This window comes from Excalfactoria chinensis, chromosome 4 (assembly GCF_039878825.1).
Source record: "Excalfactoria chinensis isolate bCotChi1 chromosome 4, bCotChi1.hap2, whole genome shotgun sequence".
In the NCBI taxonomy this organism is placed as follows: domain Eukaryota; kingdom Metazoa; phylum Chordata; class Aves; order Galliformes; family Phasianidae; genus Excalfactoria; species Excalfactoria chinensis.
This window is the reverse complement of record NC_092828.1, coordinates 50,743,833-50,888,011: the sequence shown is the minus strand read 5'-3', so window position 1 is coordinate 50,888,011 and position 144,179 is coordinate 50,743,833. Positions and strand designations below refer to the sequence as shown.

At 38.1% G+C, this 144,179-nt stretch overlaps 1 protein-coding gene across 2 annotated transcripts; it reads left to right on the top strand.

Annotated features, from left to right (window-relative positions):
* Positions 1-25,699: 25,699 nt before the first annotated feature.
* On the top strand, positions 25,700-135,540 carry DKK2 (dickkopf WNT signaling pathway inhibitor 2). 2 transcript variants are annotated; one of them, XM_072336197.1, is made up of 5 exons: positions 25,700-25,739; positions 97,155-97,363; positions 132,524-132,674; positions 133,880-134,029; positions 134,454-134,704. In XM_072336197.1, the coding sequence occupies exons 1-5, from the start codon at positions 25,724-25,726 to the stop codon at positions 134,702-134,704; spliced, it is 777 nt and encodes a 258-aa protein (XP_072192298.1). In that variant the 5' UTR covers positions 25,700-25,723. The 2 variants fall into 2 exon arrangements, with proteins under 2 accessions (XP_072192298.1, XP_072192297.1); XM_072336196.1 differs by lacking the exon at positions 25,700-25,739 and having other exon boundaries at positions 96,542-97,363; positions 134,454-135,540.
* Positions 135,541-144,179: the final 8,639 nt, after the last annotated feature.

The following is a 144,179-nucleotide window of genomic DNA, read 5'->3' as shown; positions in this document are numbered from 1 at the left end:
CCCCAAAAATATACTTTTCTTAGTTTATATTAAGCAAGAAAGAAAATGGTAATGAAGATATGGAATCTCTTAGGAACTTAATTAACTGAGAGAGAATGAGATTATATTTCTCCTAGAGTTCTGAAAAAGCCTGTTTTGAAAACTTTGTGTATAATGCCAAACTCTTAAAATACATCTGTCCAATAAGGTTGTCTCCCAAGAATATCTGTATTTTGGAATTGTAATACGTGCCAGTGCTACAAACTCAGGGCCTAGTAATGATCTTCCTGAAGCCAAAAGCTGAAAAGCAGACATCAGAATGAGTTGGTTCTGCCCCAGCTTGTTTAACTATGATCACGTAGCTCTTTCTGTTTGTCGTTAACACAAGTAAAGTCATCAGGAGAATTTGCTCTTTTGCTTCTATTTGGTTTACTGGCTTTCCACTGTTATGCTAATAAAACTTTTTGTCAGCAGATGCAAATAAGATTTAGTTTAGCAACAGCAGAACTTTTTAATACAACTTTTTTTTTTTTTTTTTTTTTTTTTTTTCCCATGTGGAGTTGCATTTCGAGAGCTGAATCGGAATCACATGAAGAAGGCAGATATAAATGTTTGTAATACAAATCTGCAATACAGTTTTTGCTGACACTTCTTTCTGCTTCCACAGTCAGGTATGTCCTGTTGATATAAGGCTAAAAACAGCCTTCCACAGATTCTCAGAAAACTCAGATGGTGTTTGAGGAATAAAAATTTGGCGCTGTAATTTGACTATGGTCAGTTGGAAAGAAAATGCAGACATATCCAAACAGATTACAAGGTCACCCTGCAATCAGGATCCAAACTTAATTACTGGTATCCCTATTAAATGCCTTGAGAAAGGCTTCGGAGACTACTTAAACAAAGAAATGCTTTCTCCTTTACATAGATAACTGAATCTATTTTATTATGTCCACTAGAGCACAGCATTACTGAGATTATAGACTGAAAATCTATTGAATTTTGGGAGGAAACAATGACTTGTTGCAGCTGCATAGCTGTCACAAACAGTCAGGGATTCACCTTTATCTGGGCTGCCCAGGGCTTGTACTTTAAGGCCTTATGTACTGTTGCCATTTAATTTGAAGTTCTGTGTGTTATTAGCTCTTCCACCCTTATTTGTATCTCACTTATTACAATAGATATGCTTACCAACATGGGTTCAGTGTATTGCATAGAAAACTGTCCTAAGGTGCTTTCTCTTTATATGAAGGGCTGATAAAAGTTGTAATACTGTTTGAATATAAGGAAGCTAAGCTGACAAAAAGAAATAACTGCAGTTGCTCCAGCTTCTTTCCGTTTGTTTGGGCAAAAAAATAACAAACCCACAAACAACCAAGTAATGATGTTAACTCCCTTTCATTTGGTTACTTTTATAATCTGTTTTACACACTGAAAACACTGATTGCGTTTCTTGAGAGACCACCAAATTTATATAGAAATATATTAATATTTCTGTTTGTAAAATATGACATTAAAAGATAATAGACTTAAATGAACAGAGCACCAGAGAAGCTTAGAAACAGTGAGGTCTTTCACAACTACTGCTTGAATGCACTGATATAATGACGTATCCTAACTCAAGATATATCTCAGATTGCTTTAAAAAAGATAAGAAGTGTATTTAGCAAACGGTACACATGATCCACAACCTGCTAACCTTTTCCATTTTACTTTAAGAAATCAGTTTACTTTCTAAAGATTAAAAGTTAATGTAGAAAATGGAAATATCTGGGGTACAACAATGGCATTTTATCATTGCTTAGTTAGAATATTCTTTAGCTGGGAGATTTTTAATTACAAATAACACCTCTGATCTTTTTTTCCTTTGCTCTCTTGCTGACAGAATGCACAACTTTTAGGATTTTGTTTAAAAAAACAACAAGAAAACAAACAAAAAACCACAGCAAATTGTTGCTCCTTAAGATTCTTATATTTTAAATACCTATAGAAAATGATTTTCATTAGATGAAGAATAAGAGGCAAATGTTATTGCGTATACCCATATTTGGCTTTTCATGATATTCAGCCAAAGAAATCAATGTGACCCATATGTTGAAACACTATGCTGTTGGGCCCTTTTTTTTCTGTAATGCTCTGCAAATGAGATTGTGTGCTGTGTAGCTGGTATATGCGTTTCTCTTCTCATATTTGCTTTTGTAGAAAGATACAGAATAATACTTTTCAGAGTAATGTAATTTTTTTTTCTACTTTGTCTGCATTAGTCTCCGTAGAGGATGGAGTAAATGTGGTTGGTCCTTTTCTCCATCACTGTGGCTGTTGTCAGCAGGATGGATGTGAATCGAGCCTTGTGAATTACCTAGTTTCAGATTCTAGACTACCTATGAAAGTAGAAGCAGATGGTGGATAGTGGAAGTGTGGCAGTAATATCTCATGATATATATGCGTTTCTCTTTGTCTCCATCATAAGTGTTTGTTCTTGCAGAAAAAGTTTGAAACTAAACATACAAGAGAATGTGAGGAAATTTCTAGGTGAATAAGTTTACTGAAACTTCTTTCATTTCATCTTTGTATCTGTTCCCTTGTAACCCACATTTCTACAGCTGCATTCATTAGGTATAGCTCAGATAAGGAGTTTACTCTTTGTCTTACTTTATGATCTGCGTGTTATCATGTCTTGGTGTTAACAGTAAATGATGCTCACCCAAAAATCCTCTTTGCTTAGCATAGAACTCACAGAGTTGAGTGAGATTAACTCTCCCTTGTACAATTCAGTTTGACTCAAATAGGGTAAACATCAGTAAGACACAAGTTGTGTGTTGTGGATGTACAGGATTTGAATTGTGTTATTCAGGCTGCTGCTTACATTAAGAAAGTTTGTGACAAACTCACAAGATTATTGGATGAGGAGATCATAGTACCATGGATGACATGCCTTGACTTGCAGATTTTAAGACTTAAAAATCTCAAAATTCATTTACTGTGTGTTGTTATACTAAGGTGAACTCTAAAAAATGTCTAATTGATTTCAAAGAGTAAGAATTGATTAATTGCTGGTGTATTGAAACTGGGAGAAGAATCGATAAAGGTCAGATTTTGCAATTTCTGTCAGCCTTGTTGGGACTTCAATAAAGTTCTTAATTATCTAGAAAAGATGAGGTAACATCTGATTACTGGAGTTTTAGACAGTGCTGAACTGAAAGTAAGCTAAAAGTGCCAGCTCTCCTTGAATCAAAGAAATTAGAAATACAGATTGAAAATGATTTTGCCAAACGAAAGGCTAAAAGTATAAACAAATAACAAATAAATACAAAGAAAAGGAAGACAAATGTCCAGTGTGGAAGAGAAGTCCTGAAACCCTAGAACAGAATGGAGAGGATGAGCAGTTAGGAGTAATTTTGCAAAGTAGTATTTCAGGCAAATGCTATTGAATGGTTGCTGATGTGGAGACTCTTGAAGGCCCTGCATGATTTGTAAGGCTTGGTCATTGTTTTGTGGTGTATGACTGATAAGGCTGAGCTTGGACAGCAGTGTTCGGTGAGAGGCATTTTGTTGATGGAATTCTGATAAAGGAAAAGGGATGTAATGAAATCCATCTCCACCTTTGCATAGGAGAGTCTTATTCATGTTCACATTTCCATATTTGAGGAGAGAATTTAACAAGAAGTTTGCTGACTTTGGCAGAACTTAACAGCCTTTCCCTCTCCTCACCAGCAGCTTTCTGGTGTAGCTACAAAGTGAACCACCATATGCTTCAGGCTTCAGTTCTGCTGTATCTTCTGCTTTAATTTAATAGTCACATAATTTCATTATCTTCTCCAGATGTGGCTTCATTAGGTCTGGCTAGAATTCTATTTGGCATAAAATTTTGAGATCTTAGAACTTAAATTCATGCAACTTTGGGAAAAGATAGGGATGTGGACTAGAAAGGACTAAAAGAGTATCATGATGGACAAGAAACAGTGCAATGGGAGAAATGATGTGCTTTGCTATTTGGACTTTGCAAAGGCTGTTTCGTAACTCTTGGCCACAGAATGTAGTGTTTATGTGCACAAAAAAGGTGGCTCTGCAGAGGAGATGATCTCTCCCTAGTGTAGGTCCTGTCTTTAACTCAGAGACAAGATGATGCTGGGAGCCATTTTCCCAACAATGAAACAGCATTCCAACAGAGTATAGTGAATGAGCAAAGATATATTTCTTTTTGGGCTTATTGTGTTGCTTGGCATTTAGTCTGTTTGCAGCAGGCATATTAATATCACCATGACTTTTATTAGTTCAAATACCACATGAAACTATTAAAAAAGGCACTGACTTTGTTGCTATTGCTCTGAATGTTGCGGCTTTATTATTGAAATATAATGGTTAAATGGGGTGTAGCATTCTCTGTGGCAGTCTGTTTTTTAAAGGTTTGTACTGGCAAAATTAAAATGGATGTATGCATGTAAATAAAGAGCATTATTTCTGTTAAGTAAGCATCCAAAAGGATTCAAATGCCAAAAAATTACTTTCATTTGCTTTCTTCCTCTGGGTGAATTTGTTATGTCTCCTAGAACACAGAGAAACAAACATAGTTTTTCTGCATAATTATATTGCAGATAAATATTTGATTCTGCGTTCACTGTGCAATCTTCATCAGATTGTTGCAGTCCAGTTAGGAAAAAAATCACTGTATTTTTCCTCATTTGTATATATATATATATGTATATATATATAAAATCCCACTAAAAAATGGGACTAGAAAGTTTCACCTTGAAAAGGGCAGCCCTCATGTCTCAGTTTAATTGCAGTTTTACTGTTTTTTTTATCATTCTTTTTTTTTGTTGTTCTGGAGGAGTTCAGTGTGGAAGCTTTTGATTTTCCAAAGTGACGAGTGGCACTGGATGCCTTGCTAGATGAGTCTACAAGTTTTCAATGGGAAAAATGTAGAAAAATCTGAATTATCTTCTCTTTTTCAGACAACCAAGTTTGCTTATTGTTTCTTACTCTCTGCTTGCACACTGAAAATCCGAAACAGTTTTTCCTGCATTCTCTGAAAAGATAATATATATTTTCAGATATTTTAAATGTACATATATTCAGGGAAAAACCTACTGATGCTAATGAGCCTTTCTTCCAGGAAAGGGAAGAGAGACCAATCTTTCAATGGTGGAGATTCAGGATGAATCACAGCCTTCAAAAACAATAAATTCCAAGGTATAACTGACGTGTGCTTTAGTTGTGGCCCCCATCCACCCTCGCAATCTCCCCCCCAACCCCCCCAACCCCCCTTTTGTAAGAAGCTTGGTGCTAGTTATGTCTTAGAAATCAGTAAGTCACTGATATGTTGTGATTGAGTCACTGTCCTTGGAGGTGTTCAAGAAACATTCAAATGTTGTACTAAGGGATGTGTTTTAGTGGGGAAATGTTGGTGGTAGGTGGACAACAGGACTTGGATGTTGGATAACCTTGGAGTTCTTTTCTATTATATTTGTTCCCATCCAGTTTCTGATGAGTTGAGGACACTGCATTCAATGCTATGGTAAGAATCTGAGTTGGAATACTAGTGATTTTACAGTTTAAATTAGTCACAGATTATGCAGAATATACTAATAACTCAATTGTTGCAGATTCATTTGCATCTATAAATACTATTGAAAAATAGATACTTTAATATTTTCAATATGGGAGAACATCCAAACTTTATTCTCATGAGTACGTGAAGGAACGTGTCTTCATTTCTTTATGGAGACTTGAGTTTTTTTTACCATAAAAAATGAAACTATATAGAATAGGGGAATTTTTTCTTTATGCTAACCACAATAAAACTGGAAGGAGATCCATTCTCATTAAAACTGTCTCAGGCAAAGTTATTTATTATAACCACAGAAGTACTATTCATACACCAGTTGTAGGAAATGAAATTTTAGATACGTCTCATGGGGTTTTTCATTAGCCACAGAGTTCAGGGGAGACTAATGTAAGGCTTTCATTTATTTTAGAGGAACAAGAGAAAATGAGAGCAAGCTTTATTATTAGTATTATCACTACTCATCTGAGAGGTTGACATAAAATATGTTAAACCTGGAAACTGTTGTATTTTGCTTAGGCAGGATGAAATGTAACTAGAAATATTCTTTTTTCAGAAGCTGATAATGAGTAGATCAATGAAATAGTCCAAAGACTTCCAGATACTTGACTTTATTTATTGTATATTTAATTTTGCTGAAGATTTAATGTAAGTTTATGACTTTGAAAGGAAGTGTTTGTGAAATCTGCATAAAGTTAGTGTATGGTAACAATAGTCGTGCTACATTCCTTTCATGATAATGTCTGTAGCTGCTTATTTCTTATGGTGAAGTTCTTTTTATGGAATTCAACTTCCAGTGAAGCTCTCTTATTTTTTTTCTTTTAAGTCTAAACCAGTTTCAGTTCATTTCAGTTCACTTTTACTGTACATGTAACACTTCAGAGTCAAACTAGTTACTACCACAAACTTTAGTGAGAGTAAAATGTGTTTTTACATCTGCATTTTTAACATTCTTTTCCACAATCTGTTTCCCCTTTCTTTAATAAAAGTCTCCACGTCTGATCCAATAAGCCAACACATAAAAATATATGTTAACTTCTGAGCCATGAGTACTTTAACTGATAAAGAAATGCTTACCTTACTTTAATAAATGCTTATTTTAGAGCCTTTCAGAGCCTATTGCATTTACTTATTGTAAAAATATTCTTCTGAACTCCAGTCACTTTTGTCGTGTTGGTTGGAATTTGAAAAAGAGCAACCAACTCTGGACTGATAATATTTAAATTAGAAAGTAGTGAGCCATTAGAACAAGATTAGAAGAAAAAGGAGGAAGTTGCATTTCAAACTATTAAGGTTGTAATACAGATTTATATAGTTCATGGTCATTGTAAACTGACCATTGTTTTGAGGCGAACAGTGCTAGACCACGTAACTTAATACATGAACATGAAATTATTGCTTTCAATATATATAATGATATTTGTAAAGAAGCCCACTAAACACACACAAATAACCTCGATCCCAGAAGATGTCCTTACAGTCCCTTTAAACTGATGGTTTACTTCTGAAGTGTAATTCAGGCATGTCATGTATTAGCTGTCTTCTATTTGTACTGGCTTATGAGCAGCCTCCAACCCAATAACAAATACATGAATCCCAGGCTTGGTACCCACATTACTGAATGGACTCCTCTGTTAAAGCAGGGAATGGAACAAACTGTCATCTCTGCCTGTGGCTGGTGTACCCATACACAAGAGAGAAGCTAGTGAGAGGACTGTTTCAGTGCTTTTGGCCAATGAAAAGACTACCATACTTTAAGCCAATTTTTTTTTTGTGTGGATGGGCTTTCTAACTATCTTGAACCCTTTTGTCTTCTCCTAGCTGGCAGGAAATGAAAGACTGCATAATTGGGTTAGTGAGTTGTTTATTATCTATATACTTCCTTCTGGTGTCTTGTTCTGGTTTAAGGCAAGAGTAATTCGGTGACTATTCAGCTGTACTTTCCTCCAGCCAGACCAGGCTTCTCCCTGATCCATATCCTACTTACTTGTCACATTTTGCTTTATGTTTGTGTGTTAGCATTCCTTAGTGAAGCTGTACAGTACTTCATCCTACATGTCAATCAGGATGTTATTCTCATTGTGAGAAACCAGTGGAAATGAAGGAAAAGAAAAAAGCAGCCCTTAAAAAAATAATAATATAGCATTTTAGTTTATAGTTGAGAAAACTGTGGTAAATGGTATGTTACTAGTAGGCCATGGGGTCACCCTGTCTCCATAAAACTGCTTGCAATGTGATATGAGCCATTGCTCAGCTCTTGGGACAAACAGGGAGTTGAAAGGTGGGGCTGTCATCCTCCTTGTGTCCCCTAGGTGCAGAGTGTTACAGAGACAAATGCACATAAGGGGAAGATTTCTGACCATGAGAGACAGAAGGGTATTTCAGTGTAATTAGAGCTCATCAAGTCTGTCAAAACTGTGTAGACTTGTAGAACTAAAGTGAGTGCAGCTGTGTTCTCTGTATTGTACTTTATGCTGTATTACATGGATAGTCATAACTAAAGGTTACAAAGCTTGTTTAATTTATACTGGCAACACTGAGTGTCTAAGAAGTAATAGTATAGTGGTGATGTGTGAATCTTAAAATATTCAGAAGTTTTTTTCTAGTTTGGACAGCAGTAAAAATTTCAGATGCTGATCTGAGCCTATTGGGTCTCTTAGAACAGACTGGGGACCTCACTACAGAAGTCTCCCACATTTTTTGGCCTCTGCTGATATTAATTTTTGCTGGATGGACCAATGCCCAAGGCAACTGAAACCAAATGGTAGCAATCAGCAGCAAAGAGAGCTAGAGAGAAATGCAAAAGCTTACACAAGTGTTGTAGCTAGTTTCATCTCAGTTGAACTCTGGCATGTTTTATCTTACTGGCTCTGAAATCTCTTGGCATGTAAATCAAGATATCCAAATGCTGTGGGATAACCCTGGTGGGCAGATAAGCACTACATAGCCACTTGCTCACTTCTATCCATGCACCCCCCTTGACCCCAAAAGGATAGAAGAAGCAGAAAGAAACAGTAAAAGCAAGAAAACTTTGGGTCAAAAACAAACATTGCTTAGTAAGCTAAGAATTGAGGAAGAAAAGAAAAAAATCAATGCAAAGCAATCTCTTACCATCTTTCAGACTGATGTGTTGCCAGTTCCCAAGCAGAAGATGGCATGAGATTATTTGACGTGGAATATCTATTGCTGGTTAGTTCAGGTTGTCTGAATGGTCACAGCCCCTCCCAACCTCCTATGAACTTCCAATCTACTCACTGAGGGGCAGAGTGAGAAACAGAGAAGATCTTGATTCTGTGTAAATGCTGTTTAGCAATAGTAAAAACATGAGTTTGTTATCAGCACTGTTTTGGTCACATATCTAAAACAGCACTATTTGAGCTTATGTGAAGATAACTAACTCCATCCTCAGCCAGACCCACTACACCAAGCAATTTAAGATGAGATTTTAAGTTTATCACTTTGAAAATGCTTTATGACTGCAGTTCAGGAAGTTCAACAAAAAACTGCATCTTCAGATTGAGGGTCCAGTGTCAAACTATAGTCTGTTCCCATGTATATCAGTCCCAACAGAGCAAGTCTGCCTTCAGATACCATGATCTCTTTAATACTGAAGGCACTGAAGGAGGGTAATCTACTGACCAGAACAGAAAGTAAATACAAGGAGAGAATCATCTTTTAGCAAAGATAGTTGGCATAAAGGATTTGAAATAGAGGGATAGTGAAAGTACAGGATCACAGATGAGAAGCTTGATTACAAATATCCAGGTTTTGTGGCATATAAGGGACATATATTTTAAAGAAAAACGTATCCCCATCTATAACTCTTTCTTGAATCACATTACATGTAACCAGCGTGAACAAAAGGAGTTCTGGAAGCCTCACAGAAGTTCTTAAGCTTTGCTGGCACAACCTGTGGGTCTTAAAACTCCTGTGAGCACGTTTCATGCCTAACTAATGAGGCATATAGCTTTTTGGCAAAACTTGTGCCTAAAAAAAGCCTGAAATAGATTGCACATGGTCAGAACCCAGGAGTCCCTAAAGCAAACGCCTAACAAAAGAACTTTCTTTTATTCTGGAATACTAAATGAAAGCACTGTTATTGAGATGGTAGTTTACCTATCATGAAAATTAGTATCAGGAGTTCACTAGAGATATGATTGTCAGTCTTTCTTCTGGTAGAACTTTTGCTTGCAAATTTATTTGGTATAAAAATTCTGTTGTTAATCCATGGCTGAATTATATTTATTTTTGAGTGTCAAGTAAATTTATCAACACTTTCTTGTTTTTATTACAGAACTTTAAAAATTGCCAGATGCTGCTGTTGAGTGGTGGTTTATGAGGGTTCTTGTCAATAGCCTGAAGCAGGGCAGAAAGAGAAGGGCAAGAAGGTTATTTCTGGAATGTGCAATGTTAAACATTATGTTGCACATTTATTTTAAGAGAAGCAGTGAACTGTGAGAGCATTTTTAAGCTTTCCCCACTTCTCCCTTGATATTTTTGTGTTGTTGCGATTGGAGGAAAAATGGTTTGTTGTTTGTTTTTAATATGGGATGGGGGGAAGTGGCTGATGATTGACTGAAACTTGTCACCTGGCCCCTTGGCACTACACATTGCATATCACTGGCTAGCTCAGAAGAAAGAAACAGATCTAAATGGCAATAGCATCACCTCTGAGAATATATAATTTAAGAAAACATTTTCCATTCTGGCCTGGCAGAGACACTGAAGTGGTGGTGGTTAATGCTCAGCAGGGAAAGGGCAGCTTGTGCCTACAGGTTCAAATCCTTCTGGCTATACCCACTGTTCAGAGAACACCAGCTGGTAGCTGCCATGAGAGTTTGTCAGAGGGCTGTAGGTTAGGCTACAGTTCTTTTGGCTTGCCTGGGGCCGTACTGATTACAGAGGAATAATCTTGGGCTGCATATAAAACATATATATATTTATATAAGTAACAAAACTTTTTTTTTTTTTTTTTTTTTTTTTTTTTTTATTTGAGAGAGCAACAAAACCATAACACCAGTGTGATTCTTGACCTTGTTTTGTGAAACTCATCAGTCTGGTTTGATGGCAGTGGCTCCAACTCTTAGTGAGGTCTTGAGGTGTTTGAGGTGTTTGTCACATATATATAAGTATATATATATATATAATGAAATCTTACTCCTTCTGTACTTCATCCTTGAAAACTGTTGTTCACAAATGTACCTACTGCCAAAAGTGATGACAAGTGTAAGGCATGACTGTGAGGTGGGGGATAGTTCTCTTTGGTAAGAGGGGTCTTATCCGAGCCTGGGAAAGAAACATGGTCACATTTTCCTTTGAGTATCTGCAACTGTGTATGTTCCATGTGAGGTTATGCAGGTCACTTTTTTATATCAACAGAAAATGGAGTCATAAATATAGTGGAATATTGATGATATTTTTTTGGACAACCTTGAAACCTGTTCTCAAATTCCGTTATCACAACAGAAAGCATGGCTGCATGTTTTATGTTGTTCACAAAACACTGTTCACTGTGTTTAGCCAATCGATCACAATGCATAAATGCATTTGTTGTAACTTGAGTTAGCTCTGCTCTGTGCCCTCCTCATGCCCTGGTTCCAGCCTTGACAGCCAAGGGCACACACCAAGGTTCGATTGATGCTGAGCAACAGGGCAGGGCTAGGCTGCTTGGTGGGGCAGGGGGCAGCTGCAGGGAGAGCTGGGCTGGGCTGTGGGTGGGACATGCCTGGCTTAGGCCTACCTGCTTAGATTTCAGGCTGTAAAGTTCATTTTTGTCACGTGAGCCATCTGCAACTCTTGAGAAAAAAACTGACAGGTTTACAAGCTGAGTGGCTGGTTTTATGTTCTGATTTACTTCCGTACTGAAACGTTAACAGATTGCACGCCTGAAATTAGGTCTTAAGCATATAAGCAGAAGCATTTCTTTCAAAGATGCTGAGTTTCTAAATTGTTACTGTGATTTAAGTGATGCAGGAGTTGACTAGCAGCTGTATAGACCCAAAATGTTACTATCAATGTCAGTAAACTTGTTCTGAAAGGCTAAACTTAGGCAGGTGAAATGCAAACAGAATATTTTCATGAGGCGTGACTCTTTTGTTCAAATCACATATCCTTAAATTATTATATGTTTCTTGGAAATAGCCTCTTTTGCCCATTGAGGGCTGATTTGCATAGGAAGTTTTTGATTTCTGGTACTCATTGTCCTTTGAATAAGAGAGAGGGAGCAAAAAAATGAATGAGAAATAAAAGGGTGGAATTTTCAAACAAGGAAAACCAAAACTCACCTGAACTCCAAAACTTGGTATTTTACATTGTCTCATAACTGAAGTAATGGTTTATTTGTCTGATTGTGACAAATGTCACATCTCTGTGTATGGTCTAAACACACATTTTAAGGGGAAAGGTGCTTTCCTTCCCTCAGATTCCCTGTGAATATATAGGAATTTCTTTTCTTTGTTGTCTATGGAGTTGGTAGTCTGACCTCATTATTGTGCAAGGGGAAAAGGAAAAAAACTAGCTGTTACATTCAGGAATTTTTCTGGTCCTTCCACTTTAGATGAGGAAGTCTGGTTGCCCATGAAACCTGTGAATGCTGTGTAGAAAATGGTGGAGATAGTCCTGATCTAGTTGTTCTGTCACATATGTGAGCAGTAAATTATGCAAATGAGGCATTCCAGGAACAAGTGATAAATTTAGCAGCGTTCATATGATGAGTCTCAGTGAAGGAAAGCAGACAGCATAAAGTTAGAAATGCTTTATATAGTCATGATGAATCTTGGATAAGCATTTTCTAGTTCCACTAACTTAAATGCATTACAGAAGTAACATGATGTTACAGAAAAGCTCATCTGTGCAAAGCTAAAGGTGGAAAGTTCTTCTTCAGCTCATTCTCAATAGTAAGTTGTTAACAAGACTGGAAGAGTTTAATCTGTATTTCTGAAAACAGAAGACAAATTCTACTGCTTGTTCGTATAGAAATGGGGGAAGATGAATTGTTAACTACCAGTGAAGCTTGAAAGATAAATATCCTCTTAAAAGTGTTTTATCTCCACTGAGAAGTAGTGCAGATGATATTTTCTTTCTCTTCACAGCTACTTGCAGTCTATAGTTGTGGTTTATTCATTTGTTTCTATTACAGTGTGGATGTGTGTTACCTATACACTGTACAGTAGTAGTAGTTCCAGCACCTTTCTTGTATTCTTACTGCATGTTTTCACCTCCAAGGCCAGCCCTCAGGAATCCCTGACCAAGGAGACCAGGAAGAAAGTCTGGAGAAAGGAAGAGTTTCCCTTGGTTAAGAATGATCGTGTTAGTGATGATTCAGGTAAACTTAATATCCACAAGTCCATGGGCCCAGATAGAATGCATCCATGAGTGCTGATATAACTGGTGGACTACATTGGGTGTTGTGCTCCAGGGAACCATGCTTGAGCAGAGAGGTTGGACTAGTTGATCTCCAGAGGTTCTTCCCAACCTCAGAAGTGAAAAAGATGATAGAAAAATGTCAATTACAATATCAATAATGTCCATGAAGTACTGTATTCTTGCGTTTATCTTTGGAAAAGCAGTGGTCAGGTAGAGCTTTGCATACACACTTCATGAAAATATTTGTTAATAGCTGTTGAATTAAAGAGTCTGGGTGCAGATAATTGCTTATAAGGCCAGTACCAACCTTTGGATTTGGAGATATTTCAAAGTATTGAATGCTAAATCATTGACTCAGGTGACTATAAGTTTTCTCTGTCAGATTTTATGGATAAGAAAGCTCTAAAGAAGTAGAACATGCTGAACAGGCAAGTAAAGCTGTATTGTTATTATGTAAAATCTCTGGGAAGGTTGTGTTGATATGAGGTGCTCATTTTAGACTATGTGAGTAGGTAGACATTTGCTAAAAGCAGGAGATAAAATTTTAGAGCATACAGTTACATATTATCTTTCTGTATTATATTTAGAAGAATATTTTTGGTCATAGGCAAAACAGAAGGATGACGCTATAGACAATGTTTGTTCAAACTATAGCTGCAATGAGAAGGGAAAGGTAAGACAACCACAAGCAGTAGCCTTCAGTCAGTTGTAACACGCTTTTGCACAAAATACCATAAATCTTCATTGTTTTCATAGGTAGTGAATTTTGGCTTGAATGAACCTAAAGGCTTCATGTACCTGAGAGTAGGGAAATGGGATTTTCATCTCATGTTACTCTCCTATGTGGCAATGGCTTGGCCGTTGCCACCCACAGAGCACTTCAGTGCACTGCTGATAAAGTTTGAAGAGGAATCCCCCAAAGCTTTGGTTAGTCCATTTAATCAATCACATACAACAAAAAAGAATATTTCCTTAAGCCAAAAGGAAGTGATAAAAAGTGAAGTATGTAGGTCCATCTGGTCAGAGTCTCATAAAAATGTGTTTACTCTTTGCTTTACATACCCTCTCTGTGTTGATATGACATAATTCTCTATAAAGGTAGGAATACTGTGCATACACAACTATGAATTTGTATGAGATACAGTGAATATCCCATGAGAGAGAACAAGACATAACTTAAAGCTGGAACAAGGAGTGATTTATGAAGGTCATTGTCTTACTGATTCAGATACTTTCCATATGTTGTAGAAACCCATTTTTGTGTGGTATGCCTATAATGTGTAGCAAATTCATTTCTACGTAAGTTTCCTCCTTTAAAATGTTTTGGTTTAAAAATGGTGGTGTGTTTTTATCTTATCTGTGATATCTCAGTTTACTTTTATTGCAAGTATACTTTAATATGGCAGATTTCGAGATGACTCTACTGTAGTTTGGTTTGGTTGACAGTAAACCTGGGGGTGCTTCTGATGCTAACACATCCCATTGCACCAGATTTATAGCTTTACTTCTGTATCATGCTCAGGTGATACATAGTATGCCCTGAATCGTGCTTGAAACCCTGACAAAATATGAAAGGAACGGATTATTATTATTTTTTTTTCTTACCAGCTGCAGCAACTTACGATTCTGTGTCTCATTTTATTTTAGAAAGCACTTGAAGATGGAACTACTTATATTAAAGCGCTGTGATGGGAACATGATCATTAAGAATACATTACTGTTTGAGGCATTAAAATATTCGATTTAATTTACTATAATGTATAAAATACTTTTATTGCAGGAAACTTTATTTTACTGATTGCTTAGTAAGTGAAGGGACATTTATTAATCAAATAAATCAACGCCACCCATGGCAGCTTGCCCCTGAAGTATCTGCTGAGGAGAGATAGATGGAAAAAGCATGAGGAAAAAATTATCTGGTGTGTGCTCTGCCTTTCTGCTTGCAATTTTCTAGAATGTATTCATTATTCAGCAGTATTCAACAAACAGTGTCTGCAAAATATACTTCAAATGAAGAGTATTTTTCACTGGTTGGGGGGAACCAGTTTTTTGTTCTTTGTCTTTGATCCCTTATTGAAAATGTCCATGGTTCACTAATGAGACACCAAAGCACTACGATGATACAAATCAATAGCAGTATGAATCACCTATGATATCCCAGTAGCTTGATTTTGGACCCTCCATAATGACCTCCACAGGCTTTAGTGGCATTCAGAAAAAAACTTAAAACCTAGTTCTCATCAGACATTTGAGGCTGCCACTTTAAAGCACATTCGGCACATTTTGTGTACCCATTTTTTACACATCTTTCAGTGGCTGCCTCCCATTTTGCTAGAGCATCTGTTGAAAGTGAATTGTAAAAAAACAAAAACAAAAACAAAACAAACAAACAAACAAAAAAAAAACAAAATACAAGGACTTGAACAGATATAATTAAGAAATTGTGTTTTCCTGTAACTGTAACCCAGGGTTAGGTATTTTTCCCCATCTTTCTATTTTGTAAGTGTTCTAGCTGTGTTGCTGCATAGGAAAGCATGAACCAAGATCATCAGTACCAAAATCTTGCTTTGGGAATGTTTAAAAATATTTTCAGAAAGAATACATAAGTTATATATATATATATATACACACATATATATAATTCTCTTCCTGGATTAATTTAATCAAAAATACACATGCAACTTGAACAATAACTTTATTTTTTTGTTTGTTTGTTTTTGTCTTTGTTTGCCTCCTTGGTGTGCAGCCATGATGTTGCTGATTGCACAGTAGGCTAGTGTGACCAAACTGATGAATATCATGTTAGCAGGACACTGTTCTGTTGTGTTCCTGCATACTTCAAATGCATCCGTACTACATCGTTCTCCAGACTTCCATGCTGCGTGATCTTGCTGCTGGGAGGGATGAACAAGCATGTCTGTAAACCTTTAACATCTGCTATAACCATGAGTAGTTTGCTGGATGTGCTCACTAGTAGATAGGGCAACTAGTTTCTCCCACTATCACTAGGAGGCCACTGTTGCTGACACTCTGAGTATTGTTAATGCATCTTTTGGGGCTTGAGAAAAGTTGAGTTATACAAATAGGTATTTTCCTCATGGCCTATAGGGAAGGACAAAAACCTACTATTTCCAAAGCAGCTGTGAAAGCAGCTTCTGCATGTGTAGGATACAAGGCGAATCTGTGAACAGGTTTTCCATTACTCATTCTCATTTTTATGTTTTCAGAGAATGAAGTTTATTCATGAGCAGGAGACTGAAGAAATACTACTCTCAGAAAAGGATATGAAGTGAAAATGAGAGGTGAGTGGATAGAACACTGGTTATCTAAGCAGGAATTGATTTTGTATTACTGTCAAGTATTAATCTATTATACTTTTTTTATGGAGAAGTAGCAATAAGTCAGTGATTGTGGTTAGGCATCAGCCCACTGTTGGTTGGCAGATTCTGAACCAGTCACCTCTTCCAGGCTTTTGTGGGTGTTTAAAATAGTTCTTCATCAAATACTTTCTGCTGCTTGTAGAATAACTGGAAATTCCATCCCACCTCGTTGTTCAATCTTATAACTTAAATCAGTTCTGCTTCCTTGTTTTCATTGCTTCCTCATTTTCATTTCATTCTATACAGTCAATGAAATGGGAAATCCCACATCACAGCACTGGGAGAACCTCTTCTAGAACCATTCCTGGGCAAAGACTGCTCTTCTCATCGCTAGACTGGACTTGTCTTCTGCCTGAAGCTCTGTATAGCTCTCCTCTTTTCCGCTGAGACACATAAGCACACGTTGTTTTTTCTGACTCAGTAATGGGTCTTCTTAGTTGTGTTTATTTAGGTCCTCAGCAGGAATGAAAGGGGAAAGCAAACATATCCTCAGGATGATTATTTTTCTTGAAGGCTCACTGTTCACTCAGGAAACTGGTAGCTAAGCCTGAGGCAGAAGAGCCAGAGATTTAGAACTAAAGTTTTCCTTTCCAGGAATACAATTTGTGTTTAAGTGGTATACAGCAGAAATTTCTCCAAGAGCTGCAATGTGTGGAGGATATGTAATAACATGACCTTTTCTTGTGGTCTTTGCTTGTGTATCATCAGCTGTTTACTAGATTCTGGTTTCAAAATCTTTGTTAACCACAAAAGTTTGAGAAAAGGAACAAACAACTTGTTATTTATTTATAACAGGCTTTATAGGACTGACGCTTAAACGGGGAAATAGTAATTATTTGCATACCTTTGCTTTGACAGTTAGTTTATAGAATGATAAATCGCTGAAGTTGGACAAGAGGTCAGCTTTTCCAGTCACTTCCTCATATGGTTATTGTTGATGCATTCATAAGGAAAGCTCTTATTTGGCCATACGCACTTGGGAAGTAAATGTCTACCGCTCTTCATCCACGGCAGGTGGCGCTGAGTCCCTGAAATGTGCTCAGTATTTGATACTCCTGTGGTTTTACATTCCAGATTCTCGGCAACCCATGGAAGATGCCCTGCTAACATCGTTGTCCTCTGAGGTATAAAAGCAAAGTGATAGCCCAGAAAACAAAGAACATGGGATGAGAAGCAAGAAAGGAATGTTTGGAATCACTTAAATTAGGTAGGTTATAAGGACTGTTTCTCTTTAAGGTGTGAGTTTATAACACAATTCCCAAGTTGGGAGGGAGTGCTGATCTTCCAGAGGGGAGAAAGGCACTACAGAGGGACCTGGATAGGCTGGATCAATAGGCCAAGGTAAACCATATGAGTGACAGTAACACCAAGTGTCAGGTCCTGCATTTTGGCAACAACAACCCTAGGCAACCCTACAGGCTTGGGGAGTAATAGCTAGAAAGCTGCTTGATGAAAAAGGACCTTGGTGTACTGATGGACAGTTGGCTGAATATGAGCCAGCAGTGTGTACCCAAGTGGCCAAGAAGGCCAATGGCATCCTGGCTTGTATCAAGAATGGTTTGGTGAGCAGGACTAGGGAAATCATCCTGCCTCTTTACAAAGCATAGGTGAGATCTCACCTCGAGTACTGTGTTCAGTTTTGGGCACCTCAGTACAGAAAAGAACACTGAGGTGCTGTAGCAGATCCAGAGAAGGGCAACAAGGCTTATGAAGGGCTTAGAGAATATGTCCTATGAGGAGAGACATAAGGAACTGAGGCTGTTTAGTCTGGGGAAAAGGAGTTGTGTGGGGAAGACCTTATTGCTCTCTTCCAATACCTGAAAGGTGCTTACAGTGAGAGTGGGGCTGGTCTCTTCTCACTGGTGATAGGTGACAGGACAAGGGGAAATGGCCTCAAGTTGTGCCAGGGTAAGTTTAGTCAGGAAAAGCTTCTTTACAAAAAGGGTAGTTAAGTACCGGAATAGGCTAGGATGGTATGGTTAGGTAGTGGTTGGACTCAATGATCTTTATGGTCTTTTCCAACCTGAGCAATTCTATGATTCTGTGGTTCTACAAATGCTGCAGTATTCCACTGCTTGGAATGGCCATGATTCAGGAAATGGTGTGAGTGCTGTTCAAACTTCCTGTTCTTAGTAGACACATTTAAATATAGCAAAAATATATATTAACATGAATGAAATCAGCATATAGAAATAGCTGGTTCACAGATGAGCAGAAACCATGATGATTTTCACACAAAAAAGACCAAGTTGTATTGAATTAGTCAGACTTTTGATGCTTTTTGTCTTTTTCAGGAAAGGTGTTTCAGTCCACAGCAGAATTTCATAGTGCTAACTAGTAACATAGTTTTATTTTTCCTGTCTTCAAGAAAATGCACTTTTTAACTTTGTCTAACCTAGAAATACTGGGCTTGACTTTCCCCTGCTATTACTCATTGGTCTATGAGGTTTTCTTACATTAATGTGTCTGAAACAGTGGCATTTAAGATCTATTTGTCAAGCAAGTAGATGATGGATAAATCTTTTCTAATAACTTTGAACTTAGCTCCTGTTCAACCTCACACAGAGCCATAATGTTGAATTAATGCCATAAATACAGTTACAGAATATACAACCCCTAAGACTGAGTTCAAACAAAGATAATGCTGATAAGTTGCCGGTACATTTACTGGGTTAAGTAATCTTTTGTACTGCCACTGAAAGGAAATGGAGTAAAAAGCAAAAATCCTATCTGAGCCCATTTTGTGTTATCAGCATACACTGCTAGTCAAAAATGGCCTTAGTACACAGAAGATTCTTAGAATAAGTGTTAATAAACCCTGTACCAAGTAGCAAGTAGTCTGATGTACAGTTGAAACTTTGAGCCTGCCACAAATTCCAGAAGCACACATTCCCAAAACAAGTGCTTTCCAGCAAATACCAAGCAAAAAAATCTTTTCAGCATAAGATGTCTTTGGAGTGAAGCAAAATACCAGTCCTCTTATAACAGTTATGCAGGAGAAAGTTAGTAAATAGTCATCATAATCTCTGATTTCTTATGAAGACCCAGCCAATAACCATCATGCCTAGGTAGTGGCGAGAAGAACAAGATTATTTTTATCTTTTGTATGTGACAAATTCCTCTGTTCTCCAGATTAAATGAAATCAAGCCCTTCACTGCATCTGGTATAATAAAGTTATGCCATTACCCCCTTCCATTCCAGATGAAGCAATCAGAATTGAACACTTCTCCCTTACAGCTGCTGCTGCTTCTTTTGATCAAAATTGCTCTGTGTTCTTAGTAACTGTAAATCTGAAGGAGGAAGTGTTTTTAGGAGATGGAATAGACATGCATCACCCTCTTTGGTAAGCGTTCAAGGCTTTCTATACTCTGGTGTTTGCAAGAAACCTCTGCATATTTCAAGGTCTCAGATGTTTTCCCTTAATAAAGGGATTTTCCACAGCAAAATCTACTGTTATATCATTCATACTATTCAAACCAAATGAATTGACAGTCGAACTTCAAACAGAGCAAAACCAAGAATTTTTTAGAATCTTAACAGTACTGACATTACGAGGCTCTTTTTTGAGCACAGTCTAGGAAAAAAAAAAAGAAAAAGAAAAAAGAAAAAGAACATCACTTAGAAGCAGCAGAGTTTTTTAAGAAGAGGAGAGCATCCATCCTATCGAAGGAATCAGTTCCACAGAATTTTCTCCACTGTCAAATTATCTGGAAAAGCAAGTTTATTAGGATTCTTTCAAGCTAGCAGATTTTTATTAAGACAGCTTCCTTCAATAGAAGTTAACCTAAAATGTTCTGGTGAGATGCATTCAGAGCAAGTGCTGGTACATAGGCTGCATTCCTAGATAACTACATTCTTCTAAGCAATTTGTGGCCATGACACTTCCTTTTACTTGCTGCTGTAATACCACCTCAAGTGATTTTTCTGGGTCTGAGATTATGGGTACATATCCTGATGAGCTGAATGAAGATAGAATCACAATTTGGCAGCAGCTTGGACAAAGGAAGGGAAAAGAAAGCAATCTGTATAGCCTTACAGATTTGCATAAGGTAGCTTGAATTTATGAGGGTCCCAGCTCAGAAGGAAATTTAAAAAATCATGTCATTCCATTAATCTAAAATATTGAGAGACTATGCTCCTCCTGTACCTGTCCGGTCTGCATAATATTATCTGATGTATTCTCATTTTACTTCTTGCCATGTTACATTTCAGTATGAAGTACCTTCATCTAGGTGCAATAAAATAACTTGGATGAAGAAGAGTGTAGGAAAATGTGCACCCACTAATTTTCCTAAAAATTTACTTAACATAAAGTGGGACTAGCAACATATATAAGAGGATACCATGCTCACCTCAGAGATCTAGGCTAGTTTACCTCGTTCAGTGTTTTGTTTCTGTCAGTGGTCAACATTCAGTGCTTCAGAAGGTAGAAAACAAAGAAAATGCTATGGCAGGAAACATCTAGTGCAATCTAAATCTAGGTTTATATCTCTGTATATAAACCAGACAGTGAGGTCATTGGAGGAGAAAGTTGTGGAGACTGGGGATGATAGAGACAGAAGGCGAGATAAAGGTTTCTGGAGAAATCTAGGCTCTGAGAAGCCACAAACTTAAAAGGACTATGCAGGACTTGTACTAATGCTCCTTAACTGAATGACTCATTTTGACTGCTGTGATCTGTCACCTGGGAAATGGTACATTTCATCTTTTATTGGAACAGGCAAATACATTTTGAAGACGTTGAGTAAAATAAGAAGTTGTCTCATTAAAAGGAGTCTTTGAGGTGTTATCTTCCTTCTAGTTTTCTTTTGAACTTTGTGACCTTGCATGATATTTTAGAAACTGCCCAGTTCTATTCCCAAATTAAGAAATATGTTCACCTTCTTTCTATTTAGGAAATAGGTAGTGAATCTATCTCAGTGATTAGCACTGATGCACTGATTTCAGTGATTATGCTGTCATTGGTTTGCCTTTTGTGCTGCTTCGAATATGTAAGGCACTGAGGGCAGATCACTGGTTTTCTGGATGTCAAGTTTCACAGCTCAGAAAGATGAAAATAATTTTGTCAGGTCTGGATCCAGATTTGCAAAGGCTAGACAGAGTTATTTGAATAGAAGTCTAGGTTCTGACAGTGAACAGGATGTGAACCAAGAGTAAAGCCACTGAGCGTAATGGGACAACAATCATTAAAAGGGAGGTGAAGTGAGAGATTTAAGATATTTTCATTTACGTCAAATAATACAATTAATTCTTGAAGTGATTAAATGTATTGTTTTCGTACAGAATGGATGCTTATTTTCTTTTCTCAGTTTCTTCATCTTTGTGACCGCAAAGTCCATTTCATCCTAGATTTAACTCTGCTATTAAAAATCCTGCCTTGTTGCAGATGAGTCTTGTGAATCTGGATGTTTTATACTACAATAAGAGCAATGCAGCTTATTTCATAACAGCAATTTAAAAAATTATTTATCCTACCACAAAACATTTAAACTATTTTAGAATAATAAAATAATATTTTAGATTAATGGAATGACGTGATTACTTTTTGAAAATTTATTTATACAAAAGCCAGAGTCTCTGGCCAGGCACATTTAGTAACAGATATGCTTAAATATATGAACATGAATTCCTTACTTAAGCATAAGGAAGGGCCATGCAAGAAAAGGCTAGATTAGCATTATTACGTCAGTGTAAGTAATGTATAGTACTTTTTTTCATCTTCTTTTTTCTCCTCAGTATAATGCCTGTTATATAACTATCACATAGAAATTTTAAAGAATTTTTAAGAAAATACACAACTATCAATTTATTCATTCATTTGTATATCTTCCCTTTTGTAAGTATCGCATCACAGCCTTTGTGTAAGGTAAAACATACACTCACCAGACTTGCAAGAACACAGACTTTTACAGCTAGCTTTGATCCCCTGAACACTCAAGTGGTTCCTGTAGAAAAAAAGTATTTGCTGGCAGAGCCTGGAAAGACATATTTTATGTGCGCAAAAGGGAGAAAGATGCCCTAAAATGGTAACTGACAAAAATCTTCAGCATTTTTGGTTCCTTTAAATCATTTATTCTCTAATCCAAACTTAATCCACAACAACCATTTTCTCATCTCTTCTCCCTTGCCTTGGAAGTGGATTTGTGTACATGAAGTTACATCAAGTTATAAAAACCAAAATATTTAGTATTGTGTCTTGGTTTCATCTGGGATGGAATTGTTTTCTTCAGACCATCTGGCATGATGCTATGTTTTGGTTCTAGGAGAAAATGGGGCTGATAACACACTTAAGTTTATAGTTGCTTCTGAGTAGTGTTGTACAGAGCCAAGGCCATTTCTATGAGTCAGGATGAAATTCTCAGCTCATACTTACAAAGGATCAGGGTGGGACAGAATTAGGACAGCTGACTTAAACTGGCGAAAGGGATATTCCATACAATATGATATCATGCAAAAGGAGTTTTGAATGGGGTAGGAATTCATCTCACTCTTTTGCTGCTCAGAGTGGAAAGCTGGGAATTGTCTGGGCAGCAATGACCAATTGCTTGAGCATCACTATACATTCATGCATACATGTGTCGTAACTGTCATATCATTTTCCTTTTCTCTATCTTTGTATATAGTTTTATTTTAACCCAGAAGTTCTGCTTTGTTTATTTTTTCCTTTTGATTTGCTCCCCCATCCCACTGGGGAGGGAGGGAATGTGCAAATGACTTTGTGGTGCTGAGCACCACAACATATTACTATAACATCACAAAATCTTGTACATATTTCCAGTGTATTTGCTGAAGGAATAACTGGCTTTAAAACCAAATGGTGTATAACATTTTAAAGTAATGATAGCTGTTAACAATATATTATTTTTCAATTTGTATTCCTGACATTTGGGGTGAATACCAATATTTTGTTTCCATACAAAATCACCAGCTATTTCTAATGGGGGTCTATCACAGTTCCATCATAAAAAGATCTACATTTCACAACAGTTGTAATCCACATCAAGACTCACCTTTTCTCACAACAGTGTTCAGCTACATTATTTTTTTAATATCTACCTCATACTATCAATTCGAAAACCATGCTGTTGGTTGCTTCTCCCATGGATTTATAACTAGTGATTTATAGCTAGCGATTAGATATTACAGAATCATAAAAAAGTTTGGGTTGGAGGGAACCTTAAATGTAATCTATTCCCTTAATGAGTCCTGTGATTAGAATGCCAAGGATTTTCCTCCCTTTTATATGGAGTAAAATATCAGTGATTGACACATGCTTTTGAGGGATGAGAATTAAATCTGTTCCTTTCCCTGCTTGCTATTTCAGAAACCAGAAAATTCTTGCTTCTACTCTAGAACAAACAATGTTATTCAGGATTTTATAAGAAAAAATTTACATGACAGCACATCTGACAGATTTTAGAATAGTGCTGTGGGTACTTATATCCATGCTCAGTTTTCACTGCCACCTTTCCATAATTTCTTACTCTTAGGGGTGCACTCGAGCTTGGAAGAAGTGCTTTTTAAGTGTCAACAAGCTCTCATGGGCCCCCTTACCTTCTAACTCTCTAGCCTATGGGATGTCTCCAAGTAGGTCTTTGAAGGAGTCAAAGCTGGGTCACCTGAAGTCCAGGGTAGCAATTCTACTTATTGCTTTGCTTCTTCTGCACAAAGTCTTGAACTCCACCATCTTGTGGATCTTTGCATCCCAAGGTTTCCCCAGTCATCACATCCCTGACTAGTTCTTCCTCATTAGTAAAAACAAGATCAAGTTGCATGCCCCTCATCAGCTCCTCCACCACCTGTGTCAGAAAGCTATCAATGCATTGCAGGAACAACCTGGACCTTCTGTGCCTTCTTTTACTGTTACAGTATTTCAAATGAAGAAATAAAAAATTTAGTGTAATGAAGACAGCAAAGTAATCTTAGATTTTAACTAGGACAAAACAGATACAATTCTTATATCAGAAAAGCTTTTTGGATGTTTGTCACAAATATCCATAGGAAACTGACTTTGTGGCAGGGAACTCTAGCCTGTGAAAAAAGAGAATAGTTTCTCAACCACACCACAGGTGGTGGTTCAGTGGTCTAATCTGAGGGTTATTACTTTGCCTGGAGAAAAGCTTGACCTCATTCAAGCATTTTTAGTTTTTTCTCTTCTTCTATTGCTTTGTATTTCTGCACACTTACTACCAGTCTTTTTAATCTAGAACCTGCTTGAATTCTGAATCTGCTACTAGAAAGGCAGGTTCATTGGGGAAAAGCTTTCATTCATTGGGAAGAAACTTTCCAAGGCAATCAAATGGAGAGGAAAAGAATCCTGCTGAGAGGAGTAGATGTAGGCAAAATGCAATAGGAATACTGATATGCTGTATATCAACTTCAACCCAGGGGCATCCCTGGCTATTTGATACAGACTGCTGTATGTGTTGTAGAAGAAAGTGTAGGTTTGTCTCAAGGGCTAAAGACAAATGGAAGACTAGAACTGAAGAGTTTTCAGGGATAAGGAAAGAAGCATGGCTTACAAGTTGGCTTGAGGTAACTCTCAAAAGCACGTGCAGAGGAAACAGAAGTTTACAGAACAGAAGAGATGGCTGGGTAGTAAAAAGCTCATTACCCGTGATTCTGCTAATGGTTTCTGATGTATTTGAAGTTACTGGAAATGTTGCTGGGACACAGTATCCAGCACAGAACTAGGAAATTTTGGAATAATCTCCGCAGTACATTCATTTTAAAAAATATTCTATTAGCAAATGTATGTTTTAAGAAGTATTCAAAAATCCCCTGAAAATGTCTTCATAAACTTGAATTTTTACCCTGATTTTGTAGGTGGAAGAAGTGTATGAAGCAATTCAAACATAATTTGGTTTTTGGTCATAACATCTAAAGAGCAAAGGAAACAGAGGGTTTCTCAGTCTAGCCAGAGGAGGAAGAGTTGTCTTCATTCTCCTTTTGCCAAATAGCTCACAGGGTAAGGAATGCTTTGAAGATATTTTCTCCTACAAGTGTGATGTAACCAGCAAGCTGAAGTAGGGCTGACCAGATTACAAACAAACAACTGAGAAACTCTGGTTTCTAGAGGGTAGGAGTTGTGTGACCTCTCCCAGCAGGTATTACCAGAGATATTGCCTTGCTATATGAACCTGCTTAACTCTTCTGCTCATTCTTCTGGCACAGTGGGGAACAGCTAACTCCCAGGCTTGCAGGTTTGAATTAGAAAGACAGGGAAAACATCCCAGTCTGAACATTTAAATAGTATCCCAAAACATCTGCAGAATAGCAACCAAGACCCTTTGTGGCACCTTTTGGGTAAGAACAGATAGTTTTCAGCTGGTGAGGGAGGACCAGGTGTTCTTCATCTCCTTTAATAACTTTCAGCTGCAGCCAGTGTAGTGAGTGTTGCTGCGTGGGGAGGAGAGCTGCCAGGAGAGTCTTCAGATGCATGCTAGGAGAGGTTAGTTATTTTTTTTTACATTTGCTTTTGTTTAGTTTTCTGTGATTTTTATTTATTTAATTTATTGGGTTTTTTTGAGTGATGGGAAAGTTACTGTCTCTTTTTATGCTATCAAACTGACTTAAGAAGCTCTCTTTAAGGCTCGTTACAGTAGGACAGTACTAGAAGGTTTTCCATTAACAGAGGCTTAAAAATGGCTTAGTCCTTGGCTTTGCTGTATGTTTCTGAAGGCCCGATTCTGTCCTGCATGTGTGTAAATTATTTGAGTCTTTCCAGTGTTTAGATGTAACAGAGAGGGGAAGTTAGCCAGACGTTACATTTTATTTCCCTCCCAGCCCCATGTTTTGTCATTTTTCGTGATTGACTGGAAGGAGTTTAAAGAGGCTGCATTAATATTTAACTGCACTGCAACAAATAATTGATGTTTTTAAAGTTCCCTTTCATTCAGGCTGGTCTGGATTTCCCCATCCTAGTTTATTTTTGATTATAGAATTCATTTTGGTTAAATCATTCCTTTATCTGCAGGATCTGCCCACATTTTGTTAGACTAAATAGCTCCAGAAACCACAGTGTTTTTTCCAATTGCTTTGAATCAAAGTTGCATTAAGGAGAAAAAGGAAAGAAATAAGAAAACCAAAAACTTTTGCTGAAATTGGGCTGGATTTTGTTAATACAAAAACAATTACATTAAGGAGTTTTTAATTTGTAGCTGTGATGCTGTGCTAGTCACCTAAAGTTTCATCTCAGTTTTGAGAAGAGACTATTCTGTTTCTCAGGTTTTCCCCCTTATGGTTTTGTGTGTGCCTATGTCCTGGAAGCTTCCACATGCTCTGTTTGTTTGTGACCCTCTTGATGAACGTCAGTCTCCATTTTATATATATATGGTTTATAAAGCTTGTAGCCTTTGGTGGGTAGAACTACAAGGTCAGAAATGAGAAAAATCTAGCTTATTTTGTCAAACAGAAAAAAAATGTTTATGTTGTTGATGTGTTTGCTGTTGCTGAGTTACTTCAAGCTGACACTTGAGGCAGGTTTATGGAAGTGATTGCTTTAAAAGTCCTTCACCGAGCTTATTTGATCTTATCATTATGTATGCTACCGAACTCTGGATGCTGGGGGAGGGGATTGAAACTTGAAGTCATGCAGTTCTAAAATAGGGTGGCCTTAAGTTTTTTTTTTTGACACTGAAGTCTTTTGCAAATTACTCCAACAATAGGAAGGGTGGTGCAAACTCATTGTAAGACCGCTTTAATTACAACACTTTGTCAAAGAAATGATACGAGTCCCTAAGGTTAGTGAGGAGAAGGATGTTGCAGTGAGATTAGAAAGCTTTTTATTATTTATTTATTTATTTATTAGAATACCCACAACATTACAGTCCTGTGTACGGTGCCAACATGTGGAAGGCTGATATAAATATTTATACAGGTATTTTTCAACTCCAGGCTAGGTTTTGAAACCTTTTGTTCCTGCCAGTAGCTGCATTCAAGTATTATGTGAGAGATTTAGAGGATTGCACCTCAACTCTTAAGAACAGCCAGATGTCATAAGTATGGCACGCCTGTGGTTATGTATTTATTACCTTATTTGCTTCTCAAGTGCTTTTCTAATTCTTCATAAATAAGCATATCAGTTATTCTCTGAAGCTTACAAATCTCACTCATTTTACTGTGTTACCCGGTTAGTTCCTATGTAAGTCTGTATTCCTAACCAATATCCCATGCATTTCTCATACTAATGGTCCTAGTTCTTAAATTACAGAATTTTAGAAACTTTTCTACAGTTTCATGGAGCCACATATAAAATAGTATATCTATTAAAATGATTCCACTCTCTTATTTTGTAAGTGATTACTGCTTTATCCAATTAATAGATTAGTTAGATTACTGAACTATACACTGCACTAATTCTTATAATTTATTCCAGACAAGGAAGAAATGACATTAAATGTGTTTAAGACTATATCTGTAATGCATTAATGTATCAGTAGAGTGAATTCAGGAACCCACCATTCAAAAATTATCTATAAAAACTTCAAATTCACTTATCTTTATAGACTTCTGCTTCTGCATGAAATAATTCTGGATACTGCTTAACCTTTAGTGTTGGCACTCAGAAAGAGGGAAGTGCTAGATGGAAAGTGTTCTGAAGAACTTACTTTCAAAAGATTTGTTGTCTTGAATATTGCTAGATACAGTCCTCTTTGATTACCCCCTTTAATGTAGATCTCAAGTTGGAAAAAGGAATAAAGAATCGTCTTGTACAGTTCATGGTGAGTCTGTGGTTTGCAGGCATTGGCTCTGCCTTGGGGTAACAGTGTAATCTCGTAGAATATCCTGAGTTGGAAGAAATCCACAAGAATAATCTAGTCCAACTCTTGGCTCCTCACAGGATCATTCAAAATTCAAACCATATTTTTGAGAGCGATACCCAGATGCTCCTTGAACTCTGGCAGCCTGAAGCCATGACCACTGCTCTGGGGAGCCTGTTACATGCCTACTGCCCTCTGGTGAGGGCACACACTACCCGACCCTCCCCTGACAGTTCTGTGTAATTCAGTTACATGTAATTAAAATTAGTTTAAATGTGAACAGCAAAAGATTTGAAGCTGAGTAGATTTTGACTACTGACTGTCTTAGGACTCAGTTTGATGCATGGTTGTGCTTTGCTTCACTGCCTAATACAAAGCTGGCTGTTTTGGGTGCATCTAAAAGATACCTGTCATGGCACAATATTAACATTCTTTGTTGAAGTTTCCATCTTATAAACTCCTAATATTGCATTAATCCTGACAATGCTAGTCTTGTCCTTGAGATTAAGTGCTTCTTAAATAGATCTGAATTTGCTTTCTGGATGTTCATTCTTCCATTGTGTTGTGAGTAGCTCCTACTACATGATCAGCCTCTAAGACACTAGTCTCACTCCTGTGGTGCTTACCCTCACTTTCAGCTCTAAGAGCCACCCATTCTGCAGGCTGTTGGTGCCAGCCCATATGTCATCAGCTTATTGTGTGTCAGCCATGTGAAAATTACTGGAAATATTTAGAATTAAGTGCTCCAAACAAAGGGGATAAATGGCTTTGATTTATGTTGTTTATTACTATTCATAACCAGTTATCTTCTATCTATGGAAATATATTTCTAGAACAGTCTTGGATGACTTTTAATAATGGAGTTAGGTGGAAAGAATTAGATATTATATCTTCTTTTCCTCGCTTTTTTTTTTTTTTTTATGTTGGCTCTCAAATGTGGCCCTTGAAGAAGACAGGTGGAAGAACATATTAAGAAAGAAAGATAAAAGCAACACAGCATGGGAACGTTTGACCGAACAAGTTCCAAGATAGATAATGATGACTTTGTATGTTTGACATGTGTAGATTACAGAGAGGGCAAAAGCCTTGGGTGGGGGAGGGAAAGGTGCTATAAGTGGAAATAATGGATTGAAAAATGGTGTAAAATTCTAGACAAAACATCTGGGGAAAAAAAATATCCAAATGGTGAGATGGATCAGACTGCAGAATAGTTTCTCCTGACTAAACCCTGTCATTTGATGTCTTTCTTTATTTTTAAGTAGGGGTGTCAAAAAAAATTGATTGCATATGGGAAAATCTTGTAGAATCATGGATATGTTGACCTGATCCAGAGTTTAAAATATGTTTATAAAGTCAGTAGTTAAATATATACATATATATATATATATATTTGTGATTTATTTTACCACTTAAACTGTAGATTTTAGGAGTTGTAGGTTGCATTGAACTCCAGGAACAAACCCAGAGGGATTGTGACTTATACAGAAGTGTCTGAGTTGTGGGTGAAGTAGGTCTATACCATGAATGCTTTCGCTGTATTCATACTACAATCTGCTTGGATTTGTGCAGCTGCCTCTCAGAGTGCCTTGGTTAGCAAGGGTAGTGCTGTGCTCGTGTGGTTACAGTAGTGGGGAATCCAAAATGTATCAGAAATGTGTGTTCTTTAAATTGGTGGCCTGAAATGATAATTGGAGTTATGCCTGCTTATGTTGGCTGAGTATTAACAAGATCTGATTAGATAAACAGATCAGTGTAATAATGTGTTGAAAGAAATCTTAGGTGTGATATAGAGGAGTCCCACTCTCCCTCCTCCCCCAGTTTCACATCATGCATCAAAAAGAAGGTGACTGTTTCAAACACAGTAAGATCATTTTCCTTCATTCACGTGGTATGCGATGACATAGTTGATTTTAAAGTAATGCCTCTTTCTTATTTTCATGGAAACTATAACAGACACAAGCAGCACAATAATACTATTTAAAAGAGCAGATTCTCAGCTACAAAAAAGCCTCTTTTTCAACATAGTGACTATGTTGTTGTTTTTTTTTGTTTGTTTTTTTAACTGGTGATGAACAAAGGCTTGCATGGGCTGCCCAGGGAGCTAATGGAGTCACTAACCCAGGAGGTGTTCAAGGAATGTTCAGACATTGTGTTGAGGGACATGGTTTAGTGAGAACTATTGGTGATGGATGTGTGGTTGGACCGGATGAACAGAAGGTCTTTTCCAACTTTTGCAACTCTATGATTCTATGCAGTCCTTGTACAAATCTGCACTGTTAGATGTGACTTACTTTTTCACAGCTTCTGTGATGGTGTCGCTGAAAAATAACTCCTACCACCTCTCTGTGCTCATGTTCACTGTTCAGTCTCCACAAACATTCAAGCAAGTATCGAAAATTGTCAATGGGTGACATTTTTTCCATATGGAGTAATTCAGTGCTTCATCTTTGCTTCATCCACACTTCCATGTCAGGCACCATTTGGCAGACTGTCCCTCTGCAGCCATCTCTCATATTCCAGTAACTCTACTGGTGGGAAGGTTCAGCCACTACTCTGGTGTCATGGGCCAACATAATAAAATAGTAGGCATTACTTTTGGAGCAGCTCTGATAGAACTTTCATAAAAGTGTTAAAGAAAAAAGATTGTCAAGAATTATGTTACTCCAGGGTTCCCATTCAAGAGCTTTATACAAAGAAAGAGCTGTCTGCCTTCATCCAGAACGCCTTATGCCTTATTCCTTATGCTTTGAGCACTTTGATACTATTGCTAGTCCTGTGTGGATTTCTTTTTTTAACACATTTTGTCAAGATGTAGACATGGAAAAAAGGGATGTTTTCTTTTTTTTGTCTCTAGTAGAAATTTTTAAACAGTAAGAAATATTTTTATTTTCATAACGCTTTAAGCTACTACCACTCATCTTTTCTTTGCCATGCTTTTTGATGCACTGTTCAGTACTGTCATGTTTTCCTTTCCTTGTCATTGTTGTCCCAGTGAATATGCAGGCTTTTGTGTGTGCATATATATATTTCTTCAGTTTGGTGTGTATGTCTCTAGAAAGGACTTTGGTTCTAGTTATCCAACTTGGCTTTTCTGAAGATCTCAGCACATGGCATATACTGACATATTGGTCCACCTACTAATCTAGAAGTTAAGAGGTAGTTCCTGCATTTGAATAAGAAAGAATTATTTACATTTTTTGAAAACAAACAACAACTCACTGAAGTTAAAGTCTGTAGTGTGATATTTCTGAAGGGTTGGTTCAGGAAAACAGAAGAAAAATAACTAGTTGTCACCACAAGAAGAGGATTGACTTTTATAGTAAGGAAAAACAGTCTCTGTGTCGACATTCTTTAGGCTATTTTTTCTTTTTTCTCTCACAGGCATGACTTCCATGCCACATACCATAAGCAGTCCAACCCCACTAACAAACCACATTTTGGAATTGATCTATTTGGTTCTCCAGTGTCACGCACAATGGGAACAATGTAATAAAAACTCTAATCTCCATCTGAAATTGGCATCTCATCTTACTCAAGAATATTTTTATTTTCCTTTGGACCCCCATGAAAATAAAGTTTGGAGGAAAATGAACTTCAGGAAAAAGCTGGAGGTTGTTCATCATTTGAATGATATGAACTCTGTTATAATAGGTTGATGTGAATCAGTGTGCAGCTCTGGTATAAACTTTTTTTTTTTTTTTAAATATAAATACTTCAGTTGTTTGTTACCACTAGAAGAAGAGATTAATTTACAAATTGTTCATCCTTCCTGTTCATCATTCCAGAACTGCTAGTCCACTTGTCTCTAGCTACTGTGTGCAATTACTGTACAGGCTGCCAGGAAGAGAAGCATAATGAAATAGCGTGTTCTTCAATTAACGATGGCAGGTCAAATGGAAACTATTAATAAGAAAACATTTCTTAGTTGGTCTTGTCCAGAACACACAAAGTGTGTTTAGGAACAAAAACAGAGGCACTCCTCTGGAGCTTGTTGCAGGTCACAGCTATTTGAAACAACCTGCTTAGGGTAAGAGATAACCCTTACAAAATGTAGCTCTCTGCTAGAAAATACAAGTTTGGTTCCCTAATGCTTTATTAATTAACATGCAAGTTTTCTTGTATTTATCTTCCCAAATGCCTGGAGATAACAAGGTGCTGTTTTTGATAGCCTCATGAAGAGAAGAAAGAGATGTAGAGATGTCATAAAAGACTGTGAGAGCAGGGAATGGGAACAAAGCAAGTTCCAGCATTTGTAGCTCAGACGTGTTACCAGTTTCTCTCTTTGTCTGTCTGCTCTTTCTTCCTGTAGGAGAAAGCAATAGCACAGGTAACATTGGTACTTTGGTTTGGACCCAGTGCTTTATCTTGATATACCTTGATTGTGTGTATTCTGTGGTAGCTCCCACAATGGAGACAATTTGGAATGCTTTAAAATACCAACTGAATGTCAATTTTAAGTGACAAATACCAATGCCTGTAAACTTGTCATGGGCCAAATAGAACTGTCCTAGAAGCATAAAGGCTTATTTGCAAGGGATGGAAGGTCAGAGGATTGGAGCATGACATTAAAAAGACATTTCAGCTTCTGAGTCAGGAAGAGACCTTTTTATGTTCTCTGCTGGACACTGGTCCCTTTTGCATAAAATACAGCAGTGTCAGTTTGTGCAATTGTTTAAGACATGGGCTTATGACAGAAAGTGAAGACTACATCTGAGGGAGAAAAGAGCGTATACTGTTGTATTCATTGACTCAGGAGCTGCTACCCTCCTCTCTGCCTTTCCAGTTTCACACACCTATCATCTTCCATCTCATTCCAGCTTTCAGGCTGGTGGTCTGTCCTCTTCCTGATACCCTTCTCTTTGCTGGAGCTCTTGCTGTACCAGGAAGAACTCACTGGGGAATCTATCTTGAATTTGTAGAAAAAGACAACTCTGTTGCCTTTTTTATTCTTTTTCTAGCTGTCTACTTAAAACTTGCTAACACGAGTGCTAACAGTTTTGAATGACATTTCTGTTCTGTGGTTACATGTATGAAACTTTCTGTATTTGGCATTAAGCTTGTGTAGGGCCCAGAGTCTGCTCTGTGAGATGTTTTGGAAGCTAAGTAAATATTGTTATATTTCATGTCTAAAAGCTGGATCTAAGTATGTCCTTCCTACTGTCATATGTAGCTATTGTTTCTCTTTAAGTTTTCTCTAATTAGTGTGTGATTTGCTTAATTTGAATTTTTAAAGTGAATAAAGGGATCTTTTTTTTGGTTGGATACTACTGAGCAATTATATACTAGTAACTACCTACATACAAATCCTAGAGGTAGAAAGGGTAGCAAACGATATTTTTGTAGATGAAAAATTCTATTTCTGATTATTCACCCGCAACATAAAATTGTAGGTCAACCGTGGAAAATGAAATCAAGAGTGCCCACATGAGGCTTTTCTAACAAAATCTTACCAGAAGCATCTCTTCTGTGGCTTGAATAACAAACTTTTTCTTTGTGGGTTAATTTTCAGTTTGTTGGTTTGTTTTTGCTTTTAAATAATTACAATTGCACCATTCTATCAGATAAGAAAAAATCCACATGCATTTTTAAGAACCTCTCTCTTTTTTCTTTTTCTTTTTTAAGGAATCTATTTTAATCTGCAGAATAATAGATGACCCAACTTACCACCCTTGTATCTGAAAAATTCATCTGCTTATAATTTTTGCATTATAATGCAAATTAGTCAAATGGCCTAAATTATTTGAGTGATCTGTAACAACCTCTAAATATTTGTTTGTTCCTTTAGCTTATTCATGGCGTTATGTTGGATTATGTGGTGTTTCAGTTTGATTGAATAACACTTCATAACTGTGGAAACTGCAGTATTTCAATTCATCAGAAAAAAATTCTTTCTACTGTGATGCCTGCCAGCCTTTATTTCTTAACGTTTTTATTAACCTCTAGCAAATGACTGACAAGATGCACCTTAGATTTATTTTAAAACATTTCATCCGTGATGAAAAACTGTAGATTAACTTTGCTGTCCAAGGTGCATCACTTTAATCAGAGCCACTGACAGTTAAAATGAGTAGTGATTCATCAAAAGATTTTCAGCAAAATAAAGACATTTACAGTGGCTTAACTCCAAAAGCATTGTTGTCCTTGCAGCTGTTGTTTTGCTCTGTTTCTTTTTTCTTTTTTTTTTTCCAAGAGCCATATTACGTGCAGATATGACACTTGAAGATTCAGGAAGAATTGACGCTTCACTTATTAGGAATGTCTCTGCTTTTCCATTACTAAATATTATACTATGTTCAGAGCTGTAGGAAAAAAATACACTTGGATAAGCGTACATCAGAGCGTATGATTAATGAAAAGCCAAGAACAAATGTTAATGCTTCCCTGAGTAGGGAATGAGTCTGACAAGCTTATCTGATGTTTGCCTTCTCTTTACCTCCTGGGATTTGGATATTATTGCTTACAAATCTTTTCTTTTTACTTGGTTATTGCAATAGTGATTGTTCAGTGATTGAAGTGGGGATTGTTTATCTTGTGTATGACTGGGTTGTTTGTAATTACTCCAGGGGAAACTGCTGGAAACGTGGAGGGTGGAGGGGTTCTGGGAACACTCCAGTGAATAGGCTCCAGATGCCCAAGAAGGACTCCACACTAGAGTTCTCCTATGAGGGAAAATTGTTCCTGGGTTCTGTGCTCTGCACAGGATGGGTCTACTCAGTGGGACGGACTCAAACTGTAATATCAGAACCACGTTTTCTAATAGTCTTGTATACATTGAAGTATGATATGCGTGGGAGAAAAATACATGGTGGAGATGGACAAATGCCAAGTTCAGGCAAGGTCCCAATCTAGAAGTGCTTTGAGGGTCTCAGGAGTAGAAAATGGGTGTGCTACTGATGGGCAAGCAAAGGGCTTGGTTTTTATCATTGATCTTTCTACTTCAGTCAATATCAGTACCAATAAAACAGATATTATTTGTGTTAATGCTGCTAGGACAATTGACATTCTTCACATTCTACTAATTGCTCGAGCTGTGCTACCCATGCTAAAGTCAGTCCTCAGAATACAGGTGTTGAAGTGTTTTCTCTGTTACTGCTGTTACAGAAATTAGGGCTAAAAAACATATAAGAATGTAATCCATTTGTTCCTGTATTCCAAAACAAAGTAGGCGATACCTAAAAGCAGTAAGCACTGCTGGGAGTGGAAATGGTACCATTTCCTACAGTCTTTTTCAGTTCTGTACGTTATCCTCCTGGCAGATATACACCAAACTTCATATGTTGGGTAGTATTCACAATTATAAATGTCAGTGAGGCTCCTTATTATGGTATCCACTCACAAAAATTAAAACTAAATTAAAATGTCAGTTGCTGATAAATCATATTGAAAAGCAGGGTTTCTCTCTTTTAAGTGTAAGTTTATTCTATTGACAAGTTTCCCGTATCTTGTAAATGCATATAATACTGAGCTTTGTCTAATTCTTGCTGTACTTGTAATTGAAACTTGTATTCCTCCCTCCATCTTTCGGGCATGTTTGTGACCAAAAATTTCAATCCATTCACTCTGTGAGCCTGCATCTCCAGCTATATAGCCCAGTTTTCCTCAAAATAATCTGTTGAGATACCTGAGAAAAATAGGATAGCTAAGGATCACAGTAACTGGAATAAATAACAATGACAGAAAAAACATAAAGAAAATGTGAAAAGGCTTATTTGTACAAAATCAGATGGGTGCTGCTGATCTGTGCAGTACGTTGAGCAGCTAACATTTTACCAAGGCTGGAAGAATTGTTATCTCAGTGTACAGTTACTACGATACATTTTTATTATACACAAAATATATCTCAGGATAAGAGAAATCTTTATTTCATTTTGTGATTAATGTTCCATGTGGTTTTGTTTTGTTATTTTTTCTTTATTTATTTATAGATTTTAGGCAGCTGGAAGTAGATAATAAAAATTACATTTAAACTAAAATAAGGCTTGTAATGTAAAGTTGCATCCAGGAACGCTTGTGTAACCTGTTTTCCTCTCTGTATCCTAGAAAGAAACATTTCCCCCCTCCTAGCCCCCCATCCCAAAAACAAGATTGTCTTCTTGTGTTCATTCTAATTATACTTTCCGGGGCATTTCCGCCACCCCTCTCCACCCTCCACCCCTTTTCTCCCCCCCCCCCCCCCCCCACTTATTATATGACGAAGATTTCATTGTTACCTGTAATAAAATAATGATGGTTCATCTCCATCAGCAATACTAGGTTAAATTTCACAATTAGAATCTTTTGCTAAACATGATAGTGATTGTGCACTGCTGACCTTTTGTATATCAATACACATATACAAACTATATATACACTGTTCAATAAATTATGGCTTATTTGAAATTTAGCATTTTACTGTCATTTCCCAATTTTACCTGTCAAAACTCTACTGCAGCTAGCCTTTTTACTTCACTGTATTTTGATTATTCAAATGTATCTACAAGAAAATGATAGAGTGTATGTAAAAATGTGGTCATAGATTGGTCAGTGATGTAGAGTCCTACAGAATTCTAAAGAGCTGGAATTTTTCAACCGTCTTATTACTTCTGGCTTCTTGGTCATTTGTGTTACATAATATGGCAGTAAAGAAACAAAATAGGGCACAACCAATCTCCTGCCTTGCTGCACAAAATTCACTGGTTGAAAATGGTCAGATTATTGTCGATCACTATTAGGCACTGTCATTCTATTGAAAGTATAATATTAAGAAACAGCTTTTTAGCAAGAAAGACTCAAAGAAGCTCCATCTGAAGTCTGAATAAAGGAGCTGGAACTGGAAACATTCATCTGAGAATACCAGCTGTTCAGATCTTTGGCTGTATTGGCTTGGTCCAGCTTAGCAGCACTGGTGCATGGATAACATAATTCTCCGGCTGTTTTAGAATAATCTGGAGGGAAGCAGTACACTAAATTGGAGACAGATGGATAGCTAGACATTTAATCATTGAATATTTTGTGTAGCAGATTCAAGTAAGGTAACATGAAGATTTTGTTTTCACTGAAGACCTAGAAACCAAATGGCTAATGGTGATGAGTTATATTTTTATTTTTTTTCTGCAACTATTTTCTTTTTGCTTTTTTTTCTTCTTTGATGTGAATTTTGCTTTGCAAAAGGATTTTTAAGCTATTTCATCCATGTCTTCAGTATGGATAGGAGTCTCTTCCATCTGATCACATCCGTTATGTTTAAAAAGCATGAGGAGATTGTATGATCTCTGACATTTTCTAGCAAGGTATTGTGCTCTATTTTATTAAATTAAACAGGTGAGCAGTCCAGGCTGTGTTAAGTAAACAATATGTGACCAGCTGAAAGGTCCATAACTCAGTGAAACAGTAAGATTAAAATGGAAGAGATAAGAATGTGACTTAGATGTATGGAGTGTCAAGGCCTATATTAAAAGTTATCTGCAATGCACAGCAAATATTCCAAAGCAGCAATAGATGTTCTTCTGAGTGTCAGTTGTTATCACCTCTTTTCCCGCTTAAAGTGCTTGAGTGTTGCTGTTTAGCAGTGTTTGGCAAAGATTCTGATGTTTGGGGTGTTACTTCACTTTTGGAGATCCTTGCTTGCTGAGCCTGGTTTGAGGGAAGGGTGTGGATGCTTGGTTGTTGTTTTTTTTTTTTTTTTTCTTATGTACTTCATGTGTGTGCAGGAAATTAGAGTAAAAACTTTCAATAATTTGTCATCTTTGAAAGTTATGACTTTTAATCCACTAGAAAATATGATATTTTCTATTGTCGCTCTAATGTGCATGGGGTTAGTTATGCAGCATAAACATTTTGAATCCTCAGAAACATTTGTACCAAAAGGTTGTGTGTGTGTATATATCTATCTATATACATATATATAGATAGATATATACACACACATATTTCAGAACATATTTCTACTTTTACTTAGGAATTTGCAGCCTAGAAATAGTATTAAATGGCTGTCCTTCTCTTTCTAGGTACACCCCCTTAATGGATTTATATTCAGTGTAGTAGTTTGAAAGCATGTTTTTTCAGTTGAGGTTGATGACAGATCATCAGGTAGAGAGTAGTGGTACCTTACATAGTGGTAAAAAGGACTTTCTGAAGAAAGAAGGAAATTTAGACATAAGTGGATTCATCAATTAATCTGCCAGGATATTCAGTAATTTATGTTGTCCAAATATTCAGGGTAAAGTGCAGTAGCATTCGTTAGGTATACAAATTACTTGTGTCAACTGACCTAGACTGATCAATATGTCACCATAGACAGTCTAGTGTGTAGTTGTGTTTGCAACTGTAAGCTGTACACTAGAATGTAAATGGTGAGGGACCATGTGGAAAACATTAAATGTCTGTATGGGAACCTACTAACCTGTATCATTTAGACTAATGCCTTGTGCTAGTTACCCTGTAGAAAATTGCTCTTGCCAATATAAAATCAAAATGAAAAGGCTAGGATTGTTTCCTAGAGACAAGATGTTAAAAAGAACTGCAACAATTAAATTAAAAAAGGTTCAGGGAGGGTAGTGCAGCATGGAAACATTCACGAACTTTTGAGAAAGCAGATTCCAAACTGATGTTTGGAACTGATGTACATAAGCCATGACATTAGTATCCGATATGAAACTAAATTCTAAGGCAATAATTTCCTTTTAATCTAACTAAAAATGAGATGAAGTAATTGATCTGGGATCTGATACAACCTCCAACTTCCATAGTTGGACTATGATCTTGGAGGCTTTTTCCTAACTTCACAGTTCTATGATTTCAGTTTACTTACTGTCAATGTTCCATTGGTAGCTGTGGGATCTAGGCCTACAGGAATGAGAAAAAATGCATGACATTTTTGTAAGTAAAAAGAAAAAATATCTGTCTTAACAGCTTTCAATCCTATTGTAACACAAGATTAGAGAGCTAAATGGGCTCAAATAGGCACTTTCTTGTTAGGCTTCCTGCTTCACAGACAAAACACCAATGAAAAGAAAATGAATTGAGCTTTTGCTACCTTATTGCATTTTCCTAGAAGACTTGTTTATAAAGTTAACATTATGCTATTAATAATTATAACTTCTAGTCATAAAGCACCTCCAATCGAGCAGTTTAGTTTGCAACCATAAAATCTATATATAAATGCTTTATTCCCTTGGTTTGATAACTTTTTTCTGTTACGTAATCCCTTAATGGTCAAGGTTGTACTCTAAGTACTGGAGGCAGACAACAAAAATTACCTAATAGCAGGTTTATTAGATAGTGTTGTGGAAAACATAAGAGCATCATTTGGGATTTTTTCAGCTTTCTACAGACTTTGGGCTGCAATATACTTCTCTGTTGACTCAGTTTATGTGAAAAATAGCATTGGTGTAGTGTCAGTGTTATAATAATGCAGCAATTATGTAGTTAGGTTTAGTAATGTATAATCTTACAGCCACATTCCTGGAAAGAAAGGAAATATAAAACATATTTCATTGTACCACATTGCAAATACTAGGTCAAATTTTTTCATGTAGACTCATGTGTCTATTTGTGTTCACTGAAGTTCATCTTTACATCATCAGCCTCTGCACTTTGTTTATTAAAGAATACATAGTAGTGTTGTCAAGATTGATGTGAATCAGCTTGTGCCATTTGCATTCAAAATTGGCCATCAACCTTGAGAACTTCTAATTGTTCTCCAAACCAGCAGGAAGTCAACAGAAGAGAAAAAGCTCACATCAGAACTCCACTCTTTTACTTCTCTTCAGAATATTCTCATTCTGCATGATTTCCGGTCTTTTGTTCTTCAGATACTGTCTGAACACCAAAATGGTAGTGAACAGGTTGTGGTCTGTGTCATTCAGAACATATTCATTTGTCTACCTTATGTTGTTCTGTAGAACATCTCATCTCCTTGCTGCTTAGTTCTCTGCTCTTTCATTAAGAATAATTAGATTTGGCCCCAAACAGTTTTCATATTGTTACAAAAAACTTGTTTCTGCTGTTTATGACCAGGGTTTCACTACATTCTGTGCATGGATACATTTTGGAAGTCAAGCTGGAATTAGTGACAGTGGGCTGAGAGACCCAGGTTTTATTCTTCCTGTCCTTAGGCAGAAGGTTTGAAGTAGTGGAAAACTAATAAAGGCAGAACAAAGAAGCCAGATGTTCTAAAGCGGAGTAGAGGAGATTCAAAAATGCTTTCAACAGGAGGAGAGAAGATAGAGGATTGCTTATATGATGAGAGGTGATTTTGGTGATGAAGGTCAAAGACAGCAAGCTAAGCTGAGCTGAAACAATTCTGTCAGAGTACAAATCCTGGAGCAGTCTAGGTGGTTTCACATCCACTGGGGACTTGCTTGAAAATCATTTAGTGTAGTAAGTAATGGTGAATGTGTTTTGAATCTTACATGAGGCATTATTTATATATCTGGCTGGTTATACATGCAAGGCCATCCAAAGCAGCAAAATGGCCCAGAGGAAAATATTCCAGTTTCTTCCACGAGAACAGGTTTGTGGAAGAAAGTTAGCTGCAAGTTCAAAGTCCTTTGTAGGATGACATCTCAGAAAAGAATCCATGCCACGGAAACAAAATGGTGAATACCACAGAGTATCCTACCCTACACCTGGGGAGTTTCAAAGTGTTTACTACCCTATAATCTGACAAATTCAACAGTGTTATAGAGACAATCCTTCAAGTTTTCATGAGTGCCAATGTAATGTTTGTGTAGAGAAATATTAATAAAAAGCATAACAAACAGACACCACTTGTGTATAGATTTTATTAAACTGCTTGTTAATAACCCTTCGGTGCATGTTTTGTGCTACAACACCTTAGTGAATAACTTGATTTTAGAGACTGTTGCTTTCCATTTAATTTGTACTGGATCTTTGCCTTCAGCTTATCTTTGCCATTCTTCTTAATATCACTACTGACTCCCTTATCTTTCCTAATTTAATCACTTACATTGAAGAGCAGTATTTAGAGTGTGTACTCTGCCTATGGGAATTATAGGAAGGCTGCAATATAGGAGCCTGTCAAAGCCTAGGTAGCCTTGCAGACTTCTCTTTTACTATTTTAAAGGATTTCACATATCAGCTTCCATTGTAATTGTGCAGTGTTCATGTGTACAATGTGTTCATACTGAGCTACTTATGTTACAACTAAAATATCATAATTCTGTAAGTCTACAAGCTCCACAGTCATTGAAATAGGGGAGATTCAGGTTGTGATTTTCCCAAAGGTACTGACCTGTCTTAGGGTCTTTCTGTGCTTTTCTTCAGCAGTCATTAATACCTAATCAAATGATTTATTCAGTTGCTCTGCAGGCAACTTCTGGTAAGCTTCCCTTATTGCATGTGTCTTTTATGAGGCATCTTGTAGGCCAAGAAAGTCTAGTCATATGAACTATTTTTGACCTGTACTCATTACTGGGAGCTGTATGCATCCTGGTGATCTATTCAGCATCTCAAAGGATGTAGCATTGTTAATTCCATGTTGCATTCTATGGAAAAATACTTGTATTCATGAGACAGCAAGAGATCAGCATGGCATGACTAAGATCTTCCACCTGACATCAGGACAAATACCACGGAAGAGACTGATTTTCAAGGTTCTATCTGCTTTACCAAATTTAAATTCTTTCATCACCGAACAAAGTATTGATTTTAGGTAATTCTTCAGGGATGAGACTGTAGTCTTGGAATTGCAAGCAGGTAACTTCTATTCTCAGTCCCACAGATCTTGCAAGACATCTTGACATATTAAGATAATCCTACCAGAGTAATCCATCTCTTTGACCAAATAAATCTTTTTCATAGGGTGGATAAAATTTGCTTGTATAATTACCTTGCAATTGAGTAATTTTTCTAGACATTTCCAATATATGGTTTTAGGATCTTCTGGGGGTAACCCAGTAAAAATATTCAAATGAACAACATCTGTAAGAATACTTAATGAAGACTAAGAGACCAAAATAATGGCCTGTCTTAACCATCTCTCAGATATAATCGTTACTGTATTTAGCAAGTGAGTGGATCTGGGCTAAATTACTCCCTGTTAAAGCTGTAATTTCAGTGGGATTTCTGCAGATTTATACATATTGTGACATGAAAACAGTTTTTGCCAGCTGATACTAATAGAGATATATTGAACTGTGGGAATGTTCTACATTCATTTACCAGTGAGAGAACAAATTATTTTTTTTTTTTTAAAAACCAATGAATTATTTTCTCATTCACCTTGCAGAACATGGAATTAGTTTTTCAAGCATGTGTTTGGAGCATAACATGAAAAAGAAAAGATGCATTTACAGACCATTTGCTACATTACACTTTTCTTTCTAATAACCCATTTTGACACTAATCCTATATGTTGGATTATTTTATAATCTAATCACCTTAGAAAGATTTTCTGTAGCTTCATAAGCAAGCTTGAAAAACTGAGTTTGGCTGTAATATTTTAATATATCCTTTCTCTTAAAGAGGTTATATTTAGATGTAGATAAGGATTTCTAGTTTAACCACTCATGCCTTTTCATAGAATCATAGAATTACCCAGGTTGGAAAAGACCCCAAAGATCATCAAGTCCAACCACAGTCTAACTTATTATTTTCTTTAAGTTAATGCTTTTCCATTTACAATGTCCAAAGAGTACTGAAGTAACGTAAGATACCCTAAAGGTGGTATAGTTACTTCCAATGAAGAATGAGCAGTAGAAACTGGCAATTCAGTTTAAACAGATGAGAAAGGCAGATTTCTAGGAGATGTCTGGTTTCTTCTCCTAAAAGAAAGCGTTAAGGAGTTAGGGTGCTTGGAAAAAAAAAGGGGGGGTGGGGGGAAAGAATTTATGCATTTTTGAAATCAATATAATTATATCATTTATGTAATTGTATGATTCCTGATAGCATATTCATCAGCCTATGAGTGACTAGCCCCTCTCCTGTTCCTATTTTTGGTCTCATGTCCCTGCTGTGCCCCTGGTAACACACAGATTGCTGTGGGTTCTATTATGGGGCCAGATGCAGGGTGCTTCTACAGCGTAACATGGAAGTCTGAATGGTTTAAGACACTATTTGCTTATAAACTGGGAAAAGGGATGAGGAGAAAACACAAGGTTTAGTATTTTTGTACTTTTCCCAAAACTATGATGAACAAGAAGGTCGTAGTTCAAAAAGCATTTAGTAGCCATAGAGCACCAGTCTGAGAGGTTTCAGTGTAAAAACCGTTGCTTATTCATAAATGCACAACGAAGGTATTCAGCAAATTAGGTTTTGAAAGCATACAATTATTATCTTGTTTTCTTTCTCTGGTGAGCCAGGAATAGAATTATGAAAATAGAGAATTCAGTCTGTGATGCACAAAGATTTTCTTTGTTGTCAGTGAGAGTCATAGAAGCCTTCTCTGTTGTCATCACCGTATAACAAGCACCACTTCTTCCAAGCTGCATAACCTATAAAGCTGTGTCATTATTCCATTTTTTTAAAATTATATTTAATTTTTTTTTCATTTAATTGTGTGTTGAATACAGAAAATCTCTTTGCCTTGTGTCCAAGAATGAATATTAAAAGAAAGTCTGCTGCTTGGGACATTGAGTAACTGAATTTGTTTTGTTTTTTTTAATCTTTCACAATAGTTCTTGTATGAAAAATCTATGGGAAGATCACATTCTTCGGTAATTTCTTAATTGCAGAGAAGTGATAATTTGGGCAAAATGCTCTTTGAAGTACTCACACCTAATTGTTAAAATACTTCTATGTGAAATATTGGTCTTCTGGATGTGTGACTGATCGTTTCTGTATCAAACTGGTGGTTTGAACCCAAACTTACCTAGAAATCTACAGATAAAAACTGGCTTAGTTTTAGTTAGTGCCCTCATCTAGAATCAGGTATAATCTTTCTTTATTTTTTTCTGAATGTGTACTCACCTGTAAATCATGTTTGAATGTGGGAAGAGAAAATGGAAATAAACCACCACTTATCTAATTCTCAGGGCACATGAATCTTAGTTAAAAGTGCAAAGGAAAAAGATTCATGATAGAGAATCTGATTAAAAGGTCTGGTTTAGATTGCTGCTTAATCAGGAAATGATGAATCTTGGCAGCCTCTCTACTGAGATACAAAACAGTGAAGAAAGCTGATGCTTCAGATGGACGTGATGGGGGAAAAAAAAGGACCTAGAAAATAGGATATTGCAGACATATTTCATTTTGGCAGAGCCTGAGAAATTGGTTATCTTTACCATTATTGTATGAACAATTACTTATTATCTGTTCTGAAAACAGGGGGTTAATTCTCTAACCAATAGGCTAACAATGAAGCCAGTGATTTGGGGATTGAGTGTTAGAATAAAATATCTCTGGCCTGCACATTCTGTACCTGAAGAAACATAATTTTAAGGGGAAAAATCACATACTTGTTATTAGAAGTAAAAAGTTTGGAAAGCCCTCTGGGGTTGCAGTCATTCAGTTTTGCCTAATCTGAGTTAGTCATCATCCTTACTGCTGAAGGGACTCTCAGAATGAAACACATGCTTACGAATTTATCGAAGAGTAGTTTATCGTTCTCTCTGCTTTTAAGAAAAAAAAATAAATAAAAATGAGGTGGTGTACAGTTTACTCTTCACTATTGTGTAGTGTTTTTTTGCTGTAGACTATGGAAACTAAAGGCATTCTCAAAATAAGGGATAGTCAGTGACTCCACATCAATCCAAGCCAAATCTGGTGCTTCCTGGGTCTCTGCAAACAGTGGGAGATGTCAAAGTTTTGGTACCCTAGGAGTATACTTCTGTTTTTTGTTTTTTTTTTCCTGTTCTCATCACATGTGGTTATTGAAACTGTTTACATTCAAAACTAGTGGATGAGCAATGCTGTGCATGTGTTGCTAAAAGGGCAAGCTTCTTAATGATCTGACACCAAGAAACGCATACCTGAAGGGTACCTGGAAATAACTGTAAAATATTTATTTTTTTGTCTTGATTATATTTACTACTGATAAGAACCCCACTTTGATAGGCTGTGCTTATTTCATAACTTGTTTCTGAATGCAGTCTTGTCAGAAGTGCTTCTTTTTATCCATACCAGAAGAAAACATCTTGATTTTTATTGGTCATTTCACATACACTATGTGAAAATGTGGCAATTTTTGTTCTTCCTTGACATGTTTTGATCTAAAATATCCTTGTTTCATGTAAGAGAGCATTTTCAGTGAAGCATCTTATATCCAGGAGCTATGACTTTTGTAGTGTTTTGCAGAGACGATGTTTGTTGACATTCACATTTTTCAGGAACCACCGCTTTTCATCTTTATACGAATCCCTAGGATGAATAATGGTTCTGTTGCACTGTGTAGGAGCTCAGGTCTGAGATAAATCTCTGAAATGTGTACAACCTCCTTTTACATGTGAAATGAGTGCTGAATGGACCTTGGGAAAGTCCCGTCTTCATCAGTAACCTCTCAAATTTTAAATACTCATCTCTCACTTAAACTAAATTCAAGTGCTTTGTAGATCTGCAGATCAGACCTGAACTATCTTGCAACAGACTTTCTTTCTGTGAGATAATGGGGAAACACAAAACTTGTACTGAGGAGAAAATGAAAGAAATTCTCTGAATTTCTGATGTGATGCCCAAAGAAACTTTCTTGGACTTCTCTAGTGTGAGTGTAGAATATGCTTGTGTCTTGTCAGCGAATGCCTTGGTGCCCATACCTGAGGCCAAACTAACCCGTTACTCTACTGCAGCCTTTCAGCCTGGATTTTGTTCTTAAAATTATTTTAGTTATGTTTTCTAGCAAAACAAATACTTTATCTTTCAAAGAAATTCAGAGGACAAACTTTCTGCTTAAAGGCCAGGAGTCTGTGGCTTATCCACTCAAAACCTCTTTTACAGAAAACTGATGTATTTATTGTAGTTCCTGAAACAGTCTTTAGTTGCGTCAACATCACAAATGACAGAATTATTTTCCGCAGTGAAGATATTGGTTTTACATTCCTCATTGTTTGTGTTTTCATGCTGAAAACCTGTTTTTGCAGGTGTAGAAGTCTTTCCTCTCAATCCTGCACTTGTCAGTATTGCCTTCCTCATACAGAGTGAAAGCTATTAATACTCATCAAAGTGCCCATATAATGTTACTGCTGCCTAGCCCAATGTGTGCTTGAAACTAACAAGCAGCATTGGTGTCTCTCTACCTTCTGAAAATTCACATGCAAAGAGAATGTTATTTTAACTTGCAGCATTAGCCAGGCAGGCTTTGATTAGCATTTAATTTTTTGCCTCTGATTTGTTTCGGCTTGTTTCTTTAAGGTAACTGTGATTTGCTAAAACTAAGGGAGGCTGTTCTTGGCAAAGGTTCCACTTATTATTTGAAATCTATGGATTGATGTAATTTGGTAGGAATTCTAGAGGGCCTAGACTGGGATGTGTCAATGCTTTGGAGCCATTGATCACTGTATTCCCACTGTTGTCTTAACGGTGTTGCCTTGAGCTCTATTACAACAGGATCCAACTGCCTCTTTAAATAAAAAACTTCATATACTCAAATGAAACCGTGCCACCCCTTTACAAGTTTCTCAGGGATTTTATGGCTTTATGTAGAACCCTTAAAACTGTGTCTTTGAAAAGCAGCTGTATTTGCAGCTTAGAAATCCTTCCTATAATTTCACTACTCATGCCAAGCTAAAATAAAACACCTCTGGTGCTTCTTCTGAAACTTTACACTCTGGATAAGGCCAGTAAGTATTTTTGGATGTGTTTCTTAGAAAGGTTGGTATAATTAGGCTTGATTTCTTTTTTTCCCCTCTCTGTTTATTTGTTTGGCAAAAGATCATTTTTCGACATTGATCTGAAGGGGCAGTATTCCATCTGGCCTTAGACTCAGCATTTACCCTTATCATCAATCTGGTCTTAAGAAACTGTCTTGTACTGAAAGTGAAAAATGAATCTAATTCGTCTCTATGTTTATAAATAGCTACTTTCCAAGCACTGAGTTGCTGTGCATATAGAAGTACAACAGGTTCTTGCTTGAGAAACAGATTTATTTACCAACATTTCTTTTGCAAGCTCTTGTGGTGTTTTTTTTTGTTTTGTTTTTTGTTCTTTGTTTTTTTTTATATATATTAAATTGTGTCCTTTACCTGGTAATGTGATCGTGGCTGCTGGTGCAAGTGGATCTGATGTGAAGTGGACCCTTTTTCAGTTCTCCTTCTTCTCTGACTGAAATACAGGGAGGAGTAAGCCTCCTTCAGGCAATACAAGAGAGCATATGTGACATGAAAGTTTCCCGGTAATGGTCTCTCAAAGATAAAGGCTTCTAGTAGCACAGGTTTTTGGTAACAGCAGCAAATGCTTGTGCTGTTTGTTAGTAGCAAGAAAACACTGTGCATCAAAAACCTCAAATTTCTATTCTGGAATGCTCTTCCTATATGATTGTTTGTTGTCCGGGGCTGGCTTTCATGCAAGCCACATCAAACCTCACAAGAAGCTGCTCGTTATGAATTGGAAAACATATCATGTTGTAGTCCTGATTGGGTTTCCTTTAGGTGATGCTGTGGAGCATATATTACACATATTTTTCACCTGTGAAATGGGTGAAAACATATACAAACTGATAACTGTTTTTGCTGCTGATGACCCAGGTAATTCACTAGCCTTCTGCCTGCCTAGGAGATTTCTGTATTCTACAAATTTAAGCATTTGTACTTTGCTCTATATAGCTTTCTTCCATGGCTCACTTAAAATAACTCTTTCGAAAGAAAAGACTGAATTATTGGGATAGAAGGGGGTAGCACTACAGGAATATGGCTTTGATTTCTCTACTCTGAAGTGGAAATGTGATTGGCTAGCTATTTCTTTCTTCCCCAGCTAGACAAAGAGAGGAAAACAAAGACAGGAACATCTAATGAAAAAGGAGAGTCTAAGCAATAGAGAAAATATTATTGAAACAGTAATGGACGTGGTACTGAACTTGAAAGTTTCCTCAGCACAGGTTTCCCAGCAAAAAGTTTCTCTGAAATGGTGTTTTGGATAGTTAGAGAATTACTTGTCTTATATCAAATTTCTTGGAAAAAAAAGATGTGAAAAGAGATAAGTCAGTAATAATTTGGGACCAAGTAACTGCATCTCCATTTACATTTCATTCAAGTGATTTGTAATCATTTCTCTTAGTCATAGCTGTAGGGAAAATTTGGACCTTTGATATGATGCCTGCTTGCTGGTAGATAGAGGTGCAGACTGTTAATTACCTCAGTATTTGTGAAATCTGAGATTAGATTCAATTGTTTTCAAGAGGCATTAGAAAATTCTGAATTGGGAAAAAAAAAAAAAAAAGCCAAGTGTTATTTTTTGTTTTATTATCATTATTTATTTATTTATTTTTTAACTTAACCAAGCAATGCAGCCTCTTAACCTACCACAGTGAACTCTGAATTTTGTCTTTGCAAATTCAGGAATGTCTCATTATCTCATTTTCCCCCACCTTGTCATTTATCCTAACTTTTTTCCTCTCTCTTGCCTTTCCTTAACTTCTCTTTCACTGAGTCAGCTCACGCTCACTAGAACATATTGCAGTGTGACAGTGAGCAAGAAATGTGGTAGACTAGGACAGCTGTGCCACACTGGAGGGAGGAATCAGCTGGGAAGACTTAACAGTTCAATTTGCTTTTCTGCAGAACTGAGTAAAGGTTATACTGAATAGTGCAGGACACCCATGTAAGCACTTGGGTTTTCTTTTCTGAAATAACATTGCTACTATTGAGCAATAAGCTCTTCTCACAAAACTAAATTCCAACTCTCTTTTCCAGGTCTGTCTTTGCTTACTGTATATCATAACATCTCCTTTTTTCATGTTAGTCCTACTAGTTTATACTAAGAGAATTAATAATGACACAACTTATATGTGTTTTTTGAAGTGGTATAATTTAAAAACACAAAAACAAATAAAAACAGTGTCTCTGATTTTTTTGTTAGCATTTGGATGGTTGAAGTCATGCTCAAGTTTTGGTAATTCCTATAAATCTTATTAAGTCTCTTTGACTTATTTATCTTGTAGCTGTGGCTTTGTTCTTTCCTTTGGTGAGCTATTTTCTGTATCATGCACTCTCTGGTCTTGGCAGATTAATCCATTCAAAGAAGATACTCTATATTATGGTTACAGCAGCTGCTCTGCAGATACCTGTTTATCCTGGCCAAAGTGAAATCACCAGTCATGAGCGAGTAACATCAAGTCTGGTTGTTTTATAGACAACATTAAGCTCTTTCATATTCAGTGGTTATGCGAATGATTGATAGACCTCATTATTTTGAGGAACTATTGCATTGTAATGTTTCCAGATGTTCTCCAATGGAGACTTGTGTTATTACTATAGTGAAGTATCAATCAGTAAATAACCTATGTCACTTGTTGCCTGTCACGGGCAACATGACATTGCCCTTCTGTACAATCACAGTGTTCTGATCTTGTGGTATAGCTTTATTTACAAAGGAATTGTTCTATATGTTATAACACATATTAGCAGAGGGACAGTTTGAGTGCGTGATATTATCAGCCACTGTGAACCAAGTGGAGTCAACTGTAACCAATACTCAGGTGAAAAGTCATGAAAGAAAACTCAAATGTTGCAAAAAATATTTCTAATGAGTCAGTAGAGGATGTTAGTTCATCTGTTACAAAACTTTTGCTCTGCATTTTCCTAAGAGATACTCAGCTGTAATGGGCTCTTTTTTCATGAAACAATTTTAGTACTGGAACCAGAGGATGCAAGTCTGATTTCAGCAGCTTTTCTTATTTACTAGAGCTGGCTTCGATACTGTGAGGGATTGTAATTTGATAGCCGGACTGTTCCTATGCAAGCCAGGAAAAACTGACAGAGACTTTGCTCTCAGAATAAGAATCAGAGTAGGGGATATTTATTGGTTGTGGGCTGTCCCAAATTAATAGACACTTTTAGGCTGTAATTGATTACATTAAAATCAGCTAAAACTACTGTTTTGCAGATTTTTCTTTAAATGTTTGTAACCTCAACAATGATGTCTTCAGATTCATTCAAAAAAAGGATAGGTAACCCTTACAATTTTTATGCTGATCCTAATGGATTAATGACTACTTCATCAGTTACCATTCTCTGCAGTTCACAAAGATGTACATGTAAATATTGCTGGATATAGTATCTCTCTGGTGAACTGCTTTGCAGTCTTCATTTGTTACTTGACTGCCACTGAAATTTGATTGTGTTTCAGTTATTCTCTCTCAGCAGAAACAAGACTAAATAGGTATGTCTATTCAGCATCTCTGGACTTGTTGTATAATAGGTGTTGATGATTTGTTGTGAGAGTGAGACAAAGATCTTTCCAAGAAACACTGGATTTGTCCTTGGTTGGAATTTTGGGTTGGATCTGATTGGAAATTTTATGGAGAACAGGTGAAGCTTTTCAGCTTTTTTAACAGTCTTGTCAAATTTCAAAGTGTCTGAAATTAATACAGTGACTGTATTATAAGTAGGTTTTTGGAAGGTCAATTTTCAATATTAATGTCTTCATCTCAAATGTATCTGTACTTTGGAGGATACTGAAAAGCAAGAGAATGACGTAACCTAGTATCCAGCTGTAGCAGATATGGAGTGCATCCACAGTGGATAAACTTTGATGTGTTTGAGTACAGGGGCAAAAGGATATACCTGTGGTTGGAGCGCAACACACTCTAAACTCATTTAAAGACTACTGGTGGGATGGTGGAGAAAGTAGAATGTTTGGTCTTCAAAAATTAATCTCCATTCTATTTTTTTCATCAAACTTAATGTTATCATTAAAAAAGGTGAAGGTTGCTGTTGATTCTGGGCTGTTGATACTATCACTTGAAGTTTCCTGCTTGTGTTAAGATGTCATCTTGATTCATTTGGTAGAAAAAAAGTGTCCTGCCATGTCTGCTCTTTTCTAGTCTTCATCAGTTTGTCATTGAACTTGTCTATCAAATGTAGCATCTGTTACGTGGAAATTTCACAGGCATATGAGAATTTCTGCTAAAGGGAATTTACATGTGCACATGCTGGGAACTGAGAGTGAATGTAGTGCTAGTGTATTTGGACTCTGTGAACTATGAATGTATGAAATCCTTGATTTTATTTTTTTCCCATTATTTTTTAATGTTTATCTCAAAGGAGCTCAACTTTTTGTGTGTTGAGATACAATTGTGATGAGATCAATGTGGTTCAGAACATCCGCAATTGAAATGGTTGAGGTGACCTTACCTACAAGACATCAGTCTGCATCATAAAAACATGGCAACATCTGGAGTGCTTGTTTTGCTGGATGTGTCTATCGTTAGGAAAACTGAACGATGTTATAGAGGTTGAACTCAATAAGAAGAATTTTCATTAATAATAGTCCCTGAACAAATATTTGTATATGGGCACAAACTACTTGAAACTCCATATAAATGTTCTTTCTCATGAGACCTTCTCCTTTCCATATTGCCTTTGAAGTTTCTTCATAAGTTTAGAACCGTGTTCCCTGTGAACCAATTGGGGGCAAATACTGATTTCATTTTTTGCTGATTAGCTAATATTACTTTGAATGAAACTGATACATCATGGCTCTTTTGCAATAAGCATTTTCCTAAGGTATTTCATTAGTTTCAAATGGGCTAAAAGCCAAAAATTATGTGCACACAAACAGCCCAATCTACTATTCAAATGCGCCAGAACCTCACAATGTTTTAGCTTGAAAAAATGACAACAGTGTGGGCTGTTTCTCAGAAATAATATAGATTTATAAACTGCTATGGTTATTTTAGAGAAAGCAGAGTTTTAACTTTCCTACCACTACAACATTGCTGTTTCTGACTTTGGTTTTTTAGCTGTCTTTTCTTTCCTATATTGACTTCCATATTCCTATCTTGTCACAATCTCTTTTGTCCTTGGCAGTGGCAATATCTTTTCTTTCAGGCATGCTGACCTCTCCCATTCCCTTTGAAGCACTTACGATCATATCCAAGAGCTGCATTCCAGCTGTGGCGCCTTCTGAGGTACTGAATATATTAAGATAAAAAGAAATAAGCTGAGCCATATTAATAAGAAGCTTAAATGTTTATGCAGGCATAAGCTTTGAGAAATTAGATACCAAAAATAAGGCTTTACCAGGAACAATCATGTAGCTAAAGTAGAAGCCCAAAAAATGATGCTCCCTTTTTCTAGTGCATTCTGGTCCAGTCAGTGGTCATTTAACATTTAATACTTTCATTGTGTAAGGGAAGGACATTTGAAGGATAGTTTTCTTGTGGATCAGAGCATGTAGAGGTAACTTTTTGTACAATCTTGGAAACAGTGGGAGTTTTCTTTCTTTCTTTTTCTCTTTTCCATTTGGGTATTACAGAAGGCTGAACTCTGTTCAGAATCTTACCTGACTGTGAAATTGATATAAATAGGAGGTGGGAGACCCAGGAAGAGTGAAAAGGAATGTGTAGTTTAATAAGATGGCAAATCCAGCCTTAGCGTACTTAGTACATGCTCAAATATGTCTTTGGTAAATACTATCAAGGATTAAACTTTTTAACAATCGTTTTGCTCATTGAAATGTATTTGGAGAGGAGAACTTTGCTCATGATGTGTTTCATAGCAGAATAGGTGTTGTCAGTCCTTCAGTACCCGTCTCATAATGTGTATAATGAAGACTCTGGCTAACCTGGCAGAAATGATTTTTGCTCACTGTGGTGGTAGACCAAGTTTTTGCTTTTGTACAAACTGTTATTTTGTGGATCTGGTGTAGAATGTTAGAGACTTGCAAACATCACTTGTGTGTAACTGTTAGGATGTTCCATGGGGATTGTAAGTTCTTTGCAGACTGTTATTGTGTTATTGCTGACTCTTTGAGTACTATTTATTATTATTTAGTTAACAATTACACACACACAAAGCTCAAAAATGTACCCTTCTACCTCCTGCCCCCCCAGTTTTTTTCTGAGCGTGTGCACAGTATCCTGAATGGCTAACAGGAGGCTTATGAAAGCTCCATTTACAGTGACACTCAAGACTCCTTTTCACAAAGCTGTGTGCAAAACAGATCTCTTTCTACAGTGTGGATAAAGGGCTTGTAGAGCAAGAACTACTTCTGATCCATGGCTGACTTTGCCTTCTTTGGCCATCTTGGCAAGTTATCATTGTTAAGCAGATCTGCATTTGTACCAAATTAAATCAGTCAAATGAGGTGTTTTTCTAACTCGCAGCAGAATGGAAGTTACATACATTCAAAGCTCTGCTTTGGGACTAATCTTACATGAAAATAATAGAATCAACTCATATCCTTAAAGTTATGTGTGTATTTAAGTACCTCAGTGAACTGAAAACTTTCAACATTTCTAAAACAGTTGGAATGGTTTTCAAATTGAAGTTTCTATGATTACAATTGGCTCTCTTGTATTTTAACACTAAAGCAGAAATAGAGGCTCCTCTGGAATTAATTTAGAGGTGATAGTCATATCAGTGGGACATGCCAAAGTCATATTGCAGATCTGTTTGACTTGAAAGAATATCATTTTCATTCTTGTTTTTCTGGGCATTGGTACTCATTCTGGACTCATAGGTGCCCAATGAGATTTTATTCTTCCCAGAACATTTTTTTCTGGGAGGAGAGCTAGGTCGTTGTTAGGAATACTTCCTTACACTTCCTCATATAAGAGGGGTCATAAAATACACAAGCAAGGGCTGAAATTCATGTAGTGTATAGGCCACTATGTACAAATGTGTATTTTAACTTCAGGTAGACCTCGTCTCAGGGATGAATTTTCACATAAATGGAGCGTGAGAAAACAGATGATGGAAATAAGTGGAGAACGTGAAGCTTAATAGAAAGTAGGTTTGCATATTGCAAAACAAGTTTGTATGCTTTTTGTCTAAGAGATATGACTTCTTTTTCAATTCTGTTTTGGCCATGAAGGATTTTGTGCTATGCAAGAATGAAGACCTTAGGCTTCAGATCTTGCCTTCTTTATTTCATTAATGTTAATACAGGAAATCAAAAAAGATCACAGAAACACTATGTCTCATTATCAGGATGTTTCTTTTGATTCTGAACATGCCAGCAAAGAATGCTTGATCCAGCAACATCAAAAGATGAAGTCATTTGTGCTTAGTTGGTTTGCCTTATTTTTTTATTTTATTTTATTTTTTTCCCTAGGCAGTAAGTTTAGCTTTTTCTCCTTAACTCCAAAGCATGAAATTGCAAGTGTACATCTCTTATTGCATCTGTATTTTATGGGAATATCTTACTCAGAGCACAACAGATGGACTCATTTTAGGCAAGATTCAGCATCTTCAAATGTTATGCTATCAATATGCAGATACATAGGGCTATAGTTTTATTAACGAAATGGAAAGGCTTTTAGGATTTTAGTGCTTTTATACTAGGAAAAATAGCTGACAGCAGATAGCAATAACTATATTTTTTGTTTTGTTTTGTTATATCAAAAATAACCACGTAAGGAATAGTTGTAGGATCAATTATTGACCATTTCTGTTTAGCTGCTGAATTACAAATTTTATCCAAATTGACCATACAGATCATTTAAAATTGTCTTGATGATTCTAGCTGTGTATTCTGTATGTTGTCAAAAAATCCCTGCTGGGTTTCAGCCAATACACACTCCACTGCATTAAAACATAGAAGAAAGTATTGTAACCAAACACTTTCAAATCATCGCAACACCTATGTTTTACTTCAAACCAGAAACTGGTGACTGTGTTTCAAGTTTCTGTAAAAGCAACCTCGATTTTTACTGTAGATAAAATATATTAGGTTTTTGTGTATGTGTCACAACAGACCTGGGAAGTTCCATTGTACAGATATTGTTAAAATATTGCAGTGATTTTGTGTCTTAGAAATGAACTGATACAGTTAAGTAACTGTAACTGCTGACACTGTGTTAAAAGATGCACTATGGAATACGTGGCATATAAGCAAGCAGTAGTCTTACTGCAAAAATATATATTTTATAACACCATATAAATACTGAATAGAGTGAAATTTTTGTTTGCTTGATTTTGGCCATTGCTAAGCTTAAAACACTTCTGACAGGATTACTGTATCTATCCTTAAGCCAGTGACAGTGAACAGCACAGGGAGACACCTGAGAGCCAGTTAAACATGATGAAGTGTTGTTTTGCATATTTTGCCAGTTTGGAAGATATATGTTTCACCTTTTGAAAGTTTTCCCATAATATTCCACATTTGATGACAAATCCAAGGTGACAGTTGGAAGGCTCTTTCTATTGTTTCATGCTTTCCTGTGTGTTTGGAGTGGATCAAGGTTGTAATGAATTCCAGAAAACCAAGAGAATTTCCATCATGCACAATATCCAAGTGTGGATCTGTACTCAACCAGAAATGCAATAATGGAATAGTCTGTGGAACTGAAGAGCATGGGGGATTCATAATAGGATATGGACCCTCTTGTTCACCTTTTCAAATCTAGAGCAGGTGAGCAGCTAATAGATTTTCCTCTTCACTCCTGGGTGGCCTTTGTGAGAAGGTAGTTGCAATGAGCAAACACCCAAGAGGAGGGGTGGAGGATCCATGTAATTGAAGACACATGCTGGATGTTCTTCTGTAGGTGGACCCTGGGGTTCACAGGTGGCTTTATAGGGCTTGGTACTCTCCTGCACTATTCTCTGCCAGAAATGGATGTTTAAGGAAGCAGCTAATCTTCTGTCACCCATACAGTTCACGCAGGGCTGACTCCAGGTGCATACAAGGCAAACAGTGAAAGGACTGCCAGCAGCTTCAGTGCATCTTACCAGCCCATGCCTTGTCCTTGGAAATTCTAAGCGTGATGCCAGGGCATGTGGGAGGCAGGTAGAGGTGGATATAATGAGAGCAGTGTTTCCTTGGTGCTGCAGTTGGGTTCAGCTTCCACCTCTTTCTGGAAGCAAGACTTGTCATCTCAACTCTCCAGCATTGTTTGTCCCAAACTTCCCCTTTTTCTCCTTTGTCTCTCCCTTTTTTTGCTTTTCTCATGAGTGTTTCCTGTGCCGTTCATTTGCTTTGCCTTTGTATTCTTAAATGGCATTTAGAAATGAGGTGCCCCATGGGCTCTAAAATAATGTCTATCCTGTCTTGTGCAAATTTAAACTGTCTCCTGACAAAAGAAAAGACCAATGTTTTTATATAAAAATACTAAAAAGCAAAATGCAGAATATTCATTGATTGAGTTAATTGATAATGTTAAAATGGTTGGTCACCATTTTTGCATATCCCACATCTATTGTTTTCTCAACTTCTAAGAAATAACTGAAGATTTGCACCCCAAACTGTGTTCTTTTTTTCCCTCAAGGAGTGCATTTGCAGTCTTCCTATTCATGCAACACCAGAAGAATATTTTTCAGGCCATTTGTTCTTCCTCTTATGCAAAATATTTACAGGAACAATATGAATTAGTCTGTAATAGTAGTGCTTTTACAAATACTTCAGACTGAAAACCAAAGAGAATTTGTCTGTCTGTGAATTTGCAGCACGGCAGTCACTCCAGGAGGACCAGTATAGATAGAAGCTACCAACTAAGCACTTCTCTAGGACTTTGGACCTTAAAACAAGACATAGTCCTGTTATGATACTGTGCTAATAAATTTCATTTGTCAATAGAATATTTTTTCAGGTGTTCTGTAATCTGTACTTTCCCCAAACCAGCTCTTTTGCAGGGAGTTTGGGAAGATAAAATGTCACCAGGTAAAGCTAACGAAAATACCCCAACATTTTAATTCATTATGTTTTGAATACTCTTAGATTACTTTGTGCTTCTATGTGAAGTTGAGTTAAGTTTACATTAAGTGGCTTGGATATCAAACTAGATAGGATTTGACGTCTTGACATTTTGAATTTATCAGGAATAAACTGCAAATTAAAGTTCTTTTGAGAGAAGTGTGTGGGAGATGATAAAGACAGTCCTGTAAAGAAATAACCTAAGAAAATGTTTGCCCGAGTCTCTGTGCTGTATGGAACAGCTGTGATTGTTACAAGTTGAACAGATCTCAACAAAATTTTAAGATATAAGCAGTAACCAATTGTATTTTTTGTTTGTTTGTTTATATATTATATATGTATATTTTTTTTGTTTTTTGGTTTTTTTCTTTCTGAAATGTCTTGATAAGAAGCAGTAAATGTTAGGCAGGGTCATAAACTACTTACATTCTGGCACAGTGCAGCAGTGCGAGAGCAAATTTGAAAGAAAGTGTTAAGCTTTAAAGGTCTGGAGTTTGATGGGCTGTTATCTTTTATCCTTCCAGCACAAATCTGTGTGCTGACTTCTCCTGTATCCCCCCATTCCCTGGGGAAACTTGGGTTCACTTGTATTTTGCTGGACAACAGACAAAGAAGGTCTGTTCAACACGTGTAGAACAGATGCTCAGGGGAGGATGGGGGAATTTTCCAGCACAGTTACTGTAATATCCATTGCTGCTGTCGCTCCCTGCGTAAGCACTGCTTGGGCTCTGTGGAGCTAGTCTTGGGGATTTTCCCATCTTGGAGATGGGCCACCCAGAGAGCAACCCTTGCAGGCTTTTGCATATCAAAAATACTGTGGAGGATGTCACCTTCTTCCACACTAGGAGAGCACTTGGGAGAAGAATAAAATAGACTGAAATGCTAAATGGCTCACTTAAGAGATACAGCTTAGATTATGTGGGAGCATGGGGTCAGGAGAAAATACTTGCCACTCCTGTCCATCATAGCAAGAGTAGCACAAGCAGGCATCCCTTTTTGAACTCTGTGTTTGAGCAATTTGTGGACAGCAGGAGGTGAGGAAGCACTATGAATCACACTTTCATCTGAGGTAAGTAGGTATATAACATCTTGTAAAATAGACAGATGGAGCTAAAATTATTCAAGAAACAGTCAACCTCTTGTAACCTCTTTTGGAAGTAACCTCTTTTGGAAGCAGTTGATCTTGTACAGTAGGGGCATGGATAGGCACTGTGGTTTGTGTCGTGAGGGTGGAAAAGCAAAAGGTCTAAATGTTTTATTTGGCACTTCTTGTGATTCTCTTTAATGGACTTTCCTGCCAGAGTGGTCAAACATAGGTTGAACTGGGACGACAGCAGAAAAGATATGAGGAGAAATTACCCTGAGGCATAAGACATCACCCAACTGCATCAAATTCTTATTCTATTGTTTTCAACAGCACGTGGGAGCTCAGCAAATAAGAACATGAGAGAGAATATGCCCTTTTGTAATAAACATGTAATTCTGGATTCCAACCCAGCCTAGCTAAAGCAGCAAATGCTTGTTATGCTAAGCTCAACAGAGGATCAGAAATGAATCAAAGTAAAAATATAGTCTACTGCTATGTATCACTGTTCCCTAGGCTCTGCTATGGCATCTGACCAATGGAGAAAGCAATCACACCTAAAACCAGCCATGTGCTAGGCTGCTGCAGAGCTGTGTGACTACTGAAAGGCTTCATCACATCACAATAGGGTTCAGTTACTGCTTACATAAATCAAACTTTGGGACCCCTGATTAGAATGAGGATCTGGGGACTTAGTAAGCACCTTTTCAGGTAGGGCAAATATTTCAAGTGGGGAAATGCTGGCTGCACACAGTTCCCAGAACAGGGAGGTTTTTCCCCAAATGCTGAAAATAGCAAAAACTCATGACTGACCTTGACAGTAAACAGAAATATTGTGACAGGTAGCAACCTGCCAGAAACTTTACCATCCAGTCTCAAAAGCGGTCCAGGCTGCTTTTCCTTTCTGTGAGGAAAGCTGTGCACAGCTGTATCTTTGTATGCATACAAATACATACAATAGGTCAATGAGTCTATTTTTTTCTCAAGAAATGATGGAACTATCTGTTCTGTAGTGTGTTTTGACTCTCCTAGATCATCTGGGTTTGTGAATGTCCAGGGACTACCAAGATGTAGGCCAAGGCAGATGAAGCATTTTCTTGAGTGCATTAATTGCAGTGTGTGATTTTTGGTTAAATGTTTAAAACTGGAAGCATTCAGAGCACTTTCCAGGTGAGCAGTATCTTCCCAGGGGGAGAGTATCTCAACCAGCTTGAAAACATTGCTTGTATTTTTCTTTGTCAGTAGTCTTACCCTTTGACTTTAGGTTGCTACGTAATGTTGACTAAGGGGTATGTGATATTCTCAGTAGATAGATCAATTCCTCTCCAAGTTACCCCAGAAGATAATGTTGGATGCTTGTTCTGCTACCTCTGTTCTTATTTGCTGCCTTGTTACAAGTAGACTTACTACAGTTGATGGCTTCTGAAAATAGGTATGATCTGTCTGTGTTTAACTGACAGGCTGGAAGGGATATTTGTTGGGTTACACTTTCCAGTGGGATATAATCTCCTTGTGTTTGATTATTATGGCGTCTTCCTCACTGATGTGCTGGAATACTAAAGTTCAGACTGAAGTTTGGGCTCAGATGTTCAGACAGAGCTGTGAGATCTCAGGTTAAAATTTTAGCTGTGCAAGTAACACAAACTAACCAGCTAGGTCAAAGTCATTATGAATCATAAATAACAGTGGAAATAAGAAATAAGATATTCTCTTTTATCCCTCTTTTTCCTGAGGATGTTGAACCTACAAAGCTGAATGGAACTTGAAGATATTTAAGCAATTAGTTTGAAGTGTTTTAAAACAGCTAGACTCAAAGCAGCAGAGGTGTGTTCTGTTTAAGTGTTCTGATGAATGTTCAAAATGTGAGCTCTCTTTACACAAATCTAGTAATGAAACTTCTTTGAACACTGTGTTTTTAGTGACCATGATAACTTTTGCTGACATTAGGTGAAATTGTTCAGCAGTTTTAGTAATAAAGAAGTTAGTAATTATTTTTAAAATCTTTCCTAAAAAAAATTGCAAAAAGGGTCTTGTATTGGAGCTGATAACAAGTAGGAGAGCACCACACTAACGCATTTGGCAGAGAAAACCAAGAGACCTCACTGGAAAGAAAAGTTCTAACGTAACAATCTCCACTAAGATCAGTAATGGCGAGATGATGGGAAACTGAAAATTTGTGGTGTGGTAATGTATACATTTGACTTGGAGAGTCTCTGGAACGTATTTTCATAAAATCAATAATACGGTCAAGTGGCTTTATTTTTATGGTTTCCTGGGGCTATTGCTATTTTATAAAGATTAGTCCATCGGAAGTCCTAAGCTTCCTGTTTTTATTATTCACACCTTATGCTGTGGTTTAGACTAAACTACCCCTTCCTGGTTTTGGAAGGCATTCACTTTGCTGTTGTGCTGCCTCCTTATGTTATTACTCTATATGATATCATGGTGAGTTTAATTTTCTGGAACAGTAACTTGCAAATACAGGATTTTCTTTTTATTAGTCTGACAGCCTGACCTTTTATTTAAACATGCATTCTGGTGCTGCTTATTTTTTATTTTTAACATATTGGAATCGTGGTAGTTATTATTTATCTTGTCCGTGTAAGCAGCTTGGTTGCAATTCTAGTGTCAACTTAGTGCTGTCCAGAATGGTCAATCATTTGGGTACCATACAGTTTTTCTCAGAAGGGGTCACTTGGACCTTCTGACACGTTGGCTGCCTGTCTGGATATGATGCTTCCATTTCACATAATACAGTGAAAATATGCAAGTCACACAGCTGGGGTTCGTATAGAGGATTCTGGATTGCCTTTGCTTTTATGGGATGTTTTTTGAACTTCTTGTAAGTGTAAGTCCCTCTCCCTTTTCCTGCACCCTGTGGTTGGACATTAATATATATTAAAACCTAGGAATTACTTTTAAAGTTATTTTTGAGTGTGATGTGAATACACATCCCTTGGAGGAGATTTGGTATCCTCATGCTTTTGGTATTACTGCTTTGTCTCTCTTACCGAGACAGGAAAAAAAAAAAATAAAAAAGAGAGGGAAAAAAGTTCATTTGACCCTGAAATTCCAGATGCCTGAGATTAAAAGAAAGGGCTGGGTTATCCCATAATCTATGCTGGCACTGTAGCTGCTAAGTAATTTAATGTGAACGCTGTGGAAATGATGATGTATGCCGTCAATTGCTGTGAACACAGCTGTGTTTCATCAATCTCTGTTTTCCATAATAAGACAGAGAACTATCAATGACTCTTACACATTTGATGTCAACATTTGGGTAGGTCTGAGGTTTAATTACTTTATTGTTTTTTGTTGCAGTCATCTTAGGTCCTCCCGTTTTCTTATTGTTTTTTGTTCAGTAGCAAGTGAGGCATCGTTGTTTTAATAGCTAACAAAGAGAAATCTGAAATGAAAAAAATCTGCTTTGTTCATGGGAACTGAGATAGAAAGCGACAATATCCCACTTTTAGACTGACTTTGCTGTTCTGACATTCATCAGATGACAGTTAAATCTTTCTGGCTTACAGTATAGCCCAAATCTGGGTTACTCAAGCCATTGCACCCTTCCACAATAACATTCACTTAACTGTGGATTGCTACTTCTGTATTTTTCCCTCTGTTTCTCCCTGGTTTCTTCTCATCCTAATAAATGCTTCTTTATGTCCATCTCTTTTTGTCTTTAAATCATATTCAGTTAAGTTCCAGTAATACCTTTTTCTTCCTCACTCAAGATTCTCCTAATCCTCACCTTGGCTGTGGTGGAATGTTCTCTTGAGTGTTAGCACAGTGATGGATAATGGTGGCAAGGCTCAAATGGAAGTGTGTTGAGCTAATGGAAAATCTGAGATGGCGTGGTTCTGGAGTCATTATATTGTGTATTCAAAGTCATAGAGCCAAGATCAGTTTTGATTTTCTGTAACTTATCTCACAACCAGCACTTCCAGCTTGGGGCAAAAACTTCAATCGGAAAGGCTGTGGGACTGGATTCTGTAATACACTTTTCTCATGCTCCTGGTTTTCTGTAGGAGTTTCTTCCAGGCTGTTGTATGAATACAATATACCACAAAGTATGCTAGCAAAACTGGGCTATAGTCTAGGTCAGGGAACAATTAATCCAATTAATCTTTACTGCGTAATTTATAATATTTTATACACTTGTCATATAAATATTATAAATATTATGATATAAATGATATATACTTAGCTTCTTGTAGACTAGCTCTGTTTATCAGCTTCTCACACATTTGGGATTAAAGCTGACATGCACTTCACATATTACCTTTGCATTATTTATTGTGAATGTAACAGAACTTCAACCCAAATCAAGCTTATTAGAAGGAGAAGTGGGTGTCTCCATTTGCACTTTGTCATATTCTGGCTTCATATTAAAATGCATAAGCGATGTGGAATCTTTTTTAGGGTCTAGAAAGGTAATCCTTGGTTCATACTTAGGCATTTTTAGTGAGTGCAAGTACCTTTCTGCTATTTTGGTCATTCTTAATATCAGTTCTGCTGTAGAAGTGACAATTTCTGCCTCTGCTTTTTGACCCCTTCTTCTTTACTCCTTCATCCTCTCAGTCCTGAAGTACCTAGTTTTGTCTTCTACTTAAGGGACAAGTTCCTGCCATTTACAAAAACATGAAACTAGGTGTTAGTCTGTATTGTTTGTTATGCCCCATTGTAAAGCAAATGAGTTGTGGTACAATGCTTACAAATTCAATCCAGTTTTGACTCTAGTCAGGAATTATTGAAGTAAGCATCGTAATGTGGGTGACTTGGAAAGCATGTCAAATCATGGCAGCACATTGGTGAAATGTTTAAGAGCAGAGATGGGTATTTTCAGTAATATCACATTTTATTGCATGAATTATAGACTTGAAAAGAGGGAAATAAACATTATTTGCCCTAGTATGTTTTTTATTTTTGTACCTTTTACTGTTTTTCAGTATTGCTGGGCTATGGTCCAAACACTAGGTATAATTTTACCAAGCTCTTTGTAAATATGTGCCTTAAGAATAATTACTTCTGCTTGTCTTTTCCTATGGCACAGATACATGTCTCCCCAAGTAAGCCCAGAAAGAGACACAGAAATCTCTGTAATATACTTGGATTTGACTTGCAAGGAAAAGCAAGTTATTAAAAGAAGTAGTAGAAAAATGAAAGAAAACCTATGCCTTTATTGAACAGAATAGTGGAGGGAAGAGAACGTTGATTTAATCTATTGATTTGCTGTGAAATAAAAGAGCAGATGTTTTCTGTTAGGCCCCTGGATAAAATTCAGTAGGCGCCACTAATACTTATGGACTGGTGACTTCTGATAAGGTTTTGAAAATTGATGTTTGTTCTATTGTTACCAAATGGATATGGCAAGTTATGCTACTGTAAGTGCCTCACTTCAGAGTATTTTATTACAGAAACACTATCTCTTTTTCCTAAACTGATACAAAAGCAAGAAATGTTTTCCTGACAGTTTTCAGCTCCAAAATCATGTCAACCATTAAGAATTTAAGGCTTACAGGAGACAGTGGAAAACACAAAGCTCCTTTGTTGTAGATCCTCATCCTTTTGGGTGCCTGGAAAAAGGAAGTCTGTTATCTTTATTTGCCTTATTTCTATTTGTGAGTCATCTCTTTGAATGTCTATCTCAATAATTACCTACAGAGGTACTCAGGGAGATGCTACTGAACTGTGGAGGTGTTGGAAGCAAGTCATTTCAATATTAACCTAGTTTATCCTAGCAATTCTCCTTCGACAGAACCAAATGTTAAACAGATTACTGCATAATGGAAGTTCAAAGACTTCCCCAGAAGGTTCAGAAGGCTCTGCGATAGGGGAAAAAGAAAACAATTTCTTGTTTGCCTTCTTGGAAACCACTTGAACCAGTTTAATTCTGGAATTCAAACTGTCTCTCATTGCTTTCTGGGAGGGCTGAGCAAAGTTTGCTGTGGTCAATGCAGATGCTTCTGGGTACCTTGTCAGCTTCCAGACAAGTAAAGTGGAGAGTCTATGATGAATGCCCTGTGAATGCAAGCAAAGCAATGCTAGGCAGATTCTTTCTGTTAGGTGACAGGAGACTTGTCTTCAGAATTCTCATTCTAGGAAAACCACAAGGTCTCTAGTTGATTTTTGCTGTGTTGCTTTTATGTATTTAAGCATGTTGTATGTGTGCACACACAATGGTCACTGCCTTGGCTTCATGCTGTCCCTGCACTTTCTGGAAGGTGCAGTCGACTGTATAGGGGAAGTCTTTAAAATAATAGAAATACAGGTTTAGAATCTATGTTTTCTTGATGAAGTGACTTTTAAGTCTACTCTTTGCTTTTGTTTGGCTCTGCAATGACCTTCTTTTCATTCTTATTTTTTATTTCTTTCTCAGTAGCAGGTGTTTTTGTTTTGTTTTGTTTTTGTTTTTTGTTTGTTTGTTTTTGTTTGTTTGTTTTTTAATACACTAGTCTAAAAGGATAGATGGTTCAGACTTTGCTACCATACGGAAGGTCCTTATGGTGACTGTGGAGCACTTGGACTCTACCCTTGGCAGGTACCTTACTTATGGGAGAAATATCTGGAGAAAATCTGGGCCTGAGGCTCTTGATGGGAGAAGTCCATGGCTTAAATTGACTTACTTTTTAGAGCTGATTAAAGCAATAGAGAACTGGGGGAAGGAGCATAATGTGGTTGTGCTATGATGCCTTAGGCATGAGCGAGTCAATGTTATTTTTAAAGCTACAGCTTACGAAACATCAAGTTAAAAATTATATGCAACTCCTGAATGTTGCATGTTTCTTAAAACAAGTGTCAAATATAAATCAGTAGCAGTAGGCAATACAGATTTGTATTGAAGTAAGATACATTGAAAGTTAATTTTTCAAGATTCTTTTACTTTCAAAGGATTTTAAATGTCCAATTAAGTTGATTTCCATGAAGAGTAGTTGACCCTCAGCTGTTAAGATTCAGATCTTTATAGAGGTTTTCCTGAGTGCAAGAAAGTCAGTTAGTATAGGACAGTACCCTCTAGTCTGCTTGAGAACGCTGCTGGATTTTTAACTAACATATAATCAACTGCTCTTGAACAGACACCTGTAGATTTCTATGGATTCTAATCATGGTCTTTGTCAGTTTTGCATGTGATCCCATGCTCAAATTGAAGCCATTCAGTTGGCCTTTTGAAGTCACTGAAATTAGCAAATGATGAACAAACTATTCATTTATTCAATTTGGTACAAAACAGACATAAATATTTAAGGCTAGAAATTGTTAAAATAATCTAGTTGGGCTTCTTGTACAGTTCAGGCATAATTTCTGTGATTTGTCGGGAGCAACCTGAGGTAATTCTGAAGAAGTACTTCTAAAGAATTTCCAATCTTCAAGTGATAGAATCAATGATAGCCTTATGTTGGCTGATTGAATGGCTGAACTTTGCTAAGGAAAAATAATCTTCCAGTTTCTCATCTGAATTTGTTCAAAATCTACCACTAGGTCTTACTTCAACAGCCTTTATCAGGTTCCTTCCCAGGCACACAGGGTCATGTATTTATTCCTATCTAGTCTTGCTTTTGAAGAAAGGAAACAAATTCAGATGAGACCCAGAATCATTTTTGTGCTTTTAGTAGCCCCTTATGAATTTGCCACACTTCAAATATGTTTACTCTCTCTTCTAAATTAGGAGAAATGTGCTTTGTCTGGAGAGACAGCTTCCTGATGAGCCATAATGCGCAAAGCTCAGAAGTATGAACAGTTTAGTTCAGATAGGGACAGAAAACTCCAGACGCATAAACAAACCTCATTCCAAACTCCTCGCACTATTTAAAATATGCAGTATCAGGCTAGACTTTCTGGAGAGAAAGTCCCTGATGCTGTTTGTTTCAGTATCTCCTACTGCATCTCTACTGCAGCAAAATACATGGGAATGTCAGTAACCACACACACAAGCCCTTGTCTACTTTTTCCTCTCAGAAAGGAGACCCATGGTGCATGGCTTGCATGCTGTTGACATCCGTTTTAACTAATGGTGTTGAGACTGTAATGTTTAGCAAGCTGGGCCTATGATGATAAGAGACTCAAAGAGAAACAAGGGCTTGTTTTAAGTGCAAGCTAGCTTGTACTCATGTGTGAATTCTTGCTTACAGCCCCCAACTTTGTCAATAGAGCAGTTTTGTATTGATGTGAAGTTGGTTGAATGACTTGGCTTTAGCCTGAAGCTAATGTAGGACTTATCTAGGGCATCATCTAAGTTCCAGTATTCAGCTCTCCCCATGCAGAAGCCCCATCCACCTATATAGCCCTTAGAGCTCCTTCTGTAGGGTTCAGATCAGCCATTCATTAAAGATTTGTACTAGAAACTAGCTGAACTGATTCAGATTTCCTACCAGGAATATAAATACGTTGTTACAAGAGCTGTTGACCTAGCTGACCATCACAGAGGTTAGATCATCTTACCATTGGTTATCAATTAATTTATAAGGTACCATCCTTAAAGATAGAACTGTTTATGTTCCCTGGTATGTCTTTGGAAAGATAGGTCTGTGATTCCTCCAGCTGCCACCAGATGCCACTGTTTACTGTACACAAGTAGTAGTGCATCCCAGTCAGCAGCGAGGCTGGAAAACATCTGAGCTCTCATAGAACCTTCGTGGTGATAAGTTGGTTCCTCTTGTTTTTGGATGAAAATTGGGCTGGCTGTGGTGATCAAGCTGAGATAATATCTGAAATAAGAATAACCTCCTGATGTGTTAGAAGAAGTTTGCATCCTTCTACCCTTTTCCAGAGAGGAAGAATTGGAGAGCCCCATCCTCAGCAAATTAAGTCAACGAGAGCCAGGGGTATGTCAGGATCCTGGCTGATTTCTGAAAGCAGGAAGAGGCTTGGGGCAGGTTTAGGGCATATTCATTCCTCATAAGATAGGCCCCAAGGAAGTAAGTCAGAATCAAAGAGTGAGACATGCAAGAGCTCTAAGAGAGCTCTGCAGACCTTGAAATTCCAGAATTCAAAGCAACCAACTGGCTTTTTTAATGCTTACCTGTTCAAAGAACTGCAAAAACTAATATTTGCAGAATGACAATGCTACTGGGGAAATTAAAGATCCATTCATCATGAAGAGCTTGTTTTCTCTTAATGAAGTTTAAATTTTAGTGTAGTGTGCAAATAATGATTTATGGAGGTAAAAAAAATAAAATAATTGCAAATGTAGTAAATGCCAACTGTCTTTAGCCTGTGCATCTGGAAGGTTTTACATTTTATTCCTAAGGAGTGACCGTGTCTGGCTTTGCAATGCTCTATTCTCTTATGCTAGTTGAGGAAAATGTATGTTGAATTTCATCCTATGATATGGAACCAAGGGGTGATCTTAGAATTTTTGGAATTTCAGATTTCTTTAATTTTATAAATGAGAAGTTATCTTCACTGTGGAAAAACTCATATAATTGTTGTAGCAAAATCCTTACTTGAGGAATCTCTTGTATTAAAAAAATGCAGTTTCTGACATCCATCATTATTAAGTAAGAATAGACAACAAAGCTTAACCATAGAAGTAGTGAGCTCACTATTTGCTTTAGAAAAAATATAGTAATGCCTACCTGAACTCTCTTCAACTTCCTTTTTAACTCATGATCCACTTCTATATTTTGGTTGTTACATGATATTTCATGTTGTGATGCTTTCAAATTTATTTTGTGTAAGATTATTACAGGATGGAAGCCTATAGGATATATGGGTGAGAGCATTACTGCATAGGAATTATACACTGGGAGTTTCCCTACATCAGCTGTCTTTCAGAATATATGTCCACAGCAAACATAAAACTGTTATTGTATTTATAGGTCTGGGTTAAGGGTGAACTGAAGTGCTAAAGTTGTACAGTCTTTGGTTGGTTTTATATTTGTTTGCTTTTGTTTTTATTTTTGAAAAGTAAATCAGGCCATCCATTCATTTTATTAATTTCAAAACCAGAAGATACTTTCCAAATACAATATTGAACCTATCTGTGATTAGTCATAATATCTTATGAGCAGAACTTCCATACTGTGCTTTTTGCATTAAGCAATTTTAATTAACATTTGTCTGTGATTAATGCGGTGATAATTCCCAGGAGGATGATAAATAGAATCAGTACATTAATGTGTTTTCACAGGCACAAGGTCATCAGCAAGAATGAACGCCATCAGAACATGAGCTGGAGACATTGTTCTAAAGTTTCTAAAGGATACCTTTTCAGGCGGTGGGGCCATGGGAAGGGGCTTTTCATACACATGGTTATAACATCCCAAGCCAAAGCTGAGGATCCAAGTTACTGTTTTTATGCTCTGCCATTGCTACTGCGCAGAGCTTTGAAGTATCGCAACTTGAAATACCACAAAGTTTTCCTATGCCAGCCCAGATTACTTATGGGAAAGGGATCAAATAAAAATAATATAGATAGTGCAGTTAGCAGCACTGACATCATCACTGGTCCCTTTTCAATTCCCCTGTCAGCTTTGATTCTCTTCTTTCACTTTATTATTTGGAAATGGTATTAAATGCTGATAAGGCAGCATATATTTCATGTCATCAAAGTGTGGTCAGTCTCTCTTAAGCAAGTAAACCTTTTCTGGGGGTACCTGATGTTTACTGCTAGTGATATGGAGGCGTATCATGGGCTGGAAGCTCTTTCAAGTACTGTCACTTTCCTGTTTTGTAGGATTGGGCAAGTGGCAATGTCTTTCATCCCTCTCTCATAAGTGAATATCAGATTAGATTCTGCATCTGAATAAAATCTTATTAGTGGTGTGTTCTTCAAAGTGAAGGTGTCACGGCTTTAAATTTCCAAATTAAAATCTCGCAGAAGCTGAGCTATGAGAAGTTCAGGGATTTGGTTACTCTTCCAGGCTCTCACTTTCAGTTTCTTCTTAATCAAAGTTGTGTTTCTTATGTGGTGGAAGGGTAGATGATGATTACAAGTTTAAGAGGAAATATTAAGGAAAGAGACGATTATAATTTTTGTCCCTTTATCTGTAATAAGGCTGAAGATGTCTGTTCAATTTATGTTAGCTTAATCCATTTCTATCCACACAAATTTGCAGTAGGGTTAGTGGACAGCAACTCTGATAGCAACTTTTATTATACTGCCTCTCAAATGTACCTCTACCTTCATTTTAAGCACCCTTTGAACTGGACAAGAATATATTTTTTTTTTAAGACCTGATATGAACATTGATGGAAAGCAATATTATGAGGTTCTAGCTCTTCTGTGAAACTTGGATCTAATAGCAGATAATAAGATAAGAAATGGTAGGATTTTAAATGCAAAGCTATGCCTTTGGATTATGATTGGCATATTTCTACCAGGTTTTCTGAACACTAGCACTGTTTCTTGGAAACGAGCAGTGGGATATAATGGTTATTATATTTCTTAAATCTCACCGCCCCAATAAAAGATGTGCATGTAGCATTGGAAGAAAATAGTTTAAGTCCAGTTGGACTACTTTAATATTGTATCTTCTATTCATTTTAAGATGTAGAGATTTTTCCATTTTTTTTCATATCCAGACTTTTTTTTTTTTTTTTTTTTGATCGTGGAACACCTTTTTCCTTATAGATATAGAATTATCTTGTGTCAGCAGTTTTTTTCAATTGAGTGTTACTCTACCTCCTATGCCAGTCTCTTAGCACAAAGCAACAACGACAAATCTCAATAAATATGCTATAAAAATCCATTTATTATGAAATCGGACACTTTTATTGAGAAATATCTGTCCCAAGACAGATTTTGATCAAGATAACAAAAAGCCTAAAGAGAAATTTATATTGGGAACTAAGTGTAAATTTTTGCCTGCAACTAGTTTTGAATACTTTGGGAATAAGATGCCTCAGAAATCACCTCTTTCCTTTAGTGGGGTGACTTGCTGGTCTGAAAAGACCAAAAGCTGTCTTGGACATAGGAATGCAGAGATCATCGCACCTCTCAGCACCAGGTTCTTGTTTTATGTTAGAGCTATGTAATGTTTAAATAAAAACAAATTAAGTGTTAAGTAGAAAGTCTTCCTGCCTTAGTGCAAATAGCAACATACTCCTGGCGTGACAATATAGCAGTTGTTTGCTCAGTGCTGGAGATGATCTCATAGTTGGTTTAATCAAAAAGGGACATTCTCAGTTAGAGGGCCATAGCAATGGAAATTGAATCTTTTATCGTTTCGCCAAAAACTTTCTTTGTTGTCCTTTGGGTCACATTGCAAGGCTCATTTTGTTGCACTAGGATTTTCTGAGTGAGAAAATGAACAAAGTTTTAACAGTGGAGCCTCTGAAGGCTTTTCTCATATAGTCTGGGATACATTAAAAAGAATGAGTGGACTAGTGGCACGAAAATACATGCCTACTTTCTCTCTTGGCTGCCTGTGCTTTTTTGCCTTCCTTTTCCCCCTTAAACATCTTAGCATTTATTTGAACTGTAAAAAAGAACAAGCAGTTGTGATGTTTCATATGGTGTATTTTGGAGTATATACTGAAATATATATATATTTTTTTTGATAGAAGGTATATTGAAGTATATTTAGTAAATGAAATGAATGTTGTATTTATGTAGCTTGAATACTATTACTATTCTTTAAAGAGTTAGTAAATTCTCAGTGGATTATTATTTTTTTAGTATTAGATAACCATTGAGGAGTCCACCAAGTCAAAAGCTAGCTTTTAAATATCTTTACTTCCTTCACTGGTGTGCTCATAACTCTCACATACTGTGTGCTTTCAGAGCAACTGCTGTTAGTGGGTAGGCTTTCCCATTCACTTAAGAATGGAATAGTGAAACGTAAAAGATACATTATGCTTGCGTCTTTTTCTTTAAATGAAATGCAAGCATCTTATAATGCTTCTTGTAATGCACTTTCCAAGTGATATTCTGTTTATGTCTTCTAAGAAACAGATGAAATTCTATTAAGAAAAGGTTGTCTGTAAGAATTCCCTTTTAGATAAGATGGGTTAAGAGCCCAAGGTGTGTGCACCACTATCACACTGTCTTCTCAGGAAATATGAATGAGAAGTCAGCATGATCCAACAGTTACTAGCGAAAATACCAGTCTTGGGACATAAAATGTGCTGCAGGAATTAAAAACACCAGCATTTGTTGTAGAAAATCCCAGTACTGAAGTCCAAGTCCTGTTTGCACTGTGTTCAATAGTAAAACTCCAACAGATTTTTGAAGGTGCTATATCAGAGCCTTATCTCATAGCCCTTGGGGATGAATCCCCCTTAGAACAGTTTGTGGTTTGTTTTTTTTTAATGCATTTCTGCAAATGACCTTGTAACTTTCTTACACAACTTTATGGAATAGCAAGATGTGTTATTTATTGTGCAAATGGTAACGTAAGGCAACACACCGAAGAAGTAATCTATATGAAATGTTTTATTTTGCCTAGCATGTGCAGTTCACCTCAATTTGATCTTTGGTGTCACACGGCAATTCAACAGATTTATGACTTCATTGAAAATTGTGATGACATACCCTTGTACTTCTCAGCTCTCAGTGCAAGATCTGGGCCTGTGTCCAGTGCTTGATAACCAAGTTATCCACTGAGCAATGCAAAACTCCTTTTGATTTACTGCAAGAGGGCGTACATATGTCAATTAGTATAACTTAAAGGTCCATAGGCACTTGATCCAGCTAGACCCTGCTTTTATGTCTGAATGTGCAAGCCAAGGTGAACCTTATGATTGCTGGCAGTCCTACTGCTGTCACTTCGCTTGCTTTGTCGCTGGCATAGATCTCTGGAGCTTGTTTATGCTTTCAGGAGGTGTAAAGTAAAAAAAAAATAAAAAAAAATTAAAAAAAAATAAAAAATAAACACCAGAAAACAAAAAACCTTTGCAAACAAACCATGCTGAACTTCAGTTTCATGAGACACACAGCATCTTGACTCCTGTTGTCTGTGCTTCCTGATAGAAGTAGACCATGTTTCACTGTGAGAGAGTTGGGAGTGTAATTACATACTGTGGGCATGCTTTTCCCCTTGAATGCCATGCTAGGAATGTATTAATATCTCTGATATGCAAGAGGAATGTGGAATGCACATACTGACAGGGTTTTCTTAGCCCAGAAGGGAGGGCAAGTGAGGAGAGAAACTGGGCTGGTGAGCCTGTGCTCCGTTTCCCTAGTGTCACCCCTACACACCCTTCTGTTCTCTGTTTCCAACCTTTAACCAATGCCACAAACTTTCATATGAACTTGGGGGGCAGTTCTGGATAAGGTGGAAGTGGATCTGGAAGATAGTTTCTTCATGAACTTGCAGGACACAGAAAGAGGAATAACACAGATACCTCTTCTATGCTGCTACATAATTTTAGCTGTGATTTATGCTGTCATGTTGGCATTTATGAGAGAAAAGGCTGAGTAACCTATGTCTGTTCAGTCTGGGGAAAAGAAGACTGAGGGGGGATCTGATTAATTTTATAAATATCTAAAGAGAGGTGGGAGGCAAATAGATGAGGCCAGGCTCTTCTCAGTGGTGTACAGTGACAGGACAAGGAGTAATGGCCTAAAACCCAAATGTAGGAACTTTTATACTACCATTAATTTGTACTCCTTAGTCACAAACCTGAATTGTTTTCTTTTTCCCTGGAAGACAGATTACTTCTTCTTGTTATCAATATAGTTACAAAAAATAATTATCTTGTTCATGGTCTCTGTGGCCCCTTTCTTCTTAGAACATTAGTTCAACTCCACGGATAGCATCATAATTCAAGACATAATTAAAAATGCTGGAAATATCTAATTAAGTAGAGGATCCTTGGGAGCATCTCTGTATCTACACATTTGTATGTATGTATTTCCAGTTAGTGAGCCATTAATAAGAACTCCTTGAATTCAAGGGAGACGCAGACTAGAAGTGACACTGTTGTCTTACAAAAAGTTTAAGGGAGGTGGTATTAAAAGCTGTTCTCTCTTGAAACTGTATAACATTTACTGCATCTGCTCTCTGACTTGTATCCTTTTAAAAGAGAGTACTCTGGTTGACTTGACTTGTACATATTCTGTAGGCTAGTGTAATTTTACTTATGTAAAATACTAACGTTTCCACTTAGTATCATTATACTCCTGAAAAGACCAAAAGCTCACATTAACCTTTTGGTTGCAAGCTTATTAAGACCCAGTATTTGTATTAGTGCTCAATGCTTGCTTTTAAGTCCTGTTCAGGTACTGTGATAATACTCTTCTTGTCATATTGTTGGGTTGTGAGTTCGCTTGGTTTTCTTAGGGATTGATTTTGTTGCTCATTACTATGTTGAAAGTTTTTATTACTTGTGGAGTTACACTTAAAGGTGACTCTCAGCTCTTTGTAGGAAGGCCTCAACATGATATATTTTCATCTTCATTCGAGGTCATAAAAAAGGACAAAATGCTCCAAATTCCAAGTTGTATGTGTGACATTTGATCTTGCAGGAAAGTATCTTGATTCTTTTTCAATGTCTTTATTAGTCATAATTCAAAACCTGAAATCTTTTCTAACATACTATCATAGGCAAAATCCCATTGGTGTCCTTAGGAATTTTGCCATCAAAACGAACAAGCAGTTATTTCAGGATTAATGTCTTATGACAACATCTGAATGGCCACTCAAGCAGAGTGCTATTCAGGATGTCAACTATGAGTTTCATTCCCTGCCAAAGTTGGAGAGCTGCCTGCAACTACTGCCACATAAAGAAGCTTGGCCAACCATGGGCTTCTGAACACTCAAAAATCCCATTAGTTTGAGGGGAATTGCTTCTCTTGTCCTTTCTCTGGACTAAGCTGTATATGTTTCAAGCTGGATTGCTCCACAGACCTGGTGAAGTATCTGGAGGGCATTTTCCTAGGGTGTTACTCAATGCCTTGCTCACAAATATGCAGAATATTCCCAAAGGACTAAATGTTGTTAACATGACACACCCTCCCACCCTCCCTTAAAGGGTAATGTGTATTAAACACTTTCTAATTTGTTATGGTAATATAGATCCTAAGTAGTGCGTATTCACAAAACCATTGTGAAGCCATTATCCTATACCATTTCTCCCTAAGAGGCCTTTGATGCTCTTGGTCCTATTCTGTGGCTCAGAAGTGTTATTCAAGTCATTACTTGGGCTTTGCAAAACCCACCCTCGGGCTCTCAACTTCTTTGAACGTGCCTCAGCTTTTCCAGTCTCCAAGTCCTTTCTTCATGCTCTGTACCGTGGAAGACTATTGTGAAATGCATTTTCTGCATTCTTGTCCCTTTGAAGGCTTCCATATTGAAATCTTCTCCAGAATACATTATTAAGGACAAAGCTCAAAAGTTATGAAAGCTCTGGTTTTATAGACATCAGGGGAAAACTAAGGAGGATCTTGAAAAGGATTGTCCTCCACTGAGTTTTTGAATTGACAGGCTTCCGGGATTGGTTAGTCAAGAGGTTACATGGATGTTTTAAGTAGAGCGTTTGCCTCTTGTGGCGCTTTCAGTAAATCACTTTAAAATAGTATGTTTCCTATGCCACCTCACTTTGGGCATTTAGACAAATATATTGTAGATATTCTTCTGAAAAACTGATATTCTGCACAGCTCCTACTTGTTTGATTAGCCCTAATTTTGAGGTCCTGGCAAGAGTGAGAAAAAGAGAATGGTATGTGAGAGAGAGGAAAAGTATAAAAAGGTAACTGGGACATTCTGTAGTGGGAAGGGGAGTGAGGCAATAGCTGAAAAAGAAGATCCTGCAACTTGACTACTCCTTGTTAGATGGAAGGCTCAAGGAAAAGACAGTTTAGTTTAACTGGAAAAAAGACTTAAGACTGAGCTAGTATTTCCCCAATGAAGAATATAGGACATTTCCTGTTTATCCTTTATGTTTTGTTTCAATTCCCCTCTCTTCACAAAAGAAATCCAGTGAATGAAAACAAAATTTAAAATCTGATTTGGTAGAAGGATCTTCTGAATGAAAAATCTTGAAGCTGTTGGTCCCTTTCTCACTCTCTACATATTTAGCAGTACAGGAGGCATGGCTATAAATGCTGGGCAGCTGGGAGCTGTTTGTTTTTGGAGAACTGGAAGCACTTTGAAAACTGCAGGAGTAGATATGTTTCTGAAGTTTTATTTCATTGTTTAGCTTTCTGTCATCCAGAAGTGCAGTGTTTACTTAGACGTTATACAAGCTCTGTGTCGTAAATTAACAAGTACTGTTGTAAATTAGGAGTCTTGGCTTTAAACTGTTGGACTTAATGTTGTAATTGAAAACAGCTCTAGACGCGCTCAGCTGTTGAGTCCTAACTTTGTAGAAATACCTTGGTTTCAGAATGTGACATTGCCAGAGAGTTCTGAAAGTATGTTGAGCTAAACCTGAGGTGTATATTTGCACTTTCATGATCAAAGAAAATCCATCACCTAAGTCTGAGGAATACATGTACTTATGGGTTTGATATTAGAAGTGTTTCCTTGTTGTGCCATAGACCCTGTGTGGCTCCCGTGTAAGGTTTTATTATTAAATATATACACAGACCAAAGTATTACATTTTAATTTATCTGGCATGGTTATGACTGATTTTTCCTTCTGAAGGAAAACTTGTCCTTAGACAGATGAGGAGGGATATTTGACTGCTGTGTTATGAAAGCAGATCAGGTCATGCTAGCGGTATTAGCGTTCATATTTCAGTCTATAATTCCCAATCATGTTACATGAAAAGACTGTCACAATAACAGGTGGAAGCTCTGAGAAAGATACAGAAAAACCAGGGGAGCTGGGGTACTTGCAGCACTACCTAAGAGCAGCGGTATCCTAGAGGGATACTTTGTTTTGCAGATAAGATGTGTAATAGATGGAGCACAGACTGGGACACTAACACCATTTCAAAGAGTACAAGGCAGAACCTAAAAGGTGGGAAGACACACACAAAGCAGAGTACAAAGTGAGGAAGGAGAAAAAAAAATATCTGAGAAGGTATTAACAGGTAGAAAAGACTTGAATGTGTGCTTGTCCCTTAAAAAAGAAGGTATGAATTTAATGCATATTTGGTGGAGAAATTGAAGAGGATAGCAGAATATGAAGAATGGGAGTGGAAACTGACAGAGCAGTAGCAGGACAGACATTTACACCTGCTGATTTTTACTGCAGAGCAGGCTAGGTTGTATATGGTAAAGAAAGATTTCAATTAAAAGTGTAAGTGGTTGCTTTAAATGATGTTGCCTCAGTGTTTATTTTCTAGTCTGAGCTTGTCGCCAAGTGGGTGGACAAAAGCTAGATTAGTTAAAAAAGCAAAATAGCAAAATCCCTCTCCCTCTCCTAAAAGATTTCAGGTGTGGATGGATCTTGCCTGGGAAAGAGCTTCTCTAGACATAAGATTTGAAGAGGGCCAATAGCCAACCATTAGTAAGATTTAATTAATTGCTTTAGTTAGTAGAATTCAAGCTTTCCCATGACAGTTCTCTAATGTACAGCTGAGAGTAATCCTCTTGTCATAGGCATTAAGCACAAAGCATCAGTTGATACCCAAGATACTTCAGAAAGTAAACAAATGTGTTCCTTGTTTCTTTCCACATTACACTACAGTGTTAGTTTCTGAGGTTACTGAGCATGGGGAAGAATGGTAGGAAAAGAAAAAAACATATGTTTCTTTGTTTGGTTGAAGAGATGGCTTGCGTTCTTTTACTCTGATTCCTGCAGAAAGGAATCCCCACCATTGCATACTTCCTGTCATTTACTGGAGCCAAGCTCTGGGAAAAATGGTTGGTGTTGCTAGCATTGCAATTTCACAAATCATAATTACTTTTTGATTTCTTTTCTGATATTTGAAATTGCAGAGGCAGTTGTTATTCTTCTGTTTGGACATTAAAAACTTACCATAATACATATATATGTTGTAGAACATGCCATGTTACTCCTGGTTTTCCTCCCTCCTGTCAGGAAGGACAGCATGCTCCCCAGATGTCTCCTGCCTTCCCCTCTGTGAGAGTGCTGTTCCCATCCCATATCTTGGAGCAGGATGTGACTGATGCCAAAACCACCAAGGGTGATTTTGCAGCTTGGAATTTCCCCATAGCTATTGTGTCCATCTCCTAATGATAGCAGTAGAAAAGGGTTTTTTTGGCAATTGCTTTTGTTAAGGGCTGATTATTATTTATTTTTTTTTAAATTTTTTTATTTTTTTAAAGGTGAGCATTGTAGTGTAAACCCTGCCATTCAGCTTTGAAAGGATGCGCCATGATTTGCTTGCTAATTAACTTCTCACTTTGTTGGCCTTTACCAAGAGTATTGTGTGTGTCAGGTATCTTTGGGAGAGTCTGTGCAAGCTGCTTTACACTGTTCTTTAATTTTCTATGGCAGATAAAATGCTTGCTAAACCACAAGCGTCTCTGTTAGAGCAAAGGTAGACATGGAATTATGAGGTAGTATTTACACAACTAGTTACTGTGTGTGAATTTGTTGGTAACTTTATTCCAATGCCAAATCAATTCAGAACGTCTACAGTGCTAGTCTTTGCATGCCAGCAGACCTTTTCACATTAACACAGAAGCCTCTGCAGTCTAAATTCTAGTAAGTAAGAAGGAGAAAGCATTTAAAGAAGATTAGAAGAAACCTACGTGACTTTTTCCAGTCTCAATTTAATTAGGCTCTTTACTAAGAGAAATGATATAACTTTTGGCCTTGTTAAAAGGAGTTCTAGTCAAGTCATTCTACTTTAGTAGCCAAGAACAAAAAAAAAAAAACAAAAAAAAAAAAAAAAGGTTAATGTTCTGTATTTAAATACTGTACTTAATTTTGGTGAAATTGTTCCTCCTCTGCAACAGGCTTCAAAATTGTTCATAATTCCAACCTGTTTGTGTCTGTGTAACACCACTGATCCTTCTCCTTTCCACATAATCCGGTTCACTTGAAAGATGGCACAGGAAGAATGGCGTAAGAGGAAATATTTGCTTGAATTTCCTCTGCTGCTAACTAAGGGTACACGCTGAATTGGAGCTTTGATCTGTAGCTCCATAGCATGCTTTCTTGGGTGACAAAGCAGATTTCTTTGTTCTGCTTCTGCTTTGCCATGGCTTGCTCTATCTCACTCGCAATCGGAACTTTCTTCCAGTCGTTAGCAATGATATTGCTTGTAGACATCAAAGTAGGGTGACAGATCAGGCTTCCCAGAGAGGTTATAGAGTCCCCTTCTCTGGTGATATTCAAGACCCATCTGGTTGCCTACCTATGCAACCTGCTGTAGGAAACCTGCTTTAGATTCAGTGATCTCCAGAGGTCCCTTCCAACTCCTGCCATTCTGTGATTCTGTGAAAGCAAAGCATATAAAACATATAAAATCAGTCAACTTCTCAGAGAATTCACGAACATAAATTCATGTCCTAAATCAAACTCTCATGAATATTGAAGTTCAAGAGAAAAAGTGCTAGAGCTTCCTGAATAATACACATCTAGCAGTCATCCTTCTTTCTCTACTTCTTTAAAATATCAATGATTTTGCTTAAGAGCCTAGAAAATGAACACACATTTTTTTTCGCACCAGGGAGAGCAGCAGAACATACCTGAACTAGAGGAAGCAGTCTAGCCATTGACAGATGGAGCCCTCCGGGAAGGGATTTACCCCACAGTGCTGCAAGAATTTTGCACTCTCCTGCCTATACCCTCTGCTTAGCTTGTAATACAGTGCTAAATACCGACCTTATCCATTTCCGCTCTCTGTCAGGCTTTGTTTATGGCTCAGAAGCAACACATGGAGGGTGGAGGAGCTTACATTTCTTCATGCTTGTATTAACCATTGGCTGCTGATCAAGAAATATGTGAGCAACATTTATTAAATATGATCAATTGCAGACATGTATGTCCATGTCACTTCCACTAACATTTTTCCATTTAAACTTTTAATTCTCCCTCTTAGGACCTCAAAATAGTAATTTATCACAATCTGCTAGCATTTGAGCGTTTCTGATGTTATAGGCAGAGATTTGCTCATGTCTGGAACCTAGATGATCTCAGGCCAGGTCAACAATTCCCAGTCTCCCAGCTCCTTGAATGTGAACTTTTGGGACTATTTTTACAAAAGGGACCGTTCAGTTGTAAACCCCAACTCTGTTTCAGGGTTAGAGGCTGGAATTTTTGACTTTATTGAACTGCATAGTGAGCAGAGCATGTGGAAATTTGCACTGAATAAGCCAGAGTGAAGGGCAAGAGAGGCCTCAAACCCAGTATGCAGAATGCCGATCCAGCAAAGTCAGTTCTCTCTCTTGTGCCTATTTTATAATAACTTGAACCATATTATTCTTGGTGATTTGTTAAATTTACATTAGAATTTGAGTCCAAAGCTGAAACTATGGCCAGGCTAAAGTCATCTGGAGTTTTGCCTTTGACTTCAAAGGCCTCCACTTTTTATCCATATCTTCAATTGTATGAGTGATCTGAAGGAGGGCTTTTTCAGCTCCTCTGTAGAGACAGGTCTATTTGATGTACAGTGCTCTGCCATGGCAGAAAATTCTTTTCTTTCTTGCTTATTCCTTGAAGTCATAAATCTCTGTTTAGGGCACCAAAATCCTCCACAACAGCTGGTATTGATTTTAAAGATGCTCCAGGTAAAGAAAAAGTTAGTGGAAGGAACATAAGTCCTGCTGGCAGACATTTTTCCCTAGATATTAAAGAAAAGAGAAATTGATCTTTCTCTCCGTCATGCTTTCTTGGTAGAAAAAAAAAAGCATGCAAGAAATCCTCCCATTCCCAGAGTAGTGACCAGAGAGCCATCATTGCTGCATCCTGCAGTTCAGAAACCATTCTGAGGAATGTGGGAGATGTAGAATAGCAGGATACTGGACTCCTGTAAAGAATGATAGAGTAGGATCCCTTTCTTTGTGAGTTTAAGAAGTTGCTTATAACAAATTTATGAACAGTGTCATCCCACTGTGACCTCTGTAGCTGAAATATCTAACTGCAAATGGTCAGGTTGCTCAAGTACTTTCCTTCTTCCACTCCTCAAATTGTCCTGGAGGGCCTGGCTGTTCTCTTAGCTCAAATAATGTTTGACAGTTCTGTAATAAGACAAAAGACAACCTTCTTTTTATTTTTTGTCTTTTTTAATCCAGATAATTTAATACAATAAAGAAGCAGAGACATCAAAGCAAAGAAACTATATACATTGTACAAAGCACCAGGAATCTGTTCTTTTTTCAAAATTTTGACATGCGCTATGTAGCATGGTTACAGCTATTAAGAAAATACAGATGTCTTTCCATGCAGTCCTCTTGCTATTTAAAACAATCATGTGAAATCTGTTTTGATGATGCACAGAGACACATACAGCTTTATTACTGGCTTTCAATGAGAGTGGGTAGAATGAGCTGGCCTTGTACTTCATTAGAGCAAGAGCTAGGCAACTAATTCTGAATGAGAGACATAGATTAGATTTATGACATGGTATAAGTTTTGTGTATGTAGTCTGCTTTCTTGTTCAGTCTTCAGAGCTCTGCTTAACTTCTTTTGAAGCACCTTTGATTATCCTTTATTGCCTGGGAGGGTGTTTTTGGAGTCTTTTCTGTCTTACACCATAAGATTTTGGTAGGACTGCTATTGAGGCCTAATAAGAAGATGCATAGGATCTACTGTTATGACCTAGAGAACATCCTGCGAGCCTGTGCTAGTTTAATCTCTAAGCAGAACTACAGTTCCTGAAAGAAGCAATGGGGGGACAGAGATTATAACAATTGCTATTCATATCTCAGAAAATGTCTCTCACCATGTCTGCGTGGCGGTCCAAAAATACCCCATGTCCCCCCTCTACTACCTTCATGCACTTAAAATACATACAAACTCAAATGCAGGAGGCAACATAGCTGAATCACTTCTAGAGGAGAGGAGGACAAATAAGGTCTGTCTTCTTCTGGTACTCCAGCTGCATCCCCATCTCAGATTTGCAGTTACAATTGCTCTCTTCGAATGTGTTAGGTGTCAGGAAAAGAGCAATCTTTCTCAAGGCAGGTGAACTGCAAGGTCTTGGTAGCTCTGAAATCTTCATGTGAAATACTTTAACTTGTGCACGGACAGCCCATAAAGAATGAACAGAAAAGCCATTCAGAGAAAAGTATCAAGTTTTTCTTTTGGAAAGTTGAGTCCATGTTGACCTAGTTACCAAGATGATTATGCTTAACAAGCTTAGGGAATTCTGACTATTATCATCCCTGAAAGTATTTTACAGCAGCACTGATAACAGATGCCATTAACAGATATCTGAATTTGTGAAAAAGGAAGGGATGCAAGGATTTAGATGGGAGAAGAGATTAATTGTAGTTGCTGTTCCATTTAGAAATCTATAGATGAAGTATTTTGCCATTCTGTGTTGCCTGATTGTAACTTTAGTAAAAACTATTGTTCTGAGTAAAGCAGAACACATACTTCCCCCACTCTTCCCCTTTAAGGAAATGAGAAGAACACATTTGCACAGAGAGGCTAATAATGAGACAGCAATGAATTCCAAAGTTTTGCTTCTCACTAAGGTGGGAAGGTGAGATGGCAAGCTTGATCTTAAAAATAAATGCATGTTTATAAGTTCTATGTGCATATACCAGGTCAAGGCACCCTTGCTAAGATTTCCAAAGGCCGTTAGTTATCTACAGATCGTTAGCTTTCTAGAGTACCAGTGGGAAATTGGGCAGATTATTGTCAGTATGGAACAGATGATCTAGCTTCCTCACAAGTTACATTCATTCTTCTAAGTATAGAAAGTGTATGTCTCAGTGTACAACCTGAGCTCTGCTTCTACATGAAAGCTGTGAAAATAAATGCTGATCAGTTATTGGTTTTCTAGTGTGAACAGTAAAAATTTGTCTGTTTTCATAGAATTATAGGATGGCCTTGGTTGAAAAGGACCACAGTGATCATCTAGTTTCAACACCCATGCTATGTACAGGGTTGCTAACCACCAGACCAGGCTACCCAGAACTACATCCACATCCAGCCTGGCTTAAATGCCTCCAGGGATAGGGCATCTTTCCTTTGATTATGATGCATGATGGACTCTCCAGAGAAAGAGAGAACATATTTGGTAAGACTCAGACTTTGTTGGTAAATCATAGGTTTTGTTCATCTAAATAGATGAATAATAATAATAGAGTACTGCCTAAAGATCCAGGCTAGATATTGGGTGAAGAGAGAGGCATCCACAAAAGTAAAAAATGTGATATGTGATTGAAGGATAATAAGTAAAGTAATAAACTTACTTTCATCTTTAATCTTTAGATGGATTCCTGAGATTAGTTCTTGATCTTTTAGACAGTGAATTTCTTGGTGGAATTTGATTTGTCTTGATCTGGTCCAGTCCAGGCATTGTTACTTAATCATCTGCATATTCCAGAATGTCACTTGGATTACTAACCAGACTTTCTTATGCTGTCAGTTGTAATTTCCCCTAGAGGAACTACTTTGCTGTGTCCAGATAAGTATCTTTACATGAAGATAATTTTTCTTTGCCCAGCATGGAGAAATTCCAAATACTACCCCAGTTGGGATGACGAGGTTTTTGGATGGTAGTATTAAATCCTACATCAACTCCTATGCAGAAGAAATAGATGTATGTCAAAAACGTATTTATAATCCAGCTACTATTCCCAACAGAAAGGGAATTTTACAATAGATACATCTCTTTAATTAGGCGTGTCTACATGATGAGGCTGAATTATGTTTAAAGTGCCAGCTGAGTGCACAGCCAAACCTATCATAGCTGAAGAAGAACAGTATAGAAGTGCACAGGTCAAGAGTTATTGGCTAGAAAACAATCCAAAGCCTAAAAACTGTAAATCACATTTGCTACACTGCTTTTTGCTTTTAAAGCTGATAGCTTCACAAAATAGTGAATGACAATCACTTCTACCACATAAGCTGGATACAACAGTTTCCCATCTGCTTGGGAAAAATAAAAGAAAAAATCAATTAGCGTTTCCAAAAGACACTTTATACTTTTCAGATGAGACTGACTTTCCAAATGTAATAGTCAATCTCTGAGTCAGCAGCTAATTTTTCTGACGTGTTATGTATTTTTCTGAGCACATCAAGATAAATGGGATTTACACTATATGGATTTGGTTTTTAGTTATTGTTGGTTTCAGAATAAATACAGTGCATTTTTTGTTAATTTAAGAAAACAATAATCTTTATCATAAAACAGGAATCACTTGTTCTGTGCATTTGTAACTTGTATGAAGTGAAGAGGATGCTTTACTATTACCTTTGGCAATAGCTACTGCAGTTATTATTCTTTTCACATGAATCAGTCTTTATTAGTACCCAACCAAATGTTGTTTTATGACAGAGTCAATCTTTTTAAGGATGTGGGTGCAATGATATACAGAGAGACACAAATAAGCAAAACGGAGCTGTAGCAAGCTCTGATTAAATCTGTGTTTGAATTCAATTCTTTAAGATTTTAAGCATATGTTAAAAATTCATCTGTATGAATGGTGAAGCTGCTGACTGAGACCTGAATGTCTAGCCAGGAAAAGAGCATTGCTTTAAAGTGGGAGCTGCCCATGTTCTGGCACAGAAGGCATGTGTGGTGCATGAAATATCTTGATGTCTTTGATGTAAGCTTACTGATGATATAGGCAAAATATCCACCAGCCATGCATTTGTCTTGATTGTTGTGAACCTGCTTTGAGTACTGTTTCCCCAGAAGGCCTGACATTTGTTCAGCTAGTGGGGCTCTTTTTCTGGATGGCAACTGCCTACAGGTGGATGAACTATCTAGTCTTATAGGGCACAAGACAAAATCTTGTTACAGGAAATATTCAGAGGTGTGAAAATGTTCCTCAGAGGGAATTTGCTTCAGTCTTCTCTAAACAGCGTGTAGAACATATCTGACAGTACTGTGTTTGTTGAGTACTGTGTTTGTTGGTACAGTTTTTTACGGCTTCTAAAGCAGTAGCATCCTGTGCCTTTGTTTCTCAAGTTAGGAGGAGGTTTTTGTCCCTGAGGATATAAAAACTCTTTCATAAGAGTTACTGAAACACTTAGTTTTGTTATTTAGCTCCTAGGGAGCACTGAGACTTCTGTAGTCCCAACGTTTAGCTTTGTTTTAAATATTGCTCACTGGAGTAGATATTTATGTTGCCCAATTCAAGATACTGGATTATTTAATTTCCTGCCTTCAGTGCATAAACTCACAGAGAACTACAGGATTCAGGAGACTCGAGCTCAAAATGCTTTTAGTACCTTGTAGAGAAATAGTGCATAGTTGTGTATAGAAGCAACTCAAGAGAGACGGCAGTTCTTCACTTAGCAAGATGCTCACTAGAGGGCATGTGACTTTGCAGGATAATCACAGTAATAAAGAAATTCTGATTTAAGAGAATGAACGTGGTATAAATCGTATAAATGTATTGCACATAGAGAAATTATAGACTTGCTGTCTGCTTATTTCAAGTGTTGATTCAATTTAGAGCAGAAGTTTAGGCCTGTCTTGTAGTATGTGTATGGTGCCTTTACTGGCCAACTGAGGCAGAGGTATGCTCTGTAATAGACTGACTGAATTCATTGTATTCAGTTCTTTGTTCTTACTCTTTTTTTTTTTTTTTTTAAAATAATATTTCTAGGGGGAGGGAAATGCAAATACCATCCTGATCCCCTTTCTTATGGAAGCTGCCAGAATAAGCAACTCAGATATTCCCTAAAAATATTTCAGAATATCTAGCATTTTTAGTTGTAACCGTTTAATCTTGTACACATGTTAAAGGAAATCAATTTTTAAAAAACAATTATTTCAGATTTTAGTTTTCTGTAGGCAATACAACCTAGAGGATCTGGTTATTTTTAATAAATAAACTATTTCTCTACCTTGGAGCTTCAAAATATAGAGGTATTTGGGTCAGTTGTTTTCATCTGCTGTATAAACAAGAGCTAAATCTCCTGGGTTTCCTAAATATTTCCAGTTGCTTTCAATTTAGGGAGTTAAAAAAGGCATAATCAGAGTAAGTCTAACAGAACTGGTTTCCTCCCTCTGTTGCATCTTGTATCATGCCTGAGTGCAAAGCCATTTGTCGTTTACAGCTGTGACTGTTTCCTATCCCCCTCCAGTGAGAGGATTCAGGTGCTGCACTGATAGGTTAAAGACAGAATAAATGTGGCAGAAGACATTGCTTTGGAAGTCCCGTTTCAAGTCCTGGACTTCACCTACGTTTTTAATTCAAACTCTTACCAATGGATACAGAACTTGGTTGAGCAGTAGTTTGTATTTTTCCAAATCTTCACTCTTCATTTTCTCTCAGCTCTGAGAGCTACATCTGAAACACAACAGATGTAGGTTTTGTGGAAGAAAAAAATGAGTGCATCTGTGCAGATAACTTTAAGAATGAGGGGAGGTGAAAAGCTGGATTTTGGACTTGTAATGACTAAAATCAGAAGAGATTAAAATCCTTCCTTGAGGTTCTGTTTTGCTACAGTGCCTATAAAAAGCCTCTGAAAGATGAGACAGCTGAAGCAAAGGAGACTAGATAACACTGGCTTTAATTACTGAGCAAAGATACAAAACACAAACACATGAAAACTCAACAGAAATCGACTATGTGCTCCTCCCTTACCCTTCATGCGTGGTTTTAAGCTGTCTCCTGCCTTGGCTACAAACCCGAATGCTGTCTGTTCCACAACCTACAGCCCCATGTACAGGGGTGGGCTTTGAACTGGAGCATGAGAACCAGGCTAGTGCCTGTGACAGCCCAGGTGGGGCAACTGTCAGCCCAGGGAAAGCCACAAAGTCTCTCGTACAGCAGGCAGTCTAACTGGAAGCCTTCTGTGTCAAGCACCCAGGCAACTCTGTGGATGTCCCATCCCTGGAGGTGCTCAAGACTTCCAGTGCTACTACCTGTTGGCTTAGCAATGTCTACAATCCAGAGAAAGGACACGAGTCTGGCTGCTGCACTCAGGTGATGTAGCAGCAGCATTAAATAAAACTATGTTCTGGAAGAGGGGGACAGACTTCATGGAATCACTACAGAGCTCATTTACACTCCGTAGGGTACCTTCTACCTCTGTCTGCATCAAGTTGATGCATTTCAAGACCACACTGCAAGGGCAAACAGTTTTGTTGATGAGGGGCTGGTGCCAAATGCTTCCCCTTCTCCCCTTCCCCTTCCTCCCTCTCCTCCTCCCCCCTCCTCCCCCCCTTCCCCCAATTAATTTGTGTTCTAATTTAGAAAACACAAACTTAGCTTTGTTCAGCCATCATTTAAAAAAACAGAAGAAAGAAAAAAGAAAAAGGGTGGAGGGAGGAGACGGTTGGCTCTTTACTGAAGAAAACTAAACAAGATGTATCAAACAATTTTTTCCAATATTGTTTCCCTTATTAAAGAACAGCCCCGTTCTGCATCTGCCATGAAGATTTGGATGGTGGGTTGAGATCACACTGAAAGTCAGGGTGGCCTACATCAGAAAAATTGCATTTCACAGAACATTTGCTATTGATATGTTGGGAAAGTGTCAGACTTGCGGGAGGACTGGAGAGTATTTGCATGATACATTAATAAGAAACAGTTTAGTATACTAGATTACTAAAGCATGGTTAATTTTGAAGCCAAAACCCACACATTCTTAACTTTGTTTCCCAGCTTAAGAGCCAGTATACTCATGTATTGTAAAGGAACTGGAGCATTATTCTTTGAAAGCACATTCAGCATTCAGAAAATCCAAAACTGAGCTAACAGCGCAGTATACAGGCATTGCACAGGATGTTATTTTAAGCTGTGATGCAGAAATGTCAGTACATTTGATATCTTTATTTGCAACACGTGTGTTTTGAGAAAACAGGTTACGTACGTTCTTGTTCTGTGTGTACTGTGAAATGGAGATAGTTTTATGTGCCTTGGGAAGCTCATATCTGACAATCAGCAGGAGGTCTGCGAAGCAAATCCAAGAGGCTTTAAAAGAGGCGGGGGATGCACACTGCTTGTCTTCAGTTTTGAGGGGAAGCTGCTTTTTGAGAAGGCTCTTCTCATCTCAGGAAAACTTTGAATAACAAGTTAGTTTCTGAACTGTGAAGTTTAATTCAGTTTAGCTGTGTTTGCAGTGCAACATGGGCACTGACATTCTTGCCTTCTGAAAGTGTTAACCATCATCCCTTGCCTTGAACTGAACAATGAACCTATAGGAAAAACTGATGTGTATCTAGAGCTTTTTCAAGTTTAGTATTGGCAAAGTATTCCCTGTTCCTAAGATCACATTGAGAATTACCGACAGAGAACATTAAATATAGTCTGAGTTTAATTGATGTAATCAAAAACCAAGTCAACCTACAGGTCAAAACCAGGCATGATGTTTATGTTACTGCAGAGAAAAAGATCATCAAATGCTGTGATAATGAGTTTGTCCCCCGTGACTTCAGTGTTTAGGAACTGAGCTGTAATTTTCACAGCATTAAAGTCAATTAGAGTACGAGAGAGAGAGAGCCTCTAATGTCTTGGTTAATTTTTTTTCTGGAAGGAATTTTCTGTCTTGGGTGGTAGGTAGCAGGCTGTGACTTTCAGTGAAGCAGCATTCACCTTGCACTTGGTTTCATGTGTATTGGGAAGGGTTATTTCCACAAAGATGCTCTCTATTCATGCCCCAGTGGTGCTGAGATGTTTGTCATCTGTAAACCACTGCAGGTGGAGATAGCAAAAATGATGTAGGTAGATATTAAGTCTGTTAAAAAAAAACAAATGAACAAAGTCATAGATTTTTCTAGCAGTAACACCGTGTCACTTTTCAAATGAATAACCTTGTGTCACTCACAATTTAAGGTGAAGCATCACGGTTTTATCGCATGAAAATTCTAGTGATACCTGGAGGCATGACTAGGGATTTTTATTTATTTATTTTTTTCCATTAGATTTATGTGGAATAAGAAACTTAACATAAAAAATGATATCTTACTTTACTAAGAATATTCTACGTATGTAGAAGCTGGCACTTAATTTTTCTTTCCTCTTTACCTCCTTTCTCTTTCAATATTGTGGACTATCTATTGTGATTTTGTTCAAATCACTTGCTAAAAAAGATTAAGAACATTCTTGCATGGCATCAGAGAAAACTAATTTTTGATGTAAAATTAGAAAGATGGGTCACGCATTAAGTATGAGGTGAAAGAAGTGAGGTATTCTTTGTATATAGGCAGTGAGAACCAGGTCTATAACCAGCAGATACTTAGAAATAAATAATGTGAGATTTTTAAATGAAAGCGAAATGTTTCAAGTTGATGAGTCTGATTACTGGAAATAAGTAAGTAAATAAATAAATAATCCGCATAGTAAGTTGCATGTTTGAAACCTCAAGATGGTAAAAACTAGTAGAAAATATCCACAGATATCCCTAGATTATTGTTTAATGTACTTCTTCCTGTTTATTCTCCTCACACCTTTGCTCCTTCCATATTAGTTTTTGCTCTGCTCCCCATAGTGTGAGTTCTGTTTTAATCATTCATCCTCTCTCTAATTTCTAGTACTTCTGCAGGTTTCAAAGTTGCTGTTGAATTGGGCAGGATGACTCATTTCAGTACCTAATATGTCAGGATGTATGGTAATGTTGGGGACTATGAACTAATGCCTCAGGCCTCTAGGGAGCCCAGAGAGAACTTGTCTGGGCTGAAGGAATCAGAAATATGAAATGAGAATCATCCTAAAACCTAACATTTCAAGATTTCCATTAATCCATTATGTTTTGCTTTCAAAAAGTGGAAAATCAAATTCCAAGATCAAAGTCCTCATAGTTTTCTACACACAAACTAGCATTTCATCTAGATTATACATGTAAATAAAATTGCGACTTTTTTTCTAAAACATAAAAAGCAAAGGTCAAATGATGGAAATAAAGGGAAAAACATGTAAGTCTGTTTGTTCTGCATTTCTTGGCAGCTACATTCAGTATTCTGGTACTTGTTACACAGAAAAATAAAGCTGCCTATTATGGATACTAGCAAAAAAGGCAAAGGACTAGTTCTGTTCTTCCTGTAACACCATTGATATCCACTGACTTAAATGAGAAGCTCATTTAGGAGGATACTTTGCATCACAACTTAAGGTACAGGTACTCAATCATTCTGATTAGACTCAGAGAATTTATATGCGAAGTAAAGATGGCAAAATAAACATTAACTCTTTCAGCTGGAAGAATCTGGGACACAGCAGATCCTGGAGCACAAGAGCCAAACTTTGGGATGGAAGCTTAGGCTGAGGTTTATACAGTTATTGTCTTTGAGTTACCAAATCCTAGAGTGGGAATAAATTTAGATACTCCCCTGGGGTATTTGTATTTTGAGCAATGAAGCAGGCTCTCTTCTCTCTATCATGCTTGGCTGTAGTCCAAAGGCTCCCCTTCCTTCCCCTTCTGATTGTTCTTGACTTCTCCTTATGCGGAGAGAAAAATGGGAAATCTCCTGCAACCAGAGAATGGAGGGTAAACATATGCAGAGGCGGAAAGCTGCAGTGCATTCTTCTGTTTGTAGATATTGAGCTTCACAGTTGCTCTCCATCACGTTTGCAGCTAGCCAGGAAGGCAGCCCACAGAGCTCACTGAATGACTATCCTAATTTTGCCACAATTCTTGATTTTGCTGCTACTTTACTTGCCAGATAGATAGGCTGCATCATTAAAACAGTATGGGTTGAGACCCTTGGTTTAACATGAGTATGTGGGGGTGGTGTTGAAGGGCTGATAGCTGGACTAGATGATCTTAGTGGTCTTTTCCAACCTTAATGATTCTATGATTTTCTTTTTCTTTCTGTCCACTTTCACCAACAGACAGCAAAGAGTTATCTTTGACACTGACATTAAGTGCTTTTCTCTGCTATAAATGAGTGAGATGCTTATTCATCCTTTCCCCATTTTTGTGAAAACTGCACGTAGAATGTTATTTCTCTTCATTCACACCAGGTATCGCATCTCCTGGTAAGCATACATTTCTAGGTGATAGGAAGCACTCCTTATGCTGGCATTCCAATGGAAAAACTTCTTCAACAGAAAAAAAAAAATCAGAATAGAAACATCCCAGCTCATAAGTGATCACTACCAGATTCTTTTTTTCTTTTTAATCACGTAGAGTCATGTCAGGTTGTTAGTAGGACAGAATGTGATTTAATGCTATCTAATGAATGGATAACCCATTGTAAGTTCTTGTATTGTGGATAAAGATTTTTGTGTCATACTAGAATTTCCTTCTACAACAATAAGCTAAAAAAAAAAAAAAAAACAAGAAAGAAAAACTACTGTGGGAGTTTTCTCTAGGAGAATATCTCTGAGATGTTTTCTTAAATAAAGGCAGGGAATAACATTGAGCAATCATACAGAGATGCAGATCCCTCTTAGGCGGAGTAGAGGCTACTCTCTCTCTGGACGTTAGATTTTCTTTTTTACAGTCTGTAGATACAACATCCTAGCTTCAGAAGCATTTGCTTGTCAGGATTTTAAGCCAACGCAAATGCTATTTTTACATTTGCTGCTTTATATGCTTTACAGAGAGACTGTATTTATCAAAAAACACCAAATAGATGTAATAAATAGCAATCAGCTTTTTCATTGCTTTTATTATAGCTAGGGTTCCACAACTTTTTCCATTCTAACTCCCTTTTCAGCCTTGTTATTTTCTGCTGCTTTAATTCCTGAGAAGGGAATTCTCACAGTTATTTTTCTTTGGAAAATTTGAGTAACTTGGCTCCAATATTGCAAAGAATATTGCAAAGAAAATGGGTATATGTGAACTTGATAATTGTAACTATTTTTATTATTTTAACAACTCCTCAACGTATGCATCTGGGAGAAGGATGCTGATATTGCAGCTGCTGCCGTATCAAGTCAACCATCTTCCATTACTTAGTTCAGTTAGGCAGTGAGGGTTTTTTGGCAAAAAAAAATTAAATAGCTTAAAATAATTTTAATCAACTGGTTAATATGTTTGACAACATTGGTCAGTGGTTATTATTTTCAGTCATCTGGGAGTCTTCCTCTTAGCTTTTGTCATCCTCTCAAGGAATGGATGATTCCTTTATGAAGGGTTAATGATCACAAGAGGGGCTGATTGAAATCCTGAGCTGTGAGTGACTGTGCCAGTTGCACTTTGTATTGTTAATTAACTGCAACACCATTCTGGAGTGTTTTCATCAAGTAAAGGAGTTATCTATGAGGAAATATAATGTTTAGTACTTATCTTTTGGGAAAAAAAAACAACCTGAAGGACAAAAAGTCATAAATATTTCAAAACAGTTCTATTGCATCATTTGCCTCCCTCCTGCTCATGAGGAGCATAGTTTTACAATTTAGAACCTCTCAGGGTTGATGTTGTGCCTTCTGCACTGGCTGCTGCTAAGGCTGTGTTATGGCTCAGTTGGGCCATGCAGCAGTTCCACGAGTGTCTGGGCTGTCCAAAAGCTCCTGGAACTTTGGCATCTTGGACCTATGTGTACTGCCCTGAGGAGCGTGTTCCATGACCACCACCCTCTGGTGGAGAGCTTTTCCCTAACCCCTACCTGACCCTCCCAGTGACACAGCTCCATGTCGTTCTCTTGGGTCATGTTGCTGTCCCCTGTGATGAGCTGCAACCATCATGAGGCCTTCCCTCAGCCTCTTCTCCTGTAGACTTCACAAACCATCAGACCTCAGCAGCTTCTCATACGTCTTGCCCTCTAAAATGCTGGTGGGGTCACAGATTTAGCTCTAAAGAATAGTTCCCCTGCTGCTAATATGGAAATACCACCTGCAGAGAAGGGTTTTGTGGTCACCATAGACTGCAATACTGTGGATTTCTGAAGCTGGCACCCATCTGTTGTTCTTTTGGGAACTGCACACCCCAACACATCCTCTGGGCGCTTTGCTGGGGATAGAGTCCCAGGACATGAAGGATTTGGTGGAAAAGGGCTCCTCTTGTCATTTGTCCCCATTTGACACCAAGTGCCTGCATTCTCCTGACTCTGTACCCCAGTGTAAAGCCTTCCCCACAGAAGGAAAGAGTTGCTTAGTGGGGTTTGATTTGGGCTGAATACAAAGGTGGTGAAGAAATAGAGGCATGCCCAGACTGATGGAGGACAGAGGAGAGGAAGGAACTCCTTATATGAGCTTTTTAGAATAAAATATACTATTGAGCTGCAGTCTTAGAAAAACTAGCTATCACTTGATTGTCTTGATTGCATATTTTTAGTAAGAAATTAAATAAAGCACAGAGTAGGCCCCAGGGGCAGAGCTAAGGGAAATCTGGCCACAGCCAAGCTGTGAGAGTTGCTGTAAGGGGCAATGGAAATTCAGTGCAGCTGGTAAAACAAAAAAATAATAATAACAAAAAAACAATACACCTCTATGTTACAGAACGTCCTTCATACAAGAAGTATTCCAAAATGCTTTAAATAGAATTAAAAACAGATTTAATTTGAAGAACAGGTAATTTTGTTTATTTAAGAGAAAGGAAAACATGGGACGTTAGTCTGAACTAAAGCTGGTATGAATCAAAAACAGTTCAATTGAAGTCAAGGGGCCTAAAATATAGTTGCTTTAAAATATACAGGATTATAATCTGGCCTGTCATAGTTTGCTTTTGTAGTGTACTATTTTGGCCCTTTGAAGGAGGTCTAGTGAAAGATCTCCCCATTTTATTTTGTTGAGTTTTCTTCCTCGAATTGAATATATTAATTTCTTATGTTCCATTATTTCTTGCTTTTATCTTCACTTCTTCTAGACTGCGTTTTCAAAACAGTTCATCTTAAAAATAGTTTCAGAGGCAAAAGGAGAAAAGAAATTCAAGGGGGGTGGCGCCTGGGTGAGAAAAGAAGAAGAAATATTTGTCTTCTTTTCCATGCTTTTCCATCAAATTCCATCATCTGCATCCCAAAAAATGAAAAAGGAAAAAAAGAAAAAAGAATCTAATTGAACTCCCTGGCAAAAAAATATGAAAAGGGAGACACGACTTCATACAGAAAAATGAGTTGGTAGAAAAAGTAGTTAATATGTTAATAATTCTCAGTGAAAATATTGGCACACTGAAATACTTCATTGGCCTCTTGATTTTGGCAAGAGTTCGTAGTGAGACTGGAAAAATTCTATGAAAATCTTTGTTTGTTTAAGGCCACTCAATTTTTTCCATTAAATTTGTAAGTAAGTATAATTAAAAGAAACACCAAATCATATGTAAAGCAGAAATGTATGTTTGGAGCACTTAGTCCTCCAATTTTTATTCAGGGTATGAATGCCTGTTTTGGATCCAAATGCAAACTTCACTCTGTTGTGTTTCTCCTCTTTAAGGATGCAAACAAGACAAAAGAAAAGCCTACTTTTTTATAAAATGTATGTTAATTTAGCCTTAGAGAGGTATAAATGCATAACTGCATACTGAAATACATTTTAACAATTACCTATAATTGTTCATTTTATGGGTACTGTGCCTCAGTGAGGTAGTTCTCAATATCTGCAGCTTGATGTTCGTTGGTGATTAATGAATGTTCATGTTAATGGATTCCAGGCACTGAAGGTACCACCTCAGGAGGATGTCTCATGCCAGCCAGACACCTGCACTCCTTTGGGGTGAACCTGGCCTCTCCTGTGGGTGCAATGTGTGTTTGGTGGCCGCACGCATGCAAGTTTGCTGCATCACAGGGTCTGGTTGGGAGGTGCTGAGATGGTGATTTCTTGTTACCTGCAAACCCAGGAAATTTCATGATTGTATAGGCAACATTCAGAGCAGGCTCGCTCTCTGTAATGCAGTACCAGATGGGAGATTTCTAGTGACCATCTTGTATGTTACATAGCATTTGGCACTGAGTGTCATTTTCAGGGTAATGATTCTTTCATTGTTCTGTACAGTTTGCTGCTAGACATGGGTTTGAGCAAAAGATTAGACTGCTTACAAGCATTTACCCAATGTCTTTGTTTCAGATGCAATGGAGTTTTTTCTTCTGGTATGGTCTGGTGTGATTCTATGTTTTGATTCTGGGAGAAAAACAGTGTTGATAACACACCAAAGTTTATAGCTGCTGCTAAGCAGTGTTGTACAGAGCCAATGCCATTCTCATGAAAGGGCCCAAGGAGCTGGGAGGGAACAGAATTAGAACAGCTGACTTAAACTGACCAAAGGGATAATTCCACACCATATGACATCATGAGGAAGAAGATTTGAAGGGTTTACCTTGCTCTCTCCCACTGCTTGGGGGGCAAGCTGGGCATCAATTGAGGGGCTGTGAGCAATAGCTTGTGCATCACTTGTTATATACATTCATGTATATATATTTGTCATAATTATTATCCTTTTCCTTTTCTCTCAGCAAACAGTAAGTCTTATCTCAACCCCAAAGTTATACCTTTTTTTTTGTGTGTGTGTGTGTTTTTATTTGTTTGTTTGTTTGTTTGTTTTACAATTCTCTCCCCCATCCCACTGGGGGGAAGAGAAGGAGTGAGAGAACAGCTGTGTGGTGCTGAGTCACCTGCCAGGTTATACCACAGCAACCAACCACACACACAAATACATGATCTTTAGCTGCTCCAAATGGGCCACTCAAACTTAGTGGAGGATTTGATGGCAGATTCTCTTTCTGACTGATCTTCAGCAGTAGGTCAGCCTCTGCATTGTGCATTTCATATTGTTAAAGGTATGAGGTTTTCTAGTTGGTTCCTCTGGTACATCCTGCACGGTACTTATGTGCTTGAGAAGTTGTTTCTGCTTTTGAAATTCTAGATTGCTGTGCCTCCGTACATCTGAAAATTGCAGATGCTTCTTGGTATTTTTGCCTCTGTACTTTTTGTTTTGCTTAATTTTGTTTTTGTTTTGTTTTCATTTTGTGTTGATGCTGTGAGGTAGTCCTGTGTCTTTAAGAAACACAAGAACTGCTGCAGTGAGGAGCACAGGAAATCCACAATGAAGTTTGAGAGTCTACATTTGACCAGTTTGAACATAGGTTTATAGCCCTCAGCCTTCTGCTTGAGCAGCTTGTTGCTCAGCAGATGCCTTGCAGTGAGGTGGGTTGCTGGTGCCACTGGACCTAGAATTCAGTCTGTTGGTACAGCAAAGCCAAGGCTGTTCCTTGTTTCTTCAGAGATGCTGCAAGCTGTCTTCCCATCAGAGTAGCAAGTTGCAAGACAGGTCTTGCCCTGTTGGAAGGATACCCACTAAATTTAAATTTATATCTTGAAACTCATTTGAATCCAGCTGTCTGAGTAACTTCATGTTTAACTGAATCCAGAGTGATTAAAAAAATGAATTTGGGTATCTGTCTTAGAATGTCTGAAAAGCTTTGAGCTTCCTTCCTTATTGTCTTCACATTTCTGAAGGATGTGAATTTACTGGGACTCTCTTATTTATTTCAAGGAAGTTTGAATGCAACTTGCCTCTTATATTTATTATGTAATTTTAATATGTTACTAATAGATATCTAATTTCAGATGCAATCTGCTTACAGTCTGGCCCTTTTACATGCTATGTGCCTCTCTTCAGTGCCACACATGTCCATGTATTTCAAGAAGAGCTGAATGATACTTGCATGAGGTCATCATATTGTGTTGCTTATTGTCATGGATTCTCGTTGTATGTCTCATCAGCTTATTTTGCCTTCTTTGTAATCCTCCCTTATTCAAGGCGACTTTGGTGGTCAGTGTTCCATTGCTGACTTATAAATTTCTGTTGCTTCCTCTGTAAAAGAAGCACAGGCAGATTTCTTTCTTTTATTTTTATTTTTTATTTTTTATTTTTTTTTTATAAAGAGTACATATCACAGCCAAAGCATTGATACAACATGTGGTCTTACAGCACCCAATGAAGCAAAACCTGCAGGTGTTATATTAATTTGGTACCGTATATGAAGCAGGGCAGATTAGTGCTAAGCCTCTGTTGTGACTTATGTGGAGAACATGATGAAGAGATGTGAATTGTAACTTGTGTTATTCCCAGCAAGAATACAAAACGTGACTATGTCAGCCAGTGATAATAGGAAGAGGAAATTCAGGATTGACTTCTTATTAGAAATCAGGGAGCTGTCACTGGTTTATGTTTCCTCATCTCAGCTTGGGCCTGTGTGAACAGGTGGGTGAGCAGCTTACTCCCTTGCATGAAGCTACCTGTGCACATAGGTGCATACACTGCTCATATATGTCCAAGTTGCCCGTTTCTCTAGCTTTTACAGATTTGTATGTGTGTGGATTGCTGTCAGCTTCCAAGAAAACTGCTGGAGCCCTTCCTGCCATTCTGCTAGCTGCTTGCGCTGGCTTTGGAGCTTGCGAGGGGTGAGGGCTTGGAGGCAACAGTCAAGTCAAAAGCAGTCAAAAAGGACTGGCTTTTATCACTGTCTTATGAGACTGCAAACTGCTTTCTTGTCTTCTTGAAACGTTTCTTTGCAAATGTCAGCAGGAGTTATTTATTTTACTTAGGTTTTCATTCTTTACCCCTTATATGAAGCTGAGTACAGGAAAAAGTAAAATTTTAATTCTGAAATTTTAACTCACTCCATGACCCAGCAAGTGCTTTGGGGGGCTGGAGTACCTTGACACAAGCAGGCTGCCTTGTGGAGTCCAGGAGGGGAAAAGCAACAAGAAAAGCCAGTGAGCAGCTGCTGCTGGATTTCCCCATAGGTGCAAGGCTATCACTGGGTGCCTACCAGCCTCTGCCCCCAGCCTCATGGCCCTGCCACGGGTGGGCTGGAGGAGCAGCAGAAGGAGGAGGAGGAAGAGGAGGAGACATGGTGCTTTCGCTCCCGCTGGCTGCATGGGCTGGGGCAAAAGACAGAAAAAAGGAGGAGGGGAATAAAAAGTAAAGAGAAGGGGGAGAGAGAGAGTGAAAGAAAACGAAGCCCAGCTTCTGCCGGTGCTGCTTGGATTGGATCTGGTTTGAGTTTCCTCTCTGCTGGCTTATGCGGCAGGAGAGGAGGAGGAGTGGGGGAAGTAACTTGCTCACCGCCCTTCCTCTGGAGCCGAACAAACGTGCTGGGGACTGTGCCGGCGGCAGCTGCCCGGCTGCATTGCCTTGCAGCCTGTTGCTCTCAGTTACTAGAGAATTGCTTGGACTTCTCAAGAACCCGGAGGAAAAAGCCACCACTTCACAGACCCGCTTAGTTGCTCAGTGCCTATAGACTTGACACATTTTTGGTTTTGTTTTTCCTAGGGAATTCTTTTATTTTTTTATTACTTTTCTCCCGACTTTCACAGAACAGCAGCTCCTCGTGTGTGGGGCATCGAAATCCACTCCCTTATTAACAACATTGGGAGATATTTTTCCCAAACCTTTTTGCCCCCTTCTCTTTTCTTTTACTTTTCCTTAAAAAAGAAAAAAATATATATCAAAATCAAAAGGAAAAAAAAAAGCCTTCTGGGGGGAGGGGAGATGGTCGTGCTGATGTGGAATAAGTGCTCCTGCTGTCTCCTCTTACTAGCCGCGGTCCTGATCGTGGAGAGCTCCCAGCTAGACAGCTCCAGCTCCAAGGTGAACTCCATCAAGTCCACCCTGATGGGGGAGGCTCCAACTCAGGCAACCAACAGATCCGCAGGCATCCACCAGGGACTGAAGCTTGCTAGCAGTAAGAAGGGGAAAATGCTAGAGCAGATGAGAAAACCTCCCAAGCACTATCACCGGCAAGGAGAGGTAGGACATTGCTTCATTGCTCGAGTGTCTGTCCGTCTGCGTGCTATATGCGAAGAACTGCTAGTCTCCCTTTCATGATGCTACCAAAGCTTTACTGTGTTGCATTAATTAACTTTTTCAGGGTTGTCTGGGACAAGATATGTAAAAATAGGTGTTAGGAGTGAGAGTAGTCATTGAGAGGTCTTTAAACGATTACTTGTTATCAGTAGAATCAATAACTGATGAAAGAAAGAGTAATCCAATGAAAATATTCTTCAGTATCTCTTTGTCTTCCTACAGCTGGAAGTAAAGGAAGAAACTTTGTGTTAACTCTGAGACAATAAATGAGCAGAATTTTAAATAGTTGAGGAAAATCTGAACACAAGGTGAAAAGATGTTTCTAGTGGTGAAGCAAATTTGCTTTTAAAAATCTTGCCTAGCAAGTTAAGCTCTGATATCTTTCCCTGTGGTGAGAAGGAACAGGCATCCTGTTCCAATGGCATGACTCGCATGTTCATTTGCTTAATATGAAGAGAATAAATTCCTGGTTTCTTGTCCAGTATACACTGCACTGGTTGCAGAAGTTGTATTTGGCTATAACCAGTTGGAATAGATGGTGAGTTACAGTCTTGAATATGAAGTTTGAGCATAAGGGGGGAAAAAAAAAATAGGTTATAGCAACTATATGGGAAAACAAAGCAAAACCAAAGTCATACCTTGTTGTGAATTATGCTGTCTCTTTCGTCCTTGAAACTGGAGAACCTGATAGAAAACATTCTTTATTTCTGATAAACTAGAAAACAGTATTTTAAGCTTTCAATCCTTATTGATCCTCTAATTCTCTCCCATCAAGCTTCTGCTTGGATGGTATGAATGTTACTCATTTCTGTTGTTGAAGGAGTTAGACTTCTTCAGAAAATAAAGTTTTTATACTATTGGGTATTATTAGTACCTCAAAATACAGCTGCTTTTCATAAGCAACAAACAGCGCAGCAGCAAGAAAGCTGCCAGCATTCATCACTAAAAAGGCAAAATACTTAGTGCCTGAAGGGTCTCTGTCTTGCCTACATTTTCCTTAAAACAGCAGAGAAGCTGCAAATTCAAATGACCCACTGAATTTGCAACATTTGATATCGGCTTCCTAATCATTATACGTTATCATTTGGTACTGTGTGCAGGCATAATAATAATGATGGTAGTTTTTGTAAGTGGTAAATTTGTTTTTAAACTACTCCGAGCTTTCTTTTCCCTAGCCACTCAATTGTTTTATAATTCACCCAGAATTTGGTTGCCTTTCCTTACCTCTGAGCAAAGTTTAGTAACGGACGCTGTGCTCAAGTTTCATATTACTGAAGTACTGTGCTCTTTCCTTGCGCACATTGTAATAAATATCATGCTAAATCACCTTGAGGAAATACAGGAGCGTGGTATGCTTTCATTTACGTTTGCCTTGTTTTTTCTTTTGTTTGTATTCACCAAAAGTCAGTGTATAGGGCCATTTTTCCACTGAGTGTTACCTGTCTTGTGTTTCAGTGCAGGTTCTTGTAGGGCTGTGCTGTGCAGCCCACTCATGATAGGTAATTTTGCCTTTTGCTGAAGTCTTGCCATCCTTCTCTGCATACACCATCCTTATTTCTTGAGTGCGTATTGCAGTGATGAGGGTGATTGGGTGTAATTTACCTAGCTTCTGGAAAACCAGGTGCACAGACCACAAGTTATATTGGCAAGGTTTGCCTTTGTAAACATTGACTGTTTGCCATAGATTTCTGGTTACTGGCACAAACTCTCAGGGTGTACTTCAAGCCGGAGAAAGCACTATAAGTGTCTGTAATCCTGGAAGAGGTGGCACACACGTTAAGACATCCTGTATGTAGCACTTGCCATGAGTTTACCTGAGGAAGCCTATCTGCGCTCTTCTTTCTCAAGTAACCACACGGGAGAGCAGTGGCTGCAGCTCCCCAGGGTGTGAAGCCTCGACTCCTGTCAGGGCTGTTGATCCCGATTCTTCTCTCTCTACCTGGGATTATCCCCAGGAGCCGTGTGCTCTCATACTGCTGCACATCATGAAAATTACTCAGATTTACTAGAAGTAATTGGAGGTATTATTTCTGACCCTCCACAATTAACACAATTAACACAATAAACACAAAAGCAATTAACATAGAATTGCTGTAGAAGGGGAGAAAAAAAGCTACTCTTGCTACAAGACTTGATTGTTGGTGTTGCTTCTAGTTGTCGGGTTGGTAAGCCGCTGCATTCTTTACAGTGGTGTGACACATGGTTTCAACTAATTAAGGCATGACATTGTAATAATTTCTGCAAATTACTCTCTTATTAGGTTAGTTATTGATTTGTTTAGGTTATGGGACTTTGCACTGAAATTTTGTGCGCCGTTTGCCAAAGGGATAGAGATGCGTATGCCTTTGCCTTTCTTTCTAAAACAATCCTTTGCATTAATGGAATTTATAATATGTTGAAAATGGAAGTAGCTATCATCTCTTATCTAGCTTGGTAGACCGACACGCTTGCAGAGGGTTTCTTTAATACATTAATTCTCAGGACTAGGAGCAACTTGGGAGTCTTTAATCAGCTATAAATCAACAGATACAATAGTTCATGGCTTATCTGGAGTGTTGATGTATTTCAGCTGGTGGTTACAGTGCAACTACCCAGAAAAGGAATATCCTGTGCTTCACTGTCAGGCAAAGTTCCAGTTCAAATTAAAGAAATTACTTGTGTGAACAAAGTAAGCTGATTTGGTTTGCTGGAGAGACTGGAAGGGCAAATGTGGATCTTACTATGACTTGTCTTTTTATGTCTTTCTAAGGAATATTATTTATTTTCTGTTCTCATTTCCTTTACTGCCTTGGATCAGTAGAGAATAAGGAGTACTGACATGCTAAATTGGTGAGATTTCACTGTCTTCACTGTTCTTCATTTTCACTCCCGTTTTCCCCTTTCTGCAGACTGTTAATGTTTTCCCATTTTCACAGAAAATCACAAGGTGTCTACAGCATTTGCACAGGAGAAAAGTACACTCAGAAATAGGAGCGTGCAGTGCATGTGAGACTGTTACTTTTCAGAGAGCTCAGTTCTGCATGCTGTCTGCCACCAGTTTCCTTTCACAACTTGATTTAGAGGAATGACTTTTGTGAGCAGCCAACATTTTGGTAGTTAGCCACTTCTAGAAAGTTGCCATGCATATGTTGGATACATGGTCTCTCTCAGTAAATAAAATACAGTGAATAGAGCCATAAATAAAAGAGGCTGGATTGGCAGCATTAATTTTTCTTCTTGCTAGTTACAGCTTCCACTACACTACTAGGGAAAGCTTTACTGTGTCATTGTTCTGCTACAGTGACACAACCTGAAAGGGAAATACAACTGGGACTGCAAGTCATAACTGTCCATAGATTCCTTTATGGTGGCACTGTAGCAATTTCAGTTCACCACATTTCAGATTTCTTACCACTGGGTTGTATTCCCTCTCTCCTCCTCTGTACATCGGCACTGTGGTTTCTGCCTCCAGCGCAATGATGTGCTAGGCTGAGAGCTACGGAGCTCCATTTCCAGCCATTTCCCTTCTTCAAGCTGTAGGTTTCATGACCCTTCACCTTTCCCAAGCCACAACTGAAATCCATTCTTTCATTTCTCTCCCCGACAGGTCGCGTTTCCCATTTCCCCCACCACTACATAGCTTGTTGGGTTTGTGCCTCCTACCAGGACAAGCCCTCGCACTTCCCCACATGCACAGTGAGAGCAGCAGCAGTGAGGGAAGAAGTGGGACAGCCAGGAAAGGAGAGGAGTATTTCTGCAGGGTGGGTGAGAGAGGATGAGGTCTGGAACAGAGAGAAAGGAGAGAAAAGCTGGGATGAGTTATGATGCTACAGAGGCATGATGGGCAGACACCAGCGAAGCCTTTGTGTTTCAGATGTGCTTGGTTTAGTTTATTTGATTTTATTTTTATTTTTTATTCTTTTGCTAGGAGGCTTAAACCCACAGAAACCAAAGCAAAAAGGCTTTTTTGCCTGATCAAAATGGCTACACTGACACTGACCTCTATCATAACATGGACATGCATGCACTTCTTAAACAGGATGTAGTTACCCACAAGGACTTGCTAGAAAATGCTTGGATGGTGCTTTGTAGCAAGTCAAACAGCATGAAATTTAGTAATTGACTTCAGTGCCCTGAGAATGTTACAACAGAGTGTACCAAAGACACCAAAAATGCAACCACAATATCTTGAATAGCTAACAACCAAGAAAGTATGAATTATTTCTCCATTGAATTAAAAATAAATTGATTACAATACCTAGAAGTTACATCCAGCAACAGTCCAAAAAAAAAAAAAAGAAAAAGAAAAAATACCAGGAAAAAGCCCCAAACCAAAAAAGCACAGGATTGCTAAATCTGCAGAGGTCACTAGAGAATGTATTCTTTGCTCTTCTGTGTGGAATCTGGGTGACGCTGGCTTACTGGCAGCAGTCTTGCTAAATAGTTGAGTGGCTTTTCTCTTCATTGCAAAAACGGGATGCGGAGTATGAGCTCCTTCCTGGGTTATGCTTTGGTGCCCACTTTAATTTGTTATTATTATTTGACTTCTTAATACAGAGCAAAAGCTCCTATAAAGTGGCTTTTCTAGCACTACTTCCTATTAATGTTGCAGTAGCGCCTAGAAAATGTCTCGGATTCTGATGCGCTGCCTGATGTACAAATACTTAGGAAAATTTGGTTTCTGTCTGGAAAGTCTGTCAGAGTCTGAGGACAACTCAAAATATGATGAAGCTGGATTACATTTTTCCCTCAGAAAAATGACTCTGATTAACACCCTATGTTTGATTAACTGATGCTTTGCAGATGCCGGTGTAGCACAAGCTTAATTTTGTCTTTAAGTATCTCAGTACTGGCTGTGTCTTGCAAGCACTTTGTGTCTCATGGCTTGTCAGCTGAGTCTTATCCTTCCACAGTTGTACTTACAAGTGTCTCACTCTGGACATGCCATTTCAGAGGAATTTAAGTCCATGAAGGAGCCCCATATGAAGTTCCTGCTTGTTTGGTTGCATGGCTCTCCTCATCAGTTCAGTAGTTCTTGTTAGACCATATCCAGAAAACCCTTGTATTATACACATAATATGTTGATTTGTGGAACACCTTCAAAGCAGAGGTGCCAGCCCCACCTGGGCTGGAGGTTGCAGCCAGCAGCATCCCCCCTCTTGATCTGTCAGTGCATGGTGCCAACAGGGTCTGCACAGCAGCCACCAGATGTTGGTAGCAAGTCCAAGAAGTCAAGGTTTGTGTGATGTTTTGGAACGAGGAAGTAAAGCAGGGACTGCCTCCCTGCATTGTTGCCACTAGTAAAGTTCCATGTGCATTTTGATTGTGCTTTAGATAACTGAGGGTGACACTTTGAAAATCCTTCTTTCAACTATGGCTTACATAACATTTCTGGAATCTCTAGGTTGAAACCAGCTTCTATGAAATTCACATCCATGGATGTGAAGGGCCTATATAAAAACCAGGAAGAGCAGATTCATTTTGTATATATTTTTTAATGATCTTTGCTTGAAAATGTATTTTAGATTGTATTTTAAATGTATTTCCTTCAGTACAGTGATTCCCTTTTTGATTGAATTACATAATGATTTACTTTCATAAAAAACATCACAAAAAAAGCAGTTTTCAAGTTGTAACGAAAATAGGTGAATGTGTGGGATTTCCCAATTGCAGAATAGTCTGCTTTCAAAAGAGCTACAAAAAGTAGAGAGAGAAAGCATGAAAGTATACACATTGTTGTGCTAAATGATGAAAGCACAGCAGTTTTCAAATGAAGTAATTAGTTTTATTTATTAAAACTAGCTTACTCGAGATTGAATCTTAAATCCATCTATGATTTATATGCTGGTGTTTGTACAGAAACAGAACTCAATTTATGAAAGGGATGGATATAAACACACAGCAGGAATGTGGAGTTCACTCATTCAGCAGCTATTCTGTTCTTACATTAAAAACAAAACAAAACAAAAAAAGACTGGGGCAATGCTACCAAAAAAGAAAAAGAAAAAAGAAGAAAAAAACTTAAGGGTTGTTTTTTTCCCCCTCAAAGTACATAAGCACATGGTTCAGCCCCTTGGGACTTTCTTAAAGCTAAGCTTTGATATGATTGAATTTTCATATGCACAGTAATGAATCTTGGAGACATGCATGTTGCACATATGCAGTGCAAATGGCACTGCTTTAGTGATTTTAGCAGTAAGTGAAGGTGGACTGCTTTGCACATGCTCGGGAATGAGGTGTTGCTTCACTATGCAAGCCCTCTGCCTCATTCTCTGTGCATCATGTAAGTGTGAACCAGGCTGTGCATGCCTCTAAAGGCGAACTCATCAGGCCAGGGAGCAAGAGGACAGGGCTCAGTTCTGCACGTTTTGGCAGCTCTCATGGAGGGAAGCAGTAACTTGCTGTCAGTGCGATCTCTTTCTGCGAGTCTTAAATGACAAAAATGGGATCTGTTAAAAGGAATTGCAAACAGAATATGTCAATGTTCCTGTGGCAAACGTTTATTCTTGGAATCTCAACCTTAACTAGAAAGATAGAAATTACACCAAAAGTAATGTTTCTCATGAGAAGAAAAAAAATTTCCTTTATTTCCCCCCCATACCCCCTTTTTTTTTTCCTCACAGAACAGGGTAGTAACAGGGTAGTTTTGGATGTGCTTTATTGTATGTTCCTACACAAAATGGTGAAACTTTTCAGGACAGCCTGTAGAGATGCTGAAGTTCAGTCTTTTGTCATAAGAGGGCTCTGGATGGGGAGAGAGTCATTTGAAAAACCACTAACCGCAAAGAAACTAGTGTAACTAATCTATTTGGAGTTAACTGAGTTTAATTCATTTTCAGAAGCGTCAGAAAGATTTAATCTGTATATATATATACAAAAAAAAAAAAAAAAAAAAAAGGGTAGTGGCAGATGTGCTGCCATCTTGTACATAATCTTTTTGCTTTCGTGTTCTTTCATCCCCTCCTTTTAGTTTGGTGGTGTTTGTTTTTGTTGGTTGTTTTCTTCTCTCACTGCAGAACTTTATTGTTTCACAGAGGACACCACAGTGATCCAGGTGGCCAGTGTCAGGTACTGAAGTCAGCTTATAGATATCTAAGTCCTTTTTAATTCAAGCTAGGCTCCCATCTCAAATAGCTTAGATTATTTCCTGAAGTTGCAAATAAAAGCTGCTTCTGGGGGCTTTCTGATGCTCCAAGTTCTAAGCAAGATTCCATCTGCTCCTATGATTATTAGATTTTCTGGTGGGCCCCAGCACTTTCTGTGATTTTCTTACTGTGGATTTGTTCATGTGAAGTGTAACACAGCAGTACTGTTGCTCATATCATGGAATCATTGAATAGCTTGGGTTGGAAGGGACCTCAAGGATCATTAAGTCCCAACTCCACTGCCACAGGCAGGGTATATGATTTCTGTTCAGGGCAAGTTCTTACAGATTATAGATTTAAAGCAGGAAAACCTCTGTCCAGCATGATGTAGAGCTGCAAGCAAAAGATAGTGTTAGGGAGCTTTGGACTTGGCATGTATTTTATTTCCTCAATGTGTCTTCAGTACCATGTTAAAAACAGCTTTCTGTTCTGTTGACCTAAGCTGGCACAGCTAGCACAGACCTGCCTTTCTTGTGTGTTTGTTTCTTCTTTTTTGGGCTGACAACAAACGAGCAGAGCCTTCCACCCTTCTGGTTCACAGTGAATTTGCTTAGGACACCCTCTTGTTTTCTATGATAAAAATAAAAGTTTATCTACTTCTCTACATTTGGTTATTATGCTGCACAGGATACACCTATGAGCCACCTATGTCTCTTTGATAGGAGTGCAGGGTGGGAACTTTTCTTCCTTCTCATGCATTGTCTCCCTGTTGCTCTTCAGGAGGGAGGAAGGGAAGAAGAGCTGTGAAATGACCATATCCTCATTGGGGGTGGGGAGAACAATTACATTCCTTACCAAAGAAGGAGTTATAGATTGTGATTTAATGGTTAACATGCAACATTCACATGGAAGAGAGAGTGTACAATAAGTAACGTGAAGGGATAACAACAACAGAAGAAACAGGTAGGGAGAGAAAGCTGGTTGTCATCTGCCACGGTACAGGGTGACCGTTTGGCAGACAAGCAAAGGTGGCACAGCTGGTATGTTTACTGATGATAATTCTGGCAGCATTTCTTGAGATAAATAGCATAGCATCATTATTGTTCTCTGTGTAGAGGGATCATCACATCAGTAGCCTGTGATGATGGGAGATGTCAAGTACACCCGAAGACATCAGGAGTTTCACACTTCTGGCATAGTCTGAAAAATGTATCAGACTTGTAATTCTGAAATGTGAGGTTTTCACCCTTTCATGAAGCAATAATGTTGTGATCTGACCTACCAAACCAACCACTCTGTGATGTGTGAGCTAAGCACTGCAGGTCACAGGCTGAAGTTCTTCCAGATCTTCTCAGTTCCTGTTACTCCCAACAAAACTAAATTTGCAATACATAGTACTCATAGTAAAGTAGTTCAACCAGATCTTGGGGTGGGAAACTCTTGTGGATCAATGCTTAAGAATGGCAATGCTGGAAGCTGTGGGAGGACTAGGGGAAACAGGAGGTTGCCATCCATCTTTCTATATGTTCTACTGGGTGGAGCCAAGTGCTGGTGCTGCCTCGTGTGTCTTTTTAGGGACAATGAGGAAAAACATCCATCCAAAGGTAGGCTGACAGGCATGTATTTTGGTGGAGAGGCTATAATGCTTAACTGCTTAAAATGTTTTTGTAATTATTTGAATAAATACAGGGGGTTTTAATGCTCTTCAGGAATGCTTGTAAACTTCTGTGCTTAGTTTTGTCCCCATTGCTATCTTCCAGACACCCTATTCCTCACTGAGGAAATGGTTTTTTAACAAGAAGAATCCTCTGGAAATTGCTTTCTGAGGGGGTCCTCGCCACAGCAGCTGCAACACATTGCAAATGAACTTCAGTCTCAGTTGTTTTCTGCTGCTAAAAGGATAAGTGACCAAGTGAATACTTGTATTATAGCTCTGCAAGAATTTATTAAGTATCAAATTATAGTGTGTGGTGTTGTCTAACCAGAAGATTAAGCTTTTCTCTGTGATTTCTCTTAGACTTTATGCCAGTGCTTTGACTGAGACAGTCTTGCAGATCCCAAAATGTCCTGTGGTCAGGCCAACTTGGGGATTTCTTCCCTTTTAGACCTTGGCTCAGAGCTTGAACAGCAGGAGCAGTGCGTAGCTGGTACAAGGCAGCTGAAAAGAGAATTTGCAGCTTGGAAGTCTTAATGCATGCCAATCTACTTCCCTCTATGTAAAAGAGTTTCCAGGGGCATTTTCTGAGTGAGCCGTTTTTGAGCAGTAGCGTGGCTTTAGCATAGTTCAGGTTATGCTAATTGGCATTTTTGGCACAATTTTCCAAGTAAGGAACACAGAGTCCAGGGAGCCAAAGGAAGGATGTAGCAAAACCTTGGGATGATGCAAGCTGTGTCCTTGCATCTTTGAGCAGGATTTACTGTCTGGTCAGGAGCTGCAGGTCTGCTCACATTATCCACAGCCTCTCTGCTCCCACAGTGGAGCCAGGAGAAGAAATAAGAAAGACTCTGTCCCTTTATTTCTCTACAGAAGTGACTAGAATATGTGAGAAAGAGGAGGTTCTAATTTTTTGTATAGTACAAACACGTAAAATATGCTTAGTGGTGAAAATTTTGTAAGGGTCTCATATGGAGGAATGTTCAGCTTTATTAACCTGTTTGTTTGTCTGTACACACCTTGGTGTAAGCATTGACTAAACAGCAGTGGTAGACACATCATAAGCTGAAAGGCTGCACTATTATGGTTACTAAATGTGTAAGACTTTTTTTTATCTTTGGATGTCATTCAGAGTGTAGGAGGATTGACTGGCTGGAGTGCTGAAGAAAGGATAGGCTGCTTTGAACAGTGAGTTTGAAAGTCAAAGTTTCATGATTAGCTTTTACTAATTTTCTCTCCTGATTTTGCCAAACTGGGGAGCATGTATCTGGCCTATTGCTTAGATTTAATAAAGCCATCCAAACTTTGGATTGCTTCATTAAAAAAATATCTGTAAAATCTTTTAAGACCTTAATGCATGGAGACACTTGATAGGCAGATGTTCATTTGAAATACAAGTGGAGATTTCTATTGTATCAATGAACTCGGGTTACAGAGAGTTTAAATGCCAGAGTGCAAAACTAGAGACACCCCTAGTACCTGGGAGAGCAGATTTTTTAACGAGCTTCATGGGTCGAGTTCTCTCCTAGCTTAGACCTTAACATCACTGCTGTAGGTTTGGGTTTAGTTCTATTTATTGCAGTCACAAGGACAATGCTTTTTCTTAAACACCGTGCTGTTAAGTTTATCAGTGCAGGATAGATAAGAGAGCCTTTATTACAGGCACACATGTGCATCACAGGTGTGAAGGGAACTCTTAAACTGTTTATGAGCACACAAAGCCCCACGAACAAAGAGGGCAGAAAAGAATGTTGTCATTTTAAGGAAAAATATGTTTTAAGGCCCTGTTAAAAATAAAGCCAAAAAGGAATAGCAAATAGACTGCAGATTGTCTGTGGAACAGGGATTAGCACTCCAAAAGTCTTTCATTTTTCGTAACAGGCACATATCACATGTATCAACAGACAGGACAGATTAGCCAAGGTACAATTCAATACTGGAGGGGGTATCTAGTTTCAGGTGCTTACCTCAATGAGTTACCCACAAAATCTTAGTCTGAAAGAATCAGATCAAGAGTAGAATAATACAATTTTATCTTTGCTTTAACGGTTTGGGGTAAATAGAAGCCAATGTATTCACTGTACAAGCAGATATGAGAGTGATGTAGGATTTCCAGGTCTGGAGTGCAATTGTCATTGGCCTTGCTGGGATTGACATAGTTTCTTGCATGTAATTCTGTGGCTCATTTTACAGCTGAAGGGGTCAGAATGGAAGGGTTAAGGATAGGGAAAGTGAAACTGTTATCATCTGTAACAGTACATGATGTACCTTCAGTTATTCAGAAATAGCTTTCAGGTCCACTGTGGGGAAGTTCCACAGTGGGGACTGTTCAGTAATCACAGCAGTGATGTAACTTGCTCCAGCATTGCTTCTCAGCAGATGAGCCAAAAAAACTCACACTGTCCAAAAAAGCCACGCAAATACTCCAGTCTTTGTAAAATGTGCTGTCATTGCCCATCTTAGCCAAGCAGTGAGCCACACTTCTGTGGAAAGCCATCTCAGAGGTTAGCTCTTAGTTTACAAATAGGATGAATTTCAAGGGGATTTGTGTACTTGATTCCACTGACTGTTTTTGTGGGTATTAGGTTGTGTATGCCTCTAGGAAGTGGGGTCGTGGCCTTTCCAGCCAGAAGAGAAATTCAACACAGAGGAAATGGTTAGGCTGAGACTCTCTCACTGCAAATTGTACTCAGGGAGAAGCTCTGTCTGTCATCACCTATGTAGGATAATCAGAATTTGGTCATTGGAATGCTTTGTTGTAAATATTACTACATAAAAAGTTAAATGTATGTTTTTTCCTCAACAATGAAATAATGATATGAAAGATCAGTGGCATATGTGTATCTAATGTACTAGACGTGGTTCTTCTTACCATTCTGTAGAGATTTCTGTCTCCATGTGGCATAACCCCTTTTTTGAAAACAGTGTAATTTGGCTTTGGTGTAAAACTGGTTGAGGATGCAAAGATGTTGCAAGCAGAGCTGTAGAGTTTTTCCTTAATGAGCCTCTTCCTGACCCGCCCTATGTAAAGCAGTCGACACATCATGTGTTGTACAGCTGGGATGGCTACCCTGGTGCATGCATATCTGATACAGGAACAAATTGACTTTGGCCTTTTGGAGGTACCGGACTCATGCTGTTCTCCAGAGACATGCCTCACTCATTTCCCAGATACTGTGAATGTTGTGGTGGGTAGGAGCAAAAACTGAAGTGGAATTCACTAATTCAGATTTAGATGATTCCGTGAAAACAGATTGCACAACTGACACTGACATTTTGTTTCTGGATTTGATTTCCTCTCTTTCCCTGGTTCAACCTCCAGTGCTCCTGTTGTATTTCTGGCTGTATTGTATTCTCTACTGGTCAGTATTTGGTCTCAATTTCTGTGTATTGTTTTTATGAATGTTTGTTTGTTTTTTCCCTGACATGCAAGTCTTTTGAGATGCAGCACTTAAATTTGAGTTTTTACCCCTAACTGAGGGGAACACACGCTTGCAGAAGAGCCAAAGGTGGTGGTGGGATAAAATTCCCTGGGGACGATCCATGCTGCTGAAGTGGCACAACCATATAGGACCAGCCTTGAAGGTGACTTGCTGCGTTGTTGGTCATACAGCACGTCTGTGTTACTGCAGGACAGGGAGCTCAGCTGCTCCTGGGAATGTTGGTTTCACTTGGAAATCTTTGTGCTTGTAGGTTAGGAAAGCTTAGTAATGTTTCGCATTGCTTTAACTCTTGAGGCCCTCCTATCCAGAATGACTGCGTTGACAGGAAATTAACGTAAATTGTATCTGTGAGAAGACATTTTGTGAACATTTGCTTCTTCCAAAGTTGATTTTCACAGTATGTTTCACCTGAATTTTTTCCAGAAGAATAAACCTCAAATGCTCCACTGTCCTGCAAACATGTGTGAGGCTGAGGCTCCCCCCTTCCTTCCAGTCTGCCTCCCAAAATGCTCTCTTAATACTCAGCTTTAATCATATTTGTAAAGATAACATGAAGGTTAATGTTTCAAAAGAGGTCTCTTACCAGGCTAATGACAGATCAAACTCAAATGATGCTGTTTCTGGCAAGCAGTTTGCCACTGCTCTTCTATTACACGTGTGAACAGAGCTCCAGCTCTAGTATAAACACTTTAAAGAAACTGAATTGCCAAGGGATAACACCTTTCAAAACAGATTAGAATATCTAATAAGCAATAAGGGGACAGGAAAAAACAAGCAGGTCTAAATGGCCAGTCCTTGCAATGCAGGGAGGATGTAAGTGAAGTTTAGTACAAATCATTGGAGACTGATGCTGTTCAGTTTATCTGGATGCTGGAAATTTATCTGGAGAATGGAGTTAGTGAGGCACATAAATTTTTAATGAAATGTATCCAGAACAATAAGAACTGACATGGACCACAAAGAGTTGCAGTAAAATCCAGTATGCTGAGCATCCGGGAAATAAAACCACGGGTAAAATTCCCTTTTTGTAGTTATACAGCAATATGTATGAATCACGTGATGATAGTCAGGCACATATAGTGATAATTTCTAAATTAGAGAGTCACTGTATCACAAATTTTTGCTATCACAAAACAGCAGCAAAGGGAGATAGAAAATGGGAAAATAAATAAATAAACAAATAAATAAATAAATAAAAATCCAGGCAGGATATCAGGAACTGAGAACAAAAAAGGTCATTTTATACTACTTTTAAGTTAAATGTACTGCTCATCTTGAGTGACTCATGATGACAAGATTGGAAGGGGGAGGGAAGATGTGGGAGTGATCAGAGCAAACTGCTTTGACACAGGAAAAAACAAATGGAACGCATCACACGGTTTGGGAAAGAGATTCCCATGAGAGAATAGGAATGGTATAGAAAAGGTGAGTGGGGAGCAATCTGAGGCTCAGGGGAGACCTCACTGCACTCTACAACTTCCTGAAGGGAGGTTGTGATGAGGAAGAGTTTGGCCTCTTCTTCCAGGCAAGAAACAGGACCTGAGGAAACAGCCTCAAGTTGTACCAGAGGAGGTTTAGAATAGACATAAGGAAAAACTTTTTCTCTCAGAGAGTGGTCAGGCACTGGAATAGCTGCCCAGGAAGGTGGTAGAGTCGCCATCCCTGGCAGTGTTCAAGAAGTGTCTGGATGAGGAGCTATGAGATCTGGTTTAGTGGTTTGTGGTAGCAATAGTAATGGGAGGATGGTTGGATGGTACTGTAGGTACTTTGCAACCTTGTGATTCTATGAAATAGACGAAGAGGCTCCAGACAGATTTACAAAGTATGTAGCACACACAAGTGAGGGTAAACTTTTCAAACAATTTTGCTACCATTTGGTCAGTGGAGGGAAGTAAACACTTTCAAAGAGGGTTCTGATTTTCATGCTACTGATCACTCAGAATGAAGGTTTTGGGTTGGGAATGACTTTCCTTTGTTACTTCCTGAAGTGCTTTTTTTTGCTTGTGACTAAATACTTTCCTCTTTAATTATCATTACGTGTAGGGTGAGTTTCTTCATAGTTTATAGAAACTTCATAAAAACATCTTGTAATTTTGTGGGAAGCCTCTATGATAAGTTCTTTGAACTCAGTGAATTTATTTACATTTGCCTTCAGAATTAATCATCTTTTTCTTGCTCAGATCTCTCAGTCCTTCTGCTATGTTTGAAGACAGGGTTTGCAACAGATAGAATCAGCAAACTTATGCTGATTTATGTAGGTCCCCTACACCAGGCCTCATAGGTAGGCATCCAGGCAGGTCATGAGTATCTCCAGAGAAGGAGACTCCATAACCCCCCTGAGCAGCCTGTTTCAATGCTCCATCACCCTCACTGTAAAGTTCTTGTGTACATCTGTGCAGAACTTCCTATGCTCCAGTTTCTGGCCATGGATGCAGTGCTTAGGGACATGTTTTAGTAGTGGACTTGTAGTGTTTTGTGGATGGTTGGATTTGATGATCTTGTCTTTTCTAACTGACTGATTCACCCAAATCATTGTCTGTGTCACTTCTCAAGTCAAGCATTTGCAAAAATAAATCCAAACCTCTACATTTTTCCTTCAGGACAGTGGTATCATGCTTTTGTAAGACTATATATTTAAAACAAAGAATTATTGTTAAATAATTGTAAAGCTAGAGCGTATGGACCAATATTGCACAAAGAAATTCAAGGGAAAAGTTGTGTTGGTACTGGGCATCTGATAGTGTATATCTCCTCTATATTGATGGGCTTAGCAATAAGAGAAGTTCCCAGTTCCCCTCTACTTAGTGCATTGTCAGCAACCCAAAGCAATACAGGTGTGCACAATTTTGTAATGAAAACAGTGGTTTGCTACTTGCATCTTGTCACCACAGCATTGGTATTGCTGGTGGAAATGCACTGCTGAGAGTAACACAAATTTGGAGTTATGGAGATTGCTTTGTTTTTGCAGTGACATTTCTTTGCTTGAGAAAAAAAAAAATCCAGCAGGAAGCACAGTGATTGAAAATGATAGCTAAATACACAGTAGTTTTCATAAACTTGTCTTGGAAATAATTGTTTTTAGAGGCACATATCTAACACATCTTCTATTTTCAGAACGATAGTCTTTTAATAAATTATTCTTATTCCAGTATTGCTGGAAGCATCAGAACTTAGTGAGTGCATTTAATTGTTAAGTAGAAACAGTAACAAAAAATGTAATGGAAACAGCAAGATTTCATTGAGTCTGCTCTACTTCCCCATAAAAATTCTTGGGATAAAAAGCTTTTTTATTTCTAATTCTACAACAACAATAAAAAAGTGCTGTTTTCACAGTTTTGTTTTTACAGATTCTAAGAAACCTTCTCCTTCATTGCGATTTATTGCAGCTTTTAAGTATTAGCTTTGGGAACATATATTTGCTCCTTTATCAGCAGGTTGCCATTGTATTCATCCTTCTCAGCTTTCACACTGGAGTGTTTAGTTCTTGCTCATCCATCTCTTTTCAGTGTTGTAGTTTGTTTCTCCAAACTCCTTAGTAGCATATAGAAATCTAAGTTCCCAGGACTCCAAATATGACTGGAGCTCAATTCATCTGACAGGCTTTTGAAGCTGGAGCTGTGATTCCTGGTTCGTTTTGATACGTATCAACCATTTAACCTCCCGTCTGTACTTGTACTTGCTGACAAGGTGCTTTTTAGGCAGCAGAAGTTAGTCGGCCATCAGATCAGAAGCACGTGGTGCCCCTTGAGTGAACACTTTCCACCAACGTTTTGAAAAGAAAAAAATCTAAATAAATAACCTCCAAGGTTGAAAAGGGCCTATTCACCAAACATTGGTAAAGTAATTCCACAGTAAAAATAAATGTTTGGCAAAGTGATCTTTCATTTGAAAATTGGATCCAGATTTTACAAACTGAGAGGGGTGAACGACTGTGTCAAATGTAGGGCAATGCAGTTTGTCTACAAAGTGTGTTGCCATGAAGTACTCATGTTCTGCTTATGGAGAAATGCAATCTGGCAAAAATAATGAGTTTATCAGCAAACTGTTGACATCACAGTACCATGAACTCTATCCCTCATGTAATATGTATATTCCTGTATATGTACCCTTCTCCAGCTAGTTCAGAATGCTACAGTTTATGAGAGATGCATTTGGCAATGTATGGTTTTGAAAATGAAGATTTCTTTTCTTTGAAGAAAGATGGTTAAGACATTATCCACTGAAGGTAACAAAAGCTGAGCACAAAATGAGACTCATGAAAATCAAGCATTTAGTCTCCATGCAAAAAAAAAAAAAGTCAGCATTCGTTCTCATTACTGGTAAAAGCATAGCAACTTTTTCTATATGCCTTTAGAAGAGTAATTTGATGTTTGGAATGACTCTGAATCAAATTTCTTGGAAAATGGCATCAATTTACTTTTGTGTGCGTCATTTCTCAAAGTTTAAATTTAGTCAGTTCACAAGATGAGTATGAGGATGATTTTCATCTGCTAGAGATAAACCTTTCCCTAGGATAAAGCTGTGAAATTTTGATGGTTCAGTCATCACCAGTAATAACAATTCTGTAATTGTCTTCTGGTGGTGAATTTTACTGGTGCTGCAAAATCCCAAAGGGATTTCTGTTACTGTATCTGAATGCAGTTTAGCTGGAGTGATCAGTGTGGGGAAATGGTTACTGTATTAAGAAAATTAAGAACTTTGCTGATTCTAGATAGATTTGATGAGATGTTTTAACATAAATACACCAGTAACCCAGTTTCAAGGAGAAAGACTAATTAAGACAGAGGCTTCTTTTGCAAACTCATTGTTCCTTAAAAACAAAACAAAAAAGTTGTTATTCATCCTAAAGGTAAACTTTAAGGATAAAAAATGTTGTTAGTGTGATGCCAAAAGCTGAATTAATATATTTTCTTTCCCCCTCCTAACACTTCTGTCTTTTGCCATCTCTCCTGTGTTTGCGGCTTTTCCTGCTTCTGTAAGGCAGTTTCCCTGCTACAGTGTCTTCAATGCAACAGGCACCTTGTCATTTTCTTAAGGCATATCCTCTGGGAGAAAAGGGATTCTCTTTGCATTAAAACATTGGGGAAAATCAGGAGCAACAAAGGAGTTTGCTGAGCACTGTTGAAAGAGGATGTGATTTCTGTAGAATTGAAGCTCATCGTGCTGCCTCCTGTTCTAGAGGAAAGCTAACACAGGTGAGACCAAAGATGGCTAAATGTACATATGCTCCAGCCCCAAATCTGCTGAAATTAGTCCAAATTCAACTGACTTCAATGTACAGAAACTGCTTTGACTTTGATTAAGACATTCCAAAGTAAATAACTGCAGTAATCATAAATGTAACGTTGCTGTCCTACAGCTATGCAAGAAATACAATCTGACTACTTGGTGTAACTTGACATTTGCCCTTGGAAATCAGTGGGTGACTGCCAATTTCCAAAAACAGAAAATCTAGCCCTGCAAATAATTTTATTTTCCTTTAACATCTGTTGTTCCCAAACTACAATGCCACAGACCAAACCTGCATGAACTATTTCCTCATGCAAGTGTATATCTTGGCAGATGTGGTACAGAACAGTTAGGGATACCGGCCAGCCTTCAATAGCTGCTTTTTGAAAGTTGTATGCCCCTTGAATGTGCTGTGCCAAATGTATGTTGTCTTTGTCCTACTCCTCAGCTTTGATGCCAAATTTTAAAGCATGGCTTTAAATGCTAGTTTGCTTGTTTAGCTCTTTCTCAACGATACCGTTGTGTTATTTCTGACTCATAAGAATGCACTGGAAAATGCGGTGGTTGGTCATGTGGAATTATTTCAAAGAAATGACCATTTGTCATGTGGTACAGAGACCCACTGGGTAAATCTATTTGTGCAGTGTGACATCAGTTGGTTTTCAAATCAAATCAAGAAGATACGTATCAACATAGTTATTTTTGTGACACCAAGGGGAGATCAATAAGTGCAAAGAAACAGCTTTTTAATATTCTTTCAGGAGAGTCTAAATCCCATATTTTCCATCAACATGAACGCAGCTCCATTTGAATGCTAAACCAGAAAGGTTTATAGTGCATATGGTACCTATTTGAATTTTTAAAATGTCTAATTTCTGCTGTGGAAATGGAGGCCAGGTTGAGTTATTTATTGTGGGATGCAGAAAGAAATCATGACCCTTTGCAGGGACATGTTAGGATCCTTGTGCCATTCAGCCAGTTTTCTCCTGTCACACCTACTTAAATTATCAAAAAGACACTTTAATGTATTGAGTGTGCTCTGGATCTTACTAGTTCCTGAGCGCTTATGACAGCTTTCAGAGATTGCTGGTGGCTCCCAGTAGATTGTAATTCTAGAAACAGGAGCCTGATGCTAAGCATCACCACCTGTTCCCCATTATTTTCCTTCAGAAGGAAACAATGCAAGGATAAGATTACATACTAATGGAACCCATTTTCACTAAATAGGTACATTTGGTCACATGTAATGTGGTGGCCCATAAAAGAAAAAAGAAAATAGTAAGCTCCTTTCAAAAGAGAGATACAAATAAAATTTAAATGAAGAGTTTCCTAACTGCGTTAACCGAACCCAATTCTTACATGGCAGGTATGCCAATATCTGGTATGTAAGTACATACAGATACAGATCCCCCATTGGAGTAGCTGTGTTTTCAATTTGATTTGTTAACATATCCTAAAAGACTTTGGACTTCATTCTTTGTAAATCCACTATAGAGCTAATTTTGAACCCTTCTGGCATTTACACCGGAGTTCCTATTCCTAGTCTCCTTAGGACAACAGAGGTCTTGTCTGAAACTGAGGTTTTCCCTGTCCCTCTCTGTAGAAAGAAACTGTAAGTACAAATGATGTTGCTAATAATAATATTTGCAAATTATATAGTCGTTTGTGGCATTTTGCTGTTACTCATCATACAGCAGTATGGTTCATCATGTTATCTCTCCACCATATGCTCATGTGGATTTAGAGATTTAGAGAAGACAAGACATTTTAAAAAAGGAATCATCAGTTTAGCTGCATCCACACTTTAGCATGTGCACATAGGATAGGTGGTACAATTTTTCAAGGATAAAAGCTTGAAATCCTGAATGTGGTAGTGTGATAGCCTGGCAGAACCTCTGGTACCCTGTTGTGTGTTAAGTAGGATGTTCTACAAGAGTCTAAACCAGTCTTGTTTATGGATGTCGACCAGACTCTGAAGAGCGCCTAATCTAACTCTTAGCACTTCTATTGTAGTTTTCCCTTTTGCTAATGGGCTATTCCCAAGACTTCTATAGAAAAGCAAATGCTTACTTCCTTTATTTGTTTGTTTGTTAAAGGCTGTTTTTTGCTTGTGTTATCTGGTGATTCTCTTCTGAGAGTTCACATCAACCTCTCAGTATTACTGCTTCTTGCAAACTCTTGGATAATATTTCAGTTAAACCTTAAAAAGTGGTGGAGCTTTAGGAAGTAACATTTGTTGCCTGAAGTGTTGTTAGTTTCTGACTTGAAAACAAGATTCCCTTCTACTCTTCATATTTGGTGGTAAACTGAGAGATAGCAAATGAAGAGATGAAAGCAGGAGGCAGAGTGATCCAGCACCTTTCTCAACTGGGGCTTGACTACAGATCTGCAGGTATTTTCTATCTTGTCACTAGGAGCCGGATATTCAGAGCCGTAATTAAGGGAATGTGGGAGCTTTGGGCTATAGTTAAGTTTTGTGGCTGCACGGAGCATCTAAATCTTTGCTGTAATTACATATGGAGATCAAAAAGCATTGGGCTTTATTCTCTCAGATGTGTTTGTTCCAAAAGTACTGATCTGAGATCTTAACTCTGAAATTGAAACAGGTTTTGCTCAGAACATGCAGGAAAAAAAAAAAAAAGAGTAGATTTATGGAGTGCTGTACAGTTGCTATTTCTGAATGCTGCAATGGTTTTTAAAATACTTTTAGAGTTGCAGACATGTCTAATGACTTAAATATTTATAAGCTTGGTTAGCCTATAAAAGTAGGCTGTTTAAGCTTTGAGAGAGTTTTGTATTGGAATTACAAAATTGACTTTCTGAAGGCATTGTTGGATCATGATGCTGCTCTGGGTGCAGATGAGGGCTGTTTTAGAAGAACTGATGCACATAGAATCAGTGAACAAAACAGACCACTTGCTAGCATTTTTTGTTGCTGTTGTTGTTTGTTACTTTTCACAAATTGCACTAATTCTGAAGTGTTTCCAACTAACATTTCAAAGTAGTTTTGTGCTGCCTTATGCTTATGACCTGCTCTTCAAATCTTAATTCAAATGTTAAGTCTTCAGTGGGTGAAACTATTAAAGCAAACATATAAGATTACACACCACAGCAATAACTACACACATTAGGAAGTGACTTGCAAGATCATGCTTTTGAGTTCCTAAAGAAATTAGAACCTTTCTTCTGATTTTGGCTAGGAAAGACCCTTTGTTGGCCAGCCACAAAGCTGCCATTCTGCAGTTTTCTGCACCAGTGTTGGTTTTCTGTATTTTTTGTTTTTGTTTATTTCCTTTTTTCTTTTTTATTTTCCCCAGAGAAGATAAGAGCAGCACTGGATTGTACATCTAAAAGACAACCTTTTCAGAGCAGGAGCCTGTACCGAGCAGCCAGTGCTGTACAAATAGCTTTGCTGTTACTCATGTAGCGTGCTAATGAAAATAGTGATCTGAGAGAGTCATGAACAGAGTTCTGCCTAATGGAGCCTCATTAAAACAACAGTTTGCTGCTTTTCTTTTGAACTTTTCAAAAGCCTTTCTTGAGTTACACCCGATAAGAATGATAAGGGTACTACTGCACGTTCCTTGGCAAATCTGTAACATGCAGGCATTTTCCATTCAGCTGAGTGAGTGTGTGTATTTACATGAAAGACAGGCCTAAGACAGACTCTCATTTCGAAACCATATGTACTTTGACTTGAAGACGTTAAGATAATTAGCTCAAATCTTTTGGTATATGGTAAACAACTGTGGCTTAGCCATGAGTAAAAAGAAGCTGGCACTGAAAAGAAACAAGGAAAGAAGGTCAGCAAAGGTTTGTATAAATAGCTCAAAGAGGCATCAGGGGATCTTTTTTCTTTAGTTTCCTGCTAGCACGCAGACCCTTCTGGCCATTAGTCTACAAACCGCTGGGTTTTCTTGGTGTAACTTATTGTAGCGCTGCTGCTAATGCTGACAACAATAACTTTTTTAATTGCACTTCATAGGGATTTGTATCTAGATCTTGAAAATATAGAAGAGAAATATTGAGTTCAATGACTTTGAAGGTGTGTGTAGACAGACTTTGTTCTGTTTCTAAAGAAAAATGGTCTAACTGCATTAGAGTGATTTTCTTCCTTTATTTCTCCAGATCTCATGATCAAGCATAGTTAATCTTGTCAATAGCAATTGGGAGAAAATCTGAAAATATTTGGAGAGGGATGTTTTGCAGAAGAGTGTTTATGTTCTCTAAAAATTTTCTAGAAAAATGTCATAAAAGCAATGTAGTTGTTTTTGCAAGTTCAATTAATGTTCTGTAGTACACAAAAGCCTGATGATCAGTACTTGTACTGTAGGGCCTCAGCATGATCATATTTGTTTACTTGAGGAAGAGATCTCTTCCACTGAAGAAACCTAGGCAAAGTTATTTAAATTGTATCAAATCGTGATAAGTACACTACGCACTATCTACAAGTTAAGTTATAAGTAATTGGTAAATATCAATTCATATGTTGTACTATTTTTAGCTCAGCTAGAACTTGACACCCTCAAACCAACAATTTTGGTACATCATTTGAATTAGCAGGAAATACAGTGATAGGACAAGGAGAATCTAGTTTAGATTAGATAGAAAGAAATTCTTCACTGTGAGGCCCTGGCACAGGCTGCCCAGGGAAGCTGTGGATGCTCTATCCCTGGAGTCACTCAAGGCCAGGCTGGATGGCATCTTGATCTGGTGGGGGGGAACCCAGGCCACAGCAGGCACAGGGACTAGATGGTCTTTAAGGTCCCTTCCAACCCAAACCATTCTGTGATTCTGTGAACTAGAATGATTAAGATGTTTTTCCTTTGGTGACAAAGGAGCTCTTTTCACAGTATGTATTTTAATTGTCAGCCATTTAAGACAACACTGTCTTGTCACTTGGCAAAGTTCTGAAAATGTCATGTTTAAATGAGGTTCTGTTGATATAAATGAGCACGGCGCACCAAGGGGATGAAGAGCAGGTTTTCAGGAATAAAACCAGAGCTTACAATGCACTATGACTGTAAGCATGCAAATTTGTGACAGCAGAACTTCAGCAAAGCCCCAGATAGCCCAGGTGCTGGAAAGTGATTTACAGGAGAGTTCAGAGCAGCAGCTTCCCTCTGTGGGAAATGGGATTCTGCAGCAGCCATCCCTTCCCCTGGGGCAAAGGGAGTTATTCCTGCTTTTGTTAGCTTATGCATCTGCACTCCAAAGGAGAATTAGCACCTGTAAAGCAGGATGCAGTAGAAGCTGATAAATTTGTTGCCACTGTTACTATGAATAGCAATGAAAATACCACTTTAGTATTTCTAGGAAGAGACCTTTCTACTCGTACTCATCTGGACAGGATTCAAAATGTTATGTTGCAGCAGCAACTTATTTAGAAGATGTTTTAACGTTTTAACAGTGATGCTTTTTTATGTTAGAACTACAGACTTGTTTTCCATCTTGGGAAAATATCTAAAGCCTATGGGAATTGTTCCTCCTTCAGAACTGAGTGGTCTACATGAAAGGCTGTGATTTCTGAGTTTTGGTGGGATCTTTTTTGTTGTTTTGTTTTCACAGAATTTGTAAATACTGAGATGAATTGAGAATCTTGCAAATATGGAGAGCTTTGCCTAGTGGGTTTTGCAGCTCTTTCCTCAGAGGTGTGCAGCCAGCACTGATGTGAGTTCTGGCCCAGTTCAAGAGGAGATAAATCCTTGAGCCTGAGGGCTCTTTAGAACATACTTCCAGAACGTTGTTCAAAGGGCGCCTTGCCATGGAGATGTGTGGTCCCACTTGTACTGTGTGCAATGCATTCTGTACAGCCCTGTCTCCTGTAGAACTTGAAGAGCAGGAAAATGAAAGGGAATTGCTTGATATAGAAAAATACCTTTCTTTTGACTGAGAAAAGCCATCTAGAATTATTTCATTACTTTTTAGCAATGTAATACTTCTTATTCACATCAGTCTGCTCTGCTTTTCTGCCTCCTTGCAATGCAACAATAACCCATTGCCTAGGAGGTGAATCATGCTCTGTGTATAGCAAGCTATTGCAAATATTCATGCAGAAACAAAAAAGAATATTGAGCATTTGAACAGCTTCATTGCTGCCAGTTGAATAACCCTGGACCTAGATATAAATATTTTTACCCACCTATTAAATCTTCCTCTTTCTCCCTGTCCCCTCTCTCCCATCTCCTCTCCCTTCTCTTCTCTCTCCCCTCTTCCCTCTTCTTCATCTGGGATTGCATGCAAAAAATGCAAGGAAAACAGTAAATCACATCTCCTTTAAATCTATTAACAAGCACAAGCAAAAAAAAGTAAATGAGAAGTTCCTCCTGTGTCACAGTCACATAGCTATGGCCAACAGTTGCTTTCAGAGTAGAGCTTAAGGAAAGCTGTGCTCTAAGAATTGTATGGCAGTTGTTAGATAGGCTGAGTATGTCAGCTCAGGCTGAGTATAATCAACTGTAAAATATGCCTTAGGTAATCAATTTATTTATGTACAATATACTTTATGAGTGAGACCTGAAATTAGGAACATATCTTTTCATACTTGACTAGTCAATGTCGTTGCCCTGGTTTGTATTTGTATCCCTGTATAAAGGGGGGAATTGTCAAAGGTACAGAGTCACTTATATTTGGTGCATCTGAAAGTCAAGGTACAAGTTCAGAAAAAGGAAAATAATCTTAACTGGGCAGTGGCTGAAAAAAGGTTACCTGTGTAATGTGGACTTCTTATGTGGGCTTGGCACAGCAAAGTCATTTAATTTCCTCTGTTCTCTTTCCATCTGTGTAAAAGAGAGAAAGAAAAAAAAAAAAAGGGCAAAAAAACCAAAATCAATTCTCTTCACGTAGAGTAGCAGCTAAAAAAATGACCACACAGAATTACAGGGAAGCACAGCACCTACACTGCCTCTGGGTAGTGCTGTCATGCAGTCAGTACCAACGAGAGGTGTTGAGGAATGGGCTGACTGTGTTTGCACTCTGAGGCATTCTAAATGTGAAAAATGCTTGCCAACAAAGTGTTCTCCTGGAAAACCCAACTCCTTCAGAATAGAAGTTGTCAAGAAGGTGGTGCAATTTTACCATGGTTCCTCTTTCTTTGCCTTTCCTAACAAGTATCAGTTATACATGGAACTTTTCATTACAATAGAATTGCACGAACAAAAAAAGTAGTATCAGGTTGCTGGGTCTGGCTTAGCTTCAGAAGTAGAAGTACAGTAATGGGATGAATGAAAGGGCCACCCACTGTAAAGTGCGGGTGACCAGTATAAGGAAAAAACAAATCTTGAATGGATATTTATTCCAAAGACTGTTACAAAGAAACCATTCTCAGACTGATGTTGTGCCAAGCATAGGGGATTAAGCTTTTTAATGGCTTTATGTTGATTAACTTCCAAGACATCTAGGAACAAGGAAGAGATTCCATAGCTCCACATAAAGAATATTATTTTCAGACCAGAAATGTGTGCTTTAAAAGATGTATTTTCAAAAGATATGGTAAAATGTAGCAGGGAAGAGGATAAATAGAATTCTTAGCTGCAGATTCAGCTTATTCTGAGGATGGGGACCAGATCTGATCTATATATAGTTAATTCATGAACAAGAAGAGGGTGTAGCCAGAATATGATGTCTGGAATGAAAGATGGCCCCTCAGTGGCTATTGTAGACTGAGACTTCGAGCAGCCTCTACTTGCTCAGGGGCTGCAGACACCAGTGCAGTCTGAGCCACCCTGTTCTTGCCTCCTGGACCGCATGTGCTCAGCTCTGTCTTCTGAGAATTGGGGCCTGGGTTTGTTTGAATTAATAGTGAAGTCATTACACTATGTAAATATGTTAGCGTTCATCTGGTTTTACTCACAAGTTATTCTTGCCTTGCTGTGTTGTTCATGTTTTCTTGTTTGTGCAAAATTAGCTAGGAACATTTTAAAAGAAAAGGAAAAAAAAATGGTAAATAGTGTTGAAACCTTGATTGCTAAGCTTTTTACCACAGGCTGAAGTTGGGTCGGCAGCTCTAAGTTAATCATATAATAAGAGCACGATGACTTTTTAATGACACTGTCTGTCAGGGTCCTTTCCTTTTCTGCTGTCTTTGTCCTCCTTTGAGTTGAGTGTGATAATTTGCCTTAATAGCCTCATAGTACATTTTTTGCTTTTACTGTAGCTGAAGAGTCAGTCAAACAGGCAGTAGTGCATGTACAACCACAGACAGAGGATGCCTGAGCCACAGGAGTCTGTGTCCAAGCCCTTCTCCAGGGCAGCTGCTCCATTGCAGGTGGTCCCACTGTGCACGGGCACTGCTAGCCCCTTGTACCTGCACAACTGTTGCTGCAGCAAGCCAGGGTGAGAAGCTGTGGCTCTCGTAGTGTGAGTTTTAATGCAGTTGCAATGAGGGGAGTGGGAACTGGGGCACAGCCTGTTCCAATATTTAAGCTGGGATAGCTCACTTTGATGCCTGATTTCCATTCTATGAAGATGTTGTGGAGTTGGAGATTCAGAACTTGGTCCCTCTCATTTTGCCCCCCTCACCACCTCCCAAAGAGTCACAGCTATCACACTGCAGAGGGTTTTATGTAGAATAGGAAGAGACAGAGCAGAGGTGTTTTGAATCTCAGATGACAGTGGTGGTTTTTGATGTGTACAGAAAGAACTGGGGATAGAAAGAGAAGCATATGAGCCAGGTGTTCCCACATAAACGACCATCAGGGAGAGGATTAATAATGCTGACATTCTGTATCAATGTCAGATTGCAGTCAGCAGTCTGCTGAAGTGGAGACTGCGGTTCATCCCTCTCAGACATTCAGCATCTGGCTGTCTCCAGCTGATGTGAACTCATGTTTTCTTCAGAGCTGTCCTTATAAATAGGACTATAGAAACTACATTTTGAATACTGGTGTCCTAAATGCTGTGTATTCTGCAACGTAAAGCGTGTTGTGCAAGGAATACCTATGAATAATTTCCAGGATGAGGGCTGCAGACATTGCACAAATGTTCCTAACTTGGGAGCATTCTGTCTTCAGACTTCAGGGCAGACAAATGGAATTTTTGCACTGACTTCAATATAACAGGGTTTTCCCCTTTTTCTAGAATTTGTGAAAGTTTGATAGCAAACGAAGTTCATTTCCTCAGTAGCAGTACTATAGAAAGTAAAGCTGTCATCTCGTCTTTCTTGCTGAACGTATGCTTGCACAGAGATGGTTCCCAATAAAAGCTCCACCTAGAAAGTGCATCATGACCTGGGGACATTCAGACCCAGCTGTTCAAACAGCAACTTGCTGCCAGTTCCCAGCAAAGTTATTCTACTCCCAACTGCAGTATCTGAATATCGACCTGTGGTTTAATGCCCAGTGCTTTCTTTGCTTTAGGATCTGCTAGCTGTTTCCAACTGGATAATATTATCTGAGTAAAGTAACCCGTAATTCCAGAATTAATAGATTCAGAGGGAAAGCTCCTTTTCGCAACCCACTGTTCATCCATAGCAGTAAACATGCTGATCAAAAAGCCTGAAGAATCCTACTCTGAAACAGATGATAAATAGCCAATTAGAGACAAAAATAAAAGCAAAACCATCAGAAAAGGGGTGGGGAAGAGGAAGAGATAAAAGGCCAAGAACAGTGTGCTGAAAAGGCTAGACATAGAACAAAGTGTGTGTTAACAAACCTTTATTCTTCAAGCAGTCTTTGGTGATGCATTTGAAAATGACATAAAATCAAGATCTAGAGTTTTCCTGTCACACTGATGTAGCACTACATTGTTTACTTCAAAGATTACCTAACATTGTTTTGATGCTTTCCGCTGTAACATTACTGCTGGTCATTTTCTAGGCAGTATGAATCATGCGGTTACAATGCCCATAAAATCTGGCGTCAAACTGACTGTTCCTTGGACTTTTGAACCTTCTTTTAATAATGTCTTTTGTAAGTTACCAATCAAGATTCGTGTTTGCAACATAGGATGCTCCTGGTCTCTCCAAATGTTGAGACGGAAGCACTGCTAGGTAATCCCAAGGTCATGAAACATGAGAGGGAGGGAAAACTTGAGCACATGTATGCCGTGTGCACAGTGCAGAGGAAGTGCAGTGTGTTTTCTCTGAAATGGGATCATTCAGTAAAGTGACACTGACATGATTCTGAGGTCTATAATTTGTCTAAAAAGTGCAATAGAACAGGAAGGCCCTTAGCTGTGCTGCCTTAGGAACTATGATACATAGATATACTATATCCTGGTGGTAGTTTTATGTTGGTCTGTATCATAAAAACATAAATATGAATACATTTGGGGTACAGTGTGCTTGCCTTTAAGTTATTTGAAAATATAGCTTATTTTATGCTTGCAGCACAGGAGATTGTTTTCCACAATGTTTTGATGGGACTGAGGAAAGCCTGAGTCAGGACCCACGTGAGTCCTGCAGCCTTGCCTGTTCAGAGAGACCTTGCTGAGATTTGTTTTAGGTTTGTTAAGATCTGAGTTTTCTTTGGCTCTAGCAAATCATGAGAGCTGGACTACTGCATGTTTAAGAAATGTTCTTCCCCTGGTGGTCTAGCAGTAGATTGGGTATTACTTTCAAACACGAATATTTATTGTCTTAATAATGCAGGCTTCTGGGGCCATTAGCCACGCAGTTGGAAGGAGTGATCTTTGGAGGCTGCAGCATAAACATCCATGATGTAGCACTATGTCAGTCTGTGAATCAGACCTCATAAACAGCAGCGTTGTTTTAAGTTGAAGAGTTAAAAATAAGTTATTGCTACAAGAAAGTGCCTGTGCTTAATCTAGCAGCAGAAGATGGTGCTTTTCACTCTCTAGGTCTGGCAGAGAAGTGGGTCGGAGATGTTTATAGTTTTAACAAGAAAGAAGCTTGGTAAGAAAAACTGAATCGTTAAGCTTGTCATGGCAACTCAATGGAGTAAATCTGTTTCATTGCAACTACACAGAGTTTTACTTCCAGGAACAATCTGTGCCATAGCAGACACAGGAGTTAAGAGTTTCTGTTGAGATCAGTCTGAGTCAGGATCCATGTCTGGAGCTGTCTGAGAGCACAGCATGATTTCCTCCATGGGATAAATTAACTGCGGCATTCTGCTTGTGCACAGTGAGATCCCTCGCTATCATCTATGCCTGTGTTGAGCTAAGAATAGAAAATAGCAACATCAGCAGTGCTGTGGGAAAACTGTACTACTCCAGATGGCTGCTGATAAACTCTTTTGTCATGTGGGATGAAAAACAAAATAGTACTAAATGACAATCATTTCCCATCCGCATCTTAATTTAAATGCTCACTTCACAGCTAGGAGAAAGAGGAGCAAAGTTTGTCAGTTAGACATGGATTGTCTGAATATGTTTGAGAAGCTATCAGAAAGCAGTTCAGTTTTCTTGCGGGAAAAAAATAAATTAAAAAGCTATAGGAAAGGAGAGTTTTCTTTGTTTGTTAATTTTTTCTTCCATTTTTTCTTTATCCAATTTATGTGGTTTTGAGTGAAGCGCTCTTATTTCCTTTGCTGCAATGGTTTGTGTCCTGTGAGGTCTTCTCATTGATTTTCACAGAGAGAAACTTCACTTCCTCTTCAAATTGGCTAGTGGGACAAATCCTATGTCTGACATATTTATCGAGCTCTACAGGCCATATGTGGTGTGTCTGTCTGTCCCATCGATGTAGACCTTGTAAAAGACAAGAGGTTGTTGAGATCCCTGCTCAGGACCAGGTATAACTAAGGAGTCATTCAATAACTTGCATTCTTTATAAATGTTCAAGATTTGGGGCTATTTGGTTAAAACTTTGGATTAACTAATTCTTCGGAGAGAAAGAAAAGCAAAAGCAGACCTGGCACTCCTGTGGCTATTTCATTGTATTGACTCTTCAGTGACAAAGTCCTTACTCAGAAAGAGAGTTCTCCTCATTTTCCTGCTTTGAACAGGGCAGAGGTGATCAGTAGGATTGAGCCAGTTGGTTGCTTCATCTTGCCTAATGGCTGTGGGATATTATGCAATGTGCACAGTTCTGAGACTATGACCAACAATCTCTATTGTTTGTTTCGTAGCTGGAGGGAGGAAATCTTGTTCTCTTCTCAGTAGCTCAGGCCAGTAGTGATCATCCGGCTAGCACACTGGCTGTAGAGAGGTCAGCTATAGTAGTAATAGACTAAGTTGCAGTGGTGGTAAACTGTCTCACAAACGTGGTGTGTGTAGGTAAGCTAAAAACAGGAGTTTTTTGGGTTTTTTTTTGTTTTTTTTTTAGGGGGGGTGGTTGGTTTTTTGTTTGTTTGTTTGTTTTTGACAGCAGAAAAAGGCATTTCTGGATGTGACTGCCTAACCTACTGGTACAGATATTTGCACAAGGTATTGCTAACTTGTGATCAAAAGGGATGTACAAGCCTGTGAGTAGTTGCCTAAATTTGATTTCTAATATGCTGGTACCTAGGAAGCAAGGCTATTCCAAGGGTAATCTCTGTGTCCCTTTCCTGGTGCCCTCTGTCTCAACTTTGCAATAGTTGCTACCCCTTTGACATGACAACTGTGTTTGCAATGAAGGGCTGACCTGGTAGATTTGTAGTGCTCTTACTTTCCAGCTGCACAGGCTTTTCTTCCGCTCTTCAGCTCAGTTCCCAGTAACCAGCACATGATAGAGAAGCTAGCCAGGTATCCAGTGCAGCAAGCACAGCGATCATATCATTCATGTGGTTCATAGCATCATTTTGGTTGGAAAAGACCTTCTAGATCATGAAGTCCAACCTGACACTACCAAGGCTATGTACCATAACCACACATCTCTAAAATACCTCCAGGGTGGTGACTCCATCACTTCCCTTAGCAGTTCCTTCCTTATGTGAGCCTTCTCAAGTGCTGCTCATCATCCAAAGAAAAAGAGCACTGAATAACCTCCTTGCTGCTTCTTCTGTTAAAAGTGGTAGTTGCCATGATCATCTGTCAGGACTGACTCTGCACTTGGACTTTATGATATTTAAAAAACAAGCAAGTGAGATGCTTCTGGGGGAGTCTGTAGTGATCTGTTCCACCGTATCACTTATTTAGGTATAGCTCTACTCAGTGTTGGAGGTAGATCTGAAGCCAGCAGTGGTTAGGATTACTTGTGCCGGATAAGTGATGACACAGCTTAAGTAAAAATGCCAGCTGCTCTTCCTGCTTTTCTCTGACATAGCTTAATAGTACAGTATGGAGCAGCTTTAGCATGAAAACAAATGAGACCTCATAATATGAGCAAATAAGAGCCTGGTGACTAAGGTGCTGGCTGGAAATACTCTTTTCAAATATATGCTGGAGGCCAAGCTGAAATTCAAGCCCTTATCTCCCACAGCTCAGTAAAGTGCTTGCCATCAGACTATTCACTCGCCCTTCAGCACATTACAGCATCTGTCTTCCTCCCTCATGCTTCTGCATTACGTTTTGTAGTGCCAGAGAGAGAGACTGGGGCTGATTGACTCCACACTACAATGGTTCCAGCACTTGTGCTATTTCAGCTTGTGGTGAAGCTCTGTGGTTCACAGTGACCACATAAGATTTGCAGGAGAGTAAATGACTACAGGAAAACTATCAAGAAAGCCTCATTGCCTATTAGCTGATAAAAGGTGCTATATTAGAAGATCTCTGTCAAAAGGTAGAAATAAACTTCACTTCTGTACACTCTGCAAATTAGGTGGATATGAAAGCTAGATAGTCACTCCTTTCCTCAACCTCATTGTGAATTTAATGCAAAAGTAAGTGCCTTAGTAGTAGTCCTGGAAGGAGCAGATAAACAAAACAAAACAGTTTTTTCCTTCTATCATCTGCATCATTTTCTTTCAGTAGTTCTGTAGTGTGCTCTTGCTATTTTGAGTATGAATTCAGGAAGGGCAGGAATTCCTCTCTCTTAAAAAGAAAATATTTGTGTGCTGCACTAACCTAGATGGCAAAGGTTAGCTTTGGTCGATAGATGGAAGGTGGACATCTTGGCTCAGAAAGAGCAGCACCATTTCAGTATCCATCTTCCATACAAGAATACAAATCTAATTGGAATGACTGAGGAGAAAGCATCTTACTTCAATGCCCTTCATTAGAAATAACTAAATAATCTGAAAATGTGAATATCACAGGCAAACGTAGGTTATACCATGCTACAACAACATGATGGCCTGTAATCTGGGTTGAAAAAAATAAATAAGATTGCTTAAATGCAGCTTCAGGGAGTGCTGCATATTTTATCTCAGTTTCATCTGGTTTCCCATAATATCAAAGCCATGTTTAGTGGATAGAGATTTACGACCAGAAAATGATATGTATAGCTGAAGAATGTGAAAGGATGAAGTGCCTTGTAGAATTAGTTATCATTGCTGGGGAAGTAGAGCTGGTTTACAGCTTGCTTTTTCCCTCTCCATCTGGGACTGATTTGGGTCTTTGCATCATATATAGGAAATGTTCTCTGCTATTCTCTCAATGTAAAGATTGTTTTAGGTACTGAGGTATAGAAGTTTCTGAAAACCTTGAGTTTTGCATGGACAATTGTTAGTATATGCTTCTCAACAAATATATTTTCTTCTTTGTGCATTTTAAAAGATAAATACTTATTTATACAATGATGCTCAACTACTACTGACAGCAGGACAATTATGAACACATTTTCCCCGCTGTTAGCCAAGACTAGGTACGTGCTCTATTTTGTTTTGTTTTTGCATTTTACTGAATACTGTGAAGATAGATAAATTACACTGCAAAAGGCATGAGTTATTTTTAATGAATGTCTAGCGGCTAGGAGACAAGGCTGTGTAGGCAATTTTATTTAAAGCTCCCTGTGACTGATAACTAGGATATCAAATAGATGGTGGTTTTGGAAGAAAGATCAAGGCAATTGATGGCATCAGGCAATTTGCAAGAAGGTTTTTCATGGAGCTGGCTGGCAGCTGGTTGTTTAGAATTTTGAATAGACTTGACTGTTGTTGTCTAAGCTGCATGTAACACAAGGCAATTTGCAGGTATGCTGCAGTCACTGCCTTTAGGTAGGTAAATGTTTTGGATTATTTTCTAATTTCAGAAATTTCATCTATACTTAGGCCAGGGCTCAAGAGTTAGACTTAAGGCTGAGTTGTGTCACTTATCTCAGCAATTTTTAATGCATCTTTTCTAACTTCTACCATTTCTAAAGATTGAGTTGAGATCCAGCAATTAGATGTATCGTTTAAACGTCACTCACCCTAAAAGCCAAAAGTAAAACAGACAGCAGATTTGGTATGCAAGATATTCATTAGCACCATTTAGGATCAGCTTTTTTTAAAAAGCTATTTGACGAACCAAAAGAAAACTGCAAGTGGGTTTCTTGCTGACAAGTTGCAGGTGTATACCACATGCCCGTATTGGAAAAAAGATGCGGTTATGAAGGTCTTGATGACAGACAAGGATCTAAAATGCCTTCATCTCCAGGTTACAGCTTGTTCATCTGTTTTTTATTTGCATTTCCCCCTGCTAGCAGTGTTAGTATTTTCCAAACTCAGTAAAACCATGCATGGATCCATACAATTTTTTTCTGCATTTTTCTGTTATTTAGTTTAGTAAAGTCCCAATTTAACTATATCATAATTGTTCATTAGGATTAATTCTTTCTTGCTGGGAAAAATAAGGACTGATATGGTTGAAGGGAGAGCATTTTATCTAGGTCTGGTTTGCTAGAACAAGGAAAAAGCAATTATACGCTGAGTGTACCACAAAGGTGAGCACTTGCATTTGTCTCTTATCGCTACTCCTAGCTAAGAGATTTGACCTTCTTTGATGAATGAGGATGAACTTGAGAGGAAATACTTTCTCTTATGGGAGAAAGCCTTATACATACATCAAGTTCTCCAAACAGCTGCTCTCTAGATTCATTCTTCAAAGATGCATATATTCATAGGGCAGAAGTAATGGAGCAGCACTCTGGAAATATCCATCCAGCTCTTTAAGTTACTGTAAAATAGATTTTAAAAAAGAATACAATTAGTGAAAACAATTAGGAAAGTGGCACGGTTCTCCTCAGCTAAAGGCACTGGCATGTTTTTATCTGACCTCTTGTTTCTTCTACAATTTTCAAGAGAATAGCAGAAAGACAAAGAAACAGGCCATCCTCCATCTAAAGGAACGCTTCCCATAGCAAATTCTCAACATAGTCCACGTTTTTCTTTCCTGAGAGCAGTATAATCAAGACTTGATTAAAAAATATTTTAAAAGTAGTCATTCTACATTGAAAATTATTCAACTGAGATTTTTCTTTGTGTTGAATAAATAACTTCAGTAGTTATTTTGAGAACAGTAAAAGCAACACTTTGATTCTTTTAAAATGCTGGAGAAAATCAGTTGAGGAGGTCTAAACATCATTTTCCAGAAACTGCCCAGAATTATTCTCATCTTTACATCTAAACAAAGTCCTCAAGGATAATTTTGAGAAATAGAAAAACTCTATAATTAATTTAATGAGCAGTAAAATTAGATGCAGACAGTGAGCATAGTTGAAGCTGTGTGGGAGTCAGCAAAAGGGACCCTGGAAGAAGGTGGTGTAATTATGCCTCATGGCTTCTTATGTTATAGGAATAAACTTACTTACTTTTCTCTTCTTAATGGGAGAATACAGTGCCTTCACATTTTTTAAAATTTTTTTAATTTTTTAAATTATTTTTAGGAATCAGTGAATTTTTCTATAGGATAATGTTGGTTTTGCTGAAAAGGGGAGAACTGTATGTCTGTGACTGTGCTTTCAGGCAATTATATGTTCAAGTGCTCTTGTGTTGTATAACATAGTCTGTGCTATATATATAATAGGGTTGTTGTTCAGCAGTTGGCAAGCTTAAGGAGAATAGTAGGTACCTAAATGAAGTAAAGGCTACCAAAGCTAAATGCTGATGGGAGATGTTTGTTTGCTTCCAAAGAGTCTGAATGGAATGGGTTGGAGTGGAATGGTGCAATTGTGAAGAAGCTTGCACCAGTCTGGTGAAGATGTGGACTGCCTCAGAACTCATAGACTGGCACAACATGGCAATGGCTTTAAGTTGTGCCATGGAAGGTCCAGGTTAGACATTAAGGAAAATTTCATCTCAGAAAGAGAGGTGAGATATTGGAAAAGGCTGCTCAGAATGGTGGTGGAGTCACCGTCCCTGGAAGGAGCACAAGAAACATGGAGATGTGGCACTGAGAGACATGGTTTAGTGGCATGGTGGTGATGAGTTAATGGTTGGTCTTTACTAACCTTTATGACTCTGTGTTCACTGTGAGAATGGTGAAATTCTTATCCTATCTGACACCTTGTCAAAGAAAAATGCCTCCTTGTAGTTCCAACCTAGATGCAAATATTACTTGTTGCAGAGTGTGCTTTCAGTGACTGAGAGGAGTTTTCTGGCTCTGTTTTTCTTCACTGTAGAATTTTAAACTCTTGCCTATGAATGAGAAGCCTGAGTATCTTAAACCTACAAAAATATAAGGTCTGTTGTTACAGCATATATTTAAGGCAAGAAAAGATGAAACCACCAAAGGAGTGGGTTGTAGTTTTGTCATTCTTGAGGCAGTGATCCAGTTCCACCAGCAGTTTGAGCCCAAGGACAGGGCTGCTGTGAAGGTAACTGCATAACTGCATCTCCTAGCTTCATGAATGGTAACTTACCTGTATGTTTTTTCAATTTATTTTTATTGTTTTTTGTTTTTTTTTTTTTAAAGGACCACGTGTATGTCTTATACTCTGCATCACCACAAACTTTTTCTTTTTACCCTCCAGATCTATCCTTGCACCAACGACAAGGAATGTGAAGTTGGGCGGTACTGCCATAGTCCTCATCAGGCATCATCTGCATGCATGTTGTGCCGGAGGAAGAAGAAACGGTGCCACAGAGATGGCATGTGCTGCCCTGGGAATCGCTGCAACAATGGTACATCTTCCATTTCTTGTTTTCCCTCTAAAATATCAGCATTTTAGTAGTGTCTACTGCAAATAGATTTCTGAGTGTTCTCAGAAGAGGTATTTTTCCTGTGTGAGTGCAGTTCCTTTTCTAAACCAAGATAAAATCCCTTCAGATATTGAAAATAACATTAGCTATAAGCTCTGCTTGTCTTCCCCCTTTTTCTATGGCTTAGAAAAGTTGTTGAATGATCTTTTTCTTCTGTTTCTAAAAAAATCTAAGATCTGATTTTCAAAACTGCGTAAGAAACCAGTCTAATCAGTCTTCATAAAAGCTATCTATCCACTGTTGGACAAGGGAAGCTGGGTGCTGAACTAGTGAAGTAGAAATATGGGCCATGTGAGAGTAAGATTAGAGTGACTGGATTCATGGTTGTAATATTAATGTAGAATTGGATGGTGCTAGGCTTGGAAAAGGAGGGGAAGAGAGGCAAGGAGGGAAGAGAGAATCAGTTCCGACACTACATGTGAGCCAAAATCCAAGAGCTAGGCCATGCTAGGGGCTGTTCAGTCTCCCCTGCCTCTTTCTCCTCCTTCCTCTCCCTGAAGCACACCCATACCTGAAGCCATAGTTATCACTTTCTCCACTCCATTAACTTGCCCTGCAATTATTTGTTTTTAAATGTATCTTTAAAACTTTTCTCCACTTTCTTTAATAGTATTTTTATGATTAAGACTTCTGTACTACTAGACTTTTTCCTCTTTTGTTGTGGAAAAAACCCCAAATGATGAAGACAGACAGAAATCAACAGCATACTTCCAGCACTGCATTCAGTGTTGCTCAATTCTCTGGAAATATGCAAAGAGCCCACGTTCTTAAGGAAGCAAAACAGACCTGGTGAATCCCTCAGCTACTCACTCTTGGGGTTTCTGTTGTAACTGTAATGTTTGCATTCCCATACTCTTCTCCTGAGACCTGGAGAGATGTCTCCAAGATGATCTCCAGGTGGTCAGACTGCAAGACTGTGTGACAGGGAGTGAAGTGCAGCTGTAGTGAAGACAGGGGCTAGGGATCAGTGACAGAACTATGCTTAGAGCTGAAGAGCTGAGAGTCACCAAAGCAGAGTCCAGCAATCCCCTTCCCTTAATGGTCTCAGTACTGAACCTGGTCTAAGTATGCTCCTCAGCTTCTTCTCCTCTTGTTGAAATCTGTAACTGACTGACTTTTCTTCACAGGTATTTGTGTACCAGTAACTGAAAACATCCTGACACCTCACATCCCTGCACTAGATGGGCCACGCAACAAGAAAAACAGTCATTATGCTAGCAAGGATTTTGGATGGCAAAACTTAGGGAGGGCGCAGTCCAAGCTGTCACACATTAAAGGTAAGATAACATTTGCACTTCACTATTCTTCTATGAATAATGTTATGCTGTTAAAATACAGAAGCACACACCAGCAATACACAGTAATTTCACAGGTTGTGACTCTCTATTAAGATAATTCAGGGCACAATTCAGAAAGTGAGGTAATATTAACTAGCAATTTCCTCTGATTGAAGTAGCATCTGCTTTATTCCATGTATTAGTGGGGATTGAAAATTCATTTTTCAGTTGTAGTTGAATTTCTCCTTACTAAGTCTTGTGACAGTTCTTGACAGTTACTCTTCTGAACCTCCCTAATTCATCACTTTTCCTTCAGAAAGCCACAGATGGAAATATCATCTCTCCTTTTTCTGAGCTTCATTTGCATCAGTCTACTCCTTTTCCATTTTCCCCTGAGGTAAAACAGTTTGATTGCTCTTTTCAGGACACGAAGGCGATCCCTGCCTGCGGTCATCAGACTGTATTGAGGGACACTGCTGTGCTCGCCATTTCTGGACCAAAATTTGCAAGCCTGTATTGCATCAGGGGGAGGTGTGCACCAAGCAGCGCAAGAAAGGCTCCCATGGACTAGAGATTTTCCAACGATGTGACTGTGCCAAAGGGCTGTCTTGCAAAGTATGGAAAGATGCAACCTCTTCTTCTAAATCAAGACTTCACGTGTGTCAGAAAATCTGAAGGGTAGATAGTACTAAGTATTAAGTGACTGTTTTTCTGTATTTAATGCATTACAACATGCTGGGAAATGAGGACTGCATGTGAAAGAGGAATGGCTAAAGAAACAAGGTAGGAGTAGAAAAAAGCCACATCAAAAGCACTTCTTTTTGAGCTGGTGGTAAACACCAGAGCAGCCAGAGATTTCCCACTGTGCAGTTTTGTAAATAACTCCTATGGTTTGTGGGAAATGCTAGTATGCAAATAAGTACAGTGGAAATTAATGCCATTTACCTTGCTGTGTTGTCCCACGATGTTCCAGGGGCCAGTATAAGGGCTACAGTGGTTTTCCACCATGGCAATGCCTGCTAAATAAATTGTATACATTGTACTCCTATAGGAAGTAGCGCATTCCAGGAGGACTTGTCTGTCAACACATTATCAGTGACTAAAATATTATCCATTGCAGGTGCGAGGGATGGAAATACAGTTACTGTGAATCTCCATATACTTGTCACACAGGGCTGACACTTCAGCAAAGAAAACATGCTTGCAGGACTGCCACAACAGTCCTAAGTTTTCTAGGCCCTCACAAAAAGGTGAAAACTTGCCATCTCATGATTTCAAGACAGCAAGCAGTTTCTCTAATTAGAGTCATTTAAACAGGGTTTTCTTTCCTATATTTAGGCAAATTGAAATGCTTTATGTAGTTCAGTGTCATTGTAGGGCACTTAATCGCTTGTATTTGTCTCGGTTTACTGCTAATGTACATTGGATTGAACAGATGAAACAAATGCATGCTGAATCCAGATTTATATACTGGCAGTTGCTCATTAGACCTAAATATACATTCTTTTCCTAAAAATACCTGCATTATAGACATTTCCAAAGAGATAGTGGAGCGCTGAATATCTAACACTAAAGAGATATGACATTGTGCCATTGTTACTGTTATAACAGAAGATGTAGGCACTTGTTGGGGAATTCAGACAGTAGTGCTATAAACTCAGAGTTTTACTTCTCAGTAGTAACAATGGGCTACATTTTGCTATTAGTGCTAAATCTGACTGCATTCTGCAGAAGCATAAATGGATTTGTTTTTTAGAGGTAGCAAAGAGAAAAAAAAATAAAAGAGTTGGCTCTTGTGAGCACTTCCTCTCCTGCAGAAAACAGTGCAAGAAAATATGATACAGCCACAAAATTATTAAGCATCATGTGATGATGCAGCATACCAGTTTCTGGCATGTAACTATCTAACATGAACTTGATCTCTTCTAAAGGGATCTTCTCTGGATTTTTCTGTCAGTTGTTCTGGAAGTACATGGACATTGGAAAAAACACTATAATGTTTGTGTAGAAGTTAGAAGTCAAAGAATGGAGACTATCCTTTTTTTCTCTCAGTTCTTTTTAAACTTTTGTCATTTTACTTGTTCACAAGTAATTCCTTTGTATAGATGTTGATAAAGAGTTTGATATTTCTTTTAAGAAGTCTGATTCTATAACTGATGTACTGCTAATCTGTAATTACCCATTTGTAATTACTCAGTTTCACATTTTGTATCACACAAGATTTTTCTGTTTCATCAGTTCTGAGCATATATACACCAATATGTAGTTTTGAGACCACGTCATCCTGTACCTCAAACAATTTTTTTCCACTGATACATCTCTACCAGTGGTTGTTTTAAAGTTACACCTTACGCACCCACTGAGGCTCGGATTTCCTAGTAAGAATATATTGCTTTTTGACTCTTATGAAAGAAAATTAAGAGTAATTCACAAGTCTCTTACCTTACTGGAGTTATTTTTTAATTGCCATAAGGGACTGCTCTGGGGTGGGCTCTTCTGTTTTTTAACAGTCTGAGTCAGACTTCAATCTCACAGTCCTACCAGCTCCACTTCGGCTATTTCAAAGGAGTTCTTGTGAACCTAAAACAGGAACAAGGTTCAGAAATAGCAGAATTTCAAGATATTAAAAAAGTACAAGAATCAAATCTGTGTTATTTACACTGTCAGCACACGCTCAGCAGAGGAACTCTGATGCCTTCATGGCAACTGCATGTACAAGAAAACATAACCCAAGTGGAGCGGTGGGGTTGCAGAAATGGGCTCAGCAATTTTTGGCTCTTCTTGTCATTAGCCTAACCTTCTCCCTTCTCCTCTAACAAAACATGGTTATGTGGGATAATTTATTTACAGGAAATGTTTAATGAGATGTATTTTCTTATAGAGATATTTCCTACAAAAAGCTTTGTAGCAAAATATATTTGCAGCCTGATGACTTTTAATGTAGAAAAATGTATAATAAGATTAAATATATTAAATGTCCTTTCCCATTTCTCCACAAATCTTTTACCCGTATTCTTTTACTTACCTGCTGCTTCAGAAGATTAGTTCTTTCATTCTGGAAGGATACGTATACTTTAGTATCTGATCACCCTTGTCTCACAGCACTATGTAGGCTGAGTTGCAGTCAAACACATAAAGACCAGATTAAAATGATCACATGTCATTTCCACCTAAACATTTAAGAACTAGATTTGAAAGTAATGCCTCTGGATGCACTGCTTCAACTCAGCTTAAAAAGCAAAGAGCTCAGACACATTTCCTAGATAGCAATACAAACCTGAGACTCACAGTGGGTACACCTGACATTAAAATTATAGCGGAATTTTGCTACGGGTTCCAGCATACAAATACATTGCTACAAAGTTAAGAGCTAGCAAATCTGAAATGGTAGATAACTAGCATTCAGCTCTAATAACATGAAATAATCCATATGACCCAACTGAAAACATTGCTACAAGAAACAGACAAGTTTTGAGCCCAGGAAAACCCTTCCAGGTCTCAATAACTATTGCCAAATAAAAGCTGTGGTTATTGAGCAATGGTCTCAATATTCTTGTTACTTGTTTCTGGGAATCCTTTGCTCAAACAGATGTACACTTGGAGAATGAAATGGTCCCAAAGTAGCATTAGTGTTTGTAAAAAATAAAAAGGTTTTGCTACTGTTCCTTACAGTCTTTGGTGGGTAGTCTTCCTTTGGCCATATTAACACTTAGAGCAAACAGCACCGTAATAAGAAAGTTGCAAGCGTCTTCAGATCCCAGTGACTTCAATGGAGATTGAGACAGCCAAAGCCTTCAGAGATTTAATCTGGGAACAAAAACAATAGGCACAGGCAGTTCATTGCACACCACAAATACTGAGCAACATAACTGAACTGAATAGCATGCAAGCAGTTTCGCAAGGCTGAATTTTGAGTGTTTAGAAGCTACTCAGCATTTTGGGGAAACATACATCAGTTTAAGAATAAAAGAACAGCTAAATTTAGAGATAATTGCTCTCACTCCCTGTTGCATTCATCAAAGGAATTAAGAATGGCTTTGGCTTAGTAATACTTCAGAAATCTGCTGTCATGACACAAGTACTGAAGAGATTACTGCTGAACAATTCAAATACTCTTCCTATTAGCCTAGAGTGGCCTCAGCAATGCAACATCTATTTGGAAATACTCACTAACTTTCAAAAAATAATGGATTTCTACTCCGTAGCAGCATATATTTGATTTACAATATATATGTGGGCATGTATCTATTACTGTATGATTTGCTTTGACTTATGTTGTTTGCAATCCGTAGTATTTATAATTTAAAACTTTTTTTTTTTTTTTTTACTTAAAGCAGTTATTGAAATAGATTTATGTACTTATTTTCAACAGTGTATGTCCAACATCTGACTCTAAAACACAATTCACCGGAATTTGATACATCTTTTGTTTTCTGACTTTTCTGCTCTTTGTCTTAATTAAAAAAAAATAAATAAAAAGGGAAAAACAGTAAAGAAACATAACAAGACACACGAACCTTCTTGAGCAGGAGGCCAAGAGGGTGAGAAAAAAGGATTCCTCAACTTTTCCTTGTCAAGAACCTGCCAGCCCTTTCTTCTTAATTTCACAAACCTGAATCCTCACCCCAATCAGAAAGTTAAGTTCAATCAGAAAAGTTTTTTAATCCCTTCCTGTTGCCTTTCTTTCTTTCTAAGAAAGTCACTTACTTACTCAAAAAAAAGGCATCCTGAACACGAAAGCCAGCAGGAACTCACATATTCTAAGCCAAGGCTTTCAAAAACCATTCGCTCTAAGAGAGATTTATAGACAGTAAGAAAGACCCCATTAAAAACAATCAACAAATGGATGGTGAGCTGTTCAGAAAATAAGTGTTTACACTGGGAAAGTAAAATAAACGCAAAAAATAGCCTCATATGTACTTCATGTCAAAGTGAATGGAAGTTCCTTTAGTTGGTTAGGACTTTCTATTTTTGCACTGGGCAGAGTTTCAATCAATTCAAAGCTGTCGTTAAGTTTGTTTTAAGATCAGACTAAGAAAGAAAAGTTGTTACACTTTCTTACCTTGCTCACCAGTCTGATGTACAGCATCTACCTGAAGCAGCAGGAGACGAGAATGAAGGAACAGAGTTAATTCAGAAGGTCTGTGCACCCCGATTAGATTAATGTTTCGCTATGTGTTGAACAGAAGCTTTGTGCTCAGGTGTCCTATTTTCTAATACTGTTTCTTACATGTTCACTGCTACCAAAGAGTGCCTACAGTTCAGTGTTAATCACAAAGCTTTGGATGTGTCACCAGCCCTCAGAAAATTGTGCAGACACCACTGCCACAGCTAGCAGCCTGCCCGTGGCTAGGGATCCAAATGGAAGAACAGACAAAAGCAGGAGACGACTGCGCTGCAGAACTCCAGCTGGTCCCAGAGCTGCTATTGTGACCACCACTGGTGGGACTGACCCCGATGGATATCCAGCACTGGATGGAGCTCATTGCAAACTTGTTTATCCTGGCAGCTCCCTGTTTTTTTTGGAATTGCTTATTGTTATAGCATGAGTGTCAATTACTTATTTACAAATGTCTGGTACCAATAAACTCTTTGTTTTTTTTACAGTACCGGCTTGCAGCTTGATTTAGAAGTGGTTTGCTGCATGCCAGCTTCCTGAAGTGGAGGAAATCTTTTAGAGGAAATTAACGTTTTAAGAAGCACGTACTTTTTCTTTCTTCTTCTTCTTCTTCTTTTTTTTTTTTTCTTTTCTTTTCAGGAAAATTCTATTTAAAAAAGGAGTAGAGTAGTAAGGAATTTACACAATAACTTCTTCTGACACACATCTTAGTATTTCAGACCTTGGCAAACTTTCTACTGTAATTCTTCATTGCTGTTATCAAACTTGATTGAACAGCGGTCAACAAATCAGAAATGCTGCGTGATTGCTATGGCAAGTGCACGTTTGATTTCTGTTGCTTACAGGCTATTCTTTGTTTCTGCGAATATGCTGTTCATCAACATTCACTCAATAGGGTTGCAAGCTTTTTTCTTTTAAATCAAGTGTTAACCAAACATTCGATAATTCAGTGAAATCAAAAGCCTAGATCTCTAAATCTCCTTACTTAATGATAGTAATTTTTAATGGAGTCATAAAAATACATATATATACATACAAATAATGAATGACAAGGCTCTGCAAGAGATTTGCAAGGAAGCTTGGAATGCACCAAATTAATGAATCCAATGACTTCCCAAAGCTCTAGAAAAATGCACCTGCAAATAATTTGGACAGCCTCTTCTCTCTCTACCCAAGCAGTTATGGATATTGTAAGAAATGGCTCTTCTGAACAATGCAAGATGATAAAACAAAATCCTTTTGAACATTCATTCTCTCAAAAAAGCATCGACTCTTCTGTTTCAAAGGATATTTAACTGTGCAACGCACAGAACAAATGTGCCTACAAAAACCAGAAGAAATCAAAAGAAGAAAATTTCCCTCTAAAGTTTAATGCTGAGAACAGAAATGGACTCATGACAGAGTGCAACTGTTTAGCGCTTGCTTTGTGTATTCCAGAGTCTATCCTAATGACTCAAAGTAAAAGTGCACAGATGCTTTAGTATTTAGTACTACCCACCTGAATGCCTGAATGACACCAACAATAAAAAATCATCACTAAGGTAAGCAGTCCACTGCTATATTCCTTACAGGGTTTACAGTAAGACAACTTTACCTAGGGTGTGCTGTGATGATCACTTGAAAATAAGCAGTTATTTAGAAAGAAAAAAACCAAAGAAACAAAAGGCAGTTCCCATCACATCTGATTTCTCAGCTGTATATTTAATGTTTTGAAGGTCATTACCCCCATTGGTGAAAAACCTACTCAAAATAAGCCAAAAAAAAAGAAAAATAGGCTCACATGAAGAAATCTTGTTTTGCATGCAAACTTTGCAACAAAATACAAAATTACTTAAATTGTGTCTTACCTTTAATAAGGGTCGTCTTCTCTATCACTGTCTTCCTAACATGAGCAAGGAGATTCATTGTATTTAATGGACTCCTCTGCTGGCAAAAGCAAATGTCGAAGTAATTTTTACATGTCCTAAAAACAAAGCAGAGAGGTAATTTTCCTACAGGAGTTCAATTCTAATCCTCCTTTTGGGAATCCCTTTATATTTTTGCTTATAAAAAATCTGCTAGGGTTTTCAGAATCTATTCCACCTCTGTTAAATAGAAGTAATTACATGAAATGTAGAAGAAAGATCAGATCCTTTTTTCCTAGTTTCTACTGAGCGCTAACAAATCGATTACACAAACGGTCAAGGAAATGTGAGATGAACTTTGGAACAGGTTGAAATAAATGTTAAAATTCCTGTTTCCTTGAGCACAGCCCAAGCATTTCCTACACCTCTCTGAAACATAAATGCTTTCAGTATATGGAGCCTGACTTACCAGTGATCCAATAGACAGGAAGTCCTACAGCACTCAGTGGAGCAGCTGAAGTGCGGCACTTGAGTAATGTTATCATTCAGAGCCCTTGTGTCACTACACAGTATGAATCATCTTTCCTGAAAAGCAAAAGCAAAATCAGAAAATGCCTTTTGTAGAACTGAAAAGGCTTTGGAGATCAGCAGCGAGAACAGTTGCAGGAAAATAGCTGTACAAGAAACAAGGAGGTTTAGGCCTGGGGGTTGATGGTTTATTGGCTCTTTAGGAAGAAAATGACTGTGAAGATGATGATGAAGTGCTATAATATAATGATTGGTTGTGAGAAGGTAACCTCATACAATAATTCAGAATTCTGAGTATCAGCAGGCAATTTTAGGTTATCATGCTGTTTGTGAGCAAGGAAAGCTACTGTATTTCACCCACTTAGCTATTCTAAACACAGCCATGAGCATACACTTTAAGGCACAACTTGCATGTGAGTTCTAACAGTATTTCCTCAAGGTAATCTCAATCTGAAGTCACCAAGATGGAAGGTGGCTTGATTCTTGTTTAAGCACATCTGGCTTATTCCCATTTGTTTTTATCTAGACTTTTTTTTCTTCCAGATTAAGGGGACACCTAGTGCCTACAAGTTTCTTTTCATTAAGGTACTTCTACATGGAAAACCACATTTCAATCTTCTTAATGGTCTTTGTATCACAGTCTTTTTTTTTGCTGGAAGCACACATCAGCATTAAAGGATAGCTAAAGGGAGTTGGCAGGAGGTTTTGACATCTGCACTGAAGACATTGAAGGCTTTTGAATCTTGGGAAATTGGTGAGACTGTTCGTCATTTTGAGATAACAGCAGTAACAGCTAAAATGATCATCAGTTAAATACTTGTATTGGCATGGCTGACATTTAGATCAGTGCTTGTGGATATGCCCAGATAAATGCTGCAGCTTAGAGATCATCAGAACTACAGCTGGTAGGAAAAATCTGTGCAGAAGACTTTTAAAATTATTCTATTTCACTGCTTCCATTTGGGTGTAGACAGCAGTATTGACTGAAGGCTTTCATGTTAGGTCAACTCTAGATAAAAATACATTTTATACTAACAAAGTGTTTATAACCTTTGATGGTTTTTCTTTGCTTGGTTGGTTGATGTTGTTTTTTCCCAAAATAAAGAATAACAAGGCCTTTATATGAAGAAAAAAGCGTAGAATCTGGTTCTCTTTGCCTAAGCACCCATCTCAAAAATGTTATTGTTATATGGGAAATGGAGTGGCAACTTCTGTTTATTACCAGGGTCAAACATATTATCTCTAGCAGTACCTTTGGGTATCCTTGGGAATTTGAAGTTTAACTACATTTTCACAATTAATATTTTTAATGCTTCAAAAATGCATAGATACTTAGTAAGGGATTTAGTTAAAAAGGAGACCTGGCACAGGATCCCTTTTAGCTGATTTTAACTGTATCCAAGTTAGATGTCACAACAAAACTAGCCACATAGACAAAAGATGCTGAGAAAATAATTTAGCTGCCCCACAGTAAAACCTGCTGCTATTGAAGTCTGTCTGTTCTGTGTCTCTGTTTCCCACAGAGCAAAGGTAGAGCAGCAACACTTATTTTACACCAGATGTTGAGCTTTCAAATGGGTAAAGCCAGGGAAGATGAACTGTACATGTGCTGCACAGAAGTGAGGGGTTTAAGCAGTATATGGAGGACAGCAGGAAATAAGGGAGGGTGAAATACTGCCTAAGTCTTCACTTCTCAATTAATCCTTTCTGGAAAAGATTCCTGTAAACAATCAGGACATACACAAGCATCTCTGATAGCAGCACTAGCATGGTTCTATAGTCTTGTTTGACCCAGTCCCCTCCTCAATCTGTAGTCACTTGTCTGTACTTGAAATCTAAATCTTCGGTGCTGGGACTGACTTTTACTTTTGTATTTGTACAAAATTTAGTATAAGAGCACCCTGGTTCACTATGAATGCTCTACTATCTTTACTATTTTTACTCCAATATATAATTGGAAACAAATACATCAGATGGGATATATTCTGTTCATGATTCCTTAAACACAACATAAGGAAAACACTGTCCTGCCTCACACTACAACAGTTTTCATCCTGTGGTCTGTGAACCCCTGTGTCTGGGGAGCTTAAGATAGATAGAAAGCCTGCCTGTTGCCAGCTGAAAATAACTAGTTTGCAAATCAAAAAGAGGCTACAGAAATACTGTTCTAGGACAAGAGTGAAAAACATGCCTTCTCTTTGTAAACATGAGGTTGTTAATAGCCCAGGGAAGTGATTTTACCTTTTCAGTGAGAATAGCAATCAATCTATAGTTGTTTCAGGATACACACCCAGCAAATCCAAGCAAGATGATTCAAGCAAGTCCCACAGAATCTCCTCCCAGGAAGGCACAATGTCTGGTTCTAGGGCTGTGTGTTTCCACGTGCAATAATCTTGTCTTTACACTTGACATGTCTTCTGAAGTCTGCAGAAATTCCAATTATCTGCTCTTCATATCCCATGAAAAAGAGAGGACTTTTGTACACGGGGATTATTAACTACTCTTACGGTAATTTAAATTCCATTTCTCTGATAGACAAGGCAACAAGCAGTAGATGGACCTTCCAGTTCGCTTTTAAAAGAAAAAAATAAAATAAATGATGCATGACAGTCATATGCTAAACTCATTTTTCAGTCTCATTTTTTAATCCATTGCCTGG

Excerpts from the sequence above, each read along its gene's own strand:
- DKK2 (XM_072336196.1), top strand. The coding sequence starts at position 97,106 with ATGGTCGTGCTGATGTGGAATAAGTGCTCCTGCTGTCTCCTCTTACTA. Across the intron at positions 97,364-132,523 it reads ACTATCACCGGCAAGGAGAG|ATCTATCCTTGCACCAACGA; the intron begins GTAGGACATTGC and ends TTTACCCTCCAG. Across the intron at positions 132,675-133,879 it reads TGGGAATCGCTGCAACAATG|GTATTTGTGTACCAGTAACT; the intron begins GTACATCTTCCA and ends TTTTCTTCACAG.